The sequence below is a fragment of the Panthera pardus genome, unplaced genomic scaffold (genome assembly GCF_024362965.1).
Source record: "Panthera pardus isolate Hobbes unplaced genomic scaffold, ASM2436296v1 HiC_scaffold_4, whole genome shotgun sequence".
Lineage (NCBI taxonomy): Eukaryota > Metazoa > Chordata > Mammalia > Carnivora > Felidae > Panthera > Panthera pardus.
In genome coordinates, this window is record NW_026526969.1 from 896,286 (window position 1) to 1,013,030 (window position 116,745).

The 116,745-nt window shown below is 40.8% G+C and overlaps 2 protein-coding genes across 7 annotated transcripts; both read left to right on the forward strand.

The window, feature by feature from the left end:
* Positions 1-2,239: 2,239 nt before the first annotated feature.
* Positions 2,240-63,109, forward strand: RABGEF1 (RAB guanine nucleotide exchange factor 1). Of its 5 annotated transcripts, none has more exons than XM_019421738.2 (9): positions 2,240-2,341; positions 21,591-21,779; positions 24,925-25,091; positions 35,437-35,606; positions 48,998-49,079; positions 50,320-50,452; positions 51,709-51,800; positions 56,826-57,082; positions 60,800-63,109. In XM_019421738.2, the coding sequence occupies exons 2-9, from the start codon at positions 21,601-21,603 to the stop codon at positions 61,196-61,198; spliced, it is 1,479 nt and encodes a 492-aa protein (XP_019277283.1). In that variant the 5' UTR covers positions 2,240-2,341; positions 21,591-21,600; the 3' UTR covers positions 61,199-63,109. The 5 variants fall into 5 exon arrangements, with proteins under 5 accessions (XP_019277283.1, XP_019277286.1, XP_019277284.1 ...); XM_019421741.2 differs by having other exon boundaries at positions 35,440-35,606; XM_019421739.2 differs by having other exon boundaries at positions 2,242-2,341; positions 21,594-21,779.
* A 12,806-nt stretch (positions 63,110-75,915) lies between these two features.
* Positions 75,916-116,488, forward strand: TMEM248 (transmembrane protein 248). Of its 2 annotated transcripts, none has more exons than XM_019421736.2 (7): positions 75,916-76,028; positions 104,658-104,834; positions 108,141-108,426; positions 110,028-110,178; positions 111,283-111,466; positions 112,834-112,977; positions 113,746-116,488. In XM_019421736.2, exons 1-7 carry the CDS (start codon positions 75,927-75,929, stop codon positions 113,764-113,766), a joined length of 1,065 nt encoding a protein of 354 aa, XP_019277281.2. In that variant the 5' UTR covers positions 75,916-75,926; the 3' UTR covers positions 113,767-116,488. The 2 variants fall into 2 exon arrangements, with proteins under 2 accessions (XP_019277281.2, XP_019277282.1); XM_019421737.2 differs by lacking the exon at positions 75,916-76,028 and adding an exon at positions 85,170-85,430.
* Positions 116,489-116,745: the final 257 nt, after the last annotated feature.

Sequence of the window (116,745 nt, forward strand, 5' to 3'; positions counted from 1 at the left end):
GTCCCACTAATGACCCCAATGAGTCAGACCTACCAGTGTCCTCACTTTTGCTAGTCCCTTTCAACATTGACCTAGGGGTTAGCCCCTTACTTACTGTGTCCATTACCTTTTGATCTCTTCTTCCTCCCCCTAGTTCAATCTGCTACAGCTACTTGGTTAGAGGTGTCAAGAGGGCCCTTGCACTTGTTCCCAGTACCTAGCACACTTGCCCAAATATTTGCATACCAGCATAGCTAGCTCCTTTGCCCTTTGTTCAGGGTACTGTCTCAGCCAGGGCTTTCCTCTCCACTCTAAAACTGCAAACTTTTAGATTGCATTTTCTGTGCCTCTTCCTTGCATAAGTTTTAATTTTTTATTCATAGCAATTATCACCATCTTAAGTACTACTGTAAATAACTTGTTTATTGGCTCCTCCCTCTCCTCTAGAATGTAAGCTTCTCAGCATACTTTTGTTTTATGTGTTTTATTTTTTTTATTAAAAAATTTTTTTTGGGGGGGGGGGCGCCTGGGTGGCTCAGTCGGTTGGGCGTCCGACTTCAGCTCAGGTCATGATCTCGAGGTCCGTGAGTTCAAGCCCCGCGTCAGGCTCTGTGCTGACAGCTGAGAGCCTGGAGCCTGTTTCAGATTCTGTGTCTCCCTCTCTCTCTCTGACCTTCCCCCATTCATGCTCTCTCTGTCTCAAAAATGAATAAACGTTAAAAAAAAATTAAAAAAAAAATTTTTTTAAGTTTAGTTGTGAGAGATAGAGACAGCACCAGTTGGGGAGGGGCAGAGAGGGGGAGACACAGAATCTGAAGGAGGCTCCAGGCTCTGAGCTGTTAACACAGAGCCCAACAGGGCTCAAACTCACAAACCATGAGATCATGACCTGAGCCGAAGTCGGTCACTTAACCGACTGAGCCACCCAGGTACCACTTTATGCATTTTATGCTCTCTATCCTCAGCCTAGCACACATTAGGTGTAGAGGAGGAAAAAAATTGTCTCTCTACCCTTCTGAGTTCTTGGCTGAGACCTCTGAGGTAAAAAACAGATGAACAAGAGAGAAGCACATTGAAATTTATTAATACATATACCTCAAATATACATGAGAGATAACGGGACAAGATTTAGAATGCCAACTTAAATGCATTATCATGTAGACGAAAGAAAGGTGTGTGTTGGGGTAAGGTGGGTAGCTAGCTGGAGGATCAGTTATGGGAAGTGATCTGGGAAAGAAATGCAAACAAGCTTAAGGTTTGCTACGCAGATTTAAGTTAGTGTCTTCTCCATTGATGAGTCCCTTGTGATTTAGCCATCCTCTTCTAGGTACGGGGAAGGAGACATCTTTACAAATGGAGATTTCCTTTATAAATGTACATTTCCCTTACAAAAGGGTATTCATTTTCAGAGCTTCTCTGGCATCCACTTTCTCAAAATAATCCTTATGCCAAAGAGGTACGTTTTTGGATGGCATGTTCTGCTATCTCTAAGCATTTAGAAGAATTTGAGGAATGAATCAATTTCTATTTTGCAAATGAGGAAAAGAGACAGAAATTAGGCAACCTGTCCAAGATCACAGAGGCAGCTGTTAGCAAAGCTGGGATTTCAACTCAGGTCTACCTTCCAGATCCAGTATAGTTTCGTTTTTTCTCTGTTGTGGCGGCACTTTATGCCGTGGATGGCACCCAGGATACAGAGGCAGCTGCTGTTTCCAACATGCCTGAAATGGTAATCACGGGAACTGGATTCCGTTTAAGACTCGACCATTAATACTAGCTAACGATTATTTAACCTCGTGGGTCTCAATTATGTTTAGCTGTAAAAACGGCTTTTAGGTCAACCAATCTCTTTAAGGTCCTTTAATTCGAACACTAAAATTCCTGACATCCGTAATGTGATAGGTAGGATTCATTGGCTTTTCAAGCGGCCTCCGTCTCCCATTCCGTGCTGCTACAGTGGCCCAGGGCCCGACAGCACCGCAGGAAGCAGGCTCTGAAGAAGACAGGGCACACCGGCTGCTCCGTCGGCTCCTGAACGCTGCAGGTCGGCACTGCAGGGCTAGCCTGGAGGCCGCCCTCTTCTCCTAGACCTCCGACACTGCGGGTGCTGTCAGTCACCCCCGCCTCCGGCTCGCGCCACCCAGCGCGGATTCCGAGAGGACCCGCAACAGCACCCTCCCACTCCGCGCCCCAGGACCCGGAAATGACGTCTGTGCGTGCGTGACGAGCGCTCGCGGCGCCGGGGGCGGGGCGTGAGGGAGGGAGGGCCGGCGAGAGGGCGGGTTGTGGACTGGCGGAGCCGGGACCCACTCGAGCTACCCGCGGAGAGCGGCGGCCCGACGCCAGTGGAGCCGCAGGCCAGGTACGGAGCAGAAGGACGGGGGCCCAGGATCTCGGCTCTGGGCGGCGGGGCGGCGGCGCCGTCCGGGCGGAGGCTGCTGGGTCATTCGCCCGTGCCGTCTACCCGGCCGGGGCCGTTTCGCTTCGGTGCTTCCAGCCGCCGTCGGTCCCAGCCCGGGGCCCCGCGGCGCGGCCCTGACCGGCCCCAGGCGGTCGCCGGCCGCCTTAGTCCTCGTCGTGCTGAGCCTCCCCCTTTCAAGCGTTCGTCGCCAAGTTCTGTACGGCCCGGCCCAACTCCGACGGGAGTTGTCATTTCCTGGCCGCCTCCTGCCACCCGTCCACCCCTCGCGGGATGGCCTCCTTTTGGCCGGCTTCCTCTTCACTGTCCAGCCCGTGCAGTTGGAGGGGACACCTGTGGTGGCGGCCCGTCGGCTCGTGCCCTGGGTCCCTCGGGGGTCCGTCCGGGTTGGCGGCTCAGACCCAGAGAGCAGCCCGGCCTTGGCAGGGGCTCCGGGGCTTCAAGAACCCGCGTCGTTCTTGGGGAGGAAAGGTCCCGGAGCCGGGAGGGTGCAGTCCTTGGTGATGCGGGGACTTGAACACCGGTCCTAACTCTCGCGCCGTGGTTGAGGGGGAAGTTGTGGGCCTGGAGTTAGGAGCAGAACTGGTTTAGAGGAGAGCAGAGGTGATGCCCATCACGGAAGTTTAGTCACGGGGAGGGAGGGACTCAGCTGCTTTAGAGAGTAGGTCATAGACATCTGGTGGTGCCTCAGCGCTGGTGACCAAGTCCTGTCGTTGGGAAGTGTGTCAGTGGGCTCTGATGGGCTCCTTTTACCCTTTAGATTAGATGTGAAAATTGTCAAGACGAGTTGACAGCATCACCAGGGGAGTCGTTTTTTGAATATGAAGACTTTTACTTTTGTTTGTGAGATTAAAAAATAGTTGTACTTTTTTTTTTCTGTAAACTTGAAACTGCTTTTTAAAAAAGCCTGTTAATGTAAAATAGTTAAAACAAGAAAGTTTGCCGGACGGGTAAGATTTGATTGTATTGTTAGTCCATTTAATGACAAATAATGTTACTTTGTAAGAGTTACTGGTTGTTGTGCGGAAGATTAAACCGAGTTCAGGATTTGAAATTTCACCGATCTTCCAAGCAATCATGTTTCTTCTCTCTAGAAGTTAGAGAGGGACAATAAAGATACTTTCAATACGGTGTGGTAAATAGAGCTAAGACAGAGCGTGAGGAGGGACACTGCAGGGTATGGAGGGTGAAGAAAGATAATCAGGGAATACTTTATGGAAGTATCTTGAAGCACGATAACTTTGAAACTAACAAGGTTGGGTGGGAATTTTAGGGATTGGTTGGAATGTGGGGGTGGGACAAGTAACAGGAGAATAGGCCAATAACTAACTACTAGGAGATGGTTTTTGAAAAGTAAAGTGCAGGGCAGAGATTCAGGAGCTGATAACGACAAAACCGAGGAAGGGTTTTAAGGAGGGTCTTTTCATGATTAAAATGGAATTTTAGGTAGATCTTACACACACACACACACACACACACACACACACAGACTGCTGCTATTTGGCTGATGAAGACTGTGTGGGCCCAATGTGGTGCTTGATTATGTGCTCATTAAATGTTTGAACTGAGTTGTATGCTCATTTGCTAGTTGTTTCATTGTGTAAAAAGTGTCCGACCCTGCTAATTTGTAAGCTTCTATAAACAGGAATTCTCCTTCTATCTGTTTGCATTCTCAGTCCGAGCTGGGCATTCACAAGTGTTCTATGAGTACTTGTTAACTTGATGAGAATTCATTGATTTCTGATGTTGGTTTCCAGTGGGAAAAAAAATGATCAGTACTTATTTTAATATCTACATAGAGAAGAACTAAGATCTTGTTTCATTTACTTGTGTCAATCTTTGGAGACAGAATTTCATCTTGACTATGAATTTAATTTTTGGCACGTGTGTTTTTATTGTTTGCAAAGTATACATCTGTAGCAGAGATGACTTATCCCTAAAATGGAGAAGAAAGCTATGTGACACACCTGTCTATTCTGTGATTCAGAATACAAATGCTGTTAAGTGGCTTTCTTAACCCGTAAATAAAGTTCTCACACTAAAAGCAAGAGTTTCACAGTAGAAGTCAAACATTTTGAAAGTCTTATTAAATGCTTATTTTTGTCATAAAGCGTCGTCGAAACATTATGTATATTTCATATGACTGTTATGATTGGAAATAATTTAGAGTATCATTGGATAAACACTTAGGAGAAACAACAGTGGACTTACCTTCATCCCACTTGATATTATGTAACTTATATTTTATTTGCTTGATATTTGAATAAAGCTCCTAAAATGCTTTTAAGAAAAAGCTGTACTCTTATGATGCGGCTTCCAAGTTACCCTGTGAGATTCCTGTGTTTGATGAAGTTCCTATTGGTGGGGTAGAAAGTATAATTTTTATTGTACAGTAGAACCTTTTTTCATGTTTCTGGTAGCATAGCTTCCTTGTTTATGGTCACTAGGAGGGCAAAGAACTGTAATTATCATCAGTTAGATAAGTACGTGGTTAGAAGTCAGAAGTTATGATCAGAGTATGAGTTCATGAATGGGTTAAATTGCACACACTAAGAGTCTTAAGCTTTTTATTTTCCTCAGATGACATCAAGGAGATTGCTAAAATCCCTGAAAGAGGGCTGTAGCACAATGCCTAAAGCAGGAGTGTAGCAGGAGTCTTTGGGGCCCTGAATTCTGTGTGGTCTCACCTTAAGGTATGGTTGGCAGCATCCTCTGTGCCAGGCACAGGGCAGCACAGAAGGAATTGAAGCTCCTCCTTTTGAATCATCTTTGAAGCTAATCTCTCTAGTTCCCTTTATTCAGAATAAATCATTGAAATTGCATTTATGGTGATTTGGTCTGTGTTTTAAAATTAAACATGACTTTGGGGGGATTTTTACATGAGATATATTTGTAATTTTCTGTGTGCTTCAAAGTTAAAAATACATAATGAAAGTTTTATTTTTGTAGTTCCTGTTGTTAGAATTTCCTAATTTTAGACACAGTATTTGCAATATTTCTTTCTTTCTTTCTTTCTTTCTTTCTTTCTTTCTTTCTTTCTTTCTTTCTTTCTTTCTTTTTTGGAGCACAAAAAAAAAGGTAATGCCTTTAGAAATTGAACTCATAAAATGCTTATTACTGGAAGAAAGTATCTTATTGTGCTGTAATGTTTTTTAAATGGAGCATGTCATTTACTTATATCACATCATGTTCCAGAAAGGATTCATAATTACTTACAAAGATACAACATGTTATTGAGAACATACAGAAATAAGGAGCTGATGAATTTAGCACGGAGGGAGAAAAATTAAGATGAAAACTGAGGTCTGTAAGATCTTCATTGAGATGGAATGAGATATGTGCACAAGGTACTTGGACTGAAATCTTAAGTATTTGTTAGAGGGCTACAAATTTGACTCTGCCTTTTAGTAGCCTATTCAGAAAGCGATATAATCAGTTGTATAATTCAATGATCATAAGATAAAAGACCAGTTTCTCTTTGGATTCCCAGACTCCTTGTATTGACAGATTTCTTAGCTACATCCTTAAGTAAATAACAGCATGCATTTCAAAGGGCTGAATTGTGTTTTACTTTTTTTTTTTAATTTTTTTTTAATGTCTTATTTTTGAGAGACAGAGACAGACAGACACAGAGCGCGAGTGGGAGCGAGGCAGAGAGGGAGACACAGGATCCAAAGCAGGCTCCAGGCTCTGAACCGTCAGCACAGAGCCCAATATGGGGCTTGAACTCAGGAACCACAAGATCATGACCTGAGCCGAAGTCAGATGCTTAACTGACTGAGCCACCCAGGCGCCCTCGTTTTACTTTGTTTTTTAATTAAAATTCTTTGTTGCCTCATTGTGTAGGTTGATGACAAAACATAATTCAGTAAAAGCAGTTCTGGTGCTGGCAAAATAATGTGATCTAAGTATGTAGATTTCTACAGTGATTTAATTTAAGGATCTGTTTTAGATGCTCTAGATAAGTAGATGGGGACTGTACATTCTTTAGGTTCTCTTCCATAAATATTTTGTTTCTCAATGGAGCTTTTTGTTATAAAGTTATCAGCAAATCAGGGATTTGAGTTTGTGCTTCCTGACAAGTCCCACAAGTACATTTATTTTTTATGTTGTCGTTTTATGTTGTCTAATCACAGAACCATATTTTTCATGGGGAGTGTGAAAATGGAGGAGTCTGACAAGGACGAATACTTAAATGAAAGTCGCCTCACCTCCACATACAGATGGACTTAGGGAATACCAGACACAGACCTAAGATTCATTTCTGGAAGTAGATTTGGGGTGTTAGCTCCAGCATAGAGTTCAAATTTATCAAGTGCTAGCATGGGCCAGGCACTGTGCAAGTAATAAGCCCTTGACATGCATTATCTCAATGTTGTCCTTTCCCTTCACCCTCCTTCTTAAAAATACAAAGAAATGTGGTTCAGAGTAGTAACTTGTTTCAGGTCATACAAGAGGTGATGGAGATTTGAACTCAGGTAGTCCGACCAACTCAGTGGTCTGCACCTAACCATGACTTTATATTAACCTGCAGCAGACTGGACCATGAGCTCCCAAGGTGGGAACAGACATATACAGTTAATAGAGGTAAGCATATTGGCAAGTATTGGAACCCACCATTACAAAAAGGCCTTTCACAGGATCTTCCTATCCAAATAATGGTCAGGGAGGTACAACTTCAAGTCATTTGGCTGTACTTTGTAAAGCTGGGGAGTGGGGAGTCTTCTAAGCATCAATCGGGATTGGCAGAGTGGCGATATTATTTTATGTGTTTGTTTGCATCTCAAATGCATATATTTTTTCTTTGTGTCTGCTTTGAATTTATCTCAAGATCAGGAAAGTCACAATGATATTTATAAAGATAGTGGACCATTCTAGGAAAAGAGATTTGTATTTAAATTTTAGAGTAAAGCTTAAGCTGGTGATCTCACTGCTGTGATTTGAGATGAACTTAGGTTATAGTTTTGTAATGCCATTACTAGGTGTATGTGTTCTTAACTCTCATTTTGTTCTGTTAGGAATTGTATTGCATTAGAGTTGTACAGATAAGTAAACCATCATTTATTGTGCATTTTCATATGTAGCTGTTTCAGGTAATTCCAGATTGTTTTGTTTTGTTTGAAGTATTAGAATACAGTTCCTATAGTATATTGTAAATTGTGACCTAGCCTCTGAAACTAGAGAATAGAGAACATCCTTATTCACCTTTCATCAGTAAACAATGGGTGGAACTGTTGTTGCCTAAATGTAGTTATGTAACTTAATGGTTCCTTAATTGCATTTCCATATCACTTTTGACATTGTTTTTTAAACATGTTCCTGAAAAATAAGTTGGGCTAGTGACCACAGTTTTGAATAGGATATTATGAGAAGAATGCAAATAAAAAATGTGAAAAGAAAAAATAAAACTGTAGGCTGATGAAATAAAATGTCTAAAATCCATTATAATTAGTGTCTCCGGAAGTAATATCCTTGGCTTCTACTTAGCAAGATGGATTATATCTTTATATTAATTAATTAGCCATTGCAGTTGTTCTCGTGGTGTGGTAAGTGTATATAGATGTTATTATTACTCTAGGGCTTTGAATGTTGTGTAGTCATGGGTGGACACATCTTAAGTATCACTTATGAGGAATAATCAGATGGCAAAGTGTTTTCATACCTTGTGCTAACTGCTGATGTTCTTTGAATATCAACTATATGTGGACACAACTTTCTCCAAAGAGCCTACTTTTGTTCTTGGACATACTTGAGAACAAAATTGCAGATACTTTTTGTTGTTACCCATAAGAAGTTATGGGCTATTTCTTTGAAGAAGATCTTGTCAATCCCTGTATGGGCTACCAAAAAAGAAAGAGAGAGGGAGGGAGGAGAGGGAAGAAAATTATTGTCTTTCTAGTACTTTGGTCTAGTAATTGAATAAATAAGTTAGAAAATAAAAATCTCAGCTTACTATTTTATTTATATGTAAATAAAATAGGGCTTGAGAAATAAGCTGAGATCTTTTGAAGTTTAAAGTTCTTAGATTCTAACAGAAAAGCTAATCAGGAGGTTGGATTCTAGGCCTAGCCAGTTCCAGCCCCAAACAAAACCACTAATTGTTATGATGGTGAGTCTGCCATTTAGGTAAGTATAATGCAAAGATTTCAGTTTCATGCTTCAATCAACACTTGAGCTATATTTGGAGAAGAAGAATCTGAGGTGTTTTTTTTTTTTTTTAAGTTTTGTTTTTTCCTTTTTCTGAGGGTTTAATTTCAGGAAGTCTAGTTTTTATAGATATGAATTTTATAGATATGAACCTTATCAAACTACTCAGTCTAGTAAACATTTTATTACCCCAGAATATCTTCTGATCTTTATTAATGTTTGTTTGTAAAACTGTCTACCTTTTATTTTGTGTTAAAAAAACTGTTTACTAGTTTAAGCATTTCAGAATTCACATAAGGTATATGCATGAGGTTTGTTTTTCATTTTTTTGGAGAGAGAATGTGCGAGCGAGCGTGCGCAGGTGGGGAAGGGGCAAAGAGAGAGGGGGACAGAGAATCTGAAGCAGGCTCTGCACTGACAGCAGCGAGCCTGGTGTGGGGCTTGAACCCACGAGATCACAACCTGAGCCAAAGTTGGATCCTCAACCGACTGAGCCACCCAGGGGCCCCTGTTTGAGTTTTATCGTATTGCCAAGAAGTCTGGTATTTATGCTCTATATTAATGTGTAGTTCTACCCTTTGAGCTGCCATAGATTTTTCTAAAAAGAGTTGGTTGCAGCAGTTGTTTTGCATTGGCCTTCAAGGTCGTTGGTAAGAGGATGCTTCTTAGCTCCCAGTGATTACTAATGTCTAACCACTTTGCTTACATTAGAATTTTCTTGGTGGATTAGCACTGTTATCTTTTAATCATTAGTAGTGCTTTTTGCCTTCAAGTCCACTTTGTATATCAGTATAGCTTTACTAGCTTTCTTTTGGTAAATGTTGCATGCTGTATATTCTTCCATCCTTATAATTTCTGTTTTTTTTAATTTTGTCCTTGAAAGCATCGTGATGATTGAATTTAGGTTTTTTTTCTTTAGTCTCTTTTAGTATTTAAATTATCATATTTAGTCCATTTTCATGTAATGCGATTGTCACTATATTTCGTGTTAGATCTGCCATCTTTTGGTAAGTTTTCTTTTTGACTCACCAGTTTTGTTCCCTTTTCCTTTTTTCTTGCCATCTCTTGGATTATTTTTTTTTTAAATTTTTTTAATGCTTATTTATTTTTGAGAGAGAGAGAGAGAGAGAGACAGAGTGCAAGCAGGGGAGGAGCAGATGAGAAAGGGAGACACAGAATCCAAAGCAGGCTCCAGGCTCTGAGCTGTCAGCACAGAGCCCGACGGAAGGCTCGAACTCACGAACAGTGAGATCATGACCTGAGCCAAAGTCGGAGGCTCAACCGACTGAGCCACCCAGGCGCCCCTCTTGGATTATTTATTATTTAATTATTTAATATTTTCCCTATAGTAATTGCTTAGTTACACATTCTTTCGCTATTCTTTTTGTGATTATACTAGCAATTGTAATATATACCCTTGACTTACTGCAGTCTAATACAAATTATAACTTTTATCACTTCTCCAGTAATGCTAGAGCTTTAGGTACTAACTCAGTTTGGCGTTTTCCTGCTTTGTTGCATTATATAATCAGTATTTGTGTGGATTTACTTACATATTTACTGTTTCCATTACTCTTCGTCCCTTCCTGTATGTATTTCTGTGTTTCTCTTTGGGATAGGCTAATTTTTCTTCCCATTTGAAGAGTTCCCTCTGGTATTTCTTCTAATGCAAGTGGGCCCATAATGAATTGTTTCAGTTTTTGTTTGTCTGTAAATGTCTTATTCTGCCTTTATTTTTAAAGGAAATAGTCACTGAGCACCACATTCTAGGTGGGCATTTTCTTTTTACAGCACTTTTAAGAGGTCATTCTGTTGTCTTATGGCTTTTATGGTTTCTTTGAGAATTTAGCTGTTAGTTTTATTGTTGCACCTATGAAAGCAATGTGCTTCTTTCCCACTGGTTACTTTAAAAAGTTTCTCTTTGTTTTTGATTATCAACATTTTAAGTATGCTATATCTGTGTGTGTGTGTGTGTGTGTGTGTGTGTGTGTGTGTGTGTGTCTTTCTGCTTTTAGGTTCCCAGAATTTCTTGGATTTGTGGGTTGTCTTTTCATCAATTTTGAAATTCTCATTCTTTCCTTTTATTTATTTTTTTAATTTTGTTTTAAAGAGAGAGAGCACATGTGGGAGCAGACGAGAAGGGCAGAGGGGGAGAGAGAATCTTAAGCAGGCTCCACACTCAGCACAGAGCCTGACGAGGGGCTTGATTCTTGAACCCATGAGATCATGACCTGAGCCGAAATCAAGAATTGGACAGTCGACTGACTGAGCCACCCAGGTGCCCTGGTTCTTGCTTTTAATATTGGTTCTGTCTTACTCATTCTTTCCTCTTCTTTTGAGGGACTCCAGTTACATATTTGGTAGACTTTTCCACAGTGTTCCTCATTCTCTTTACACTGCCCTCCTCCTGCCCCTGTGTTTCCTAGTAGTTTTTCTCTCTGCTTCTGTATGGATGTATTTTATTGACTTGGGTTCCAGTTTCTAATCCTCTCATCTGCTAGGCCTGGTCTGTTGTTAAATCTACCTTTTGAATTTTTAATTTTAGTTATTATACTTTTCAGATCTAGCATTTCAGTTCAATTCTTATAGATTACAATTCTCAGTTGAAATTCTTCATTTTTAAAGTATGTTCTTACCCTCCTTTTTTCACCTATTTTAAATTTATTTTTTACCTATATTTTTAAATAGGGAATTTAAATAGCTATCATTATTTAAAAGTCTTTCTTTTTTTTATTGTTTATTTTATTTTTTGAGAGAGAGCGAGAGAGACAGAGAGAGAGAGAGACAGAGCATGAGCGGAGAGGGGGAGAGCTAGAGAGAGACAGAGACAGAATCTGAAACAGGCTCCAGGCTCTGAGCTGTCAGCACAGAGCCCTATGCAGGACTTGAACTCACAAACAGTGAGATCATGACCTGAACTGAAGTTGGACACTTAGCCAACTGAGCCAACGCAGGTGCTCCTACAAGTCTTTCTTTTGGGGCGCCTGGGTTGGCTCAGTCGGTTAAACATCCAGCTTCAGCTCAGGTCATGATCTCATGGTTCATGAGTTTGAGTCCTGCATCAGGTAAGCTTGTGCCCTGCTTCTCCCTTGCTCCCTCTCTCTCTCTGCATCTCTCCCTCTCTCCCTCTTTTCCTGTCTCCCTGTCTCCCTCTCTCCTTGTTCCTCTTTCCTTCTCTCCCTCTCTCCCCTCCCCCTCCTGGGATTTCTTTCTTTCTGTCTCTAAAAAATTAAAATCAAATAAAAAGTCTTTCTGTTAACTCCATTGTCTGGATCATCTGAGCATCTGTTTTTTTCTTTTTGGCTTTTAGTTAGGTAAATGCTGGGTGTTGTGAATAAAATGAAGCTCCAGATGATGCTGTTCTTTTTTTTTTTTTAAGGTTATTTACTTATTTTTGAGAGAGAGAGAGAGCACATCCCAAGCAGGCTGTGTGCCATTGGTACAGAAATCAAGAGCTGGTCACTTAGCCAACTGAGCCACCCAGGCACCTCGGTACTATTGTTTTAGAGAGGAAATGTCTCCTCCCTTTTACTAGCCAGGTAGAGTAGGGACTTATCATCTAATCCTTTTAGGGACTGAGCTAATGGTTGAGATTGGGTTGATGGGTTGATAAGGCTAGGTTTCCTTCTGGTTTGCCTTTACCACTACCATCTGGGGCTTCCAACTGATAGTTTAGTGAATTCACAGGCATCTCTTCCCCTGATGGTTTCTATGCTGTAATCTTTGTCTCTTGAGAACAGTGAGATTACTGAAAATTCCACTCTTTTTTTTCTTTAAAGATTTTATTTTTAAGTAATCTCTACACCCAACGTGGGGCTCGAACTTACGACCCCAAATCAAGAGTTGCATGCTCTACCAACTGAGCCAGCTGGGCTCCCCTGAAAATTCCACTTTTGATTTTCAGACGTTTTCAGTTTTGTTTTGAAGTCCTCTCTGTGCAGCTGCAGAACTTGGTAAATGTCCTTAGGGAAAAACCAGCCTTGTGTTAGACCTTTCTGGCTCTTTGACTCTCCACTTTCCCTGGGATTTTGGCTCCTTGATTCTTGCCTTTGTTTCATCTCTTCCAAAAGCTCTCATGGTTCCTCTGTCTGTAGTCTGGATTCTCAGCCTTTTGCCCCAAAATCAGCAAACGTACTTGGTGAGAAAGTGGCCACAGAATGTCACTTTGTTTCTCTACCATTCGTCTCTTTTTCCAGAATCCAGAGGCTTCTAGTCTTGATTGCTTCATCTGTTTTTTGATGCCTTTAAACATTGATTTAAAAAAATGTATCTAGCTTTTTTCATTCTCAGTAGGAGTGTTGGTCTGCCACAAGCTACTCCATCGTATTCAGAAAATAAATCCTCCCACTAGTAATGAAATCACGAGAAGAAATTAATCTATTAATAATTGTTATGCTTACTTTATCACAGTGGTTCTCCAAGAGTAATCCTTAGCCACATCACCTGGGAACTTCTTAGGAATGTAGATTCTCTGGCCCTACCCCTGACCTCCTGAATCAGAAACTGGGGGTCGGGAGCCAGGAAGTACTCTGTGCCTTAACAAGTCCTCCAGGTGCTACTGATGCATGCTAAGATTTGAGAACACCTGCTTTGTAAGTTAGTCATTTTGCTGTTTAATTTTCGACTCTTACCTGCAGTGGGCCCTGGAGAGTGTACATGGGACAGAAGTGAAAGAAAATGGTCTATGCAGGTACTTTGTTGGTCTTCTGAATAAATAATTTAATAAATTTAGGAACTATGTATGGATTATTCACTCTGTTCCTGGCAGAACAGTGCTATGCTGTGTCTGTGTATGTGGAATGGCCACATAAGCAAGTTATTGTAATAGAGTGTATTATAATAGCTATATATATAAAATGCTGTAAGAACCAGAGGGATAGAATTAATCTGTCAGTGGGCAAAAGGGAGTCAGATGCTATTTGAACAGGATGGAATTTGAAGGTGGACTACAGGAGGGTTTTCTAGGCTTGTTCATAAATAAGATGACAGTGTAATTTATTATCCAGAGCAGATGACTTTTGAGAATCAAATGGATGCCTTTTCGCTAGGACAACAGGCATAAGCCAGGACTGTTCTCATGAACTGGGAGGGAGATGTGATTATCCAGTTGATAAAGAGCAAGTGATGCTGTGAACCCATAGTTCTCTGTTAACTTGTGGAAACCTCATTTCTTTCAATTATTTGTTTACGATTACAGTTTACAATTCTTACTGGATGATTTTTATAGTTTCCTAGGACTGCTATAAACAAATGGGGTGGCTTAAAACAACAAAAATTTATTCTCTCATCATTCTGGAGGCTAGAAATCTAAAACCAAGGTGTCAGCAGGGCCGTGTTGTCTCTGAAGGCTGGAGATGCTGGCTGGTTGTCTTATAGTTCCTTGGCTTGCAGCCACATCACTGCGATCTCTGCCTCTGAGGCCATGTGGCCTCTGTGTGTATGTGTGTGTGTCTTTCAGGGCCTTTTTGTAAGGACACCAGTTATTGGATTTAGGGACCACCCTAAATCAGTATGATCTTATTCTGTAATTACATCTGCTTATTTCCAAATCAGGTTTCATTCACAGTATTGAATTCAACCTTTTTTGGGGACACAATTTAACCCACAACAGACAGTATGGTTTTAGCTTTTGAAAATTTCTGCAGATTAATTGGATTAAATTTTTATTACACACAAGACACTTCTCGGAGGCTTAGAACATAATACAGATATATAATTCATTGCGCTGGCTAATAAATCTGAATAAATGCATTTTCCATCCAGGCAGTTAGTTGCTTTTTGTATTTCTCTTATGATATATGTGTGTGTATCACTTTGCTCAGCCACAGCAAATGGCTGAGGGTGAAATGGCTGCAGCAAAGCTAAACTGAGATCGAACTTTGAGAAAAAACAAAGCTGTTAGTGGTTGAAAGCATGTTATGTGTTGCAGTTTGTTGCTAGTTTGAGTAGAGTTAAGCCAGAGAATGTTTGGTCATTTACTTATCGAGTAAACTCACCTTTTGGGGAATTGGCTGCTGCCATGGAAGAGAGGATGGAGCATAGAAGGAAGTAGACCAGAGCAGCCAGTTTATTTGGTGTGCAAGTTTGAGTTGTTAGCCTGGGCAGTGGCATGCTCAGATTGGAATCATAATTTCACTTATCTGGAGAGGGTGCGACTTAATACAATAGAAGATTGTTGTCAAGAGCTCATTCTGTAAGAATGCTGCTCTGCCGGCTTTGCTCATTCCAGCAGTATAAACTCTACATTATATTTCATGGGTTTGATTACCACTTGGAATTATTTGGGCAGGCTAGTGTTTGGATGCTTTGTTTTGTTGTATTTAACATTGGAACTGTGCCACTGCTTCTCTGTGTGGTATTTACATTCATTTTGGAAGCAATGTATTTAATGATACGAAAGTTAGTGAAACTTGGATATAGATTTGAAATATTAACTCTTTGATTAAAACAGTGGTGTCTTCATAACATAAAGTGACGGACTAAAAGACGACATAAAAAGAGCACTTATAAAGAGAAAAAAAAGATTATATGTCAACTATACTTCGACTGAAAATAAAGGAAAAAAGATGACACAGAAAAATGAGCAAAAAACACAAATGGTTAAATTCTTCAAAGAAGATATGCTAATGACCAGTAAATATTAAACATGGTTTAGGAAGCGCATATTAAAACAAGAAATGATTTATTTTTTTGCCTTTCAGATGGACAAAATAAAGATTAGTAATATAGTATTTATTTATGAGTTTCCAGGAAAGTAGATTCTCTAATACACAATAGGTGGGAATGTAGATAGACACAGTCATTTTGTGAAGCCACTTTGGTAGTATATATCAAAATTTTAAATGCAGAAATCTTCACAGGCTCCTGGGTGGCTCAGTTGGTTGAGCATTAAACTCTTGATTTCAACCTCACGGTGTGGGATCAAGCCCCACATCAGGCTCCATGCTGAACGTGGAGCCTGCGTGGGATTCTCTCTGTCTCTCTCTCTCTCTCTTTCTCAAAAATAAATAAACTTTAATAAAAATAAATAAAAATAAAATGCAGAAGCCCTTTGACATTCTGTTTCTATTTCTCAGAAGCTTTTCATGTTTTGTGATTGGTCTACTCGTATCCTTATCCTGCATATCAGAGATTTACAGTTTCTTTTTATTCATATAATTTTAAATATGATAAAATACTTCATTGTCCTATTTTCTTAAAATATTTGCCTATTTTCTTTTTTTAAATATTTATTTCGAGAGAGAGAGAGGGAGAGAAGGAAAAGAGAATCGCAAGCAGGCTCTGCGCTGTCAGCACAGAGCCCAGTGTCAGGCTCAATCTCACGAACTGTGAGGCCATGACCTAAGCTAAAATCAAGAGTTGGACGCTTAACAGACTGAGCCACCCAGGTGCCCTTGCCTTTCCATTTTCTAAGTGGGCCTTTTAAAAACTAGATAGAAGTTTAAATTTGTGTATTTGAATCTTTTTCTTTTTAAAATTTTGCTTCAGTTTTTAAGCTTAAATAGCCCTTAGTCCTTTAAAAGTTTCGTAAGGTGCGATTAAGTCAGTTAAGTGTCTGACTCTTGATTTTGGCTCAGGTCATGATCTCATGGTTCATGAGTTGGAGCCCCGCATAGGGCTCTGTGCTGACAGTGCGGAGCCTGCTTGGGATTCCTCTCTACCGCTCTCTCTGCCCCTCCCCTGTGTGCTTGCACACTCTCTCTCTCCCAAAAGAATTAAATAAAATAAACTTTAAAAAAACATCTTTTGAGATTTTATTGTCATTTGTAGTAAACTTGAAATGTTTTAAACATTTGCCATTTATATATTTAATTTCCTCAGTAAAAATTGGTATGCCTTACCTTACCAACTACTTTAGCTTTCTTTAGTTCTCAATATTTATTGTAAATCACGTAATTTTACTATTAAAGTATTTCCTGGGTGGTTTTACATTTTGATACTATTGTGAATGGGATCTTTTTATATTTACAAACTTGTTATTGTTAGACTATTGTAAGAGTTCCATAGATTTCATTTACACATATTTAGCTTGTTTTACATAAATACAAATTTTTATGTGATTTTGTAATTCTAAAATTAATTATTTCCTCATTGTTCATAGTGTTTTAAATTCTTCTTTCAGGCCTTCTAGATATATAGTTATATCTCCCATATACTACATAGCAGGTGCCAAAATGACGGAAACTTTACTTTTACTTTTGTAAAGTGCCTGTCATAGAGTGTAAATCAGTGTATAATTATTTGTTAAATAAATGAGTGATGAGTAGAGAAAGCACTACAAGAATATAGTGAGTGTCTCTGGGTGATGTTTTGACTTTCTTTATACTTTATTTTCTACTTGTCTATATATATCAGGTTTTATAGAGTAAGCATCTTATACTTCCATAAGTGGAGAAAATCAAATTTCAGGAAAAAAGCTTAGCTATTAGTTTTATTTCTTAACTGAGGTCAAAGGACAGTCTATCATTTTAGTAGAGTTGATTGGAAGTTTCTTGTAAATTGTGGCCTAGAGGAACGGACTATGAGAACATAGCACTGAACCCAAGAACAGGAAGTAGGACTCTCGTAAGGAAAATAGTGGGAAGCTACTCAGATCCACAAAATGTTTTTTTGTTTTTGCTGATTTTATGAGATCAATCTGGCTTTATGCAGAGTCTTAAGGAAGAACACGCCTAACTCTGGGATTTGTATTCCTCTGTCCTTTTTTTTAGTGTACCTCAACCCAGATTGAATACTAGCCTGGGGGCAGAACTCACAGGGCTCTCCATTGTCTCAGCAGTAGAGATCATTTTTACTCTGTCTTCTCTAATGTAGTGGGCCAATTGAATTATGCATTTTTTATGCCCAGGTTGCTCAATAAAAGCCTGCTTATTTGAGTGCAGTGCTCAAACAGGATCTGGATATGTCCCTCTGGCCTTCCTCTTGGGTGCAGTGGTGGTGGCAGCTTGCCTCTGGATTATGGCTCCACTGATTAGGGAGAGAGAGGTCTTTCTGTGCGGGAAAGACAGAATGGAGTCTCAGGCGGTTGATCCCCGTATGTTTCTCCATAACCGAAGGGGATATGCTGTTTACATGTCTCTGATGTCTAATGTAGGTGTGTTGACTGTACCTGCTTTGCCCCACTGAAACAGAGCTATCATCACCACTACATAGCCTTTCAAATCATGGCATGCATTTCTGGCAGTTCACTTGCTCTCTTTGTTTTCCATATTTAGAAATAACCTGAGTTATCACTGTTTAACTGTCTCATATACAGTGGTTCAGTCATACGTGTTGTCATTTAAAATTTAAGTGGAATTTTTTAAACCTCTCTAATTGGAAATGACAGAGTAACAGGAAGTTGCAAAGATAATACAGAGAGGCCCTGTGTACTCTTTGCCCAGTTTTCCCCAAAGGCTACATTTTACATAACTATAGTATACTCTCAGAACCAAGAAATTGACATCTGTCGTTTGTGTGTGTATAGCAGTTTTGTGTCACGGTCGAGATACCGGACTATTCTGTAACCACTAAGAGCTCTCTCATGCCACCCCTTTATAATCATACCCTTAGTCCCCAACACTCCCCCCAAGTTTGGGAATTTGATGGGATTCATAGAACTCCTGTTCTCCTGGTGATGTTTTATAGCCAGGTGAGAGGATACAAAGCAGGATCAATAAAGGAAAACAGTGCACTGAGCAGAGTTTGGAGGATACCAGGCCTGAGTCTTCTCATGAGTCTTCTCCCAGCGGTGCATTTGATCCCCCAGCAACAAATTGTAGCAACGCGTGTGAGGTATTTTCCGTTAAGGAAACTCACTTATGCCTTGAATTCCAGGGTTTTTATTGAAGTTTGGTCACATAGGCACAAGTGCCTTCACAGTATGACCACAGTTAATGCGACTCCGGATCCCCCAGAATGAAAGCAGGTGTTCACCATACATCACACTATTTGCGCAGACTGTCTAAAGTGTGGTTCAAAGCCCCGAGCATACAAAACATAGTGACACTTATGACATAAAGACATAAAGACTTCCATTCCCAGAAGCTGACCATGAGCCAGTACACAAGCAGGCCTTTCTGAGAATGTGCACGATTTTTGAGCAACTCAGGCCTGCTTGGTTAACTCTTTCCTTACCCTGCCTTGTTCAATATAGGTAGGATATAGAGCAATAATGCCAGAGTGGAGGTGAGAGTTGGGGATTTGGGGGAGGTACTACTTTAGAGAGAGTAACCAGGGGAGGTCTTCCTGACAGTGCGATGTGAAAGCTAAGACCTACAGTAGGAGAGAATAATCACCATGTGAACAGCAGGGCACACAGCCCTGGGCAGCATTAGAACACATGTGCAAAGGCTCCCAAAAAGAGATGTGGAAAAGAGGCCTGTTAGTTTTCTGTTGTTGCCATAACAAATCGCCACAAATTTAGCAGCTTAAAACAATACCCATTTATTATCCCCAAATTCTTAAGGCAGAAGTCCTGCCTGGCTCAGCTGGGTACTCTGTTAGAGATCTCAAGAGGTCAAAATAAAGGAGTCAGCCAGCCTGGGCTCTTTTCTAGAGGCTGTGGGGAAAATCTGCTTCCAGACATACTCATGCTGGCAGAATTTAGTTCATTTTGGTTATAGAACCGAGGTCATTCTCAGCTTCTAGAAGCCACCCACATTCCTTGGCTTATAGTCGCTCCACCTGCAAAGCCAATATTGAATCTCCGTGACTTCCATCCTGCCTGCCCTCCTCTGTTGAGTTTCACAGGCATACCTTGCTTTATTGCACTTTGCTTTATTGAGCTTCACAGATACCGCATTTTTTTCACAAATTGAAGGTTTGTGTGGCAACCCTGCATTGAGCAAATCTGTCCGCGCCATTTTGCCAACAGCATTTGCTCACTTCCGTGTTTCTGTGTCACAAAAATCTGGTAATTCTGGCAATATTTCGAACGTTTTCATTATTATTTGTTATGGTATCTATGATCAGTGATTACAATTCACTGAAACCGCAGATGGTAGTTCGCATTTTTTAGCAATAAAGCATTTTTTTTAGCAATAAAGCATTTTTAATTTTAATTTTTATTATTTTTTATGTTAATTACTTTATTAAGTACATAAAATGTAGCAATTGTAAGTCTACAATTAAAATAACTATGTATACATCAGTAAAACTACCACTCAGATACTGAACATTTTACATATGAATGCCATGTTATTTACCACATAAAGCTTAAATCCTACAGTTTTATACTTTGTTATAGCTAAAACTCTGATAAAAACGTTGCTCCTACTTCAATTTCTAGGACTTTGTTTCTTTGCTGTTTTTCACACTTCCTCTCCAATCCATAAAACTGGTATATTCTAATTTACCTGTAACCTTATCTCAGTGTCAAATTTGCATTTTTAATTTTTAGAATTGAACACTAAATGGACTACAGTATAGTGTAAACCTAACTTATATATGCACTGGGAAACCAAAAAATTTATTTGACTCACTTTATTGTGACATTTGCATTATTGTGTGGTCTGGGCCTCAACCTGCAAGATCTCCAAGATATGTATTTTAAAAATAACTTTATTGAAGTATAATTCACATACCATAGAATTCACCCATTTAAAGGTTAAACAGTTCAGTGGCAACCATCATGACATCCAACTTGAGAACATTTTCATCCTCTCAAAAAGAAACCTCATACTCTTCAGCTATCTCCTTTATTCCCACCCTCTCCCCCTTAGTCCTAAGCAACTGTAATCTATTTTCTGTCTCTGTAGATTTCCCCATACTGAACATTCATATGAAGGGGATTATATAATACGTGGCCTTTTATGACTGGATTCTTTCACTTAGCAAAATGTTTTCAAGGTTGATCGTGTTGTGACATGTATCAGTATTTAATTCCTTTTTATGGTCAAATACTCCATTGTATCGATATACTACAATTTCTTTATCATTCATCCCCTTTTGGCTATTATGGATAATGTTTTAAACACTTGTGTACAAGTTTCTGTGTGGACATATGTTTTCATCTCTTTTGTGTATGCACACACACACACACACACACACACACCTTGGAGTGGAATTGCTGGGTCATATAGTAACTCTCTGTTTAATTGCTTGAGGAGCTGTCAGACTGTTTCCAAAAGCAGCTGCACTGTTTTACATTCCAGGCAGCCCTGTATGAGAGTTCTCCACATCCTTGCTAACACTTGTTATTATCTGACTTTTTTTTTCATCATAGCCATCCTATTGGATGTGAAGTGGTATCTCATTGTGGTTTCGATGTGCATTTCCTTGATTAGTGATGTTGAGCATCTTTTCACATGTTAGTTGGCTATTTGTATATCTTCCTTGGAGAATTATCTATGCAAGTCCTTTGCTAATTTTTCATTAGATTATTTGTTTTTGTTGTTGTTGAGCTACAGGAATTCTTTATGTATTCTGAATATTAATCCCTTAGCAGATACATGGCTTGCAAATATTTTCTCTCATTCCATACAGGTTGCCTTCTCACTCTGTGGGCTGTTTACTTTTCCATGCAGAACATTTTAGGTTAGATACAGTCACATTTGTCTGGTTTTCCTTTTGTGGCTTGTGCTGTTTTTGGTGTCATAGCCAAGAAATTATTGTCAAATCCAATGTCATGAAGTTTTTTCCCTGTGGTTTCTTCTAGGTGTTTTATAGTTTCAAGTGTTACATTTAGGCCTTTAGTCCAATATTAGTCCTTTCTTAAAGTGTTGTATGTATTATTGAGAGGGAAATAAGAAATGTTTTCTTTTGGATGACTGTGTCAAGAACTTGTTTGCTTTATTTTTTTTTTAAGATTTTTATTTTAAATAATCTCTGCACCCAGTGTGGGGTTCAAGCCCATAAACCCAAGATCAAGAGTTGCATGCTCTACCAATTGAGGCAGCCTTGTGTCCCAGGAACTTGCTGTATTTAAACTCTTTCCCTCCCTCACAGCCTTCCTTCCCTCCCTAATAGCTTGAAGATTATGGACTCGCTCATATTTTTGTTCTCAATTCCTGTGCTGATAGAAGAATGATAGTGCAACAACACTTTCTTTTTTATACTTGATTAGCAGAAAGAAGATGAGCCTGAAGTCTGAACGCCGTGGAATTCACGTGGATCAGTCGGAGCTCCTATGCAAGAAAGGATGTGGTTACTATGGCAACCCTGCTTGGCAGGGTTTCTGCTCCAAGTGCTGGAGGGAAGAGTACCACAAAGCCAGGCAGAAGCAGATTCAGGAGGATTGGGAACTGGCAGAGCGGTAAAAGGACTTACCTAGGGGTGGTTTAACAGCGATACAGTTAGAGATATAGCTCAGTCATTGTCAAAATCCATTTTTCTCCCCTGTTGTGAGCTATCAGCAAGTCAGCTTAGTATTAGAAGTGAATTTTTTCTCTTCTTCTTCTCAGTCAACATTTAATGAATAGCTTTCAGTGATTTCTTCATTTTATCTTTGTCTTGTAATTATTTTGTGTTTAGAGTGTGTTAGACTGAGTTCTTTTAGATAGATAAAATAGACTTCTCAGAGAAGAAGAATGGAGATACACAGATTTCATGGTGAACATTAAATGCAGTAGTCTAGCTGATGTACCAAGCACATGGCTCTCATCAGGCATCATTTTTTTCATTCTTTTTTTTTTAATTTTTTTTTAATATTTTTGTTTATTTTTGAGTCAGAGACAGAGTATGAGCAGGGGAGGGGCAGAGAGAGAGAGAGAGACACAGAATCTGAAGCAGGCTCCAGGCTCTGAGCTGTCAGCACAGAGCCTGACGCGGGGCTCAAACTCCCCGCTCAAACTCAGACTGTGAGATCATGACCTGAGACAAAGTTGGACGCCCAACAGACTGAGCCACCCAGACGCCCCTCAGTTTTTTCATTCTTAAAATACATCCAGCATAGCTCCTGCCATGGTGATAAACACATAATAGTAAAAACTTTTTTGATTTGTATATAGAGCGTGTGCATTTTGGAAATTTAACTGTTTCTTAAAAATGAGATTTGTTAGTCCAAAGTAGTTTATATTATCCAGAAATATGATTATGATAAAAACTAAAAGATGGAATGGCTGGTGAGTATAGAGATGAATAAAATGCCATGAATGATGTTAATCTCTTGCCAAAACATTCTAGAAACAGTAAAACTTCTCCATAAAAGAACATCAGACTGAACTCTGACATCTTTTGCTAGTTTTTTAATACCTAATCATCCATATTTGTTGAGTGACTACTTTTCTAGCATCTGTGGTGAACTTGGAGAATTATAATGCATACTCACTGCTTTCAGTAACTCTATGGTCCAAAAGAGAAAATATAGAACATTAAGTATTTGCTCAGATTTCCCACTGCACTCCTGAACATCTCAGTAGCTGATCCTGTTTCATGAAGAAAGCAGCTTTCTCCCCTCTCCACAGCGAAATGTGCTCCTATCTTGATGCTGACTTCTATTTTGTCTCGGAGAGAGGTGTATCCTTATTCCATTCTCAGACTAACACTTCTACCTATGACTTCATGGTTTTTTTTTTTTCTGCTTCCATTTATGACCTTGCTTGAGTTTTATTACAGCACTCCTTCTCAAATTTGAACAAGCATGAGAATCACTTATCAAAACAGGGATCACTGGACCTCATTTTGGAGTCTCTGACTTTAGTAGGGTGGGAGTGAGGTCTGGGAATTTGCATTTCTAGCAAGTTCCCAGGTGATGCTGCTGGGCTCAACATATAGAACCATTGTTCTATAGATAGCTCTTTAGATTTATTATAAATACCTCAAATACGTTGGACCTGGTCCAAGGTCAAATTTCTTTCTTTTATTTACTCAATCCCAACATTTCCTCCTACCCTTCTTCTGTATCAGTTAATGACATCACTATTTTATTCAGTTAGCTAAAAAATATTGGGAGTCATTCTTTTTTTTTTTTTTTTTCAATATATGGAGTTTATTGTCAAATTGGTTTCCATACAACACCCAGTGCTCATCCCAAAAGGTGCCCTCCTCAATACCCATCACCCGCCCTCCCCTCCCTCCCACCCCCCATCAACCCTAGTTTGTTCTCAGTTTTTAAGAGTCTCTTATGCTTTGGCTCTCTTCCACTCTAACCTCTTTTTTTTTTTTTTTCCTTCCCCTCCCCCATGGGTTTCTGTTAAGTTTCTCAGGATCCACATAAGAGTGAAACCATATGGTATCTGTCTTACTCTGTATGGCTTATTTCACTTAGCATCACACTCTCCAGTTCCATCCATGTTGCTACAAAGGGCCATATTTCATTCTTTCTCATTGCCACGTAGTACTCCATTGTGTATATAAACCACAATTTCTTTATCCATTCATCAGTTGATGGACATTTAGGCTCTTTCCATAATTTGGCTATTGTTGAGAGTGCTGCTATAAACATTGGGGTACAAGTGCCCCTATGCATCAGTACTCCTGTATCCCTTGGGTAAATTCCTAGCAGTGCTATTGCTGGGTCATAGGGTAGGTCTATTTTTAATTTTTTGAGGAACCTCCACACTGTTTTCCAGAGTGGCTGCACCAATTTGCATTCCCACCAACAGTGCAAGAGGGTTCCCGTTTCTTTGGGAGTCATTCGTAATTTCTCCTTTACACCACTTATCTGACCAATAAATAGAATTTATTCCAGCTCAAAGAAGTTTCTTGAATTTCATCCTTTCTTAGTTTCCAGATCTATATTTTCTCACTTAAATCTTTGTATAATATATTCTTAATTATTGCCCCTCAAGTTGTCACATAGCAACCTGCATTATTTTTTTAAAGTACAGATCTGATGATGGTCATTTATTGGATTTACAGTGTTTCTTGGTTCCCCACTACATGATAAAATCTAGGATTATAATGGGCTCAGTAGTCAAGGTTTCTTAACCACCTGGTCACACCGGTGACTACGCTGATCTTGATCTGCAAAGGAAACCATATGCCTTCACATTTGTAGTTCCCTCTTCCTGGAATGCCCTTTCACTCAGTGGAACCCTATTCACCTCTTAAGACCGGTGTAAATAGCACCACTGTAAAACCGTCTTTGTCTCCTCTAGCAGATTAAGTTGTTCTTTCCTATGTTCTCATAGCAATTAGGTTTTACTCTACTGTAGGAACTATCACATTATATACTTATCTTTTTCCTTTTCAACCTTGAGCTTGTTAGGGAAAAGGACTAGAGTTCCTTTTATGTAACCTTAGTATATTGTTAAATGAATATGATCTATGGAGAAGGTTCCTTTTGAAGTCTAGGAGTGTGTGGGATAGTTTCATTCAGGCACTTCAGACCTATTTGATATGTTTAGCCTCCATTTCTAAAAATTCAAGATCTCCCTGCAATTCATTGAGTAATAGCTTCAGATACAAGGAAAACTTGGAGGATGTCTGGCTCATTCTTAATCTCTCTTGAATTGCAGACTTCAGCGGGAGGAGGAAGAGGCCTTTGCCAGCAGTCAGAGCAGCCAGGGGGCCCAATCCCTTACATTTTCCAAGTTTGAAGAAAAAAAAACCAATGAGAAGACCCGCAAGGTTACCACAGTGAAGAAATTCTTCAGTGCTTCATCCAGGGTTGGATCAAAGAAGGGTAATTTTCCTTTTTTCTTCTGTGCTCAGATGAGATACAGAGTAGACCCACAGTGCATGTGGGCTCTGCTTTTTAATTTCTGTAAGTTGTTCAGTGGACATCAACCCATATTTGAAACCAAAATTGGGTTTAAGGGTCACACAATATATGAAACCAAAAATCTCTTTGGTTGGAGGACATTGTGTGTTAGAGAAACCTGTTTATTACTCTATAGGAGGAATGAAGAAAATTGAAATGGGTAGTTTTGTTTATAAAATTTATTCCCATCCAAATGGCTATCTTTTTGGATGTTTTATTTTTTATGCCTTTAATTTTTGGATTCTGGCTTATTCTGCTTTGTATAATATCCTTACTTAACCATATCTTGTCAGAACTGACTATTTCTAGGCTTAAATTCATCTAAGAAAGAGGTTTTCTGAGAGTTTGAGAGACAGCTTGCATCTTGAAGAAATATATAGAGAATATAAAGGAGAAGGTTTGCTTTAGGCGCTTGGAGGGGTGAAAGTAACCCATAGAAGGCATTTTCTGGTGCATGATTTGTATGTACATTATCTTTTTCATCTGCTTCTTAAAATGCTGTATACCCCGCAAAAGGATTGTTGCTAAAGTTACACATGTTCTACCAGTCAGCAGACAGGCTAGTTGAAGTGGCCTAACTGGAAGCAAGAAAGAATGTCTGTTGTCAGCTTTGTCTTTGAACCTTTATGTTGGTAATCAGAGTTATGCAGTAAATTTGAAATGGTGATGGAGACAAGACTGATGCTATCTGAAGAGATGTTCTCTTGGACAAACCCTGCCATCTGGGGTAATTGTCAGGAGGTTTTTTGTCTGCCTAAAGGCAGGGAAATGAGTAATAATATCACACCTTAAGATCTTTGCTGGCCTTGAGTGCCTGGGTGGCTTAGTCGGTTAAGCCTCAGACTTTGGCTCAGGTCACAATCTCACAGTTCATGTGTTCGAGCCCCACTCTGGGCTCTGCACTGACGGCGCGGAGCCTGCTTGGGATTCTCTTTCTCTCCCTCTCTGCCCCTTCTGTGCTCTCTCTGTCCCTCTCAAAATAAATAAACTTAAAAAAAAAAAAAGAACTTTGCTTGTCTTTCAGATTTAATGGCGTTGTTTGTTTTATTAAAAGAAAAGGTTGCTGGGGTGCCTGGGTAGCTTAGTCGGTTGAGCATCTGACTTTGGCTCAGGTCATCTCACGGTTAGTGAGTTCAAGCCCGTGTTGGGCTTTGTTCTCTTAGTGTGGAGCCTGCTTTGGATTCTCTGTCTCCCTCCCTCTCTGCCTCCCCTGCCCCCAAAATAAAGAAACATTAAACATTTTTTTTTAAAAGAAGGAAAGGTTGCTTATTACCAAAAACACAGCACTTCTCTTTAATAAAAGCAAATCTTTAAATAGTCTTTCTGTTCACATGATTAATTTGAAATTGTTTCTTGGTCGGCTGTCACTATAGCAATTTTCTCTATTGTAATTAGAATGGGAATAATCAGGACCTATTAGAGATTAAATGAAGAACGTATTTGACTCATGCTTTATTTATTAGGAGGTAGTATAGTATGGTGGTTAAGAGCATAAACTTTGGAGTCACCCTTTTTTGCGTCTCAGCTTTGTGATTTACTAGCTGTTGTGACCTTGAGCAAGCTAATTTAAGCTCTGTCTATTCTGAGGGACAGTAATACCTATTGTAGGCACGTCTTCAGAATTAAACAAGCTGATCCAATTAAAAGAGTTCAGCACAGTGCCTGACACACTAAGTCTCCAATAAATGTTAGCTAGTTGAAAATACACATTGTTTGGGGCACCTGGGTGGTTCAGTCGGTTGAGCGACCAACTTTGGCTCAGGTCATGATCTCACGGTTTGTGAGTTCGAGCCCTGTGTCGGGCTCTGTGCTGACAGCTCACAGCCTGGAGCCTGCTTCACATTCTGTCTCGCTCTCTTCTCTGCCCCTCCCCTCTCATTCTCTGTCTCTCTCTGTCTCAGAAATAAATAAACATTAAAAAAGAAAAAAAAATACACATTGTTTTTCTGATTGAGTAATCTCTACTAGTAAGAAGCTCAAGGGTATTGATCAAAACCATTCATTCCTATTTAGCTTAAATTTTGTTTTTTGCTTTGGGAAAGTCTCATTAACCTTATGAATTTATGATATAGAGTGAAATGGTAAACTATGACAGCAGATGAAATAGTAAAGAAGTTCTAAAGCCATTGGCTCTAACTGCCTCATTTTACAAATGACAGTATGAAAGCCCATAAAATATTAGCCCAGCTTACTCAAGGTCCTGTAATATGTTGATATATGAGAACTCAAGTCTCCTGGTTCCATTTTTTTTCCCATTATATCCCTTGACCTCTAGTATATGTATGTGCATGTATATCTACATCTGTATGTATAGCTACGGATAGATATTTAATGAGGTTTCTGTTCCTGAAGAACTTAAGAGTCCTACACATTCAGTGACTCTCCTTGACACTTTTAAAAAAATTGTATCCTAAGAGTGTGTAAAATGTGCATTATTTTATGAAAGAAGATTTGTACTTTATTATTTTTTTTTAAGTTTATTTATTTTGCGAGAGAGCGCACAAGTTGGGGAGGAACAGACAGGGAGAGAGAGAATCTGCACTGAAAGTGCAGAGCCCGATGAGGGGCTCGAACCATGAACCGTGAGATCATGACCTGAGCCGAAATCAAGAGTTCAGACGCTTAGCCGACTGAGCCGTCCAGGCACCCTGATGATTTGTACTTTAAAAGAAACAATCCCAAGTTATTTTATTAAAAAAAAATATTTAGCCAGTATACTTCTTAGCTTCTTTTCACATGATAGATTCTTACCTTAGATTTTTAATCTTTAGTTGTTTCTGGTCTGTAGAAAGCATATGGGGATAAAGACCTCAAAGTATTGAAAAAAGATTAATGTGTATGTATTACAAAAGAAGATTCTGTTTGATCTTCTGTTTCACAGACTGCTTACATAACTTTGCCAGATGAACTTTGCATTTCAGACTGATTATTTGGGCTTTGCATGTGGATAAGGTTAGCCTATTACTAAATGTGGTTTTAATTTATTGAGTCTCTACTAAAATAGACCTTTTGTGTTCTGTATTCTTTATTTCACTTCATTAATACACAATGCCTTTGCTCTTGATATTTTTCTTGCTTCCATTGGTGGCATGAAAGAAAGCTCTTAAACCAGTGAAGGTTGGTTGTAAACAGAACATAAATATGGCTTTCTAAGGAGTTTGAAGAATATTTAATATCCTGTTAAGAGTTGGGTTGCCCTTCAGAGAAAGTTAATGGAATAGCTTGACTGTAAAGACTCAGAAAGTTTATTTAGAGTTTTAAAATCTCTAAAGTAAGATTGAGTGAGCTGTATTATAGCTTACACAATAAATCATAGTTGGTTGGCCAAGTTGAAATACTTGCTCACACATTTTAAAAGTCCTTTTTTTTGAGAGCTCAACTAGATGTTGTTGCCCTGAGTAGAATCTTGTACACGTCTTTCACAAACTAATCTAAAGGCAGTGCTCATAGGAAGAATATCTTTTCCATTTTTAGAACAGAAACATACCAATTTTTCCACCCAGACCTTAGATTCTAAATATTAATCTTCACTAAAGTGAACTTGAGGGTTCCTTGGAGAAAAGACTGATTCTGGAGCTGGAGCAGGGGGGCCGCCCAAAATTTGGGGACATGTAAAAGACCCAGCAGCCATCTTCTGTGGATTTCCACTGGTCAAATTTGAGTATTAAGTAAGGACAATAAATGGAGTATACCTGAATAAAGTAATCCACTAGTCCTTTCAACTAATAAAATAGATAAATGATTAAATAAAAGAGAAGAGATAACTCTTTTTTACCATAGAATGTTGACTAGTAAATTTGGAAGGAGAGATGGAGATAAGAAATCACCATTTTGCAGTCATCATACTAAGAATTGATTCAGGCAGATTTCACCAGTGAATGTTAAATCTGAGGTGAGAGAAGTTTTCTGAGGAACAAATTATGAGCATGATCTCAAATTAAGTCCCACAGCTAATTTGTTAATTACAAATAGAGAAATGGCAACTATGTAATGATGGGAAATGGACCTTATGTGCCTCCAGATATCCTTTGAGAAGAACATACCATGAATTATGTTAATACTTAAGCTGAAATTTATAACCTGAATCCAGTCATGAGGAAAGAAGAGAGAAACCCAAACTGAGGGGCATTCAATAAAATGACTTGCCTTTTTATTCTTTAAAATTGTCAATATTACAAAAACAAAGGAAGGCTAGGAGCCCTTAGAGGTTAAAGGGAGACTATGCGTGACCGCCAAACGAAGATGTGACCCTCCATTGGATCGTATGTAAGAAAAAAACCCACGCACTTTTTTTAGTAACTGTACTATAGTTATGTAAAAGCATATCCTTGTTAGGAAACGCTCATATTAAGAGATAAAGAGCATGGGAGGTGGGAGGGAGGGGAGGGTGAGTGATGGGTATTGAAGAGGGCATCTTTTGGGATGAGCACTTGGTGTTGTATGGAAACCAATTTGACAATAAATTTCATATATTAAAAAAGAAAGAGAGAGATACAGAGCATGCTATATACAATCTACCTGAAAATTTAGAAAAAATAATAGAGATGTAGCAAAAGGTTACAATTTCATGAATCTGAGTTAAAGGTATAAAGAAATTATTTGTAACAATCTGACAGCTTTTCTGTAAATTTGAGGTTATTTCAAAATAAGTTAAAAATAAAACTATAATCCTCCAGCATTCAGTGCTGTCCCAAGATGTCCCAGATGCTAGTTAAATAGAAGCATAGTGTTGATTACATCATCTGAAAGATCACTAATAAATTGCTACTTTAATCATGAGGGCCTGTGTGGCACTTAGATGAAACTGAGGTAATGATTCCCCAAGTTGAATTTAGAACTGATTTTATAATTGTGCCTGTTTTCTGATTTTCATTGATAAGGATTATGAGAAATTGTTTCCCCATTATCGCATATTTAGTGTCTTTTATTCTTTGACACCAACTGGGTGTCCCAACAATTCAGTCCTTTTTTGACACTACCCAGAGTCAGCACAAAACCCACAGGTTAAGGGCTCAGTTCCACAAGACTGTCTCCACCCTAAGAGGCCAGCTGCAGCCCCCATGAGTTGGGCACCCATACTCCTGACCAACCATCTAGAAGTTGGGGATTCCCACAGGCCTCTTCTCAGATTTGACAATTTGCTAGAATGACTCACAGAAGTCAGGAAAACACTTCATTAATGCTTATGGTGTATTACAAAGACTACAACACAGGGCTAGCCAAATGGAAGAGTTGCATAGGGCAGGGTATAGGGGAGCGGGCACCAAGCTGCCATGCCCTCTCTGGGTGTGCCATACAGCCAGCACCTCGTTGTGTTCACCAATGTGGAAACTCCCCAGACCTAATTCTTCAGGAATTTTTATGGCAACTTCATTTCATAGGCATGGTTGATTAAATCATTGGCTGTTGGTGATCAAAAATGTCCATCCCCTCTGCATTCTGAAAGTCAGAAGTCAGGGGGTGGGTGGGACTGAAAGTTTCGAACCTCTAATCGCAGAGTTGGCTCCTCTGGTTCCTATAATATTCTGCTGAGTTGCCCCTATTGATTTTTTTTTTTTTTTAATAATCTGAGAAACATGGGATTTTTCAGTAAAATTTTTAACATTGAGATATAAAATGTTTTTCGTCCTAGAAATGGTGTTAATCATCTTTACTACATGATCATGTCCTTTTTTGATAACTGGCATATTCAGATTGTCTTTACTCTTTCATACCTGTTCTTCAAACAAATTTAGTGAAGATTTTGCTTTTACAGGTTTACTTTATATATCAAAGACTTAACTGGATTTAGTGTGATCTGCCTTTGCAGGCAGCTTTATGTAGTAGATACTGAATTGCTACTCAATGATTTGCTTAAAAAGGAATAAATAGACGCTGTAATAATAGTAGGGACGTTATGGTGTGGTTGTAAAGAACCCGGGCTTGGAAATTAAGCAGATCTGGTCTCAGATTTCAGCTTTTCCTCTACTTGTGTGACTTGAGGCATATAAGTGACTTAACTTCTCTAACCTCAGTGTGTATGTGGCTTAAAATGGTAGATATTATTATTTCATATGATTTCAGGAATCTAAATTTTTAAGGACTAATGAGAATATATAGTAAAGCACAGTGTCTGCAATATGGAAAATTCTTGAAAGAGCTGTAAATATTGCCAATATAATTCAAAAGCATATGTTATTCTGCTAGGAAGACTTTTTTTTATTATTGTTTTTAGTTTTTATTTAAACTCCAGTTAGATAACATACAGTACAATAATATTGGTTTCCGATGTACAATATAGTGATTCAATGCTCCCATACAACACCTGGTGCTCATCACGACAAGTGCACTTCTTAATCCCCATCACCTATTTAACCCATCCCATCCCCCACATCCCCCCTGCTAACCATTAGTGTGTTCTCTATAATTAAGAGTCTGTTTCTTGGTTTGCCTCTCTCTCTCTCTTTTTTCCCTTTGCTCATTTGTTTTGTTTTTTAAATTCCACATATGAATAAAATTGTATGGTATTTTCTTTCCCTGACTTATTTTACTTAGCATGATATTCTCTAGCTCCATCTTTGTCATTGTAGATGGCAAGATTTCATTCTGTTTTGTGGCTGTGTAATATTCCATTGTGTGTATGTATGTATATATGTATATGTGTGTGTGTATCTTTTTTATCCATTCATCAGTTGATGGAGACTCGGCCTGTTTCCATAATTTAGCTATTGTAGATAATGCTGCTATAAAAATTAGGATGCATGTATCCCTTTGAATTAGTATTTTTGTATTCTTTGGGTAAATACCTAGTAATGTAATTGTTGGATTGTAGGATAGTTAAGTTTTTCAGGAACCTTGCTAGGAAGACATACATTCATTCATTCATTCATTCATTCATTCATGTATGTATGTATGTATGTATGTATGAGAGAGTACACACGCAGGGGAGGGGCAGAGAGAGGTGAGAGAGAATCCCAATCAGGCTCCACACTGTCAGTGCAGACCCCACCACGGAGCCCTTTCGCGTGAACCATGAGATCACGACCTGAATCGAAATCAAGAATGGGTCACTTGACCAACTGAGCCACCCAGGTGGCTCCAGTTAATAATCTTTTAAAGAAATTTTACTTTAATGAGAAATTGTTTTTTTATATTTGCCATTGCTGATGTTCTTTGTTCCTCCTGGCTGTTTGGAAGTGAATTATTCCCAGTCATGTGTGCTCTGGGGATTGTTATTGTTCTGCCTGCTTCTTTATGCAATCTTGGGTACTTTCTCACATATACATGCAGTACTCCCTCAAAGACTCACAGGAATCCCTCTGCAGTTACCTGGAATTTTTTCTCTGCAGCCCCATCCTCTCTGTATTTTGCCATGCAATTTCTAGCGACTTTGGCCTCCCTCAGCTCTAAATGCTGTTTCCCAAATTCAGTAGGTCTGCTAGGCTCTGTTTGAGTTGCCATGGCCTAAAAACTCTCTGTGCAGCGAGCTGGGGTACTTGGAAGACTTACCATATTTGTCTGCTTCTCTCAGGGGTTACCCTCCCATCCACCTGTTGTCCGATGTCTGAAAAGCATTATTTCGTGTATTTTGTCTGATTTTCTAGTTGTTAAGGGAGTAGGGTGAACCCAACCCCTGTTATCCCATCATGACCAGAAGTGGAATTATCAGATTGAGTGAAGGATTAAGCTAAGTGTTAAAGAACTTTTTATTTCTTTTTTCTTTTTAAAGTTTTTATTTATTTATTTTGAGAGAGAGCACACATGTGCATGCGGGGGAGGGGCAGAGAGAGGGGGGGTGAGAGAATCCCAAGCAGGCCCCACACTGACAGCGCAGAGCCCAATTCAGGGCTCGAACTCATGAACCATGAGATCATGCCCTGAGTCGAAACCAAGAGTCAGGTGCTTAACCTACTGAGACACCCAGGCACTCCTTAAAGAATTTTTTCTAATCATACAGACTGTTGAATACACCTTTTGGTATTCCATATTGGTAAAAATGTTTAGAAAGGGTGCTTCCAGTTTTTGTTCTAAGTTAGATTGTACCTGATTAATTTATTTGCTTAAAAAAAAATAAGTAGTACATTCAAATGGCTACAAAATAAAAGGTGTATGGTCCCTCACCCATCTAGTTCCCAGCCATCACCACCATTGTTCTCCCGTATTCAGACAACCTTTGTCATTGGTTTCTTGTGTATCCTTAGGTGCTTTTCTTCATTTCTAAACACATATATTTTTATTATATATACTCTGTTCTATATTCTTATTCACATACTGTCGTTTTTTGTTTTTTGTTTTCACTTTAGCAATATGTTTTGAGAACTCTTTTTTTTTTAGTACATGAAAAGTACTTTATTTTAAAACTACATAGTATTCCCTTTTATGGATTAAACCACAATTTATTAGTTCCTTAGTGGTGTGCATTGTGCCATTTTTAGTCTTGCTGTTATAAGCAGTCCTAAAATGAATAGCCTTGTATATATTTCATTTTGTACATGTGTGGTTATATCAGAAAATTTCTGAGAAATGGAATTATTGGGTCATAGGATAAATGTATTTTTAATTTTGATGATTATTGCCAAATTGCATTTCATTGCAGTTGTATCATTTTACATTCCCACCTCCACAGATGAGAATGCCTTTTTTTTACCCCATACCCTCATCAACATCAACATCAGATTTGTGTCTGTTCATTTTTAAAATGGCATCTCATAGTAGTTTCGATTTGCATATTTGTTACGAGTGAGACTGAGCATGTTTCCTTTGTTTAAAATACATTTAGGTTTCTTTTCTGTGCAATGTTAGGATTCCTTACCCATTTTCCTGTTGAACTGTTTTTTTTTTTTCTTCTTTATAGGAGTTACTTTACATTAGGGAGAGTAGCCCTTTCTTTGTCTGTGATAAAGCTTACAAGCATTTTTTCCAGTCTGTTGGTTGACTTTTGACTGATAGTATTTTTAGCCATAGATATAGTGGGGTTTTTGTGTGCTTTTTTTTTTTTTTTTAATTTTATTTTAATGTGATTTTAGGGCTTCTATAGTTCGAATCATAATTAGGAAGCAGCTGATAATCTGAAAGATCTACAAATACTTGATTTGAAAAGATAACTATAATGTGCAACTTTGTTCTGCTAACTACTTAATAGTACTGTTGGGAGGAGAAAGGGTGTTTTCACCCTTACTTTGAACATAAGTCCAACAATTTAAGTACCTCATTGGTTTGATCACCAGCTATGTGATGATACAAGAGAGGTAGAATCTTTACTTCACCATAGTTAATAGTATATTCTTTTAGGTAGTCTACATGTGTTTGTCTCACTTGAATAATCCAGTCTTCTATTATCTGAAAACTTTACTGCAACTTCTTTATTGAAATATATCTCAGGTACTACGGTTCAAAACATAAGATGATAGGAAGTTACTCTGAGTAAGCAGGTAACAAGTTGATTTCAGTATCTTCAGAAGATACTTTCTCTTCCTAATGATCTTTCTTTTTATGTATAAAAGGGAACTGTGGGGATATGAGTCATTTAATTCCTTACAGTTATTGGATTAGCAGTTGAATATCAGGAGGCTAGAATGTGATCAGAGAGCGCCTACCTTATTGTAGCACTGTTATCTTTATTCTTTAAAGGTCCCATTTGAAGAGGGGAAAGAGGTGTGTGGCCACTGATTAGACAGTGTTTTACTTACTTTGCTTACCTCTTTGCTGTTCGCTCTGTCATGATTGCTATGTTGGATGCGTTCTTGCACTTAGAGCAGTATGACTTGAAAAATTTTTTTGAAAACTGGATTATGGGTCAGGAATTGTTAGTCTCCACATAAACAAATGAGCCTTTGCCTTTTTGAGAAGTAGAATGGATTTGGAAGAGTTGTCTCACATCTTATAAGTCACCTAACATTTTTGTGCTTCTCCTGATTGTTATTTTGCTAATTGACTAGTTTTGTAAATTCATGCAGTCTTTGAGAAAGTTGTTCAAGATAGTGCCGCCATTTCAGTATTTATAATTAAGTATATGCGTCAAAGTATGATATATTTTGGCTAAGAAAATATTAGTAGAGCAACTTTTATTTGAATGGGAATATCTTTTAGATCGTGTAGTTTTATCTGCTTGTACTTCCTCGTCATAAAATAGATTGAGCTTACTTTAAGTGGTCCAAATATTTAAACAGAATTTAAATTCAAGTTTAACTTTGATTAAGCATAATTTAAATAATCAAGTTACATAGTTTAAGTAATTCCATGCATGGATCTTCTATGTAATGAAACTTACTATGTTTAATTTTCCCAGCAGAAATTCAGGAAGCAAAAGCTCCCAGTCCTTCCATAAACCGGCAAACCAGCATTGAAACGGATAGAGTGTCTAAAGAGTTCATAGAATTTCTCAAGACCTTCCACAAGACAGGCCAAGAAATCTATAAGCAGACCAAGCTGTTTTTGGAAGCAATGCATTACAAAAGGGTAGGTTGAGAGTAACCACTTAGAAACATAGAGTTTTGGTTTTAGGAAAGGTCTTAGAGATAATCTAGTATAACTTTGTCATTTTACACCTGGGAAAATCAGGATCCAGAGATGTTAAGTTACTTACCTAAGAGATGTCACTGAACCAAGTTAAAACCCAACTCCCAGGTTAGTACTTTTCCACTGCAACTCAGTGGTATCTGGGTCATCTTTGCATGGAAAGTCTGACATCGAAGCCACTTGTATTGTGTACTTTAGTAATAAGCCTTCCTAAATTGTCACCTTGTATGTAGTTTAAACCACTAAGGGAACATAGTAGACCTTGAACTCTAGGTAGCAGTAGTTAGGCCAATAGCGTTCATTTTAGGGTTTTCTGTTTTTGTTTTGTATTTTGTTATAAAATACCTCTCCTTGATCAGGTGGGAGAAGGGAAAGCCAGACTTTAGATGTTGAAAGGGACCTTAGCAACTATCCAGTTTCAGTCCCTTTTGTTTTATAGATGGGGAAGGTGGGAGCCTGAGAGGATGAGTGACTTGTCAAGGTTACACAGTTAGATTTTGCCAGTGTCAGAACTAGAACTTGTGCCTTCCACAGGTGTCTCTTTAACCTGCAATTTCTAAACTGTAATCTCAATTGCAGTAATTTTTTTTTTTTTTTTACGTTTATTTATTTTTGAGACAGAGAGAGACAGAGCATGAACGGGGGAGGGTCAGAGAAAGAGGGAGACACAGACTCGGAAGCAGGCTCCAGGCTCTGAGCCATCATCCCAGAGCCCGACGCGGGGCTTGAACTCATGGACCGTGAGATCGTGACCTGAGCTGAAGTCGGATGCTTAACCGACTGAGCCACCCAGGCGCCCCTCAATTGCAGTAATTTATAAGACTACTTGTAAAGGGACTCATTTCTGTAAACAACGATCAATTTATTTGTAACATTCTTCACCCATTAAACTCAGAATTAGCTCTAAAAGTCCCTTCTGAACAGTGAGGAAGTCTTAGGAAAAGAGAATAAGAAAAGCAGCAAGGTGATTAACTGCTTAGCTGTATTTCAGCTGTGGTCACTATCACTAGGCTAATAAGCAAACAGCTTCTGCCAAAATACTTTTTAAATATTGAATTCAGTTAATAAGGGAGAAAAGAAGCTTTCTCTCTTGTTTTTTGGTGTGCAGTTATACTGAGAATAAGCAGTCCTGTTTTCTCCTCAGAGTATTTGTAAGCAGGGGTGCCTGGGTAGCTCAGTTGGTTAAGCATCCGACTTCAGCTCAGGTCATGATCTCATGGTACGTGAGTTCGAGCCCCGCGTTGGGCTCTGTGCTGTCAGTTCAGAGCCTGGAGCCTGTCTTCAGATTCTGTGTCTCCCTCTCTCTCTGCCCCTCCCCCACTCACTCTCTGTCTCTATCAAAAAATGAATAAACGGTAAAAAAAAAAATTTAAAGCATTTGTAAGCAGATAGTAACATTTAATGAAAGCATATATCATTGATGGGTTTTTTGTTTTGTTTTGTTTTTGTAACATTTATTTATTTTTGAGAGAGTGTGAGTTGGGGAGGGTCAGAGAGAGAGGGAGACAAAATCTGAAGCAGGCTCCAGGCTCTGAGCTGTCAGCATAGGACTGGATGCGGGGCTCAAACCATGAGATCGTGACCTGAGCCGAAGTTGAAGCTCAACCAACTGAGCCACCCAGGCGCCCATAATCATTGATGTTTTGAGTTAGAAGCAGTGATAGACTTCCTTAGTATGGAATCTTCAGAGGTCATGTGGTATACAACTTTCATTTTTTTTTAATATATAATTTATTGTCAAATTAGTTTCCATACAACACCCAGTGCTCATCCCAATAGGTGCCCTCCTCAATGCCCATCACCCACTTTCCCCTCTCCCCCACCCCCATCAACCCTCAGTTTGTTCTTAGTATTTAAGACAACTTTCATTTTTTTAGCCATAAATAAAAACTAAGCCTTTGTAGTTATTTATTCTTTTTTTCAAAATTTTTTCTAATGTTTATTTATTTTTAAGAGAAGGAGACAATGTGAGTTGGGGAGGGGCAGAGAGAGAGAGAGAGACAGACAGAATCTGAAGCAGGCTCCAGCCTCCGAGCTGTCAGCACAGAGCCCAGGGTGGGGTTTGAACTTGGGAACGGCAAGATCATGACCTAGGCCGAAGTTGGACACTTAACTGACTGAGCCACACAGGCACCCCTGTAGTTATTTTTTCTTTAGTCCATACAGAATGTTTACAGGATATTCATACTATTTTGGCCTAGAGACTACAGTACATATAGCATATATACTGTGTAATGCTATATTTTAGAAAAACAATAAGCTCATTTGATCAGCTCATCAGAACTGATTTGTTCATTTTTCTTTTGCTCAGAACTGTAACGTGCCCTTGTTCTGTAATAATTTAGTTGACTTTTAAACCAATATACTAAAGTAAAACAGTAATTAACTGGGGCAGAATACCATCATGCCTAACTGTTTTCAAGGCATCACTAACCCGTATCTGAGAACTGAATGTGGCCTCAGATTCCTTCCATTTGAAGAGCCATTGTGCAACAGTTTTCTGTTTCTACACTAGCACTAAGTGTTCTGTGGCTAAGTGTCCAAGTCTTAGGCAGGTATGTGCCACAATACCTGGCACATACCTGATATTGAACAGATATTTGTTAAACTGAAATGTCCAGCGCTTCTCCAGGAAGCCCTTTTGCCTTTGGCTGCAAGTTAAATGTCCTTTTAAATAAATAAAACAGTTTTTATACCAGAATGAACCAATCTTACCTAATAAGCTTCAAATCACTTAATCATATAAATTTCTTGAGAGGATCTGATTGAGTGCAGTTGGGGATAGTTGCTGAGGTAATGAAGTGTGTGAAAGGTGTCCTCTGTACTCAGGTAACCAAAACTCAAAATCTTAACTTAGGCTTAGACTTAAGGCTCAAAAAACTTAATTTAATGTTAGTCTCACCAAGTAGACTTTCTAAGTCATCTTATTCTAGTGACCTATACAGTATGAAAATTCATTTCCTATATGTTTGAACCCACCCTGTTGACATTGCCATTAACTGGTGATTCTTTCTTCTGTGCCCCACAGTAGCAGTCTTCCCCAAATCTCTGAGGTCCAGAACAATGGACCGCTCTTGCCCACATCTTTTTCTACTGCATTCCTGTTTTCTCCAATCTGAGTGTATGTCAGTGGTGAGCAGCCTTTTCCATATCTGGCTCAAGTCTAGAAAATTAAATATTTACAGAATTGCATTAAAAAGGTTGGGTTTATTTTCAGCCATTTTATCTTTATCACAAAACACCTCATCTGCACTCAGAATTTTTTTTTCTTTTTTCAATTTCCTCATCCCAAAAGGATGTCTCTTTGGGGTGAAATTTCATTCAGTCCTTACATAATTCATACACACTGCAGTAATACAATGTAATGCTTTACTGTTCAACAAATATTGTTGGTTGCTCAGACTCTTCTGAAGGTGGTTTATTTTGTCATTTTTTCTGTTTGGTTAATCTTATTAGCTACTTAAAATATATATTTCTTATAGTTCCTTTTCATATTATTTAGAATAAGAGGTATTTTTATTGCAAACAAAATAGGCAGCTACATCATTAACACAAAATCCATTTATATTTATGTTGTCATCAGCCACTTTTCTCTTCTTAGAAGTCATCATAGCAAGAATTTAAATTTTACTAAGAAAATGACTGATGGGGGACTGGCATATACAGAAGAAGCTAAGAAGAATTTATAAGGTTTAGTGCTTTAAACTTCTTATCATTACAAAAATAACTAGAATTTAAGAATCTCACTGTAAGAGCCAAGCTTCAGATAGGTCTAAGAGTGGCCATGGATTCTGGATGTATAGGGTCACCAATGAAATGAAGGATGTATGGGTTTCTTTTTGTCATTCGGACAAAGCCTTTTTATGTGGCCAGGGTAATTTTAAAGTATTATATAGAGCCAACTTTCAATATTAACCTTTTCCATCATAACTAGAAAACCCTATTTTCTAACTTAGTAAGATCCCTTCCTTGGTGAAGTTTTTTTCCCATAAGTTTATTTATATGAAAACATTTTCAAAACACAAAACAGACTGCAGTTAAATCAAGAAGTTTCTTTTGCTGCCCCAAATGTTTAAATCCTGCCATTGTTAATTATTAATAAATCACTCAGAAGCACTCTCCCCTATTCTGAAAGTGGAGCCTACTCTATTTTTAAAAGTGGAGCTTATTATACCCTCTACTTCCTTAAAATACATACCTTCTAATTTATTAGATATTGAATTAAAGCTTCTTGATAAGTGAATTTTGTGGATTTCTCGATGCATTATTTTTTTGAGAGGGAGAGAGAAAATCCCAAGCAGGCTCCATACCCGGCATGGACCCCCATGCAGAGCTTGATCTCATGACCACAAGACCACAACCTGAGCCGAAATCAAGACTCAGCGCTTAACTGACTGAGCCACCCAGGTGCCCCTCAATGCAATTTTAAAAACAAGATTCCTTTATTAGCAGTCATTCAAATATTCTTTTTCCTTACTAAAGAAGCAGTCAAGCACAAACGTAAGACCTTTTGTTACTTTCATCATTCTTTTCCCAAGCATTCATTCTATAAAATTCTGATATTGGTTATATTATATAAACTTAAAATTTTTCCCATGTCAACTCTCTTGAAAAACTATTTTTCTAAACCTGAATGAGGAGAAAAAAATTACAGTTTACAACATAGCTGTATCTTCATTTATCTTCTCTTTCCAAGAATAAATAGAAAGCTAGGTGTCCTCCTATACCTTAAAATGACTTCACTATTCTAGGGGTGCCTGGGTGGCTCGGTTGGTTATGCATCCAACTGTAGATTTTGGTTCAGGTCATGATCTTGCAGTTTGTGAATTCAAGCCCCATGTCAGGCTCTGTGCTGGCGGCATAGTGCCTGCTTGGGATTTTCTCTCTCCCTCTCTGTCTTTGCCCCTACCCCACTCACATTCTCTCTCTCTCTCTCTCTCTCTCTCTCTCTCTCTCTCTCTCTCTTTCTCTCCCTCCCTCCCTCTCCCCCTGCCTCTCTCTCTCTCAAAATAAATAAATAAACATTATAAACAAATGAATACACTTTATAAATAAACTTTTTTAAATGTTTATTTATTTTGAGAGAGAGAGAGAAGCAGGGGGAGAGGGAGTGGGCTCCATGCTGTGAGCACAGAACCCAATGTGGGGCTCGATCCCATGAACCATGAGATCATGACCTGAGCCAAAGTCGGACACTTAACTGACTGAGCCACCCAGGTGCCCCTAAATAAATAAACTTTTAAAAATGATTTCACTATTCTAAACCATATATGTGTGCAAGGAGTAGTTTGACCTGCTGTGTATTTACTGTTAGGAGAGCAGAGGTTTGTATCCAAGGCAAGGAAATTTTAATTAACAAAATAGGCTTTAATCATGATTAGAAAATTGGGGAGCTGGGCTAGAGGAGAAACCCAGGACTCAATTTTAAAGTTAGATGAGAAGTGAGGTGACAAGACCGTGGGAAAGCATCTGAGCTGATAGAATCTGTAAGTTGTAAGAACTGAAAATAGATAAAAGGTTGAATTGATAATTATGTTGAAAGTGATGAGTGAATAAAATAAGAATGTATCATAGAAGAATATAGCGATATGTACGAGAAAACTTAAGACATTAGCAAGGGGAACCGTGATGGCTCAGTGGGTGAGGCTGGCTCCCAGCTTTGGCATCGTCTCTCAGGCCCTCTCCTGTTGTGCACAGCTGCAAAAGAAAAGAACGGTGCCCAGAATAGAAGAGGACACGGGTCAAAATGGAACGGAAGAGAGGTATTTCCTCTACAGAGAGGATAGTCATGGAAGAGAGAGTCATTAGAAGAGCAACTAAAAGAGTGTACGGAAGAATAAAAGCAAGATTTGGCAGATACAGAGAACTTTTTGCCAAGGAGCCAAAAGTGGTGGAGGAGGCATAATTATATGGTATTTAGGAATTCTGCGAGGACTTGCTAGAGGTTGTAGGCATTTTAGAGAAAGCAACACAATGTGTGTTCCAAGAGAAAAAAATTAAAGATGATAACCCTATAAAACCTATAGAAGAGCCCCATAATGACAGAAATCCACATCCAGAAGATGTTCAAAAATCACGGCTTACTCAAATGAAACCAGTTGTGGTTCAAACTGAGCCAAGTTTGACCCTACAGATGTGAGGCTTTGTTCTGCATTCTTGTTGAGGGGAAAGAGCTGGGCACAGCAGTGCTAGTTAACAAGGCGAGGTACAAGCTGATGGCCCACACCAGGACCTACCTTGGTGGGCGTGGTGAAAGGAGCTTAGCTGCCTCTAACTAGCTGCTATAACTCTTGAAAGGCTGATTTGTCTTTTCTCATCCATGAGTACTTTTGACCTTTCCCCAAACTTTGTTGGAAAAACCCAAGTGGCTAAGCACACAATTAACGAACTCTAATTCAGGAGTCTGTTCATTGATTTTTAGGATTCCATGTTTTGTAGTTTTCACATACTTAGAGAAGAAGCCACTTGGACACTGCTAGTCCTCTAGAATATCATGAATAATGCTATGTTTGCTGAAATTCTGGTGACATCAAAGTATCTTAAATGAATACAGTGTCTTCTAGGATCCTGTGGGGTTACTTGGCCGTGCCTCGCTGCACTGTGGTTCTTTCGCATCTCACTGTGTAAATGAAAGGCAAGAGTATAAACATTTTTCTTGCTAAAAAAATTTAATGCTGACCTTTGTGAAGAACATATGTGAGCTCATTTGTAATTACTAACTAACCAGGTGCTAAAAATGATCAACCACTGGCTTTACCTTAGAGATGTGAAATGGACATAATGTACCTTAACAATTCTCACCATCTTTATTTTGGCAGTAATTGGATTTGACAAAAACCAATTACTTTTGCTCTGTTTTGTTCATCTAAATGTAGAAATGTTTAAATCTGTGTTCAACTAGCTACTAGTGACCTCAGGGTATATTCCCTAGTAAGATGGACTATCTCAAACTATGAGAACCACATGCTTGGTCTACTTTAAATGTTAATATTTAATTTTAAATTTTTATTTAAGAGGATTGAAGCACCAATGTGTTTATTTTCCTTAAAAAAATTATTGAAGGCAACAGAAACTGGCAGTACAAAAAATATGGACATCGAAGCTAAAACCTAAATAAATTCAACAGTTAACTGCAGTACAAAAGAAACTTAACCCAGAAAACAGATTATGGAATTCTAAATTCTAATGATGAGATGTGCCAGGTGAACTACATAGAAAACATGATTAAGAAAATAGGCAAAGATTTTCAAAACAGAGTGAAAAAAAAAAAAAAAAGATTTCAACCAGACAATTAAGAAGGTATACAGAATACCTCTCCGTATTAATAGTCAAAAGAATACACCCACTTGTCAAACTTTCAAACAAAACAGGAAAATTTTTTAGGAAAAAAATAAAATGACTTTACACACAGACATTATAGAAAAGATGATCCCAGTCAATAGTTTGAAAATACTTTAGGAAAAGTAGACTTTGGTAGACTGTAATTTTTCTTAGAAAACTGAAAAAACATTTTGGAATTTTGTAGAACCTAAAAATTTACCAACACAAACCTGCTTAGCTCCTTTGAGAAGAACTGTGAAGGATCTGAGATTTTCGCTACTCTCAAGTTAACAAATTAGCCTGCCATCATTCCATGGATACTGGCAGAAGCCATGAGTCCCCTGGGTCAGAAAAGAAGGCCAGTTTATTACTCACAGCAGTAGCCATATCTAGAGTATATTAGCCTTTGCACCAATTCCCTGAGTGTCAGTTCCCACAGGGTAATGCAAAGACCAGGTAATGCCTGTGCTTGCAGTGAGTAATGTTAGATAAGAGGATGTTTTAAACTTGTCTGACCTTTGCCTCAGATGGAAATGTTATCTTTATTATACTGGACAATAAACAGTCTACCCTTTTACTTGAGGGAGGTGCTATCTCTGTCTTCCAAGGCTATTTGCTATTTAGCTATCCTTGAAAAGATAGTGCAGAACAAAATCAGTGACTCTCCTCACAAGATCTGTAGAAATAGAAGAAATCTATGTAGAATTGTCTCCGAGTGTTTTTACAGTATTACAAAGAGAGGGGCAATGATAAATGGTCACATTTATTTCTTCATTCAACTAATTGAGCAATAGCCCTATTCCTGGCTCTGTTGTAGGAACTGAGGATATTGGTGGTCAACAGTCCCCTCACGGAGCTCACATTTTAGTGGCGAAAATAATCAACAGATTTGTAATATAACATAGTGGTAAGTCCTACAAAGAATCTGAAACAAGATAAGAGGACAGAGTAGCAGGGGAGTTATTGTAAATTGTAAAATAAACAGTCTAATGTAGTGTAAGTCTGTGTGATATAAATAGAAATATAAAAAGAAATTTTCTGAATAGTAACATAGAATTGCAGTGATTGTGTGGAGCCGGGGGAGGAATAGGTGACTCACTGCCACTAGCAAAACAGGCCATTTAGGCCTTGAAAAGGAGGTCACAGTGTTTTTACTTAGAAGTGAGTACCACTGGGGCACCTGGGTGGCTCAGTCAGTTCAGCGTCTGGCTCTTGATTTCGGCTTAGGTCATGATCTCACAGTTCATGAGATGGAGCCCTGCGTCGGGCTCTGTGCTGACAATAAGGAACCTGCTTGGGATTCTCTCTCCCCCTCTCTGCCCCTCCCCTGCTTACTAGCGCACGCTCTCTCTGGCTCCCTCAAAATAAATATTTTTTTAAAAAGTGAGTACTAGTAATCATAAGAATCAGTGTACTGTGGTTTGTTCTAAGTATTGAGATATGGTGCAAATGAAAGGTAACCATGTCTGAGGCACCTAGGAGATAAAAAAGAATAATCTATTGCAGAAAGTGCATAAACTGAAAGAATAACAAGTAAAATTATAGCATGCTAAAGGAAAATTAAAATATTACTGTTAAGATGTTAAGTGAAGCCCCCATATTATAAAAATAAAATTAGATTTATAGTCTTCGTAATAAAAAGTTTCATCTCACAAACTCCATAATGATAGTCCTTTTGTTAATTTAAACATAGTCTGCTTATTGAAAGGATTTGAAAAGATTTACAAAATGATTTAAACTAAGAATAGGAGAAGAAGGGACTAATTTGATGGTATTTAGAATTTACAAACATGTTCTTATGGACACATTCTTCATGTAGCTGCTGCTTATAATTACCCACATGAAAGTCCAGGCATAGTATTAAAACTAGTTTTCTGAAGAAATATTACCAGTGGACTTAAAATTGCTCAGTCCATGGATCTGTTTGTCTGGTTATCTACTTTAGTGCAGGGATGAAGCTTATATTTACAATATAAGTTTCATTGATCCATTCATAGACAAGGGCTAGATAGGAAGCAAAAAATTGAAGTCTCGTTGGGAAGCGGCAGTATGGAAAGCAGAGCCACATGTTGGACAAACTGAGCATGCTCTGATAGAGTCCCATCCTCCAGCAGCAGGAGGAGGTGGGTAGAATCAGGACTTTTCTCACAGAGTAGATGTGATCTGCTCAAGTTCAGACCCCAGAGCATGGAGACATCCTGTCTCGTTGAGCTTTACTAGAAACGTCGTTCCTATATCACATAGATATTAGTATGAAATAAGAATACTTACTGCTACAGTATACCCATACCTATTTCGAGAGAATTGTTGAAGGTAGATGCAATAAAAGGAGAAGTGAAGGATTTATCATGTGGCCCATGGCACTTTTTGTCCTTCTGGTTTTTAATTCTCATAGAATATTATGATTACTTATTTGCGTTCAATCTTCCCATTCAAATGGAATGCCTTCTGGGCATTTTATTAATTTTGTTTTTAATACCTTGTCTGGTACAGTGGCTAGCAATTCTGATCATACAGCAAGTGCTTTTTGAGTGAATAGAAATAAAATTTCCATGAAATTTAGGAAAAATGATCTTCTCAGGAAAATCTAAGTGTACTAATAGAGGTGTAAATTTATCGGCATAACAAGATAAATTCATAAAGTTCAGTTACAGTATGACATACTGGTGATAAAAAGCTAAAGAGCCTAGCACAGTATTAAAAAATAGTAATTTGGGGGACGCCTGAGTGGCTCAGTCAGTTGAGCGTCTGATTTCAGCTCAGATCATGATCTCACAGTTCTTGGGTTCAAGCCCTGCATCGGGCTCTGTGCTGACAGCTGAGAGCCTGGAGCCTGCTTCAAATTCTGTGTTTCCCTCTCTCTCTGCCCTTCCCCTGCTCACGCTGTGTCTCTCTCTCAAAAATAAACCTTTAAAAAATAGTAATTTTTAAATATAATAGCGATAAATAGCATTAAATATTAGTAAAAGTCTAATAAGGAAAGTTAGTTCATACAAAGATTTAAAAGACTAAGGATTGTTGGGGCGCCTGGATGGCTCAGTCAGTTAAGTGTCCAACTCTAGATTTCAGCTCAGGTCATGATCTCATGGTCGTAAGGTCAAGTCCCATGTCAGGCTCTGCACCGATAATGCTAAGCCTGCTTGAGATTCTCTCTCCCTCCCTCTTTCCCTCTCTCTCTCTCTCTCTCTCTCTCTCTCTCTCAAAGTAAACAAACATTTAAAAAATAAAAGACTAAAGATAGTATCTTGGATCTAGGTAAGAAAAATTTAAATTACAATGTTATATTTATTCTAGAAAAAAAAGCAAATATATAATCTTTTTGTGTGGTGGGTTTGGGAACAAGAATTTGGTAGGAGAGGTTTCTAAATCTAGCAGACTTCAAAATGTATCCTAAAATGAAAGACATCACAACTAGGTGAGATTTTAATTAAAAAATTAAAATATAGGACAGTGAAATAAACCAGGGATTCCAGAAATAAATTCGGTTTCTCAGGAGCAACTGGGGGAACAGAGGGAGCAGTGTTGCTTTTTACTTACTATCTGCTACTGACAAAGGGAAGTTTGTATATAGATTACTTACGGTCCATATTTCATACTTGCACCTTACATTTCAGAGTTAAACATGAAAAAACTTAGAAGTAAATTAGTGAAGTCGATTAGGATATTTATTTGTGCTGGAGAGATACTTATTTCTGTGGAGAAATTTAAAACAGTTTTCAAGCTGCAGTTGAACTTTTTAAATATTGTTCTTAAGGATCAGGTAAAGGTTTAGTGGTATTCACTTTTTAAAAGCTGTGTAACGTAAAATAAAAGGTAGAATGGAAGGCAGCACTGGAAAATGGTGGTAAATACAAATGAAAGCAACATTTCAAAACGTCTAAAGTTTACTTAGTACCAAGTTCTTGCTTAGACAAGGGATCAATTTTAATTCAACCAAAGGACTCTTCTGTAAATACCTAGTTAAGAAAGCAGCAGGTGCACTGTGAGTGCTGTGAGGCCCATAAGGCTGTTTGGACTGAGGGAATGAAAGACCGCTCTTAGAAGTAAGGTATGAACACAGCCTTCCTCGGACAGCTGTTGGAAGACTGGAGAGGAGTCAAAGTAATGCAGGCAGAGAGTAACTTTATAGTGTTGGAGAGGTGGAATAGCCAAAAGCAGACCTCAGAACAATTGGGTAACCTGGCAGGGTAAGCGGGAAGGAGGAAGGGGTGGTGATTCTGAGTGCAGGCTTCGGCATTCATCTGATGGACAACCATTGGAAGTATGACGCTCCGATGATTAATCTCATTCTGTGCTCAGATCTGAATCTCAGATGATCAGTTGGACTGTGGGGTGCAGGATAGATTGAAAAGTGAGAAACGTCACAGTTGGGGAGAGCAGCTATACTCGAGGGGAGGGTTGCTGAGGCCCAAACCGGGAAAGGATACGTGGGAGGGACATCGTAAAAGGCAGAACGACACGATCTGGACCCTAACGCGTCTTTCGGGATTTAAGCCAGTGACAGGGACTGCATGCTTTCACCAAGGCCTTATGGGCCCTTGCCGGCATGCTGTCATTGGCCTGCATAGAGGCAGGCTGTGAAAAACGGTCCTGTGGAATTTGTCCTGGGCCATGATCATGCCCTTCTACAGTGAGTCTTTAGGAGAACCCTTGAGAGAAATTTCTGGGTTTGGTGTCAGAATTTCACCTGAAGGGTTCGTTTGCATTTATATTTTGAACACCCAATTATGTGACTATTTTTTCTTGGTGTTGATTGCTAGAAAGTTTAGTTAGAGACTAAACTGGACTGACTGGACTAATTTCTCTATCTTTAAGGACTACGTTTTCTGTTGTTCCTGCCTCTGTATTCTGTTTCTCTCCATGTTTTGTGTTTCTTCCTATCATCTTCTAGTTGTTTTTAAGTGTTTGTTTATTTATTTTGAGAGAGAGAGAGAAAGAGAGAAAGACAGAGTGCAAGAGGGGTAAGGGCAGAGAGAGAGGGAGACACAGAATCCTAAGCAGGCTCCAGGCTCTGAGCTGTAAGCAGAGCCGACACAGGACTCGAACCCATGAACTATGAGATCATGACCTGAGTCAAAGTTGGACCCTTAACCGACTGAGCCACCCAAGCGTCCCTATCATCTTCTAGTTAACTGTGCTAAACTGTGTTTATATTTTTTAATGCTTATTTCTTTTTGAGAGAGAGAGAGAGAGAGACACAGAGTTCGAGCAGGGGAGGGGCAGAGCGAGGGAGGCACAGAACCTGAAGCAGGCTCTAGGCTCTGAGCTGTCAGTACAGAGCCCGATGCAGGGCTTGAACTCGTGAACTCATGAGCCACCTGGGCTCCCTGAACTGTGTTTATATTTTATGTAGACTTTATTCTTGAAAAGAAAGTAGGGAATAAGTATACATATTATACCACATAATGAGTAAACCCAAATAAAAATTACGAAGACCATTATTGTAGGGGCCCTGGAGAAATAAATACACATACATGGCTAATGACTCTGCATTGGGAGTTTCTGAGGATTACAGTCTAGCAGTAGATACTTAGAGATACAAAGTTGTTCATATTTATGAACTGTTAATGTCACTCTTGAAAATGTATCACAAAGAAATAACCCAAGAGAAACAGTCCACACAATTGTACATAATAGTGAAAAAAAGAGAGGAGCCCAAACGCACAATGGTAGAGACTGGTTAAATACATCATTTAATATAATGAGATGTGAGAAAGCCACCAAAAATGATTAAGTAGATCAGATAAATAGAAATGCACATAAGTGTGTAAATTATCAACATATGCATTATACCCATGTAGGAATACATATATACATCAAAAGAAATAAGAGGTCATGGGGTGTTGTAAATAACATTACAGGACAGACTTTTCTACAGGGTTATGTAATTGGTAGGTACTTTTGAGATTAGCACCAATTAAGGAGTGGATTTTGGAAACTTTATAAAATTTAGAGCTTTATGCGTGATCTTTCTTCAGCTACCAAGCAACCTCTTTGTCCCTTTTTTTCAGGATTTAAGCATTGAGGAACAGTCAGAGTTTACTCAGGATTTCTACCAGAATGTGACTGAAAGAATGCAGACTCGTGGAAAAGGTAATACTTTGGTAGCCAGCCATTAAGGGATTGCTGGTCAGTTGTACAGAGTCTGACCTTTGAGTCTTTTAGAACTTTCTCTGTTTCTCTGATGGCCTGGCTGGTTTGCCAACTCTGTCCTATAAATGACTCCACTGACATCCTGGTAGCTGGTCTTATCCTTAGAGTGTCTTTCAATACCACCATGTGTATCATTCCAAAGTAATCACAGCAGTTGGGTCATTTATTGAACAATGTTTAATAATTCCATTGGGGCAGGGGCAGAGTTGATTAAAACCCATTTAGGAGGCTTCTAAATGAAACCCCCATCTTGGAATCACCATTATGGTGAGTCATTTTTCATGATTATGTATTCCTCAGATGGGTGGGGGTGGAATAAAAATTGAGAATCAGTGACTTAGAGCTGTAGGGTTTTTGAGATTTTCTTGAATTTGACTTCCATTGATGTTGGGTTTTAGGATATACTTAGCATATATGTATAAATGAGAAATAAGCCCCACCTGTACACCTCCAAATCTCCAAGGTTTTATAGTAAACCTCAGAAAAAATGGAAGAGTGGGTTGCTGTCATTCTGTTTTGGGAATTTCAAGTGCTTTTCTAATGTAGCAATAGTGTGAGCCATGCTGAGGTCTTCCCACTTGGCAAGGCATACAACCTATTAGGTCCCGCCAAGCAGCTTAGGTTAGAACTGGCAGTTCTGTGAGAGGCAGTCCCAAAAATTGAGGTTAAGTTTTTAAAGGGTATTTTTTATTTTTTTATTTAAAAAATTTTTTTTAAATATTTATTTATTCTTGAGACAGAGACAGACAGACAGAGCATGAGTGGGGGAGGGGCAAAGAGACAGACACACAGAATCCGAAGCAGGCTCCAGGCTTTGAGCCGTCAGCACAGAGCCTGACGTGGGGCTCGAACTCACAAACTGTGAGATCATGACCTGAGCCAAAGTCAGACACTTAACCGACTGAGCCACCCAGGCGCCCCTAAAGGATATTTTTTAATGTAACATCTTGTACTTTTGTTTCTGGGTATATTTAATGTATTAACTAGTAAATTAGTTTTCTGCTATGTCGGAAAAACTATGAAAACATATTCTTAATTTAAACTGTCCATCCCTGGATGAGCACTGGGTGTTGTATGGAAACCAATTTGACAATAAATTTCATATATTGAAAAAAAAATAAAAATAAAAATAAACTGTCCATCCCTCTCTTGAGCTTTTGTGTCCATTTGGATATTCCAGTGCCTCCGGAAAAAGTTGAGAAGATAATGGATCAGATCGAAAAGTACATCATGACTCGTCTCTATAAGTATGTGTTCTGTCCAGAAACTACCGATGATGAGAAGAAAGATCTCGCTATTCAAAAGAGGATCCGGTAGTTGGTTGTTTTGCTTTGTCTTGTGTTTACTACCTACCATGGGAAGAACACACTGTGGGAGAACAGAGCACTTGCATTTCAAACCTTGAGGGCAAATAACAGCAAAGGGACCTGCCAGCCTTAGCACTGAGCTTCTTTGTGGTGTCAGAAAGACAAGGAATATGGTAAATTGCTAGGAGGAAAGGCCTGAAATCACCTTCTTGCTTATCCTTCTGACTCCAGCAGCTTTAGATGAGAAGCAGATCCAGTGTTTGAGATTGTTTCAAAATCTCCAAAACTTCCAAGGAACAGGTGGAAATTTCATTACTTCTCATTGCTTTGTCCTGTCTTGTGAGGCAGGAAGTTAAGCTGGACATACCCATATTAAGGTGTCATGATTTCCCCCCCCCCCCCCCCCACAACCAGTGGTGCTCCTTATTTAGCTGTTCCTCCAATTACATCCTCCCCCTAGCACTGGGTTGATAACACTTCCCAAAGTGCTTAATCTTCCATGGGCAGTAGAGTGGGCTCTATTCCCCCAGGGCTCTATTCTGGTGGCAGTGAAACACTTAGGAAATAGGCCATCTAAATGTGGGAATAGGTCTGAGATTGGTTGTGCACAGGTGTTTCTGGAGGAGGGGCCCTAGGAATCCAAACGGTGTTCCCAGACAGTGGGGCTGGTAATTGGTAGATCTGTTCTTGGTAGTGTCACCCCAGAAGTGAGGACTTGGTATTGGAAAGGTGCCACATGGAGCCAGAAGGAGCTAGATGGGCTTTGGACTGACATGCAGGGTGAGAGCATTTGTCAGACAACTGGTGAGGGTCAGCAGCAGAGTCTCTGCTGGGAAGCTAGGGTGTGGCCAGGAAATTCAGTGATTCAGACTAGGGCGACACACACTTGTTGATCTCTTACTCAGTCTCATAAGTTGAAGGCAGAGCCTAAGTGGACGTTAAGGGTGATGGACAGTGAAGAGAGGAAGCAGCAGATTCTTCTCAGATCTTTATCCTCAAATTTCTCTTCAGCCTCAGTATAATCTCATTTCAACCAGTAAAGTTGTCTTCTGCTTTCCTTGTGATAAGTGCCGAAGAGAAGCCTCATTTAAGGATTCTAGTTACTTCAGCTCAGCCCCTAATATGTTCAGCAGCGATATGCTTGAGCCTACGATGGCCTCATTAGTCAGTGGTGTCCCATATTTCCCCTTAACTGAAGGACATGACAAGACAAATGGCTGCAGTCTATTCTTGGGATTTTTACTGTCTTTCCCTCTTTGTAGAGCCCTGCACTGGGTCACACCTCAGATGCTTTGCGTCCCTGTTAATGAAGAAATTTCCGAAGTATCTGATATGGTGGTGAAAGCAATCACAGGTCAGTGAAACTGAGAGCTTTCTTATCTGGGTGTTTCTCCTTGAAGTTAACATAAATCCATACTTAGGTCAGTGAGCAGCCAGACAGTAAGGTATATTGCCAGAGGTATATTGGAATGTGGGAAAAGCCTTTTGCAAGAGTGCTAGTTTTATAAATTTGAAGTATTCACCTTAGCAGGTAAACTACATTTCCCCTTTATTTTCTGTGACCAGGGTCTCTTATTTCTTGGGCATTGAACTAAACCAAGGTCAAATGCAGCTAAGGCTAATTTCTTAAAACTCAATGGCATTTGTATATTCAAGATAATTTTAGAGGGAGGAAGGGAGTTGGTGGTACAAGGTACTCCCCGAGCTGAAGTTACATATTAAAATGATGTCTCTCTAATTGGTAATTAGAGATGTGCTTTGGATTATTTTTCTGGTTTGTCTAAGAAGTAAATGAAGTGCCCTGAATTTGTGGTTCCAGCATCCTGGACAGGTCCAGGCACCTAATAAGGTTTCTGTTTCTTAGTCATAGGAATAGCCCAGCAGAAATAGCCCATGAAAATTTTAAAAAAGCAAAGAACCAAAACAAATTGCTCCTACTAGAGAAGACATCCAACCTTGACCAGCTTCTCCTCAATTAAGAAGAGTTGGAAAGACTTGCCCATTTAGAGATTGTTGGTGAAATTCTGCTGGGAAAGAAAGTTAGTTGCTCAGCTGCTGTTAGCAGTGTTGGAGGCAAACCGTTAGGTAGGCTCCTTTGGTTGTAAGAATTAGAGACTCACTCATGTTACAGGAAGAAATAGGGGGTTACTTAAGAGATTATCAAGGTAGGAAAGGAAGCCACACTCTCACGGAAACTTAGCTCCACAGCCCCTCTGGGGACTGGGATATCTGCTGTTAACATGATTCTTGCGCTCTTTCAGGTTCTGCTTCTCTTTGTATCTCTCTGCATTTTAACTCCTGTTATTAAATGAATTGTTTTCTGTAATTCCCCTTGCAGAGTCTAACTGGCCTAGCTAAATACTGTCATCTTTGTTGTTCAAAGCTTTTCTGCAAGGCTGTGTTATAGGCTTCATGAATTGACTCCTTTGGGTCAAGGCCCACCCCCACTCCTACCTTTTGCTCAGGGAACATCATAAGAGATTGAAGGTGAGAAGCCTGGATATGGACATTGTACTTGTGTTTTTTCCCAAAGACTCTTACCAAGTTCAAGACCAATTGGTTTATGTTTAAAGTACTTCAAAGGAGTTTATGTTTGGGACTCTTTTCTGAAATGCCATAGGATAGACCTTATAAAACCAGAAACTACAGGAGCCAGACCATTGTTTGCTTAAGAATAGAACTAAGAGGATTTTAATACATCAACAGTTTGTTAATAGAATTTGAGAGATGAAACTTTTTTCTCTCAAGTCATCTGAGTTGGAGTTTGAAGAGGTATTTTAGTAGTAGAAATTTGGCCACAAGATTTTATTTTATTTTTTAATGTTTACTCTGAGAGAGAGAGAGAGAGAGAGAGAGAGAGAGGAGGAGCAGTGAGAGAGAGAGAATCCCAAGTGGGCACCACACTGTCAGCACAGAGCCTGATGTGGGTTGGAACCCACAAACCATAAGATCATGACCTGACCCAAAACCAAGAGTCAGACACTCAGCCAACTGAGCCACCCAGGCGCCCCTGGCCATAAAATTTTAAAAGCTTTCTTACTCTTCCTCATCTTAACCCCCGTATCTTGCCAGTCCAAGTACAGATACGTTCTGCCTCTAGGAGGGCCAAAGGTTCTAATGATCACTGTGTTCCTAATCTGAAATTGTTAGCCTAAGTACAGGAGTCCCAGAGAGGACGGTCTGTAACAGTGGTCTTCAATATGGAGACATCAGTTAAATGTCTCTACATTGTCCCAGGTGCTACCAATCAGCACTGTCAGTTTTGTTGATAAATATACTGAATAAGGCATTTTCCGTTTCAGTTGACATCTGTCATCTAGAAGTGAGGCCACGGATGCTATTAAACATCATGCAAGACAGGACAGTCCCCTACAAAAAAAAAAAAAAATTATCCAGTCCAAAATCTCATTAGTGCCAAGGTTGAGGAATCACGACTTGGAGCTACAGCCTACTTTGTTTACAAAACTTGAACGATAAATCTAAGACTTCTGCTAAGATGGAGGACCCACCCTCAGCCTGTCCTTCCTACTGACTACAAGTAAAAGCCCTGGATGGCAGACACAAAGCAGTTATCTGAGGATTCTGAAAAGTAAATAAGAGCAGACAGATTAGGGCAGGAAATCATTGCTCAAAGAATTAATATGGTGGTGAGTTTCCTGTTGTTATTTCCTCCCAGATCTCCTCCTTTAGGCTTTAGAGCAGTGCAAATCATGGAACTAGCTACAAAAGGGGGGGGGGGGGGTCCAAAAGAGTTCCCCCCAGAAAACTTCCTTCAGACTAAAGGATTCTAGAGGAGGGGTTGCTGCAGGACAAAGAGTGTGACGGAAATCTATACCCCCTTCCCTCTTTTTTTTCTTTTCCCTTCCCTTCTCTTTTTACACTCTTGGCCCTCCCTCTTGGCAGTGGCAGCTACACATGCATCCAGATAAAAAGTAATTCACTTTTATTTTTTTTTTTTTAAGTTTTAAGTAATCTCTGCATCCCACATGGGGCTCAAATTCATGTCGCCAAGATCAGGAGTCCCATGCTCCTCCAACTGAGCCAGCCAGATGCCCCATTTGGCTCAGTCAGTAGAACATCTAACTTCGGCTCAGGTCATGATCTCACGGTTTGTGGGTTCGAGCCCCACGTCGGACTCTGTGCTGACAGCTCAGAGCCTGAAGCCTGCTTCGGATTCTGTATCTCCCTGTCTCTCCTCCTCGCCCTCTCACGCTCTGTCTCTCTCTCTCTCTCTCTCAAAAATAAATAAACATTAAAAAAAAAACAAAAACTTAAAGAATAGGACCACCTGGGGGCGCCTGGGTGGCGCAGTCGGTTAAGCGTCCGACTTCAGCCAGGTCACGATCTCGCGGTCCGTGAGTTCGAGCCCCGCGTCAGGCTCTGGGCTGATGGCTCGGAGCCTGGAGCCTGTTTCGGATTCTGTGTCTCCCTCTCTCTCTGCCCCTCCCCCGTTCATGCTCTGTCTCTCTCTGTCCCAAAAATAAATAAAAAACGTTGAAAAAAAAATTTAAAAAAAAAAAAAAAAAAGAATAGGACCACCTGGGTGGCTCGGTCAGCTAAGTGTCTGACTTCGCCTCAGTCATGATCTCACAGTTCACCGGTTCCAGCCCTGTGTCAGGCTCTGTGCTGACAGCTCTGAGGCTGGAACCTACCTCGGTTTCTGTGTCTCCCTCTCTCTGCCCCTCCCCTGTTTGCATGCTCACGTACACACGAATTCTCTCTCTCTCTCTCTCTCTCCCAGAAATAAATAAACTTTAAAACTTTTTTTAAACAAGACTTAAAGAATAAATAATGAGACAGTGGTTTAAAATGAGAGAAAGGTTTAAAATAAAAAATAAAAGCCAACAATAAAGGTAGAAAGCTAAACAAGATAAAAACAGTAGTAAAAACAGTTTTTAAAAAGTCTCAAAAAATTTTTTTTTCTCAATGTTTTTTCTTGAGAGAGAGGAGGGGGGAGGAGCAGAGAGGGGGGGGGGGGAACACAGAATCTGAAGCAGGCTCCAGGCTCTGAGCTGTCAGCACAAAGCCTGATGCAGGGCTCAAACCCACAAATCATGGAGCCAAAGTCAGACGCTTAACTGAGCCACCCAGGCACCCCCCTGCCCCAGATCTTTTTTACATACATTCTACTCAAATAGAAAAAGAAAATAGTTTGAGACATAGTAACAATAATTACAACCCATCATTGAAAGAGTAAAGGAACTAAACCATAAAATAAGCAAAAGCATACAATAGACATGTATGTACAGGGACTAGAAGCGTTAAGAAGTTAAAATACAGCCTCTGCACTGTCGGGTGTTTCTGTCCCATACATTAGTCTTCCATGGCTGGTGGTCCGTGAGGATTCCTCCCAGTAACCGACCTCCGGGATGAGAGCTGGGAGCAGAAAGAACCGTGACATGCGCCATCACCCCACCTAAATCAGAACCTTTTGTTGCTGCTGTTGACCAGAAATTGCTTTCAAATTAACCTGCCTCAGCTCTCTTCTTTCACGCTGCTCCAGATGGCAGGCAGAAATGCCTATCCAGAGGCGCACTCCCTCCTTCCTCTTCTGTTGTTCTAGTGGTGCTGAACTCCTCCCCACCTCCCGGTCTTTGTGGCACAGAGTGTCCATTTGCAAGAGCCTGGCACTTAGTGGTAGTTTGGGGCAGTGAAGTAATTTTTCTCTGAAGGGAATGAATGAGAGTAAATGTATACCCTTGCTTTATCCCCTGTGCTAACTAGTAGGTTATAAATGTCATAAAAGTGCTGTAGGTGTTTGTAGCTGGTGGAGATTTATATGCCGTGGGGACTGGCCGCTATGGACTATACATGTGATAGATTTTAGCAGCTGTATTTTTATATCCAATACAATGGTGCTTTGTATAGTACCCACCTTTCTAAAAAGCAGTAGGCTTCCTAAACTGACTTTTACAGTGTATTAGAGGAACAGAAGCAGGAAAAACGCTCTTAATTCTCCAAGGAGCTCATAAGCAGTTCACCATTGTGATTAAAGGCATGCGTTAGAGAATCAGACTTGAATCTGCCCTCTGTCACTGGCTGTCTATATAATTTTGGGCAAATTATGGAACTTCTCTGACCCTCAGTTCCCTTCCTACAAGTAGTATCCATTGTACAATCTGAGGATGGAAAAGAAATAGGCTTGTGGAGCACAGAAATAATGCATATAATGCCTGGTCTGTGGTTCTGTGCCTGGTTACACATTCTGTAATGATGAGCTAGTGTTTACAGTTTCTGTGGTCAAAGTTTTTTATATACTAAGTTACCTGGTGGAGAAAGGGTTAACCTCTGTAATTTGATAGACTAAAAAATGATTATTCTAATACTTCTTTTATGTAATCATTTTCTCATTGGAAGCAGTGTCTTTTCTGCTTTATAGATATCATTGAAATGGATTCTAAGCGTGTACCTCGAGATAAGTTGGCCTGCATCACCAAGTGTAGCAAGCACATCTTCAATGCCATTAAGATCACCAAGAACGAGCCAGCGTCAGCCGATGACTTTTTACCCACTCTCATCTACATTGTTTTGAAGGGCAACCCCCCACGCCTTCAGTCCAATATCCAGTATATCACCCGCTTCTGCAACCCAAGCCGATTGATGACTGGAGAGGATGGCTACTATTTCACCAATCTGGTAAGGATTTGATTTCCTGGAGTTACAGAGAGGAACCGTGAAGGTATTTATTTTAGGGATGTGACACATCACTCACAGGCCTGGGACAGTTTACTGCCCGTGAGTTGAGGAATCAGTAAAGCTAAAGAGGCTTGCTTGCTGTCACACAGCACACGTGACTGGGCCGGGCAAACACCCCACCTCTCAGTACTTGACCAGAGATTGTGATCCTCTTACAGAAGACACGATAGTCACGTGGAGGAGTGTCTGGTGCTGTTGGCCATCACTTCCCCAGGTCCTGGTTCAAAGGGCCATTCACTTAGTTGGGTTGTTTCAACCATGAATAAATCAGATCATGAACTTTGACTTCTTTATTGAAAGACTTAAGAATTATTTTTTGCTTTATTTCTATAAATGATCTCTTAGAACTGAATCCTGAGATTTTAGGCAAGGGTCAGTCTAGAGGACGTGAAATGATTTTCGACTGTTGTTAACCGTGCTGATTGATTCTAGGCAAGATGGCATTAAAATATGTGTATCTAAGTTGTAAGGCTGAATACTTCCTTTTACTGACCACTTAACTTTTGTTTGTTTGCTTGAGACTAGATTTACTAATGGATTTGAGCCTCAGGATACCTTATGTGCCTTCTTTCCTGGGTAGGAAGTTGTACAGGGTGATAGGGAGAGGAAACCAGGTTACATAAGGCAGCGTTTCTAGTAAATTGTCTAAAAAGACAATTGAATCTAAAAAGACAAGCTTGAATCTCCCAAGCTTCCAGAAATTTGTTGTGATTTATTTTTAAATGCTAAATATGTATTCCCTTTTGTTCCTGATTCTGTATTTTGTTTTCCTTTAAGTGGGTTCCCAAAAGTGTATAAATTTCCAGTGCTGCAAAACCTGGACCTGCCCCGGTTAACCTCACCCTCAGCCATGGCATCCAGCCGCTCATGACTGTTGTGGTAGCATCTGGGGATGTGGTTTGCGGGGAGCTGGGAATGCTCTTTTCCTTTTTGCAAGCTCTTATGAAATTCCAGTTAGTTAACATGCACCGTAATACTAGTTTTAGATGTAGAATTCAGTGATTCATCACGTACAACACCCCGTGCTCATCCAAGTGCACTCCTTATACCCATCACCCATTTAGCCCGTCCTGGGAATGCCCTTTTTCAAAATGATGCTTGTTCCATTATTTGCAGTAGTTTTCATCCTCCCAGCCACATGGTGGTTTAACTATACTCCCCCAAAAGTTTAAGTAGCTGAAGTAAGCATTTCTTAACATAAGTGAAAACATGCACTTGACTGCCAGGAAGAGCCTTTTGGATTTAGTTCTTCATCTAGAGAACATGAGAAAGTGTGGAAAATCCCTGAGAATTATGAAGATGGAGACGTGGCTGGTAGTAGAGAAATGAGCAGGGCTGGGAGGTGTTTGAGGGTCGTCCTGGTGGTCAGCAGTGGAGGCTGCTGGCTCCCCTTTTCCCTGCAGCTTCCCAGCACCTTGACCTACAGCCCTGTTAGCACCTTATGTCTCCGTCCTCTTGCTGATTCAGTCCGGCTTCTGATCCCTCTGCTCCAGTGAAACTGCTCCGGCAGAAGTCAAATCCCATGAAAACTGTCAGCCTTCATCTTACTTCTTTAACATTCTTGGTAACTCCTTTGTTCTAGAACTTCCTGCCTTTGGATTTCAGAGTTCCACTCCTTACTTGTCTCCTTGTGAGCTTTGTGTCTTCTCAAGTTGGGTTTTTCCGTGGGGTGCTGTCCTCTATGCATCTCTCTCCCTAGGCTGTCTGCTCTGGTCGCCGCTCTGCTGTCATCTGCACAGTGATGACACACACACGTCACCTGCTTGCCCTCCTGCTGAGCTCCACTTCTGGCTATTTATTGGGCCTCAAATTTAATTTTTTCAAAACTAAACCTACTTCCCCACCAAATGGTTTTCTCCTTTCTCATATACGCTGTTTCCACTTGGGGCAACAGCATCCATCCATGCCAGGAATGTTAGAATCCTCTTAGATTCCTCCTCTCTCCGGGGACTGCAGCACATCCACGGACACCGTGGGCACCTGTATGGCAGGGTCAGATGGGCCCATTCTTGTCAGATGAGTCCGTTGTAGTAGATTTGCTAAATATTCCTCAAAAAGATGATTCCCTTTTTAATGTGTAATAATGTTGGATCCTGGGAATGAGTTCTCAGAAGAAATTCTGAGAGCTGCCCGTTTCCCTCTGTTTATATTGCATGTCTTTCTTGTGAAAATAGTTTTTTAAGAAAATGCGAAAATTCATTTTCTTTGTCAAATTAAATCAATATGAGAAAGTATAGCCAACAGATGTCTGCTTCACTGACCATTTGCCCAAGGATTCTGTACTAATAATTGCTCCCGCTTGTTCATTTCTTACTGCCGACCTGTGAGCTAAGCACGTTACACGTGCTGGATTGCTTCATTCTCACAATAAATCTGGGTGGTATTTCCCGTTTTACAGATACAGGAACCCCAGAGACAGTAGGTAACTTTCCCCAGGCTCACAGAAACTCCTGGCCAACATATGACGGAGGTGACAACTCAGGTTGCTTGATTTCAAAGCCTGTTCTTTCAACCACTTGACGTTAAAGCACCAAAGGTCCTTAGAGGACCAGAGGTCTGTGTGCCACTCCAGTACCTGCTGATGTGCCCAGTAGCTGGCCAAGCCCTGAGTGAGCATTGTGGGGCTGGCAGGACCTCAAAGGGGAATGGCTTTACGGGACATGTTCCCCAGTCACTTGCCCCTAGAGCTCCCAGTCCCAACAGTGGTTCCTCTTCCCTGCAACATGGCAGGGAAGCAGAGAGTCTCCGAGTTTGAGGAATCATTCAGTTTTTGTCCACGGGAAACTCTGTAGCCAGTGTGGAACAAACACTGAAGGTGCCTCCCCCAACATTTCACTCCGTATAAGACCCCTAGACCTTTGAACAACCCAAGGAGAGGACTGAATTTCTCACAGGCCCAATGGGAGTTGGCAATGCAATTCTTTTTTTTTTTTTTTTTCCTAAGGAAGAAATGTATTATTTCAGGTGGGAGTATAAGGAAACATGATTGGGATGCCTGGGTGGCTCAGGTAAGCATCCAGCTCTCGATTTTGGCTCAGGTCATGACATGGTTGTGAGGTCAAGCCCCACATCGGGCTCTGTGCTGGGCATGGAGCCTGCTTAAGATTCTCTCTCTTTCTGCCTCTCCCCTGCTTGGGTGTGCTCACACTCTCTCTCCCTCAAAATAAATGAGTCAATAAAAGAAAGGAAGGGAGGGGGGGAGGGAGGAAGGAAGGAAGGAAGGAAGGAAGGAAGGAAGGAAGGAAGGAAGGAAAAGAAAGAAAGAGAAAGAAAAACAGACTTGCTGTGAGTTGTTAATTTTGTTTTGTTTGGTTTATTTATTTTTGAAAGAGTTCAAGCAGGGAAGGGGCAGAGAGAGAGGGACAGAGGATCTGAAGCAGGCTCTGCACTGACAGCAGGGAGCCCAACGTAGGGCTTAGACTCACAAACTGTGAGATCGTCACCTGAGCTAAAGTTGAGGCTCAAGCGACTGAGCCACCCAAGTGCCTCTGAGTTGGTAATTTTTGAAGCTGAAGTCCATGGTGGGTCATTACCTGTTTTTTCCTACTTTTGATTCTGTTTTAAATTCACCATAATAAAAGGATTTAAAAAGATGTATTTGAATATTTGTACCTTTCCCCTTATGGCTATAGTAAATAACCTTCTGGTTTTTTCTAGTGCTGTGCTGTGGCTTTCATTGAGAAGTTAGATGCTCAGTCTTTGAATTTAAGTCAGGAAGATTTTGATCGATACATGTCCGGCCAGACTTCTCCCAGGAAGCAAGAATCTGAGAATTGGTCTCCTGATGCTTGCTTAGGGGTTAAGCAAATGTATAAGAACTTGGATCTTCTGTCTCAGTTGAATGAACGGCAAGAAAGGATCATGAGTGAAGCCAAGAAACTTGAAAAAGACCTCATAGAGTGGACAGATGGAATTGCAAAAGAGGTTCAAGACATTGTTGAGAAGTATCCACTCGAAATTAAGCCCCCGAATCAGTCTTTAGCAGCTATTGACTCTGAAAATGTTGAAAATGATAAACTGCCTCCACCATTGCAACCTCAAGTTTATGCAGGATGATAAATATTTACATGGGTAGTATTTATTTGAGCCTAAATTGTAGCTAGCCCTTACTACAGTCCATGATTGGGATCTAGACTATAACTTAATGCTTATAAATGCCAGAGCGTTTTTAAAGGTACAGTTTGTGGGGATTGTTCTGTTTGTTTTGTTTTGTTTTGTTTTTCCTGGCAGGGGAAGCTTAGTAAATAATAAAATACTATTTATTTGAGTTACTGAAATAGATTCATTTAAGGCTTATGTGAAAGTTTTGTCTAAATCTGTTTTTTGTCCATGGTTTTCCTACGTGCTTCCTCTGTGGCATTCACTGTGGTTTGGATTTGGGTAAATAATTGCCTTTAAAGGATAAAACAAATGAATGCTACAAAATGTATGGTACCACTCTTCTACAGTTTGAAATAATTTTATAATTGTAAAGATAGAAGATATATTGATAAGTAAATGTGTAAAATTGTAAATATGTAAAAAAAAAAAAAGGAATGGTGTCTGCTGTGCATGGCGTTTCATGCGTTAATTTTTTTAGTTTAAAATGAAGTATATTGAATGTTTGCCTTTAACACCATTTTATTTGGTTTGCCCCACTTGAATGAATCTAGAAACGTTAGACATACTCCCCTGAAGATATTGACTCCGTCTTTAACAATATGGTAGCCTAACTTTGAGGTTCTGTATAATCAGTCAGAGACTGTGACACCATTGAGGTTCAGAATAATTTTTAGGTCGTATAAAGTTACTGTTCAAGATAGTCATTTGAAGACTTTGAACCACGCCTCTTGCACCGTCGTCCTCCACTCATTCAGGAGGTATTTATAGAGGTCTTCGTAAAGGAGCTGGTCCTGGGTCTAGATCAGAAGACAGGAGTGAACGGGCCTCCACTGGCGAGAGCCGATGGGGAACTCCTCAGAGCTGTAGCACCCTTCTTTCTGCCTCCGTCTGCAGCAGACCTTTGACTCTATGGGCAACCCAGACGCATGTCATATAAACCTCTTTCAGGGTTTCTCCACCTCAGTGCTACTGACATTTGGGGCCTGAGGACTTTTTGTTATGAGGGCTTCCCTGTGCATTACAGGACGTTTAGCAGTATTCCTGGCCTCGATACCCACTAGACACTAGTGGCAACCCCCACAGTCGTGAAAAATCTCCTCCAGACATCGCCGAATGTTTCCAGGGTGGAGTGGGCGCAAATTCGCCCTCAGTTGAGAACCACTAATCTATTGTGTAGACAAGGAAGCTGTCCTCCTTGTGGTTAATATGATGTAACCAAAGAACATTGTATTAAATGCACAGTGCGGTCAAGTGATACTGAGGCTTTACAGCCACTGGCAGTGTGGAACCGTTTTAATCCTAACGGAACCCTTCATAACCTAAATACGCCACGTGTGATCCTCCTTCCAGTCAGTGATTTCTATAGATTATCAGCGTACCTGTGAAATTGTGCATAATTCCAGGGCATCGTTCTGAAACAAGGTCACATGACACAAGCAGTATCTCAGTATCTTCCTAACAGTGTACCACACAGATTTGTAGCGCAGTAATTTTGGAATAAAACTAGGGTGAGTATAAAACTCTGTATCCTTTACTTAAATTTCCCCGTAAGAGCCATGCGGTTGACGTACCTGTTGTCACGAAGCGCTAAAGGCGTGAAGCAGTTGACCGAGTCAGCCGATCACGGAGCTCATGTGGAGTGCGAGGAGTTACTGTCCGATGCCAGTGAGAATCTGCACTTAGGAACCCGAGCCCAAGTGATTTTTGCAGAAAGCTTTCCCCCTTTTCCGTTGTTCTTTTCTATGTACTTTCTAGGTGCTAATCCAGGTATACACACTCTGAATTCTCCTGGGAATATATACAGTTCTTTTAGTCTTGTACATTATGTTTGTTAAATAAAATGTGCATATCAGCCTCCCACAAAAACTGTCTTCTTTTGATTTCTTGCGTATCTTTAAGGGAAGTTGTTGAATTGATTTCTTTGTACGTGTCTCATATTAGTTGAATTCTGTAGATAGGAAATCTTGCCTTAGGTAGAGGCTTATATTTAAGTTGGCATCAACCCTGTGGCCACATTTTCTGTTTTCTCAACAAGAGAGTATCGCTATTTTATGTACTATAAACGTGATTGGAATAAACCTTTGGAACGGAAACCCATATTAACAGGGTCTCGTGACCCATCCCTCTTTCAGCTAGATTGAGTTTTAGTTCTTTATTTTAGGAAAAGATACATTACTAATATCCTCATGTTGCAAAGGTTTCCGTTTTAAGCCACAACCGTCAGTATCATACTTAAAAATGAAGCATTGGACATTCCAGTTAGAATCAAGAACAAGAGAAAGATGTTTGCTGTCACTACCATTAGCGCTTTTCTGAAAGTATTACCCCAGGTACTCAGTCTTCAAACAGAAATGAAGGGGGCTTAACCTAACCTATGTAGAAATGTTCTAGCCTCGTGGTTGAGGCTTGCGGTTGGCTCTGAAATTTTGGCTAACACGTAGACATTAGTTCTTTGGCCTTGGGCAAGTCTCTGCTCTTTCACATACCCAATCTGTGAATCGGGTGTGACGATCACACCAGCTTCAAGGGCTTCTGGGGATTAGATGACATACAACAGTACCTAGCAGTGCTAAGTGCTCAAGTGATAGCTATTTATAGGTGCTTTTTTCTACTTAGAAAGCCCAAGAGAACTGATACGGAAACATTACATTTCACTAAAATGGTGAGATATGACATGAGAAGTAGCCATCAAAAGCAACAGTACAAAATGATATTTCTATATCTCATAACTGTCCAGTTAGCAAATACAATGGGAAAATTGTGTTCACTATAGAGACCTATAAATCAAACAGCAAGAGCTTTTAGGATTTATATGGAAAAAAATACAAAATTGAGAAACAGAAGACATACTCGGACCTGTGCTCAGAAGTTCCCTGCTCTGGGGCTTTAATGTTCTGTCTCTGCCATCTTGGATATTCTTAATAATGTTGTCTTTGGATTCATGTTTTTGAGTGAAGTCTGAGGGGACAATGGAGCATTCACGGTGCGGCTTAGAGCCTCGGTTCATGCATAGTCCTGCCTCCCACCACCCTCCTGGATGAGATCTTGGTCTTACCGCTTCCACTCTGTGACCACTGTAGCTGGGGCCTGGGCGCTCAGGAATGGTCACAGCTGGGTATGCATGCATGGGGCATTGGACCAGGACATGATGGCGCATTTGATGGCTTGCTGGCTGACAGCCGCATCTTGGCCAGTTGGGGAGTGGGAACAGGCGTCACTCACCCTTTATCCAGCATGTTCCGTGGAGAAAAGGCTGGATCTACAGCTAGGTAAGTTAAAAAATGAGTGAAAAGTATCTTTTTGGTCTGAAAGCAAGAAAGTACTTTAAGACTAATGGGTATATCGCAATAGGACATTGGAGTCAGATGGAAGGGGTCCCATTGGACAGTTTGGGGGCAGTCTGAATAAAATGAGGAGTTGTGAAAAACATTGAATCAATATGTCATTAAAAAAAAAACAAAAAACACATGCCTGGATGGCTCAGTCTGTTCAGCGTCCAACTCTTGGTTTTGGTTTAGGTCACGATCTCGTGGTTTATGAGTTCAGGCCCCATGTCAGGCTACACGCTGATGGTGTGGAGCTTGCTTGGGATTCTTTCTCTCTCCTCTCTCTACCCCTCACCCCAGCTTGCACTCTCTTTCTCTCTCAGGATAAACCCACACATATTGGAGGTTACCATTATACCAACCAATTTTGAGGAAGAACTATAGTGACACCCAGTTGATGGAAAGCCTTCACAGTAAAATGATAGCTAGTAAAAGTAGGGGGGGGGGAATATAATTTTTAAAAAAAGTTTTTAATGTTTATTTTTGAGAGAGACAGAGTGCGAGCAGGGGAGGGGTAGAGAGAGAGGGAGACACAGAATCTGAAACAGGCTCCAGGCTCTGAGCTGTCAACACAGAGCCCGACACGGGGCTCGAACCCACGAACTGCGAGATCATGACCTGAACCGAAGTCAGACGCTCAACCGACTGAGCCACCCAGGTGCCCTGGAAAATACAACTTTAAAAATCTCACTCATATGTGGAATTTAAGAAACAAAACAGATGAACATATGGAAAGGGGCCGAGGGGAGAAGAAAGGGAAACAAACCACAAGAGACTCTTAATGATAGAGATCAAGCTGAGGATTGACAGAGGGAAGCAGGTGGGAGATGGGTTAAATGGGTGATGGGCATTAAGGAGGGCACTTGTGATGAGCACTGGGTGTTGTATGTAAGTGGCGAATCACTGAAGTCTACTTCTGAAACCAATATTGTGCTGTATATTAACTAAAATTTAAATCAAAAAAAATAATTTTAGTCCAGGACCAAATGGCTTCACTGGCGAGTTCTACCATTTAAAGAACTGACATCAATCTTTCTGAAGCTCTTCTAAAAAATTGAAGAAGAGGGAATACTTCTTATGAGTCCAGCATTTCCTGAGGATAGTCTGAGAAAAGAAAACTATAGACCAATTTCCCTGGTGAACATAAATGTAAAAACTCTCAACAAAATATTAGCCATCAAAAGTAACTAAGTAGCCATCTATAACACATTAAAGGGGTTATACACCATGACCAAGTGGGATTGATTCCTGGAATGCAAAAATGGTTCAACTACAAAAACCAATCAATGCAATACATTAACAGAATAAAGGGATCAAACACCATATGATCATCTCAACTGAAGCAGAAAAAGCACTTAAATACACTTCTTGAAAAAATAAAGTAGGAATAGAAGAAAACAAGAATATAATCAAAGGCATATAAGAAAACCCACAGCTAACATCATAATGGTTAAAGACTGAATGCTCTTCCTCTAAGACCAGGAGCAAGACAAGGATGCCCACCCTCACCACTTCTATTCAAGATATTATCTAACGAGAAATTTTAAGACACCATCATAAAAATGCATCAGTGAGCTAAAATGAACATGCTTAAAACAAATGAAGATGTAGAAAGTCCCAGCAAAGCAAAGGTATAAGGAAGAACCAAATAGAAATGTCAGAACTGAAAACTACAATAACCGGGGGGGTAAAAAGCAGGGGCACCTAGGTGGCTCGGTTGAGCATCTCCTAATTTCGGCTCAGGTCCTGATCCATGGGAGGGGATCAAGCCCCATGCTGGGCTCCACACTGAGCATGGAGCCTGCTTGAGATTCTTTCTCTCTCTCCCTCTGCCCCTCTCCCCCACTTGCTTCTCTCTCTCTCTCAAAAACATGTTTTTAAAAAAAAACTGATAAATTGGACTGAGTCCAAATTTAAAACTTTTGTTCTATGAAAGATCCTGTTAATAAAAGGACAAGCTAGAGACTGAAAAAAAAATTGCAAATTACATGTCCAACCAACAATTGATATCCATGATATATAAAGAATAGTCTGAACTCAACAGTTAAAAAATTTTTTTAAATGTTTATTTATTTTTGAGACAATGTGAGAGACAGAGTGTAAGCAGCAGAGGGGCAGAGGGAGACACAGAATCCGAAGGAGGCTCCAGGCTCTGAGCTGTCATCCCAGAGCCCGACGTGGGGCTCGAACTCACAAACCATGAGATCATGACCTGAGCCACCCAGGCGCCCCAACAGTTAAAATTTTTTTTTCAGTTAAAATTTTTTTAATGTTTATTTGTTTTTGATAGAGACAAAGCATGAGTGGGGGGCAGGGCAGAGAGAGAGGGAGACAGAATCTGTACTGTCAGCACAAGAGTCCAATGTGGGGCTCAAACCCATGAACCATGAGATCATGACCTGAGCCAGAGTCAGATTCCTAACCTGAGCCACCCAGGTGCCCCTGAACTCAACAGTTAAAAAAGAATTCATTTAGACAATGGACACAAGACTTGAACAGAAACTTAACCATAGAAGATACATGCAAGGCCATTCAGTGGGAGAAAGGGCAATATTTTCAATAAATGGTGTTAGGAAAATTAGATAACCTTGTGCGAAAGAATGAAGTTGGACCTTACACCATAAACAATTCAAAGGATCAAAGACTTAAACATAAGAGCTAAAGCTATAAAACGTATAAGAAAAAGGAGGGGGAAATCCCCACGACATTAGGTTTGGCAATGATTTCTTGGATATGACACCAAAAGCACAGTCAACAAAAGAAACAATGGATCAATGGGACTTCATCAAAATTTAAACCTTTTGTGCCTCAAAGGACAGTAATAAGAGAGTGAAAAGACAACCCACAGAAAGGGAGGGGAAAAAATTTAAGGTGTACATATTTAATGTGCAACTTGATGAGTTTAAGTATACATCTGTGAAACCATCACCAACATCCAGACCATAGACATATCCATCACCTCTCAAAGTTTCCTCCTATCTTCTTTATTATTATTAATTTTCATGGTGGGGAGTAATGGTGTTAAGAACACTTAAGATCTACCCTTCCAGAAAAATTTAAATGTATAATATAGTACTGTTAGCTATAGGCATTGTGTTGTATAGTAGACCTCCGGAAATTATTTATCTTGTATAATTGAAATTGTGTATACTTTGAGCGTCATTGCCCATTCCTTCTTCCCCCAAGCTCCTAGAAATCACTATTTTACAAGAGAATATATTTGCAAATCATATACCTGATAAGGGTTAGATATCCAGAATATATAAAGTACTCCTTCAATTCAACAACAATTAAAAAAAAAAAAAGACCCAAGCGGGGGATCCTGGGTGGCTCAGTTGATTAAGCATCCGAATTTGGCTTAGGTCATGATATCATGGTTCATGAGTTTGAGTCCCACATCAAGCTCTGTGCTGACAGCTCGGAGACCGGAGCCTGCTTCGGATTCTGTGTTTCCCTCTCTGCCCTTCCTCCACTCGTGCTCTGTCTCTTTCTGTCTCCCTCTCTCTGAAAAATAAACATTAAAAAAAAAGAAAAAGCAACCCAATTCAAAAATGGGCTTAAATAGACATCTCCAAAGAAAATACACAACTGCCCATAAGCACATGAAAAGATGTTCAACACCAATAGTCATCAGAAAAAAAGCAAATCAAAATCACAGGGAGGTACCAATTCACAGCAGTCAGGATGGTTTTTGTCAGAAAAGCAGAAGATAACAAGTGACGATGAGGGTGTGATGAAATTGGAACCCTGGTGCATTGCTGTTGGGAATATAAAATGGTGCCATCATCGTGGAGAACATTTCGGTGGTTCCTCAAGGAGTGAAACCTAGGATTACTAAATGATCCAGCAACTCCATTTCTAGATATAGTACCCAAAAGAACTGAAAGTACGGATTCAAACAGATACTTGCTATATTATTAGGGCTGACCTAACCAGTACCAAAAGCTGGGTAGCTTAAACAACAGAAGGCCATTTTCGTACAATTCTGGAGGCCAGAAATGTGAGGTTATGGCGTCAGTAGGGTTGGACCTGAGGCATCTCCTTGGTTTGTGGGTGGCCATCTTCTTCCCGTGTCTTCACATCATCTGCCTTCTGTATATGTCTACGTCCAAATTCCCTCCTCTTATAAGTACACCAGTCATACTGGATTAGGGTCCATCCTAAGGACCTTATTTTTTTTTTTTTAATTTTTTTTTTTAACATTTTATTTATTTTTCAGACAGAGAGAGACAGAGCATGAACAGGGGAGGGTCAGAGAGAGGGAGACACAGAATCCGAAACAGGCTCCAGGCTCTGAGCTGTCAGCACAGAGCCCGACGCGGGGCTCGAACTCATGGACCGTGAGATCGTGACCTGAGCCGAAGTCGGACGCTCAACCGACTGAGCCACCCAGGCGCCCCCTAAGGACCTTATTTAAGATTGATTACACCTGTAAAGATCCTGTCCCTAACTAGAGTCACATTCTGAGGTGCTAGGGGTGAAGACTTCAACATAGGAATTTTTGTGGGGACACGATTTAGTTTGATGTTTACACACCAAGGCTCAGAGGAGCATTATTCACAACAGCCAAAAGGTTGATACAACTCAGATGGCCATCAACAGATGGATGGGTTAAAAAAATCGGGGTATCCCTGTAGTGGAAAAGATTCAGCCTTAAAAAGGAATGAAATTCTGATACGCAACGCATGGATAAACTTTGAAAACATTCTGCCGAGTGAAACAGACCAAGACGAAAGGTCAACTACTGTATGATTCCGTTTATGTCTGGTAACTAGAATAAGCAAAGATACAGAGACAGAAATCAGAACAGAAGGTACCAAGAGTTAAGCGGGAGGAGGAATGGACTGTTAGTGTTTATCGATACAGTGTTTCGGTTTGGGATGATAGGAAAGTTCAGGAAATGGATAGTGGTGATAGTTGCATAACATCGTGAATATAATTACTGCCACTGAATTGCACACTTACAGTGGCTAACGTGGCACATTTTGTGAAGTGTATTTTACCACAATTTAAAAAATTTTTAAAATTAAAAAGAAGTGAAAGGAACTATACTTGATAAACAAGGGAAAATGAACCCAAGAAAAAGAAAACATGGAATCAGAAAAGAGAAAGTGTAGAATGCTACAGCCACTCTGGAAAATAGTTTGGCAGTTTCTTGTAAAACATATACTTACCTTCCAAACCAGCGATAGCACCCCGGGGCATTTATTCCAGAGAAATGAAAACTCCTGAACATACAAAAGCCTGTGCACAAACGTTAAAAGCAGCTTTATTTCGAATAACTTCAAGCCAGCGACGTTCCTTATGTTCTTTCACAGGTTAAACTCACTGTGGCACATACGTACAATGGAACACTACTCCGCATGTTAATACCTGCAACAGTTGGAGTGAAAAGCAATCCAGGCTCAAAAAGTTACATGCTGTATGATTCCATTTACATAGCATGGTTGAAATGAGAAAATTATGGACATGGGGGAAAATTAGTGGCTGCTAGTGGTGAGGGACAGGAGCGGAAGGCAGCCCGAGGGAGTTGCTTTGTGATGGTAGATCTTGATCTTGTGCTGTCTGTTGGTGATGGTTAAACATCACCAGGGCGACACCCTTGAATAGAGCCAGCTTCAACAGTAAGATGTCTCAGTGGTAGAACGAAGTCTAAGAATGACCGAGGAAGGAGATGTACAACTCCCAGCTGGCTGATTTGCACTCTCCTCCTTGTCACAAGTCATTTCTTTCCACTCCCCAATGGTACACTACAGTATTACCAATTTTTGGTAAACAATTAAAGTAGAACTTCGTCTCACACTATCATGAATATAATTCCTGATGGATTAAAGAGAAATATAAAGGAGCGCCTGGGAGGCTCAGTCAGTTAAGCGTCCGACTTCAGCTCAGGTCATAATCTCACGGTTCATGGGTCCAAGCCCTGTGTCGGACTTTGTACTGACAGCTCAGAGCCTGGAGCCTGCTTTGGATTCTGTGTCTCCCTCTCTCTCTGCCTCTCCCACACTCATGCTCTCTCTCTCTCCCTCTCTCTCTCAAAAATAAATAAACATTAAAAAAAAATTTTAAAAGAGAGACAAATATAAAAATATAAAATGGTAAAACAACCAGTGTAAAATATATGTAAATATTCCCTTTACCTTTTGTTGTTCTTAAAATGTTTTCATTTGCAGAATGCATATTCCATAAAGGTGGTTAAGTTGGGGAAGTTCATTCTATGTATAACATCAATTAAATATAAACACTATTAAATGTAAATGGATTATATCCTCCAACTCAAGGCATAGAGTGGCTTTCTGGATAAAAAGAAGGTGCTGCCTACAAATGACTCGATTCAGTTTGAAGAACACACATAGACTCAAAGTGAAAGGATGGGAACAGATATTTCATGCAAATAGAAACCAAAATAGAGACTTATATCATACAAAATAGACTTTAAGTAACAAGAGACAAAAAAATTCATTATATAATGATAAAGAGGTAAATTCACAAGAATATAACAATATATAATATGTAATACGCATATATATGTATATATGTATATATGCATCCAACATCAGAACATCTAAATATATTAAGCAAATACTAACAGATCTGAAGGGAGACATTGCCAACAATGCAACAATAGTAGGGGACTTGAAAACACTTTCAGGGCGCTTGCATGGTTCAGTCAGTTGAGCATCTGACTCTTGATTTCAGCTCAGGTCATGATCCCAGGGTTGTGGGATCGAGCACGCATTGGGCTCCATGCTGAGTGTGGAGCCTGCTTGGGATTTTCTCCCTCTCTCTCTCTCTCTCTCTCTCTCTCTGCCCCTCTCCCCACTTGTGTGTGCACGCTCTCTCTCTCTTTTTAAGTTTTATATATTTATTTTGAAAAGGCGGGGAGGTCAGAGAGAAAATCCCAGGCAGGCTCTGCACCATCAGTGCGGAGCCCAATGCGGGGCTCAAACTCCCAAACCATGAGATCATGACCTGAGCTGAAGTCAGATGCTTAACTGAGCCACCCCGGCGCCTCTCTCCCTCTCTCTCTCTCAGTCTCTGAGAGAGAGAGAAAAATTATTTAGCCATAAATAGAATCCTGCCATTTTCAACAACACGGACGGATCTTGAAGGCATTATTCTAACTGAAATAAATCAGACGAAGAGAGCCAAATATTGTATGATCTCACTTATATGTAGAATATTTTAAAGAAAAATCAACTCCTAGATACAGATGACAGATTGGTGGTTGCCACGGGCCGGGTGGGGAGGGAGGTTGGTGGGAGAAATGGGCAAAGGTGGTCAAAGGCACAAACTTCCAGTTATAAGATAGGTAAGTCTTGGGGATGTATCGTACAACATGGTGACTATAATTAACAATACCATATTGTATATTTGAAATTTGCTAAGAAAGTAAATCTTTAAGGTTCTCATCAAAAAAGGAAAATAAATTGTAACTATGTGTGGTGATGGATGTTAACTAAACCCATTGTGGTAATCATTTCACAACATACACATTTATAAAATCATTATATTATGCACCTAAAACTAATACAACATAATATGTTCATTATTTCTCACTAAAAATTAAAAGCAAAAAAAAAAAAAAACCCTTCTGTGCAGCAAAGGAAACCATCAAGCCAATGAAAACTAACCTATGGAAAGGGAAAAAATATTTGGAAACTATATATCTAATAAGGTGCTAGCTAATAGCCAATATATATAAGATACTCCTACAACCCAACAGCAAAAACAAAAACAAAACTCAAATAATCTGATTTAAAAATGGGCAGAAACCCTGAATAGACATTTTTCCAAAGGAGACATACAAATGACCAATAGATATATGAAAATATGCGCAACATCAGTAATCATCAGGGAAATGCAAATCAAGACTTCAGTGAGATATCACCCCCACACCTGTGGGGATGATTGTAAAAAAAAGATGAGAGACAACAGCATTAGTAAGTATGTGGAGAAAAGAGAACCTTCGTGCACCGTTGGTGGGAATTTAAACTGGTGCAGTCACTGTGGAAAACACTGTGGAGCTTCCTCAAAAATTAAAAATGCAGTTACTATTCGATCCCGCAATCCCACTTCTGTGTATAGACGTGGAAGGAGATGAAATCACAGGATCTCAAAGAGGTATCTGTACCCCCATGTCCGCTGAAGCATTATTCACAGTAGCCAAAGTTTGGAAACAACCTGTGACGGCTGACAGAGAATAGATACAGAAATGTAAAATTCAGCCATAGGAAAGAGGGAAATCCTGACAACATGGATGGGCATTAATGCTAAACGAAATAAATCAGAGAAAGACAAATACTGTACGATTTCACTTGTGGAATCTGTATGTGGAATCTAAAAAGGCTGAACTCATGGAAACGGAAGGCAAAACTGTGGTTGCCGGGGGCTGAGGGGTAGGAAATGGGGACATGTTGGTCAAAGGGTACAAACTTCCACTTACAAGAGGAGTGAAGTTCTGAGGGTCTAATGCACAGCATGGTGACTATAGTTAATAATTACTGTATTACCTACTTGAAAATTGCTAAGAAAGTAGATCTTAGAGGCTCCTGGGTCACTTAGGCAGTTGAGCATCCGACTCAATATGGGCTCAAGTCATGATCCCTGGGTCACGGGATCGAGCCCCACATTGGCTTCCACACTGAGCCTGGAGCCTGCTTAAGATTCTCTGTTTCTCTCCCTCTGCCCCTCTCCCTTGCTTGCGTGTGCTCTCTCTCTCTCAAATTAATAAAATAAAATAAAATAAAATAAAATTAAATTAAATTAAATTAAAATCTTAAATGTTCTCACCAAAAAAAAAAAAAAATTAAATTAAAAAGGTAATTGTGTGAGACCATGGATGTATTAACTAACCATTTTGTGGTAATCATTTTGCAACATAAGTGTGTATTTTTTTTAATTTTTTTTTTAATTTTTTTTTTTCAACGTTTTTTATTTATTTTTGGGACAGAGAGAGACAGAGCATGAACGGGGGAGGGGCAGAGAGAGAGGGAGACACAGAATCGGAAACAGGCTCCAGGCTCCGAGCCATCAGCCCAGAGCCCAACGCGGGGCTCGAACTCACGGACCGCGAGATCGTGACCTGGCTGAAGTCGGACGCTCAACCGACTGCGCCACCCAGGCGCCCCTAATTTTTTTTAATGTTTATTTATTTTTGAGACAGAGAGAGACAGAGCATGAACAGGGGAGGGTCAGAGAAAGAGGGAGACACAGAATCCGAAACAGGCTCCAGGCTCTGAGCGGTCAGCACAGAGCCCGACGCGGGGCTCGAACTCACGGACCGCGAGATCATGACCTGAGCCGAAGTCAGACACCCAACCGACCGAGCCACCCAGGCGCCCCAACATAAGTGTGTATTAAATCATGTTGTACACCTTAAGCTTACCAATGTTATATGTCAATTCTATCACAATAAAGTTGGGGGTGGGGGAAGAAGAAAGACAAATTACCAATACAAATATGAAAGAAAACGGAAGTACTTTTTCAAATAAGAAACTTTAAAACATTTTAACCATTTAAAAATTCACAAACGCGGGTGGCTGGGTGGCTCAGTCGGTTGAGTGTTTGACTTCGGCTCAGATCATGATCTCGTGGATCGTGAGTGTGAGCCCCGCACTGGGCTCGCTGCTGTTAGCTCAGACCCCACTTGGGATCCACTACCCCCCTTTCTCTCCCCCTCCCCGCTTGCACTCTCTCAAAAATAAATAAACATTGTTTTAAATGCACAAAGGACATGAACAAACAATTCACCATTTAGACTCACCAATAGACAGCAACAGATGAAAATTTCAACCCCGTTAGTAATCAGAGATGTAAAATAATTTAATAACGTATTTTTTTGCCTGTCAAATTGGCAAAGGTGAAATTTTATAACGTTTTAGGACTATGAATGTACAGAGAAATGTGCCTCACTGATGGAAGCACAGATTATAAAATTTCCAGATGGCCAATCAGCACGATGTGTCAGAGCCTTAAAACTCTTTTTACTTTTGGGCGCCTGGATGGCTCCATAGATTGAGCGACCAACTCTTGATTTTGGCTCATAATCCCAGGGTTGTGGGATTGATCCCCTCATCAGGCTCCACGCTGAGTGTGGAGCCTGTTTAAGCTTCTCTCTTTTTCCTTCTGCCCCTCTACCCTGCTTGCCTACTCTCTTTCCCTCTAAAATGAAAAAATATACGGGCGCCTGGGTGGCTCAGTCGGTTGAGCCTCCGGCTTAGGCTCAGGTCATGATCTCAAGGTTTGTGAGTTCAAGCCCCGCAGTTGGGCTCTGTGCTGACAGCTCAGAGCCTGGAGCCTGTTTCAGATTCTGTGTCCCCCTCTCTCTCCACCCCACCCTTGCTTGTGCTCTGTCTCTCTCTGTCTTTCAAAAATGAATAAACATTAAAAAATTTTTAAATAAAAAAATATATATATTTTTTACTTTTTGGCACAGTAATCCCATTTCTGGAAAGCTATGCTAAAAAAAAATCATAAGAAACACAATAAAAATTTACATTAAAAATAAGGACTACAGAAGTTAAAATTTTTCAGTGTTTAAATTGTGTAGAGGGGGATGTTTAAATCAAATAATAATTATGTAGAAAACTATCCTAGCATGATGTGAGGCATAGTTCCGAATTTGTTTTAAAATTCCATGCAATGCTGGAAAAAAAGGAAAAAAAATACAGCAAAATCTTTCTTCTTTCTTTTTTTGAGTTTACTTATTTATTTTGAGAGAGAGAGAGAGAGTACACGCACACACACAAGCAGGGGAGGGGCAGAGAGAGAGAGAGAGAGAGAGGGAGACAGAGAATCTCAAGCAGGCTCCTCACTGTCAGCACAGAGCCCGACTGGGGGCTTGAACTCACGAACCGTGAGATCATGACCTGAGCTGAAACCAAGAAGCCAACGCTTAACCAACGGAGCCACCCAGCTGCTCCAGAAATACAGCAAAATCTTAACGGTAGTTACCATTGGGTTTGGTTATTACAGATGGTTTTAATTTCCTTTTTAATATTTCCTAAAGTTTCCTAACTGTATACAATACAATGGTTGTTTTGTAATCAGAAAAATGGAAAAATTATTCTAAGAGCATAAAAACAAACGCTGTCCAAACCACCACACGACACAGAATTGTAATCGTGCACATTAGCTCTTAAAGGGAGAAGTTTGTCTTAAAAGTGACGCAGCTGATGTCTAAACAGGGTTTCCCAGGCAACCCCTCTGCGGTTGCCAATATAGAATGCCACCTCTGGGGTAGAATCATCCTCCTGGAAGGTTCTGAGGCCTCCTCCTCCTTAAAAGAATAACGAGCTGTTTGCAGGGCTAGGTGTCTGGTTTAAATTCCCTCTATGGAAGTACACACCCGCTGAATGGTTTCACTGCCAGAAGAAAAGTGCTACTCCCGTAATAAAAAGTCAGTGAAGCTGAAAGAAATCGAGTTTCTTGGACTTGGGGTGGCAGCTGGAAGATTGGTAAGCATTCTCAAACACGGAGGCATCTCGCCTGAGCTCTGAGTCCATGGTCAGAATTCACCTGGAATTCTGATGGTCCCTGCTGCGGAGCGCAGGACAGGTCTGGGAGGGGAAGGAGTCTGGTCGTTTCCTCCCGATTTTGAAAAGTCAGAGGGGGTGGATGGACACGGTCACTGTCAAGTGAGGAGTTTCTCTTATCATCTCATAAGTCATAGTGACTCATTCTGAAAGCTCTGTCTTTTTAAAAGTGTGGAGATGAGGACGCCTGGGTGGCTCAGCCGGTTGAATGCCCGTCTCTTGGTTTCAGTTCAGGTCAGGATCTCGGGGTTTCTTGGGTTCAAGCCTTGCCTCAGGCTCGGCCCTGGCAGCGTGGAGCCTGCTCTCTCTCCCTCTCAATCTCTCTCTCTCTCTGCCCCGCCCCCCTGCACTATCTCTGTCTCTTTCAAAATAAGTAAACTTTATTTAGACGAGTCAATCAGTAGCGTGCTGGATTAGGTGGTCTACTGAAGATTCTTCCTTTAAAATTTTTTTTCAACATTCATTTATTTTTTGAGAGACAGAGAGAGACAGAGCACGAGCAGGGGAGGGGCAGAGAGAGAAGGGGACAAAGCAGAGTCCAGGCTCCGAGCTCTCAGCACAGAGCCCACTGCGGGGCTGGAACCCATGAACCGTGAGATCATGACCTGAACCGAAGTCGGGTGCTTAACCGACTGAGCCCCCCGGGCGCCCCAAGATTCTTCTTTTCAAGACTGTATTAAAACTATGCCCTGTATATACTCCAGCCCGGGCTACATAGCGTGGTGCTGGAGGGGCTGCAAAAATTCACACGTCCTGGACTCTGCCTTCAGCTTATTCCCAATCCAGGAGAAATGGGAAGGTGCAAAAACATGACAAGTTAAATGGCTCAAGACTTAGCTGAGAGTAAGATACAATGAAAGTGACAGGCAACAAATGCCTGTTTAACTGCCTAGTGGAACAATTGCAACATCTTACATGTATTTAGCCCTTAGGTACTGTGCTAAGTGAGCATTTAAAGATGTATTACCTCTTGACTGTGTCTAAGAAACCGAATTTAGTAGGAATACTAACAGGTAGCATTAATTAGCGCTCGGTACATGCCAGGCACTGTGCTAAGTGCCTGACATGGAAGAACTTGTTTACTCTTCTCCGGTAGCCTGCAGGTCAGTCGTGCTAATTGTCCTGAGGCACAAAGAGAAGCTGGTGCGTGGAGATGCCTGGGCATTGCACAAGATCACAGAGCTGAAGCGGGGAGCCAGCATTCGAACCCGGGGAAGACTAGCTCCAGGGCCCCACTCTTTTTCTTTCTTTTACTTTTTAGTGTGGTGACAACACTTAACGTAAAATCTATCCTCTTCACAAATATTGGAGTGTGTGTTATTGTTGACTCTAAGTACAGTGCTGCACAGCAGGTATCTAGAACCTTAACTGAAATTTTTGGACTGTTAATTAATAACAGTACGCCCCCACCCCAGCCCCTGGTAACCCCCATCCCAATCTTTGATGTTATGAAATTGGCTATTTTAGATACCTCATGTAAGTGGAATAATGCCTTATGTCCTAAGGTCCATCCATGTTATCCCATTTTGCGGAATTTCCTTACTTTTTTTTTTTTTTTTTTTTTTTTTGGCCAAGTAGCATTCCACTGTATGAGTATACATTTTCTTTATCCATTCATCTGTCGATGGCCATTTAGGTTATTTCCGTGTCTTAGCGATCATGAACAATGGTACAATGAACACAGGGGTCCAGATATCTCTTCAAGATCCTGACTTCTAATTCTTTTGGATAATAAACCCAGAAGTGCTGGATCATATGGTAATTCTACAGTTCTATTTTTAATATTTTGAGGAAATGCCATACTACTTTCCATTGCGGCTGTGCCATTTTACATTCCCACAGAGTTCCCATTTCTCTTTTTTTAAATGTATTTATTTTGAGAGACACAGAGAGAGGGTGAGCAGGGGAGGGACAGTGAAAGGGAGAGAGAGAAACCCAAGCAGGCTCTCCACTGTCTGCGCTGACAGCACAGAGCCCGATGTGGGGCTCGATCCCACAAACCACGAGATCATGACCTGAGCTGAAATCAAGAGTCGGTCGCTTAACACATTGAGCCACCCAGGCACCCTGAGATTTGAAGAGTTTTTATTAGGGTCAAGATGAAAAAGAGGAGAGGATGTTTTCAGTGGGGCGTGGCTGTTAGGTCATCAGTTGTTGGGAGATTAGGATAATAGCATCTCAAGCGACAATATTTGATTCACATTTTAACACATGCTGTCAATTCCTGAGCAGCCATGAATTTCTAGTTGACTGTAGGAGGCAGCAGAATTGCCCTGAGTTTACCACAGCCTGAAGCAGAGGTCAGAAACTATGGCCTGCAGCCAAATCTGGCCCAGCACTTGCTTTTGTAAATAAGATTTTATTAGACTACAGCCACTCCCCTTCATTCTGTGTCTTTCACAGTACGTGGCAGAGATGAATAGTTGCGACAGACACCGTATGGTCCATAAAGCTTAAAATATATATATTTTTTGCAGAAAGGTTTGCTGACTTCTGGCCTAATGTATCACAGTGATTGTTATTTTTTCTTCTAAATTTTTATTTTGAGAAGTGTCAAATCTACAGAAATACTGAAAGAATACTATAATGAACATTTGTATGCCCTTCTCCTTGATTCAATACTTAACATTTTGTCACATTTGCTTCCTCTCTCTCTCTCAGGTGCGGATATCATAATTCAATACCTCTATTTAGTATATATCTAAATATAGTATATATCTCCTAAGAATAAGGACAATCTTTTACGTAACCACAGGAATTTAACATTGATGCAGTCAGTAGACCATATCCAAATTTTCCCAATCCAGGTTCCTGTGCAGGATTGCTTTTAGTGGTCATGTGTCTTTAGTGGTCTTTAATCTAGAACAATTGCCCAGGTTTATTTCTTTTTTCCTCAGCTTATTAAGGTAAAATTGGCAAATAAAATTATGAGATATTGAAAGTGTACATCATGATGATTTGGTATACATGAATTTGGTATACATGTCTTTCTTGTTTTCATGACATTGATGTACTTGAAGAGTGTGGGATAGGTATTTTCAGAATGTCACTCATCCTGGATTTGCTTGATCACGTCCTGAGGATTGTATTCAGGTTTTAGCATTTTGGCAGGAATGCCAAAGAGGTGATGTGTCCTTCTCAGTGCACCCCATCAGGAGACCCAGTGATCATTAGTGCAGCAAAACTCTACCTATGGTGGTAGTCAAACAGGATTGACTTGCTCAAGACCCAAAATGACAGGACTCAAAATGGCAGTGCTTACCTATCTACAGTCCATTCCTGGAAAGGGTACTAGGTAGCAACAGCATGGAAATAAGGAAATCACAGCCAAAGGCTGTCTCACCCTAAGGGTCTGGGACGTCTGCGTGCAAGGTCCTATTACCCACCCCTCTCTTGGTTCAGGAACCACCTACACTCGCACAGAACACCTTGGAACAGGTGCTCCGTTCACATAGAAGATCCAAATGTGCACACGGATTTCAAATGTTTGCAGTCATCTGGGGGGTTGGCATCCATTTGAACAGAGAGCTGATCCATCCACTAATAAATAACATGAGCACAAATGTTTCATACTTGACAATCCTGTTCCTCCCTGATCACTGGCTATCTGTGCTTTGTGGCATACTTCTGTTGACTGATTAAACTACAATCAACCAATTTTTTATGATGTCGTCCCTTCCAACAAAATCTACCTTTTCTCATGTACCATAATTGCTTCTCATAGCAGTATAAGTCAGAGGCCTTGTCTCTAGTATTTCCTGAGCAAACGTCAAATGCAGACCCAAAGACAGTCCCGTTGCAATTGCTGCCTTGTGGTCACACAGACCTCACACCTGGTCATCGGTTGTGAGGACACAGACCACGCGCAGAAGGTCATTAGGTTGGACGTTGTCCACTCGCGTGGTTTTTTTTTCTTAACGCGGTGAAATGTTTCCAACTCACACCGACACTTTTAGGGTGTCCAGTTCAGTGGGATTGAGTGCATTCGCAATGTCACGCAACCGTCACCACTGCCTGTTTCCAGAACTAATAGAAACTCTATACAATGAAACAATAGCTCCCCATTCCCTGCTTCCCGTGCCCCCCCCCATGACCTCTTTTCTACTTTCTGTCTCCATGACTTTGCTGCTTCATGTAAGTTAAATCATGTAACATTTGTTCCTTGTGTCTGGTTTGTTTCATTTATCATAATGTTTTCATTTCACATAATGTTGCAGCACGTGTCAGAGTGCCCTTCCTTTGCAAGGTGATATTCTTTCGTATGTGTAGGCCAATTTGTTTGCCTATTAATCTGTTGGTGACCATCTGGGTTGTTTCCACCTTCTGACTATTACAGATAATGGGGTGATGAACATCGGTGGGTACGCATCGGTTTTAACTCCTGCTTTTTGTTCTTCGCGATGTACACCTAGGATTAGAATTGACGGGCCATATGGTGATTCTATGTCTAACCTTCTGAGGGTCCGCCAAACGGTTGTCCGTAGTGGTCAGGTCACTTGTTGGCTCTTCAAAAAAGAGGAGCTTTTGACACAGTTCTTTGCCCCCAGGACCTTCAGAGTCAAAGCTAAGAGACCATATTTATTCCCTTCCTCTAAGCTTCTCAACCAGCCATGGAGATTTGGTTAGACTTTCCCTTTAACAAGCTATTGGCTCCCTTTCCCCTGGGAGCAATTGCATCTTCTTCCATATATCATCAATTTTAAGCCAGTCTTTTCTCTCTAAAGAAGGCCCTGTGGTTCCCTACCGTGCAAATATACTGCTGGCAGCAACAGGAGATGGGCAGGAGCCTTCTCTTCAGTTCACCTCGAGGGTCTGATTGGATACGTGCAGAGAAGTGCATCTGGCCCATCCACTGGGCAACAAAACATCTCAGCAGCCAGCTCCACCGCTGTGGGGTGCGGGGAAGTGACCGTCAGTCCTATCGATCCCTTTGAAATCCTGCCGTTAGGTCCAAATTTCCGGACATGGTATCTTGTTGTGGAATAGTCCCAGCCTCTGGAGCCCTTACCTGAAGTTTTAGTGCAGGTTCAATGTTGAAAGAGAAAACAGAGTGCAGCGGGGAAGGCCCCTGTGTGAATTCCTCTGCCACCTCCCCTCCCCCCTGCCCTGACTCCACCACAAAAGCATGGCAGGTAAGGGAGACACCATCACAGCATACATTTATAAATCACATATTCCAACTTTTGACCAGACTTTAATTCTGGTCCCTTTTACAGTAGCGTCCCCATAGCCCCCTGGATTAATTCTATTGCCCCTATGGGGCTTGTTAGCAGGCCGAGGCAACACTGTAAATGTGCTCCACGCCCAGGAGATCTAGAAGAGTTACTTCTCCACCTCTGGCCATTTCACCCCCCATTGTTGGTAAAAGACCTTGGGAACCCCACTGGGAGTTGAGTCAAGAGGCCCTGGCGTTTTTGTCTTCTTCCTCCATGATGACTTTTTTTAAAGTTTGTTTATTTTGAGAGAAGAGAACTCTCTTCTCTCTTCTCAGAGAGAGCGGGGAGAGAATCCCAAGTGGGCTCTACACTTACAGCACAGAGCCTGATGCGGGGCTCAAACTCACGAACTGTGAGATCATGACCTGAGCTGAAACCAAGAGCTGGATGCTCAACTGACTGAGCCACCCAGGCACCTCAAAATAATATCCATCTTAAGGAAAACTTGCAGGTATTGGACAAAGAACTACTACCTTTCTATTAAGAGTATTTTAGAATCTAATGCTGTAGGCTCACTGGAACCATATTTCTTTCTGGAATTTCCCCAAACCTTTGGATTTTCCATCCGAGGGGCTTTGAGGAGACTTAGATGTGGGATCTCCAGATTTTCATAAAGGTTTTGGTGGCACTTTCTCTCTCAATTTCTTTCTTTTTTGACTTTTACAACTAGCTGTCTAAAGATTCCCACATGATTAGAGGCTGAATTGTTAGTCCCTTTCTTGTGTTGACTTCCTTTCTTTTGTAAAGTTCTAACTTTTTTGAAAACATCTTTACTGAGATGTAATTCATATACCATGTAATTCACACAATTAAAGTGTATAATTCAATGGTTTTCAGTGCATTCACCGAGTCAATTTTCAAGTGTTTTTCTTGGCCCCAAAAGAAACCCTGTTCCCCTTTAGTTACCACCTCCCACCTTTGGCAACCACGAATTCACTTTCCGTCTCCATGGATTTGCCTCTTCTGGACACTTCATATCAAATGGAATCATAGAATATGTGGCCTTTCGTGACAGGCTTCTTTCATTTATCACGCTTTGAAGCTTCATTCCCCTTTACGGGTGAATAATGTTCCACGGTATGGATGTACCACATTTTGTTTATCCATTCATCAATTGATGAACATCTGGGCTGTTTCCATTTTTTTGACTATTTTTGTGTTGACATGCTTTAATCCTCTCGGGTCTCTGGACATGGAATTGCTGGGCTAAAATGTTAACTCCCTGTTTCGCTTTTTGAGGAACTGCCAGTTTGTTTTCCAAAGTGGCTGTGCCAGTTTGTTTTTTTTTAATCCTCCGTGTGGTAGCTGGGATAAAGGATTTGAGGTTGCCTCTTTTACGTTCTCCTGTGGTCTCAATATCAAAGTCATACGTGGTGCTAGTGCTGGCGGGACGCCTTGAGTTACAGTGTTGGTCGTAGCCTGGGTGAGGGGCATCCCATTAGGGAGCTCGATTCTGTCATTATATAGATAGTTCAATACTGCCTACGCCTGCAGTGTTTTTGCAACTTTAGTATTGGTTGACAACGGAGGGGAAGTGACATTGTCTTTCTCTGGATAAGCATGATGGATCCTTTTCTTAATCCATTCTAGAAACCTGGGGGCTTCCCTATGAACCATCCCCACAAAGGTATTAGCCAATAGTTGGTGGACCAAAATATTCCCCTTCAGTCAGAAGTGTTCAAAGCAGAGACACTGCTCCTCATTCTAAAATTCTCTAAAATTCTCAGGAATCATTTTAACAAAGGTTTATCAGGATGATGTCTGTAATGACCTGGAAAATTATTCAGTTCCCTCACTGAATAATCCCTTATTTCCCTAGTTTCTTGCCCTCCCTGTCATCTTGCCCAACTTGAATTATTTTCTTTGTTGTCCTAAGTCTCACAGAATTAGCTGACTCATCAAACATATGGTGCCAACCAGAGAGGACACAGCTCACCCCAAGGAGATTCTGAACTTAACTTTCATTTTGCTGATGCTCAAAGCAGCAACCACAGATCTGAATTTTTAGCTGACCTGGTATCAGTTTGCAGTTCCCTGCTGGTCCATTTTTCTAGCTCCTGAGGTTCAGATTCTTTCAGTTCCAGATTTCACTGGAATGTTTTACTACTAGTATCTAATTTCAAAGTCTGTGCTACTTCAAACCAAGAGTAACTTGTTCATTTTCATCTTTTTTATCAGAATCACCCCCCCCCCTTTTTTTTTTCTAGTAATGCCTTAGCCATATTTTGAGCTAAGAATGAGTCAGGGTTTTTTCAGTAAATCCTACATCTGACACCAGCTGCTGAAATGGTTTAACAGGCTTTGGTTGCTAAAGAAAACTCATAGATCCTAACAAATCTACAGTTTATTACAGGACAAAAAATACAATACACCAATAATATTTAAGTAAGGGCTGGAAAGGCCAGGTGCAAGGTTCTATTATCCTTCTTCTGTAAGAGCCCAAACAGATGGCGCTTTCACTCCTGGGGCAGGAACCACCAACATGTGCATGGAACGCTTTAGAGCAGGGAGCCCAAAATTGAGTCTGCTGGTTTCTTTTCTAATGTTTTTTCTGGTCACACAGCATAGGCATATCCCTGCTTGTAACTAGCCCCAAATGCAGAGCCCTTTGTCTATTATCAACAAATAATGCTGATAAGCTGACATAAACTACTCTGAAGCTCCTTGAACCCATAAAATAATACTATTGAATCGGTGTGTGTCATACCGACCAGGGGTCAGTGCCCTGCAGGAACTTTGACAAACAGCTCAGGTCCTACCGTGGTTAGCTCTCAAAGCACATAACTTATCTTTGGATAGTGCTTTACAGTTTTACAGAGTGGAGGAATTTAACGAACTGGAACAAGCTGATGTTATCACCCCCACCTCAGAAACCAAGTACAGGAGGCTCAGAGCGCTTGTGACTTGCTCAAGGTACCTTGAAGTAGCCTGTGTGCTCCTCCCCCATTCTATCCTCTTACCACTTAACATGAAGTTTGTGCATCTCTTCCTGTTTTTTGTTTTTCGTTTTTTTTTCTGAATTCCACCAGTCACGTATGCATCTCTAAACAATGCGTTGATTAGCATGTTTGGGGGATTTTATATAATGGAATTATGCTGCAATGTATCGTTTCGTGGCTTGCCCCCCGCCCTCCCCCCCCAGCATGTTATGCCCTTAGGGTGAGCCCGGATGTTGTCAAGCTGTTCTGGATAATCTTCGCTGTCGAAATTGTTTATATAAGAATATACTGCCTATTTTTACGTTTGACTGTATGGAGGTTTGTTTTCTCTTCAATTCTTAGTGACTACAAATAACGGTGCTATAAACATTCTTTATTCTGTCTACTTGCGCAGATGTGCAACTGTTTCTCCGGGGTAATATATTCTCCAGAAAGAAGGCACATCTTCAAGTTTCCTGGACGATGCCAAATTACCTTACAAAGGGATTGTATTAAAATTATACTTTCATGGGCAGTGATTAATGCACGGGCACACACACACACTACACACCTACGTATGCACACACGTTATACTCCTAACCATCACACACAGCACTGAACACGCACACGGACCCACAAACGCACAGCACACACGGTCTTTACAGAACGCACTGACACGCAGGTCCACCCACGTGCACTAGGCACGCGCACTCACCACGATGCCAGCCTCACCACACCCCGCTCAAACACAGACACAGAAAGGCAGGCCCCGCGCGCCGTGTCAGCACGCACGCAGCCCCGGTACTCGCACGCAAGCCCCCACGTAGCCCAGCCAGGGGGCGTGGTCTCCGCAGCTCGCGACTGAGGAATCTTGTCCCGGCCGCGCCGCCGTCGGACGCCAGGTGTCGGAGGTCACGGCAGCGTTGGCGGTGGCGTTTTTTTCTACCCGGAAACCACGGCTGCCGGACCCTGAGACGAGTCTGTGTCGCGGCGGCGTGAGCCGGACTGGCCTCTGGTCCTCGCCTGGGCCCCGTGGAGCCCGAGGCCGCCCCCGGCGCGGCGGGGAGGATGGTGCCGAGCGGCCCCCGGCCCGCCGCGCGCCGCCGCGAGTGATCTCTGAGCGGCCGCGGGCGTCCGCCGAGCAGCTGGCCCGGCCGGGCCCGGGGCGCGCCGCTGCCCACCGGGGCGGGGTGAGCCGGGGTAGGGCGGGCCGGGGTCGGGGCTCAGCCGGGGCTGAGCGCGGGGTCGGGAGGGCGCCGTGCTGGTCGGGAGCGGCCCTTCCGGCCGGGTGTCTTCACCGCCTCTCGGGGCTGCAGCCCCCGCCCCAGCTGGCGGTGGGGGTCGCTCCGCCTTAGCCCAAGTCTGGCCTGCGCCGCTGGCGTGGGCCTGTTTACCCGCCCCCCCCCCCCCGGGTTGGTCCACCCGCATGCCTGGAGCCGGGGTGCCCTGCCGCCCTCGAGATGGCGGGACGTCCCCCGTTCGGACCTGAGGCCTGGATAATTTGGATTTGGCACGGGGAACATTTTGGTAGTTTGCCATTTTTGACTTTGGGTCGTGTTTGCGTTACTTCTCTATTTGCAAATCATGTACACCTCAGGAAGAAGATGGGATAGACTTAACCTATGTGCAGACACTTGAAATAGTGGTATATTATGTGTCAGGCTTGGTAAATACCCAGAGATGGGGTGCATAATCGTCTTCACTCATATTTTAATAAAATAAATCGAGGAGTGGCTGCAGGGTAATTTAGAGGCAAGTAGTTCTGTTTCTCTTGTTAAACAGCATTAGAAATAAAACCAAGCCTATTGTGCTGTTTTGAACTGTGTGAACACCATAACCGGGGGACAGCTGGTGAGGGGGCCTTTGTTGAAGAATACGATGCCTGTAGTTTAGTTCTCAACTAGCAGATTACAGCCCTCGTTCAGCGATGAATGGGGAGCTTCTTTGCAGCTTGCTTTAAAGCAGGGAAGATTGTGGCTGCTCCTGAACTGCTACTTTCCTGCCTCAAAGGTGAGCCTCTGTGGGAGGCAGTGGGAGGAAAAATTCCAAGGCTGGAATTTGATTAATTTCAAGATGGATATTTAATAACTTTTTTTGTCCCGATAGCTCTCTGGTTAGTTTGGGGTCTGAGCATTTGTATCCTGTGTGTAGATGAAATTGCTTGAAGGGTAAGAACACCTTCCAGTTTCCTGATTTAAGGAAAGGAAATAGACCGTTGTGCAGCTAAGATATACTTGATGACTGCAAGCTCTTTACTCCCTGGGATAAGGAGGCAGTGTGCTGACTTCCTAGTAAAGGTGGAGGAAGAATTTCTGTGGCCTAATTGAGGTGGGAGGACTGGAAGCCGGACTGCCTGCCACCCACGTCTGGGTACTGAGATCCCCAAATGCTGATTGAGCCTCCCTGTGTTAGGGCAGCTGGCAGCTGTTGCACTGAAGAGAGACAAGACCTAAGTGCAAATACAGTTTCTGCCCGCAGGGAATGTACTTAGAGAAAGCAGTAGGCTCATAAAAGTGGCAGGACTGAATGGCCACGTGGAGATAACTATCAGAGGTTTTTGTTATGGTTAGGCTTCATAAAGGAAGTGACCCTTGAGGTGGACCTCAAAAGATCTTGAGCATTTGGGTCAGAATTAACTGGGAAATGAAAAAGCTAGGGCCAGGTGTTGGAACAGCACTCAGGCTAGGTAGCTGGGCAGTAGAAACCTGGAAGCAGTGGCAGAGGCAGTCGGTAAGAAGGGTTAAATGCTTTTCTAAGACAGAAAAAGCACTGGCTACCCAGTCTGGCTTCTGGTAGGTTTCTGAGTTCTAAAGAATTGTTTTCATTTGGTGGGTTTCTTTTGTTCTGTTACTCAGACAATGACACAAAGCAGTGCTTAACTTATTTTAAGGACAATGAAAAAGATGCTGATTGTGATTCCTGTCTGGTATTAACAGTCAGGAAATTAAATTTAGTGTCTGCACGTTGTTTCTGTGCCTGTGTTTAGTTTGTGGGAACTCGGCTCTAGTATGATCTTTGCCACTCTGGCTACTGCCAATTGATGAATGGCAGGCTTTTAAGCCAATTCCTGAGTGTTTTGTTTTAATTTTTAAATGTTTACATATCTATTTATTATTATTTTTAATGTTTGTTTATTTTTGAGAGAGAGAGCGCGAGCAGGGGAGGGGCAGAAAGAGAGGGAGACACAGAATTCCAAGCAGGCTCCAGGCTCCGAGCTGTCAGCACAGAGCCCGACAGAGGGCTCAAACTCGTGAACCGAAAGATCATGACCTAAGGCAAAGTCAGGCGCTCAAGGGACTGAGCCACCCAGGTGCCCCAGTGTTTGTTTATTTTTGAGAGGGAGACAGAATCCAAAGCAGGCTCCAGGCTCCGAGCTGTCAGCACAGAGCCTGACGCAGGGCTTGAATTCATGAACCACAAGATCATGACCTGAGCTGAAGTTGGACGCTCAACCAGCTGAGCCACCCAGACATCCCCTGGGTGTTTTTACTGACGTCTAGTTCACCGAGATGTGGCTGGTTTCTCTTACACAGTATTGTGGAAGACCTTTGAAGCCATTCAAATAGGATGCCATGTAATTGCTCTGCAACATTATGACTAGTCTCAGGACCTCACTGGCTTCAACCTTAGTCTTTCGTTAAACACTCTCAGGATTGCACCATCTTAACTTTTTGGTATTTCTTTTAGACTCTTCTTCCCTTTCTAGCCACTGCTCTGTCTCCTTGTTATAGACATGCGTCTGAAAAAGAGTGGCCTTTACAGGAGACACAGCATGACATAGTACAGGGATGGCCAGTCTGCGGGATGTTTTTTGTCAGTAACATGCTGCAGAATCCCATTGCCATGTAAGACAGCCTTTATAAAAGTATTTTACTATGACATTTTAATTAAAATGAAAAAGGTTATGTGGAATTTAGGAAACAAAACAAATGATCATAAGAAAAAAGAGCAAACCAAGAAATGGACTCTTTTCTTTTTTTAATTTTTTCTTTTAATGTTTGTTTATTTTTGAGAGAGAGAGAGAGACGGAGCACGAACGGGGGAGGGGCTGAGAGGGGGAGACAAAGAATCCGAAATAAGCTTGAGGCTCTGAGCTGTCAGCACAGAGCCTGATGCCTGGCTGGAATTCACAAACTGAGATCATGACCTGAGCGGAAGTCAGACGTGTAACTGACCACCCAGGCACCCCTGAAATGGACTCTTAATTAATAGAGAACAACTGATGGTTACTAGAAGAGAGGTGGGTAGGGGCTGGGTGAAGTAGGTGATGGGGATTAAGGAGTGCGCTTGTGAGGAGCACTGGGTGTTATATGGAAGTGTCGAATCACAGTGTAGTGTACTCTTGAAACTAATATTACACTGTATGTTAACTAACTGGAATTTAAGTAAAAACTCAAAGAAAAAAAAAAAAAGAGCCCAGTATCATAGTGACTTAAAAAAAAGGAATGGAGGAAAGATAAGAGTTTTTAGCAAATTGATTTTCCATTTTGGATTCATTTTGATAAATATGGAAATCTTTAAATTCTCCTTCCCTGGTACAGATTGAATAAATTTGACAAGAGGTCTGTAGTTCTCTCTGTGTGTAATTCCATACCTAAATGTAGTCCTGGGAGTGTACATCAACCTTTGGTGATGACTGTCTATGAATTATGGTCATTTGGTTGGACCTTTACGCTGTTTGGTTAAAAGTGCTGTTTTCACAACATCTGCCAGTCTTTACACTGAGTTTGGATGTTACAATTTCATATTGAACTTTTAGTGTTGATTTAATCTTGTCATCACTCATGATCTGTTTTTTTAAATATCTGTTAATTAAACTCCAAGTCATTAAACTTTAATGTGGGGATACTTTTAAATTTGGTTTCTAAGATGCTCAATAATTAAAAAAAAAAAACTAAAGAACAAAGATAAGTTATTTTCCGTTTTGGAACTATGGTGAATTAATTTTTTTAAAAGGAGAGGGAGGCATGTTGGAAGTTACCATGATTTTATATTATGCCTTTGAAAATGGAGCCATGCGTTTGTTAATTATAAGTGAGTAGAAATACAGCTAGAGTCTGAATTTTGGAACTAAGTCTGGTTACAAACGTAATTATGTCAGCCCATGTTGTTCCTTTTTGTCTTTATTCGAGTACTGGTGTTGCCTAAAATGCATTAAAACTTTATGCTTCCTGTTGTAATTTATCTTGATCATTTAAACTTGTTGTGAGTTATTGTGAAAGTCTTTTCTGCACTATGAAATGTATTAGCTTGAGAAACAGGAAACCATCGAGAGAAGATTCTACTCATCTTTGCTTTATATTCTGATTGATGAGAGTTGTGAGCTATGAATTGCCTTGCTTAAAGAGGGGGAAAATAAGTTAACCATTTTAAACTTCAAAAAAAATCAGTCTTGTGCTTTTATGACTAAGATAACACCTTATATAGCCATGGCCTAAGAAAATTTTGTTTCTTTTCAGCTTGGCATTAGACTTGAAACCTACTTATCAACCCTGGTATTGTGATTGATGACACAGCTTTTTGAGTGAGAAGAATTAAGTCAGAATCTCTCTCTTGCCACTTATTACCTAGCACAGATTACTTAACCTCTTTTGATTCAGTTTCCTCATCTGTAAAATGAGGATAGTAACATTTACCTGGCAGCGTTGTGAGGATTAAAAAGTATGGTGTATGTACTTGGCATGGTGCCTGGCACAGGGCATGTTTTAAGTAGTAGCTGTTAAAAATGATACTCTCTCCTTAGCCCTTTGGCATCTGGTTTCTGCCTTTATCACATCATCTTAAAGGGGTTTCACTTACAAAACTACTGATGTCTTAATTGTAAAATTGTATGGATACTCTTCGGTTTTCATCTCATTTGGTGGGGTTGACTCGGGTTGACTCTTAATCTGAACCCGTAACATTTATTGGGAGGCAGTAGTCTGCTTCCTGGTTGACGCACCAGTTCTGGAGGCTGACTGGATTTGAATCCAGGTTCATTTACTATTGTATGACCTTGGGCAAGTTAGCTGACTTCTTATGCCTTAATTTACCCCTCTGCGAAATACAGATATTGTGAGGATCATATACAATACACGCAAAACTCCTAAACAGGGTGCCTCAGGGTGCCTCTTTCGTAAAGAGTGAGCAGTTATGTTAGATGTTCTTGTTAAGCAACTGCAGAAACATCATGGAAACAAGAGGCAACATGAACAGGATACATCTGGCTTTCAGTTTGGCTGAAGAAGGCAGTATGGGGGGGCGGGGGGGGGGTGTGTGTGGAGGAGGACAGCCTCTTGTTAGAGACATTTACAAGGTGGGAACTGCTTGACTGGTAACTGATAGCTGTTTATAGGAGAGAGAGAGAGAGACTCAAGAATGGCTGGCAGTGGTCACTGGCTAGATGGCTGTGTCTTTCATTATGAGGAGGAGCGGCTTTGGTGACTTTGGAGAAGTTTTGACCTTGGCTCAAGGTGCCTGTGGGTCAGCTAAGTACAGAGCTCCTGTATGTGGATGTTTGGGTCTGGGCACGGGGATAGATACAGAAAATTGCAGGGAATAAGTGTGTGTGCCTTGAGCAGAGGCCCAGCCGTGAGCTCAGGGGGAGAAGCAGCTCTTGAAGAAGAGGGAGAAGGAAGGGGTGGCCAGTTAAGCAAAAGGAAAGCCCGGTGATTGATGTCCTGGAGGTGGAAGACATTGTGTCTGTGTCACATATTGCAGGGAGGGGAGTTAAGGACTGCAGTTGTGGCTTGGCTTTACCAACTGAGACCTCACTGGAGACCTGGAAGTTTTCCCGTCTTCGTCACTACTAATTTGCCTCTCTGAGGGTCTGTTCTGCTTCATGGTGGGGGAGGAAGGATGGTGGCTGCGTGCTTGAGATTGCACAGGTTTCTTTGATATTAGCAGGTGCCCTCATCTCTGCTAAGTGTTGGATAATCTAGTTTCACATCCATTAGTGCTTTTTATTAGGTTCAGGATATTTTTAAAATTTTTACATTCAAAGTGAGCCCTGGGGCACCTGGATGGCTCAGTCAGTTAAGCATTCGACTTTGGCTCAGATCACGGTTTAACGGTTTGGGAGTTTGAGCCGGCATCGGGCTCTGTGCTGATAGCTCATCATGGAGCCTGCTTCAGATCCCTTGTCTCCCTTTCTCTCTGTCCCTCCCGTGCATGCTCTCTCTCTCTTTCTCAAAAATAAATAAACATTAAAAACAAAACAAAAAACCCACAATAAACCAAGTGGGCCCCTCTCCCACATGGAGGTGAGTTCCTGATATTCTTTTAGCACAAGAGCGGTGTATTTCCTGGGGTGGGCACACACAGCAGGCTCTCCAAGCCTCCCCTGGCATTGCCCCCAGCCCCCACCTCCTAGTCACTTTCAAACTTTGAGAAGGACATGACTTTATAGGAGAGTTTTAAGGAATTTCCCATTTGGCCTGAGGTCAAAAATCTAGTTTAAAATGAACGGTGGTTTTGTTGTTCACGTAAAGTGAACTTTTTGGTCTGGGTCACAGGTAGTGGTTTGGCAGATCTTAAATTCGAGTTTTAGATTGTAGTTTTAAACTTGGGCAAGTAGCTATGTGGTGTACTGGGAGAAAGGGAGACCCTGTGAAAGGCTCCTTATCTGGCATGGTCAGTGTTAATTTCCTTTCTAATAAGATACTATAATCAATTACAAAATTGCATATTTCAGCTGTCACTGGCCCCTTGGGCAGCCTTCCTCTTTTAGTGGCGCTTTTCTCTGGTTACAAATGTGTCAGTTTCCTCACTTCTTACCCACTGTCTCTTGTCCCTTTCATTTGAGGCGTGGTGTTCACCTGTTGTCTGTCTCCTCATCCTTGTTCTTCTCTCCTCACCATTTGCTTTCCCCCTGCCAGAGTGTGGTTTTAGAGGTCACCGGTGATCTTGCCAGGTGGAGCATTACGCAAGCTTAGTTTCACTGGAGTATTTTTTAAAGCGCAGAGAGGCTCAGAGATCCTTTCTTTTCTTAATCGTAATACTTACTCACTTCTCAGTACCTCTTCCTTCTTGAAACACTTGCAGGATACCTCACCATCCTGGGCACCTTTTTGGCTCATGGTCACTTCCTCCCCTCTGTGGCCTCCACTGGCCTCTCAACCTCTGCCCTAATGGAGGGGCCCATGCCTGTCTGGAGAACTTCTGTGCCCACCTGCCCCGGGAGCACACAGTACTGGGTTGTCTGCAGGAGCCTCACCTAAATATTGTTTGCTATTCTTGTTTCTCACAGATCCCTCTGAGTACAGATGACTGCAAGTTAAGCTTTGCCTTTCTTTAGCACCAGGACATGCTAGAGGACTGTCCTGCTTTCTGTTTTTTTTTTTTTTTCCTAGTTTGGTTTAAGAAAGTTCTGGGGGTTTTTTCTCCTATTTCTCACCTTTATTAATGAAGAAAATGAAGAGAATTAAGATTTAAGGAAGTTTTATTTTGGCCACGAGACCAGCAGGATCTATTGAAGATTATTTACATTTATAAATTTTATTGTTAGAAAGTATTACAAAAGGAATATATATTCATGATGGAAATTTTTTTAAAAAGAAAAAAGATCTATGTAATCTGAGGGATTACCCTAGATTGCCTAGCCTACCCTAGGTGGCTAGAGGGAACCACCATTGTTTACATTTGAGGGCATGTTATTTGTCTTTTTTTCCCGGATGGGTACTTGTGTGCACCAACTCTCATACTTAAAAAACCTGAATAGCCTCATTCTGTGTATGTTATTTTAGCTGCTGTGTGTTTAATTACCATAGTGTTTCTGCTGGGGATATATCATGCTGTAACCATTTCTCTGCTGTTGTTGGGTATCTAGTTTTTCGTTTTTTACTATTTTAAACACTCCTGAGATAACTGTCTTAGTAGTTAAATCTTTGTTTTCAGTATTGTTTTCTCAGGTGAAGTTTTTAGAAGTTGAACAGCACAGATAAGAGTATGTTGGGTTGTGGGGCGCCTGGGTGGCGCAGTCGGTTAAGCGTCCGACTTCAGCCAGGTCACGATCTCACGGTCCGCGAGTTCGAGCCCCGCGTCGGGCTCTGGGCTGATGGCTCGGAGCCTGGAGCCTGTTTCCGATTCTGTGTCTCCCTCTCTCTCTGTCCCTCCCCCATTCATGCTCTGTCTCTCTCTGTCCCAAAAATAAAATAAACGTTGAAAAAAAAAAAAATTAAAAAAAAAAAAAAAAGAGTATGTTGGGTTGTAATGCTGTTGATACGTGTGGCCAAGTTCGTCTCTAGAAAGTTTAACAGCTCTTTTCCTCTTCTCTTCTTTTAAAGTAACTCTGGTGTTTCTCCTAACTTGTGGGTTGCTCGAGGTAACTCCAGTATAATCTTGGTATTGCCTTTTGCCTACTTAAATTGCCACCCGATGTTTAGTGTTGTCATTCAGTTGGTCTCAGAGCTCTAGGTACTCCGTCAATGAACTTCAGTCACATACTCTCACATGTAACTGCATTTTGGCTGTGTTCTGCGTACCTTAAATCCCTAGACTTTTCCCAAGAGGCAGCCTTACAGCCCTGGTGGTTTCTCTCTTTATCCTTGTGAAAGCCTCTAATTGGACTTGGGATGAATTTAGGAAAAGGGGCCAGATAGTGTGCTTTCTCTCTATGTACGTTTCTTAACCCCATACAGAACTTAACCTATTCTTTAATTAAAAGTGATATTTACTATGGTAAAGATCATAGAAATGTTGTTTTAATTCTTTCCAGAGGAAATACATTTGTTTACCTTTTGTTAATTATTTGAAAATGCTAGTGAACGGTAGGAAAGGAATTTCAAGTTTGTGAAATATTTGACTTTTAATTGTTTTATTAAAAAAGAAAGTCTTTCACTTTTAAGTGAATACAGTTGGCCTCCCCTGGAACTTTCTCTGATTAAATTAGCTATATTGATATTTGCTGATTTGTAGGTATTTATGTTGATATATAGATGTTTACATTCTGGTGTGACGTGGTTTTAATGACTGTTAGTTTTCTCTAGAAGTGAACTTATTTTAGATTTTTGTACTTTTCTAGATGTTTTATCATTGTAGTTCCAGGTGGTGAATGGTTCCTATTTATTTTTATATGTGATTCAGATTTTGTCTTTCTCTTAATAAACTGTATAAACATATATAAGAGCTTATTATAACTTTAAATAAACTTATGGAACTCTCATTTACTGTTGATGTTTTTGTTTCTCAATCTTAGGATTCTTAACCTAACTAATGTCATTTTTTGTTTTTATGTTTTAAAAAAAAGACTCAAGTTTTTAAAGGCAGTTTTAGGGTCACAGCAAAATTGAGAGGAAGGTACAGAGATTTCCTGTATAACACTGTCCCACACACATGCATAGCCTCCCCCCTTCAGCATCCCCCACCAGAATGATACATTTGTTATAATTGGTGAACCTCCATCACTGTCATTCAGAGTCCATGATCATACAGAGTATTTTCACTGACCTAAAAATCCTCTGTGCTCCATCTGTTCATCCCTCCCTCCCTCCCTCCTGCAGCCTCTGATCCTTTTACTGGCTCCATACTTTTGCCTTTTCCAGAATATCATATCATTGGAATCATAGGGTTTGTGGCCTTTTCAGATTGACGTCTTTCATGTAGTAATATGCATTTAAGTTTCCCCCTTGGCTTTCATGGCTTGATAGCTCATTTCTTTTTCAGTACTGAATAATATATTCCACTGTCTGGATATACCACAGTTTATCCATTGCCCTACTGAAAGGTATCTATCTGGGTTGCTTCCAAATTGTGGCAAGTATGAATAATGCTGTTGTGAACCTCCATGTGTAGAGTTTTATGTGACCTAAGTTTTGAACTACTTTGGGCGAGTACCAAGCAGTGCACTTGCTGGATATTGTGGTTAAGAGTGTGTTTTAGTTTTGTAGGAAACCACCAAACTACTGAAGTGGCTGTACCGTTTTGCATTCCTGCCAGCAATGAATGAGAGTTTCTGTTGCTCTGCATTCTTGCCCGTGTTTGGCATTGTCAGTGTTCTGGGTTTTGGGCCTTCTAGGAAGGGTAGTGGTATTTCATTGTTGTTTTAATTTGGATTTCCTGATGACCTGTGATGTGGGGCATCTTTTTGTATGCTTATTTGCCATCTGTATGTCTTCCTTTTTGAGGTATGTCTGTCTGTTAAGATCCTTGGCCAGTTTTTAAATTGTGCTGTTTTCTTCTTATTTTAAGAGTTCTTTGTATATTTTGGATAACAGTCCTGTATCAGATATGTCTTTTGCAGTATTTTCTCCCAGTCTGTGCTTGTGTTCTCATTCTGGTAACAGTGTCTTTCATAGAGCAGAAATCCTTAATTTTAATGAAACCTAGTTTTTTTTTAAAGTTTTTATTTAAATTCTAGTTAGTTAACATGTAGTGTAATGTTAGTTTCAGGTGTACAATTTAGTGATTCAACACTTCCGTACAACACCTGGTGCCCATCATAACAAGTTCCCACCTTTATATCTATCACCTAATTTTACCCGTCCTCCCACCCACCTCCCCTCTGGTAACCATCAGTTTGTTCTTAATAATTAAGAGTCTGTTTCTTAGAGCGCCTTGGTGGCTCAGTCGGTTAAGCGTCCAACTTCAGCTCAGGTCATGATCTCACAGTCCGTTGGTTCGAGCCCCACGTCTAGCTCTGTGGTGACACCTCAGAGCCTGGAGCCTGTTTTGGATTCTGTGTCTCCCTCTCTCTCTACCCCTTCCCCACTTGTGCTCTCTCTCCCTCTCTCTCAAATAAATAAACATTAAAAAAAATTTTTTTTTAAAGAGTTCTGTTTCTTGGTCTTTGTCCCCTTTGCTTGTTTGTTTTGTTTCTTAAATTCCACATTGGAGTGAAGTCATACGGTATTTGTCTTTCTCTGATTGATTTCATTTAGCGTGATACTCTAGCTTCATCTGTGCTTTTACTAATGGCAAAATTTCGTTATTTTTTGTGACTGAGTAATATTCCATTTTTTAAAAAAAAGTTTATTTATTGGGGCACCTGGGTGGCTCAGTCAGTTAAGTGTCCGACTTCGGCTCAGGCCATGATCTCACCGTCTGTGAGTTCGAGTCCCGCGTCAGGCTCTGTGCTGACCAGTTCAGAGCCGGGAGACTGCTTTGGATTCTGTGTCTCCATCTCTGTCTCTCTACTTCCCCCACTTGCACTCTGTATCTCTCTCAAAAAAAAAAAATTTTTTTTTTTAGGTTTACTTATTATTTATTAAGAGAGAGAATCCAAAGCATGCTCTGCCATGTCTTACTCCTGTAAGGAGTCTGACACAGAGCTCAATCCCAAGAACCATGAGATCATGACCTAAGCCAAAATCAAGAGTCAGATGCTTAACTGAGCCACCCAGGCACCCCTGAGGAATATTCCTCGTATGTATATGCTACTTCTTTTTCCATTCATCAGTTTATGGAAACTTCGGCTGTTTCCATAGTTTGGCTGTTGTAGGTAATGCGGCTATAAATATTGGGGTACATGTATCCTTTTGAATCATTATTTTTGTATCATTTGGCTAAATACCTCATAGTGCAATTGCTGGATTATAGGGTAGTTCTATTTTTTAACTTTTTGAGGAACCTCCGTACCGTTTTGCATTGCCACCAACAGTGCAAGAACAGTGTGGTTCCTGTTTATCCACATCCTTGCCAACACCTGTTGTTTCTTGTGTTTTTGGTTTTAGCCATTCTCAAAATAATTTTCATTAAGTGTATTTATTTTGAGAGAGACCATGCACGCACGAGTGCAGGAGAGGCAGAGAGAGGGGAGAGAGAGAATCCCAAGCAGGCACCATGCTGTCAGAGCCTGACATGGGGCTCAAACCCACAAACCGTGAGATGACCTGAGCCAAAATCAAGAGTTGGATGCTTAACTAACTGAGCCACCCAGGCACCACCCCCTTTTAAAAAATATTTATTTATTTAATATTTTTAATAACTTTTATTAAGTTACTTGATTTTAGCCATTCTGAAAGGTGTGAGGTGATATCTCATTGTAGTTTTTATTTCTCTGATGATCAGTGATGTTGAGCATTAATGAAATCCAATTTATCAGTTCTTCCTTTCATGGATGGTTGCCTTTCGTGTCATATTTAAAAAGTCATCACCAAACTCCAGGTCATCTGTATTTGCTTATATGTTATCTTCTAGGAGTTTTATAGTTTTGCTTTTACATTCATGTGTGATCCATTTTGAGTTCACTTTTGTGAAGGATATAAGGTTTGTGTCTAGAGTCTTTTTTTTTTTTTTAAGATTTTATTTTTAAGTCATCTCTGCACCCACTGTGGAACTCGAACTCACAACCTGGAGATCAAGAGCCGCATGCTCTTCTGACTGAGCCAGCCAGGCTCCCCTAGGTTCATTTTTTTGTATGTGGATGTTCAGTTGTTCCAGCACTATTTGTTAAAGAGATGTGGCTTTGCTTCATTGTATTGCTTTTGTAAAGATCAGTTGCCTACATGTAGGTGGGTCTGTTTCTGAGCTCTCTGTTTTGTTCCGTTGACCAATACTCTAGGGTCTTGATTACTGACAGTAGCTTTATAGTAAGACTTAAAGTCAAGTAGAGTTAGTCTTCCAGTTTTGTTTTTTTGCTTTAGTATTGTCTATTTTGGTTCTTTTATCTTCCATAGAAACTTTAGAAAAGTTTGTTGATACCCACAAAATAACTTGCTGGGATTTTTTATTGGGATTGCGTTGAATGTATAAGTCACGTTGGGAAGAACTGACACCTTGACATACTGAGTTTTTCTGTCCACAGATGTGGAATATCTCCATTCGGTTCTTTAATTTTGTTCATGAGAGTTTTATAGTTTTCCTCGTATTGTACATATTTGTTAGATTTATACCTAAGTGTTTAATTTTGGGGGGTCTAATATAAGTATTGTGTTTATAATTTCAAATTCAGCTTGTTCTTACTGTTATATAGGAATGCAGTTGACCTCTGTATATTGGCCTTGTGTCCAGCAATCTTGTTATAATCACTTTCTAGATTATTATTTTAGTTTATGTCTTAAGTCTGGATTTATTCGATGAATTCATTTAATGAACTTGTGCATTTTAAAACATAGACTATTTTGTGTCTGGATATTGATTATGCAGAGACAAGTAAGACATTGTATCTGCCGTTGAGGGGCTTACGGATTGGTTCGGAAGATAGATGTATATACACACAGTTGCAGTGAGGTGTTTCAGTTTCTATATGAGAAGTTTGCAGAGTATAGTGAGGGGATATAAATGAAATTAGTCACTTCTTCCTGAGGGGCTGGGTGGGGGGAAGGGCCAGGAAAGGTTCCATAGAGGAGGTAACCCATGAGCTGAGTCTTGGAAGAGGCAGGTGAACTAGTGGAAGGTGGTTCATGAAGGTCAGGAGGACCAGTGGACTCAAAGGCTTGAAGCTATAATATTGTCTAATATGTCCTGGGAATTGCAAGCAGTTAGATCGTTGAGAAGTAGGCAAGACCTAGCTTATGGTGGACTGCCATTCTAAAGAGCTTGGACTTTTTATCCTTTGGTCATCGGAGCTCTGAGAGATTTAAGTGGTAACATGACCAGGTTTGCATTTGGAAAAATCACTCTCACAGCATGTGAAGGATGGATTATTTGATGCAGATCCAGGTGTGATTCTCAGTGATAGTTATAAGAAAACGATGATGAGGGCTTGAACTAAGGGCCGGTGCCAAGGAGTATGGAAAAGAAGAGGAAGGAAGAGATATTAAAGAAATAGAATCTTTAGCACTTAGTAATTGCTTGGATATGGCGGGAAGGCCAAGTAGTCTAGAATGTTTTCCAGAGATCTGTATTGAGATGGGGATACAGGGGGGAAAGTTACATTGGCAGGAAAGCAGATGAGTTCAGTTTTGGACATGTTGTGGAATGTGTAGGTGTAGAGATAATGCACTAGACACTTGGATATAGAAGTCTTAGGGCTGTAGAGAGCTAGTACATCTTCACAAGAAGATGGGGGAAAGTGGGTGAATCTGAGATCTATTTTAGAAAGAAAATGAGATTAGCTAATGGATTGGATTGGTGGTAGTGGGAAGGGCATGAACATAATTTAGGAGTATGTTGCAGAAATTTATATTCTTAAATGCTTATCTCAGAAAAGAAGAATAAAAATTCTGAGCTAAGATTCCAACTGAAGAAGTTGGAAAAATCAAACTGAGTAAACCCAAAGAAAGCAGAGGGAGAAATTATTTAAAAAAAAAAAAAATACATGTAGAAATTACTGAAATGGAAAACAAATTATTTAGACACAGTCTACAAAACCAAATACCGGTTCTTTGAAAACATCAATGCAATACAGCTATGGTAAGATTGGTTAAAAAGAGAAGGCGGCAAACACACAAAAACATTTGTAGTGAAAGAAACATAACTGTAAGTAAGTTAAAAATTGAACAAATCACAAAATAATACTGTGCCAGAAATATTAAAAACCAATTATCAAAGGAGTAATTTCCTAGAGTAACACATCTTACCAAAACCAACTCAGTAGAAATAAAAAACCTAGACTGGCCATCATTAAAACTGTGATGAAGCATTTAAGACAGCTCAACCAGATACAAAACCAAACAAAAACTTGGTGAATTCAGGTGGTCTTTTTGGTCAAGGTCTGTCAAGCTTCTAAGAAAAATAAAAGCTAATTTCTTACATATGTTCTAGAAAATACGTGTCTGCACAGATTCATTTTATGATACTAGGATGACTTCATCCTACCAGTCAAGGAGTGTATATAGTCAGGGAGAGTGTGATCATGGCTGATCATTTTCTTATCTCACTTACAAGTAGATACTGAAAGGTCTGAATAAAATTTAGCAAACATAAATCAGCAATGTAGTTTTAAAAAATCATGATTGATCATATTAAGTTTATCCAAGTGGAAATATGAGTCCGCATGAAAAAAATCAACATAGTTCACGTCAACAGATTAAAGGAAAAAATTTAAGTTGCAGATAAAAGCATTCATTAAAATGTAACACTTGTTTATAATCTGTTTGCATACTTGAAACAGAAGAGTACTTCCTTAACTTGGTGAGGGGTTTCTTTTAGAAACCTTTGACATATACTGTATTTAATAGTGAAGTGTTTCCTTTAAAGGTGGAAATGAGGCCAGGATTTCTACTCTTGCCACTTCTATTCATCATTTCTCTGAAGATTCTAGTCAAAACCGTAAGAAAAATAAATGAAATAGGGGCTGGAAAGAAGAAACAGTTACTAGCTTGTAGTGTGACTGTTTACATAAAATAAGAGAAGCTACAAATAGCCTAATTAGAATTTAAAAGATTTCAGCAATGTGTCTAGAATCACGATCAGTATACCAAAGTCTTTCTTATGTATACATTAACAACAGAAAATGTAATTTTTAGAAGATACTGTCAGTAATAGCAGCATAAATTAGTATGTTTTTGAGTCAGTCTAACAAGATGCATAAGAGAAAGTTTTTAAAAATTATTGAAAAAGAAAAGTGGACCCAAAAAAATGGAGAGAGAGAGAGAGAGAGAGAGAGACCCTGTTCATAGATTAGGGAACACAGTGTTATAAAGATGTCATTTCTTCCCTAAATTAATAGTCTTTTTGGTGCAATTCCCGTTTACATCTTAACAAGATTTTTCTGGGAACTTAACAGTTGGAACCTAAAATTCATATGGCAGAGTAAAGGGCCAAGAATAGCTAAGACAATTTTGAATAAAAATAAAACGGTAGACTTCTTGTATTAGCAAGATTTCATACAGGTGGGAGATACAGACATGGTGATGGAACGCAAGAAAAAGCCTAGAAACAAACCCACACACATATGGGAGCTTGATGTATATGAGAGACGGCATTACAAATCCATGGGACATCTACGTTCAATATAAAACCATGTTCAGGTAATGGAATTGGACAGTTGACCACCTGTGTAGAAAAGGACTAAACGAGAAACCTAGATTCTGGAATCCCAAATCAATTCCAAGTAGATTAAGAGACACTAAAAGTCAAAAGCGGAACTCTAACCCTGTAGAGGAAAGTAATGATAAAAATCTTTCTGACATGTAAAGATACCCAAATAATACATACATACACATAATCATAAAAGGCAAAGGTTGATACATTTAAATACGTTAAAGTCAAGGACTTACAACTATTGAGGAAATGTAAATCAAACCACAGCGAGATACCACCTCACATCCAGTAGGATGGCTCTAATAAAAAAGGTAATAACAAGTGTGGGTGAGGTTGTGGAGAAATTGTAACACACACGCTACTGGTGAGAATTCAGAGTGGGAGTTGCTTTGGAAAATACCCTGGCAGGTCTGCCAAAGGTTGAACGTGTTACCATATGAGCCAGCAGTGCCGCTCTTAGGGTATATAGGACAGATCCAGCTAAGAGAAGTGGAGACTTATGTCCACACAAGACACATGTATGTTCTTAGCAGCAGCATTCATAATAGATGAAAAGTACAAACAAATGTCTATCAACTGATGAAGAGATAAGCAAAATGTATGAAAAAAATTTTCATACAATGGAATATTTGGGGCAATAAAAAGGAATGAAGTACTGGTATGTGCTACAATGTGGATGAACCTTGAAAACATCATGCTAAGTGAAAGAAGTCAGGTCACCAAAGGCCACGTGTTATGATTCCATTCATTTGAAATGTTTAGAATGGGCAGATACATAGAGACGAAGTTCATTAGTGGTTGCCTTAGGGCTGGAAGGAATAGGAGGTTACTGCTAAAGAGTATGGGGTTTTTTTATGGGATGATGAAAATGTTTGAAAATCAATTATAGCGATCGTTGCCGATCCTGTGAATTGAACTGTATATATTAAATGGCTGAATTGCGTGGTATGTGAATTATATCTCAGTAAAGCTGTTTAAAAAAATCAAGAACCTCTCGTATGGCAAGAATACTGTGACTACATTAAAGAAAAATCCACAAACTTGGAGTAGTTACATACAACATAAAAAATTGGAAAAGACTTAGTATCCAGAATGTAAAAAGAGCTCCTGAACGTTAATAAGAAATAGACAAACATCTTAACTAGTAAATGGCAGTTTACCTAGGAAGAACCTAACTGGCTGATGAAGTGAAAAGATGCTCAGTTCAAGGGAGATGCGATTTAAAGTAATGATGAGGTAGCTCAGTCTGTTGAGCGTCCAACTCTTGATTTCGGCTCAGGTCATGATCCCAGGGTCATGGGATTGAGCTCCGCATCTGGTTCTGCACTGAGTGTGGAGCCTGCTTAGGATTCTTTCTCCCTCTCTTCCTCTCCCCCTCTTGCGCTTGCTCTCTCTAAAATAAAAATAATAAAATAAATGATGAGATAACATTCCACATCGGTCCAAATCAGTAAGTTTACTTGAGAATATCAAGTGTTGGTACAAGTGTTGGGAAACTGAGCAAGCCCTTTCATTGCTGGAGGAAGTGTAGACCGGCATGGCTTCTTTGTAGAGCCGTCTGGTGTGACCAGGTCAGGTTGCACATGGGCCTACCCTGTGACCTACTTGTGTCAGAGCCACTCTTGTGCCTGCCGCAGGGCCCTGGCTGAGGCAACCCAAGAAGAATCTCGCTGGGCTCCTCAGTCCAGCCAAACCCAGCTACAGCTGCATATTACACAGCAGATAAATTCAGTAACTAGATCTGCATAGGTGAACAGATAAACTTCCAAAACCGAATGTTGGGTGAAAATAGCAGAAGGATATAGTCAGTATATCATTTTTCACAAGTCTTCGTATGCAATATTAGTAATTGTATGTGATTAGACATATACATGTAGTAAAAGTACACAGAACATACATGGTTGTTGCCTCTGGGGAGAGCACAAAGGATATTACTTTCCATCTTAAAGGATTTTCGTGAGGGCGAACGAATACACAGCCTGCCTTATTGCAAGTGGTTGCTGTCAGTTCTTAGGAGGTGTGGATCCATCTTTTTTGCTCTTAAATTTAAAAGCTGTCACAGATTTTTTTTAGTTGCTTTGTTTAGTGTTGTAGTCTGTTCATGTATATAATTGCTTATGACATGTCAGATTGAGGGGCCAGGGACCAGGGCCATCACAGTGATCAAGACTGGCAAAATTCCTGTTGTCATGGAGCCCAGAAACCAAGGATGAGAGACAACACACAAGTGGAAAATTAATTATACTCTTGACTGGCACTTAACAGTGTGAAGGGACTAACGCAGGGTACTGAGAGGTGAGGGGGGGAAGGGGGGCTGAGGGTGGTCAGGGAAGGCTATTGAGTGGAAACCTGTATTTTACAAAGAGCAAACGTGGAAAATGTGGGGGGGGGAGGGAGAAACACCTTCATAAAGGACATGTTCAAAAATTCCAGGAAGAATAAAATACTTAGGAATACATTTGGCAAAAAAAGTGTAAATGTATACTTTGAAAACTACAAAACTTCTTGGAATAAATGAGAGAAAATCCAAACGAATGGCAAGGTTCACGGACTGGAAGACAATACTGTTCAGATGGCAGCGTTCCCCAAACTGATCTACAGATTCAGCGCGCAGTCTCCAGCCGAGTCCCTGCTGACTTCCTTGTAGAAAGTGACAAGGTGATCCTAAACAATAGCAAGGCCAGTGTGGCCAGAGCGCGGTGAGGGAGGGAGCAGGGGAAGTGGTGCCACTTCTGGATCATGAAACCCTGTGGGCCACGGAGCTATCACCGATCTCATCCTAGGTCCAGTGGGAAGCCTTTGGAGGGCTCTAAGCAGGGGAGTGGTATAATTAAATATTTATTACGTGCCTCTCTGCCTGTCACTGGGATGGGCATGAGTATGGCAGTGAACGGGACAGAATTGAACAAATAGAAGTCAGCCTTTGGATGGTAGGAAATGAGAGCATCCTCAATTTCTTTTTGTATGTGTTGGCATGTATTTATATCATATTACTGACCTGGTTCCGCATTATCTTAAGTGGCAGTATCAAGTGCTATTATAATAGTGTTTATGGAAGAGTAAGTGTTCATTATAGAATAATTAGATTCAGATGGAAAGAGAAATGCGTATCTTTCAATATCTTACTACTTTGACATAATGACAGTTCACATTTAGTGTTTTTGCCTTCTAGACTTTGGAGTGGATTTATGATCAAACATTTCTCAAGTTCAGTAGTGAGTGACCTCATTACCCCCAACGCCATTTCTTTTATAGTTTCTTTCTTTTTTTTTTTTTTTTTAAGTTTATTTATTTTGAGAGGGAGAGAGAGAGAGAACATGTACGTGCGAGCCGGGAAGAGACAGGGGATGGTGGGGAGAGAGAATCCAAGCAAGCTCTGTGCTGTTAGCTGAGCTAGGCTCGAACCCACGAACCACGAGATCATGACCTAAGCTGAAATCAAGAGTTGGACGGTTAACTGACTGAGCCAGCTGGGCACCCCTCACCCCTCAACACCATTAAAGGAAACAACAATGGGGATCATAGGGTTTCTTGGGGTGAGTCAGTCCGTGAGTCTTCTGATTAATCCCTTTTAGGTGGAGCTGATCAGAATAATGTTCAACATCAACCCCCTGGAGAACCTGAAGCTGTACATCAGCAGCCGGCCTCCCCTTGTGGTCTTTATGATCAGTGTCAGCGCCATGGCAATAGCTTTCCTGACCTTGGGCTATTTCTTCAAAATCAAGGAGATTAAGTCACCGGAAATGGCAGAGGTATTGTATATTTTAAGTTTTCCTGTCAGGCTGGCCCGACCTTACCCAGTGGGAGAACACCCTTGCGCTCTCCACACACCTTTCTTTGGTGGGGACATGTTAACCCAGTGAGAAAGAGCAGCATTTATTCACAATCTTTTGTCTTCCCTGTGACTCACTTTGTTAGAAGGTATCTAGTTAGGTAACTGTTGATTTAAATAATGCTATCAGTTTCAGTTAGACTATTTCAGCAATGAAGCGTGTATTTTGGAAAATATATTTGTAAAAATGTTTGTGTCAGGAAGACCAGGAACTAACATATTTGCTGTTATTAAATTAATAATAAGTAATTTAAATTTATCTTAAATTAGCTAATTGCTATTTTTGAAAACTGTAAATATTTGTTATTTTGAAGCCACATGTCATGGAATTTCTTTTAGCTGTACCGATAGCTTTTTCACTGCCAAAGAAGGGATGCTAAAGAAATAGAATACCTGGGTCTTATTTCCAAATATATTTGTCTTTTTTATTAGGCCGAATTTCAGTTATCTACAAATTTGCTTTCTAGATTTTTATGTTGTGGTCAGTTTAAATACATTATTAGGGTATTGCTCTTTAATCCTTAATCTAGGCATATAATAGTTTGAACACTCATAATACAGATCTTAAAAGGTGTATTTTTGCAAATACAAAGAAAACAATACAAAATTAACAATTCTTAACAGAAGTGAATGATAATGTACCTATTAATAAATATATTTTACATGTTAGAAATAATGCTGAATTAATGATACGGTGAATTTACTGGTGGATAAAGTTTCTTTTAGGACAAATGAGTACCTGTCATCGTAGATTCCCGGAGTTCCTTCTCGTACCCTTTTTCTTCTTGGGTGTGTTCCTAGGTGGGAGTAGGAGCGGGAGTGGGGGTTGAGACTGCAGCGTTGCCTCATTGTGTGTGCCTCGTGACTAAGAGGAGGGTTCTACCCTGTGTAATGGGGATCATGGCCTTTTCTGCTCTCTGGTATTCTAGATCCTAGAATACCTTGACAGGAAGGGCCACCTTCACAAGTGAACTCTTTCACACAGTTTAGGTAACAAGTTTTAGCTATTTCTACCATGAAACCCTTTCAAAGAGTTTCTAACCAAGAAGACACCTACTGGCTGGCTCAGTTTTCCCTCTTTTCTGACTCTGAATCTTTAAAGGTTGTGCAAATAGGCTGTACTCACATTAGGGCTGAAAATGAATATTCTAGTCAGAGCCAGGGCTCCGCAGCATCCTGGCATTACTTTTCTTCAGAGCCCAAGGCCATGTTGAACACTCAGCCAAGCTAAGTGATTAAGAGGTAGCCTGGATAATTAGTCTTTAATAATCAAAATGGAGCCTGACATTGGCTTTGACCAGCTGTTCAAAATGGACTTGAACTCTGCAGGAGAGCAGTGCCAGGATACTGCAGAACTTTGGTTATGATTAACTTAGTGCTTTTCTTTTCAAATGAGGATCTGAGGAATATGGGAGAAGTTTGGGGCTGTGAATCAAAAAACTTAATCCAGATTGTGCCTTCAGCTGTGCGACTGGAGAGTCCTTAAAGTTGCTCTGGGCCTCAGTTCCCTCACGTCTGGAGTATGAAGGGATGGGACTAGAATGTTCATTTTCAGCTCTAATTTTCAGTTCAATTTCAGCTCAGGTCTCCTGAGTTTGTAGGTTTGGGGAGAATGTAATTTTATACATCGAGTTGCAGTCTTACTAAATACCATGCACTGATCCGCTGATACTGTAAAGGTACTCACTTGACTGCTCAAGGATTGCTCAGATGGCTTTGTATTTAATGCAGCAAGGAAAAGGTTTTTTGAGAGGTAGCCTCATGAAGGGACGAGAGAGAAAGCCTCAAATCCGCCTCCCTGAAGGAGAGTCAGGGATATCAAATAGCATTTAAAAAATTTTTTTTTGATGTTTATTTATTTCTGAGAGAGAGAGCACGAGTGAGGGAGAGGCAGAGAGAGAGGGAGACACAGAATCCAAAGCCGGCTCCAGGCTCGATGTGGGGCTCGAATTCACAAACTGTGAGATCATGACCTGAGCTGAAGTCGGACGCTCAACCGACTGAACCATCCAGGCGCCCCTCGAGTGGCATTTTTAATCAGTGGCTAGTGTTAGAGTAATTGGAAGTGTAACTGGGTTTGTCTTCACATTTGGCAACTTTTTGTAGACTAATGTTGCTGGGACAGAGAAGTTCTGTCGGACAGCCTAGGTTAGTTTGTTGTCACTGTTTCAGCCTGAGTTCATCTTTGCATTTCTGTGAAAATTAAAATAGAACCAGGTGGGTACTTTACTAGGTTGGTTTCAGTTTAATCATGACATAATGAGCTGTATGTGTTTTTAAAATTGCTTATGATTTGAATCATCAGTACAGACCGTAAGAGAAGCCTGATAATATCTTTTCTCTTCCTTTCTGAAATTGTTCTGTTTTAAGGTGGTCATGTTCCAAAGTCCATGACAAGGGGGGGAAGTACCACATGAATATTGGTATTGACTACACTTTTGCATTCTACAGAGAGAAAGCAAGATGTATAGAATAGCCCTTTTGAGGAATTATTTTAATGCAGCCGTATTTACTTATTTATTTTTTAAGTTTTATTTATTTAAGTAATCTCTACACCCAACATGGGGCTTGAACTCACAACCCCAAGATCAAGAGTTGCATGCCTTTCCTTCTGACTAAGCCAGCAAGACACCCCACGGCTGCCTAATTTTTAAAAAATAACTAATTGTGGGGCACCTGCTGGCTTAGTTGGTAGAGCGGGTGACTCTTGAGCTTGGGATTGTGAGTTCAAGCCCCACATTGAGTGTAGAGATTACTTAAAAACAAAATCTTAAAAATAATGGATTATTTTTTTGGCTAATTAAATTTGGATGAATGCTTTTAATTTTTAATTTTAATTTTTATTACTTTCATTTAAGCTTTCTTTTCAGGTTTGGTTCTGAAGCTAGATCATTATCTATAAGTATGTGCTATTTTGGTTTGTTTTCTACACAGTTTCTTGAATAAGTTGGTTTAATCTCCTGGTATATTTAGTATCTCATGCCGGTTAAGGATTCATATTTTAGATTGTGAATATGAGAGTGATTTGGAAACCCCACTGTTACACCAACACAAGAGGCTGATGGCTGTATTGTCATTGCTGTTTTAAATGAGTGACTCAGAAGTGTCATTCCCCCGCAGCCCTGTGACACCACACTGGGGGGTCATCAGGTCGTGGCCAGATGGTGTGGTGGCAGCACTTTCCGACTTTCTCACACTTACTTCCCTCTGTTGCATTTTACTGCAGGATTGGAACACGTTTCTGCTGCGGTTTAACGATTTGGACTTGTGTGTATCCGAGAATGAAACGTTAAAGCACCTCACAAATGACACCACGGCTCCGGAGAGCACAATGACCAGCGGGCAGGCCAGAGCGTCCACACAGTCCCCTCAGGCCCTGGAGGATTCAGGCCCAGTTAACATCTCAGTTGCGATCACCCTAACCCTGGACCCGCTGAAGCCCTTTGGAGGGTACTCCCGCAATGTCACCCATCTGTACTCGACCATTTTAGGGCATCAGATTGGACTTTCAGGTGTGTGAGTGTAGCCATTTTCCTTCCAGATTTTCTTAGGCAACAACTCTTCGAAGGCAGAGTATTAGTAGTATGTGATCTTTACTCATCAGACTGTTTTTATTTTTGCATGTCTCCCCTTTTCTTGAGTTTGAACTAAATGAAGTCAAGAAGGAACTATTTCTACTACATCTTCACTTAAAGTGTTTGGTATGTAGTAGGCGCTCAATAAAAGCAGCCGAGAAGCAACTTTAAGGCCTCGTTCTGGTTTTAATACTTACAAGCACAAATTTTTATTCAAGTTTTTCATCATGGAGTTTTCAATACATACTATAAATATTGTTAATAGTCTACAAATATAAATATTGTTATAGTCTACAAATTTTTGCATGCCTACATTAGCTCAGCCCTAGCTGCTGAAAAGAACTAGAAAAAGGCTAAGGTCTGATTTTGTCCAATTGGAATTTTAGGATTATGGAAGAGACAAGGATAACATGAGTTAATATCCATCAGGTACTTACAATAGTTCGTGGCACAAAGGAAATGCTATATTAAGTGCGTGTTAAGTAATGTTAAAAATTAACACCTAGGGGCGCCTGGGTGACTCAGTCAGTTGAGCATCCAACTCTTGATTTTAGCTCCAGGTAGTGATCTCACAGTTGTGAGATCAAGCCCCAAATTGGGTTTTGCGTTGGGTGTGCAGCCTACTTAACATTCTCTCTCTCTCCTCTCCTGCCCCTCTCCCACTTGCGCACCCTCTCTCAAAAAATAAAAAAACATCTACAGAACAGTGAGCACTGCCCTTTGACCAATAGTGTCCTCTGACCATGACAGACTATTAAGTGATTCAGGAGAGTGTTGAGGAAGCAGCGGAAGCTGGGATAATTAGGAAAGGCTTCATTGCAGAGGCCTGGACCTTAGAAGAAGTATCTTTGGTTCTTTGTTACCAAGAGCCTCTTAAAGTCCTCAGGTAGCTTAAAGTGCCTGGCAGCCTCCCGCTGGTTTTACAGGCGAGAGCTGCTCCCGTGGGACTGAGGTGAGGGTGACTTCTGGGCATCAAGTGGGCCTTCCGCTGTGGCATCAGAAGACCTTCATTTTTGTTTAAGCTTCTTTAGCCCTTACCAGTTCCCTGCCCTTCCTTAAGTCCATTAGACCTTCTGATCCTCAGTCTGCTCCTACGTGAAAGGGGAACATCAGTACTCCTGTGGTCACGTTCACGGGCTAATGGCACGCTTTACGTGAAAGAACACATACAAAAGCAATTTGAAAATGGTACGAGTGCTGTTCACATGCGAAAATGGTGGTGATCATGGCTCACCCAGCCCCCAGCTTTCCAGCTCAGTCACTGTGGGCCCTTGCCTGACATCTCCAGGCGCTGGCAAACAGCGGCCCCTCTCCATTTGCCAAGCTGTGGCTCTACCAGGTGAGCAGGCCTCAGAGCCTGGCTCAGAACCCTTGTTCCTAAAATCCCACAAAGGCAGGTGTGTTTCTTCTGTGGGCTGATAGGGGATTCCTGGGTGGGTTTGATTCTAGGATTCATTGAAATCCCAGAACATAACAAATATATGAGTGTCTTACCTTTGTTTACCAAACACCCCCCCACCCCGATTTCTCTTTCCTAGGCAGGGAAGCCCACGAGGAGATAAACATTACCTTTACCCTGCCTACAGCCTGGAGTTCGGACGACTGCGCCCTTCACGGTCACTGTGAGCAGGTGGTGTTCACAGCCTGCATGACCCTCACGGCCAACCCCGGCGTGTTCCCCGTCACCGTGTAAGTGGCTTCCTGGGCCCAGTGGTTGCGTGTCACGAGCTCCATGTACCAGAGTATGACTGGGGCACTTTAGCAGCAGACTCTCAGGGTGGCTTCCAGTCAATTACTCTGTAGGACTGTCACAGCCAGACGTGGCTGAAGGATTATTTAAGTTGACTTTGGAATCTTACAGGTAGAACTTCTGCATAGAGGTATTAAAGAGCGAGTGAGTCCTTCCGCAGGTGGTAAAAGCATCTGGTTTTTGTTCCATGTTCTTAGGCTGCCTTTCCCGTTGGTGGAAGCATGTCACAGAAAAGATAAGTAAGAGCTGATCCTGTGACCGGAATGACATAACGAAGCTTCCCGAAACGTGAAGTTTTGGTCTCCGTTATTCAGAAGGAGTTATTTTTTAAATCGAGAGCATAAATGAATCTTATTTTCTGTGAAATAGTTTCTGTTGGTGAAATTTCTGCTTCGAATTTTTTGCGTGGCTATCAGTGTTACCACTTGGTCTTTTAAGGTTTTGGGGGTTTTTTTGCCTCTCCTTTCTCTGTGAAGGATACAATGATCTATAGATACATAAAATACATAAGACGTAGCCTATTTAAAAGAATTCTGTGATGAACCCTTTTTTAAATAAGAATAGTTATCCTGTGATTTATCTATTTGAGACATTTGGAGATTGTAGGACAAGAGCAGGTAAGTTAAACATTTGCTATTGGCTGTGTATAACCAATTATGTATAATATAATGGAGTCGTCTGTGCATAAAACTTCCAGTTGTGACTAAGAATTTAGATAATTTGAGAAACTGGGCTTAAAAAGAGCAAGTGTCTCTTTGGCTACGTTGTATGCGAGAGAACCGTGTTGACTGACCTGTGGAGGCAAAGGTCTTAACAACCGGTCTCGTGAATGTGACACGCCGATTTCTTATTCTGTTACGTGTTTAATAATTTTTTAGAAATCTGTGAACGAAAAACATCATGTGATTTTCCTTAAATGTATGTCTCTTATCTCTCCTTTCCACGCATGTGGCTGTGCTCAGTATTGTGCCAGGGCTGCGGGGGAGACACGAGGAGCCGTCTCAGGCCACTGAGCACATGTCTTTGCCACTCTTCCCCTGCAGGCAGCCACCGCACTGTGTTCCTGACACATACAGCAATGCCACGCTCTGGTACAAGATCTTCACGACTGCCAGAGATGCCAACACAAAATACGCTCAAGATTACAATCCTTTCTGGTGTTACAAGGGGGCCATTGGAAAAGTCTATCATGCTTTAAATCCCAAGCTTACAGTTATTGTTCCGGATGTAAGTGAGAAAAGTAGTGTGTGTGTCCCTGCGTCTGAGAACTATTAGTGTAGGCCCTCTTTACCTCGGTGGGCTAGCTTAGCTCATGCCATTCTAGATTTCCAGCTGGGTCGGGAGACTCGAGACTTGGGGAAATAGGCCACCTTTTTAGCTAACCAGCCCTGCATTTGTTGCTCATTTTCTGTGCTGCTCGGCTGCAGTCGTTGAGCAGCTGTCGTGTGCCCAACCCATGGGGGTGACGAGAGGTGCTTATACCGTCTGCTCAGTCACACCGCCACTCAGAATATTTGGTTAGCGTCAATTTGAGCAAAATAAATAAGTTTGGAATTTAGAAAGGTAGAAGTAAATAGGAGGAGCTGAGTCTTTGGCCAGATATGGAGAGCTGGAGAGGATCTTACTTAATAAGGAGGAAGACCAGTGGATCTGGACCAGTGGATGGGAGGCTCATTTAGCCTCCTGCTTAGACTTGAACCTGCTTTTAACAGACTGCACGGATTATTGTAAACGCCCTTACTTTTGTTCTGGTCACTGTCTGTCAGGTGGGTTTCTTTTCTCTTTGCCTGGTCCTTTTCTCTTACATCTCATTTTATCAAGTTGTAGAAGTTGGTGGGCTGGGTCCTGCAAGGAGTCACCAATGGAGATCAGGCTGGATGCTGGGCAGAGGCCAGGTTCCAGAAAGACCTTTATGCCTTGCTGAGGGACACTGTAGGGTCTTTGTGAAGCAGTGTGTTAGGAAGGCTGGTCTCCCACCTGATGATGTGTTTATGCGATGGAGCCCAAGGCTTGATGTTTCAAGGCCTGGAGATGTGTGAAGGAAAAGGGAGGGAAGCATGGCTGGGACGCGGCAGCTGGCAGGCCTGGTGACTGACTGCACGTGGGAGGTCAGAGAGGAGTGAATCAGGGACTTGAAAAGTGGGAGAAAGGCAGAGGAATGAAGCTGCCCAAGGGGAGAAGCCTTCCTGGTGGGGGAGTGACAAGGAATTAGGAACACAGTCTTGGGCTGTCAGCCATGTGACCTGAGGGCAGTCAGAGGACTCAAGAGAAGGGTCTGGATTAAGGCCTCTGGTCTCTGGGAACTTCAGGGGTGGGGGGAAATGGGGACAGGGCATTCTTGAGTTCCTGGGCAGTATAGGAGTGCAGAAGCCAGGGCAGGGGGCTGCCTTAGGAAGGAGTGGGTGGTTCCAGGAATACCATCTTTACTTAGACCCAGCTTTAATAGTTTAGAAGAGAAAAAGAGAAACCTTGTTTCAGTTTGTGAATTAAAGTTTAGGCGAGTCAGGAGGTTATGAACCCTGTTTCCTGAAACCCAGCATTAAAATCTTCCAGTAACTCAGTGCAGATGTTTCTGGTTTATTCTCTTCATTTAGGATGACCGTTCATTAATAAATTTGCATCTCATGCACACCAGTTACTTCCTCTTCGTGATGGTGATAACAATGTTTTGCTATGCGGTTATCAAAGGCAGACCCAGCAAATTGCGTCAGAGCAATCCTGACTTTTGTCCTGAGAAGGTGAGCAGTGGGTGGGGTCTGGCCGAGATTTTGCTGGAGATCTCTGCAGACAGGAAGTCCCCACTTAGTCCCCGTTCCATTTATTATGGATGGCACCTTTCCACCAGAGAAATTAGTTACTGTCTTTTTTTTTTTTTTTTTTTTATGTTTGTTTCTTTTTGAGAGAGAGACACATACAGACTGCAAGCAGGGGAGGGGCAGAGAGAGAGGGAGACACAGGATCTGAAACAGACTCCAGGCTCCAAGCTTTCAGCACAGAGCCCAACATAGGGCTCAAACTCACTAGTTCGATTAGTGAGACTCGTTCCTGTCTTTTTATTAGATGTAGTCTACTCTCAGCCTAAATGATGATTTTGGATTTTCAGTCGTATACCCAAGCCTTAGCTGGCAAAAGGTACTGATTGAGAATTGTTCTCAAAGTCCTACTGGAGAGCAGCCGACCCCGAAGGGCTGTTTCCTCTCGGTTTCTATCGGCTTGAGAAATCCTCTCCTAGAATGCTGATCAGGGTTTGAAAACTGTTAACTCTGTCTCAGCATGGTGGTTCCACTAGATCAGCTACTTCCTGCAACGGACTTTGAGATTTCTCTTCATTCTCTGCCAAGTGACATTGTTTTCTTAGGGATTTAGTAATTCCCCTGCCTGATCGATGCATTCCGTATGGCTCCCTGGTGTTTGGTTGGGGACCCGAACTCAGTAAGAGTACTGGGCGGGGCTGAGTTACCTGGGCTTTACCGTGTGACCGGATTGCTCCTCCTCTTCTTTTCTAGGTGGCTTTGGCTGATGCCTAATCCCACAACTGCCCGTTTTCTAAGAGAGACTGAGAGAACCATAATCATTGCCTGCTGAACCCAGCCTGGGCCTGGACACTCTGTGAATATATTATCTTGCAATGTTGGGTTATTCCAGCCAAAGACATTTCAAGTGCCTGTAACTGATTTGTATATATTTATAAAAATCTATTCCGAAATTGGTCCAATGATGCACGTGCTTCACACTGGGTGCAGCGGGAACCCTTCAGCCTCACCTGTGGACTTGGGATGGTTCTGCGTAGCGCCAGAGAGGAGCGTGATCTTACTGCTGGGGAGCAGACCATGCCGTCTTTGCCAAGGTCACAGGGGCATTTCATTGCTGGTGGGGTTGAGGTTTGCTTTGGTTCTTGTTTCAGCCCGATATGTACAGAACGTTCCAAACAGTCTGCACCTTCGATATGATACTGCATTTCCAAAGCCACCAATCCATTTTGTGGATTTTATGTGTCTGTGGCTTAATAATCATGGTAACAACAATAATACCTTTTTCTCCATTTTGCTTGCAAGGAAACATACCTATCTTTCTTAGTTTTTTTGTTCTGTTTGTTTTTTTTCTTTGAAGAACAAGTAAAATAGTCACATTTTAATACTACTCTAGTTAGGACAGACTTGTGCTTTTATCTTGAGTAAAGAGTTAAATATTTAAAAATCACCTACATGGTAAAGATCTAAGTTTCATTTTCCACATGGATGGTGAGGAACCTGGTCTTGTTTGAGTTGAGTTGGCACAGAATGTGCCACTGTCCTTTTCTTCTCTGTTGTCCCTTCCCTCCTTTATAAAAGTTAAAGCAGTGTCCTCACTCAAAAGAGCTTAAAAATTAAGTAAATGGCTTTAGAGTAGAAATTAGCTGTTCTGTTTTCTGGAGTGCAGCTGGCAGTATAGAAAGAGAGACAGATGATTCAGTCTCATAGTTGTAAAAGAGCTTCTTCTTTGAAGAGGGAGTGGATTTTTTTTCTTCTTTTTACTTTTTGCATATGTTTTTATGCAATGAACATATCTTCAGAAGGAAAATGGCAGCTCGTAGATCAGTAACGTGGAAACAATGCCTGTGAAATTTGAGGAAAGGACTTCTGATTTGCCACGTATCAGGAAAACCCAAAGCATTTTTCTTTCCTGTGGCATTTGGATGATCTAAATCTTTTATCCCTTTTTCTTTCTGCTCCATATTTATGTTTTAAAAAATTGTGTTACTTTTTCTAGTCCTTTGTTGTTTCTTGTCTTCTTACGGTTTTTCCTTAATAGCTCTTTGCCTTAATAAGTCCTTGTCATTACTGACTTCTGTGTTCTCCTGAGCAACATTATGTAGCAGAAGGGCAATTAAAACCTTAGACGTGACTCGCAGCACTTTTTCCCCTGAACTTCAGGTCTGTAGTCTGTTCCCAATTAGAATTAGTCCTGCAGTCTGAAATAATTGGCCTAGAACATTTGATCCCAGGCATTCTTGAATGGAAAACAATTGGTGGGCTCTTACTGAAGATTATTAAAATAATCACTGTAGTAACTTAATATGTTAATATCCCTTTTTTTTTCCTTTTAGTACATTTCAAGTGTAGTGATCATACTTGTCTATCCAGTTTTTTTTTTTATGAGTTGCTTACATGATGCATGGCTAACCTGGTCCTTTAGTTTTCTCTTTAGAGACTTGGAGACTTTTATGAGACAAGATTGAGAAAGAGCCATTTGGCTTGGCCTTTAGAAACATCAGTATCATTAAGACCAACAGATTTTAGGTTAAGCTGCTACTGAATTGATAAAATCCCCATGACGTTGAGTTACAGGGATAGATTTATAACTGGCAGGGTAACATAAAAGGAGAAAGACAGGTGGAAAACGTCAGTTTCACTGGTTTGTTCAGTCCAGCTTGTTGCTAATGTTAATTACACTTGTTTTAATAACAGGGAATGGCTGGAATCTCTAGCCAGGGGAGGAAGGACTCTGTTAGGCATGAGGGAAGGAAGTGCCAAAAATGCCTGGACAGTATGACTTGTCCATGAGGCCAGGACACACACTTAAAAAATCCAGCATTTACTCTAGCAGGTAATTCTCCAAGATCTTCTAGAAACCTAGAGTCAGTCAGGCGTATAAAAAGAAAGCGGGGAAGAGGAGAGGCCATGGGCCTGGGTGAAGAGGTCTAGGAACCGGAGAGACTTTCATGGAATCTCAGGAAGTCCAGAGTCCTGTTAACATCTGGGCACTTGGAGACAAGGCCCAGTCCTCTGCTGCGTCTTGCTGGGGGACCCTCAGGATTAGAAGAGCGTCCCACACAGGGCCCACAGGCCATTCTGAGTGACCCCGCACGGGAGCACTGGCGCGTCCTCAGGCATCTTGGACTGGAGGTCCAATTAAAGGTTAGCAACTTACTATTAAATGGTTGTTTCAGATCATATTGATCTCTTTCCTTTTTCCTTTTGTGCTTTCACTGTATGACTTGAATCAGTTTTGATTCTATTTGTAAGTTTTTCTCGTCACTAGGAGCCTGCCGTTTCGGTTGCATTTTCTTTGGCAGTCTGTAGGGATTCAGTATCCTGGTTTTCCACCCTCCTGCAGGCGCTGTGGGCTTAGAAGGGCCGGCGGACCCATCTCACTTACCTTGCTGCATGATGGTCAGTAGCTGATCTGTTACGGCATTTACTCCCAGATTCATTTTCTGTGTTTGAAATATGTGCATATGTGCTTTACAGAATAAAACATCTGAGTTTATTTGCCGTGTCTCTGTTTTTCTCCCATCTGATGGGTGTTTTCTAAGGGAAGAACATATGTGATCAGTTACTGGGGGTGTTTTGCAACCTGTTTTCTCCACGTGTCGCTCATCGTCAGGATGCGGGGTGGGCTGCGTCTCCTACTAAGCTGGCCTCAGCGAACATACAGGTCTTCTCCCTGAGAGTACAAAACCTCTTTGACGGCCCTGGAAGACCAGCAGGTGCCCACAGACTTAACCCAAATCCTGCCCAGAAGTG

Excerpts from the sequence above, each read along its gene's own strand:
- RABGEF1 (XM_019421738.2), top strand. The coding sequence starts at position 21,601 with ATGAGCCTGAAGTCTGAACGCCGTGGAATTCACGTGGATCAGTCGGAG. Across the intron at positions 49,080-50,319 it reads AATGCAGACTCGTGGAAAAG|TGCCTCCGGAAAAAGTTGAG; the intron begins GTAATACTTTGG and ends TGGATATTCCAG. Across the intron at positions 57,083-60,799 it reads GCTACTATTTCACCAATCTG|TGCTGTGCTGTGGCTTTCAT; the intron begins GTAAGGATTTGA and ends GGTTTTTTCTAG.
- TMEM248 (XM_019421736.2), top strand. The coding sequence starts at position 75,927 with ATGGTTTCACTGCCAGAAGAAAAGTGCTACTCCCGTAATAAAAAGTCA. Across the intron at positions 108,427-110,027 it reads GCATCAGATTGGACTTTCAG|GCAGGGAAGCCCACGAGGAG; the intron begins GTGTGTGAGTGT and ends TCTCTTTCCTAG. Across the intron at positions 111,467-112,833 it reads TTACAGTTATTGTTCCGGAT|GATGACCGTTCATTAATAAA; the intron begins GTAAGTGAGAAA and ends CTCTTCATTTAG.